This window comes from Myotis yumanensis, unplaced genomic scaffold, assembly GCF_028538775.1.
Source record: "Myotis yumanensis isolate MYYU_CA2020_CCGP unplaced genomic scaffold, mMyoYum1.0.hap1 SCAF_15, whole genome shotgun sequence".
NCBI lineage: Eukaryota > Metazoa > Chordata > Mammalia > Chiroptera > Vespertilionidae > Myotis > Myotis yumanensis.
This window is the reverse complement of record NW_027223766.1, coordinates 40295042-40402022: the sequence shown is the minus strand read 5'-3', so window position 1 is coordinate 40402022 and position 106981 is coordinate 40295042. Positions and strand designations below refer to the sequence as shown.

General features: G+C 47.3%; 1 protein-coding gene, 1 long non-coding RNA gene and 1 pseudogene across 3 annotated transcripts; 1 reads left to right on the top strand and 2 right to left on the bottom strand.

The window, feature by feature from the left end:
- Positions 1-31759: 31759 nt before the first annotated feature.
- LOC138993121 (uncharacterized) lies at positions 31760-33267 on the bottom strand. The gene is made up of 3 exons (XR_011468231.1): positions 33224-33267; positions 31958-32056; positions 31760-31788 (listed from the first exon to the last, which is right to left on the bottom strand). It is a non-coding gene; the product is annotated as an uncharacterized lncRNA (long non-coding RNA).
- Positions 32403-87669, top strand: BAALC (BAALC binder of MAP3K1 and KLF4). 2 transcript variants are annotated; one of them, XM_070392226.1, is made up of 3 exons: positions 32403-32720; positions 71031-71201; positions 85399-87669. In XM_070392226.1, exons 1-3 carry the CDS (start codon positions 32561-32563, stop codon positions 85401-85403), a joined length of 336 nt encoding a protein of 111 aa, XP_070248327.1. In that variant the 5' UTR covers positions 32403-32560; the 3' UTR covers positions 85404-87669. The 2 variants fall into 2 exon arrangements, with proteins under 2 accessions (XP_070248327.1, XP_070248326.1); XM_070392225.1 differs by having other exon boundaries at positions 32404-32720; positions 71031-71197.
- On the bottom strand, positions 65528-65972 carry LOC138993428 (small ribosomal subunit protein eS25-like; annotated as a pseudogene).
- Positions 87670-106981: the final 19312 nt, after the last annotated feature.

Below are 106981 nucleotides of genomic sequence, written 5' to 3'. Positions count from 1 at the left end.
CTTACAATCCTGGAGGAGTGCTGGTCGCTCCTCGTTCACTGGTGTGTGATTTGGAATTTCATGGTCCGGGACACTGTGGAGTCTGAAGACCAGAAAGAAGTAATTGTGGGGGCGGGCAAGGTGAATAACAGAGCTTGTGTCTGTAACATAACATTAAAGCAGTTTGAGTGTCTCCGAGCTCAGTCGTGGTGGATTATTTACGTTGCTACTGGCAGCTCCCTTTCCTGGGAAGGGGCTGTTGCATCGCTTGCCTTGCATTGTGACAAATCTACTGGTTCTCTAGAGCTGAGACCCTTCAGCCGGTGCGCACACCCACTACCTCATCCCTTCCCTGTTCATGGTGGGAGGACTGCTGGCCCCCATTCTACACTGCAGGGGCTGAGGGTCAAAGAAATGAAGGGATTTCTTTGTTAAAACTCACAAAATTTGAGTCGGAATCAGAACTTGAACCTCAAAGTTCTGACTGCTGAGATCTTTCCTTGGCACCATGTCTCCTGCCTTCCACTAGGTACTTGCTGTGTAAGTGAGCCAAACGCATTCCATAACCAGAGTTCAAGTTAGTGATGTGGAAAAGACATTGGGCCCAGCCTGTGTGGCTCAGTGGTTGAGCATCAACCTATGAACCAGGAGGTCATGGTTTGATCCCTGGTCAGGGCACATGCCTGAGTTGTAGGCTTGATCCCAGTAGGTGGCATGCAGGAGGCAGCCAATCGATGATGTTCCTCTCATCAATGTTTCTATTCCTCTGCCTTTCTCTCTCAAAAAATCAATAAAAACATTTTAGAAAAAGGAAAGACATTGGGCCAGGTGCTCAGTGTTTTGAGCATTGGCCTGTGGACCAAAGGGTTGTGGGCTCGATTCCTGGTCAAGGGCACATAGCTTGGTTGCAGGTTCGATCCCCGGCCCCGGTCAAGGCGTGTGTGGGAGGCAACTAATCAATGGGTTTCTCTCACATATTTCTTTCTCTCCCCCTTACACTCTCTCTAAAAAAAAAAAAAAAAAACAACAACAACAATGGAAAATACCCTCAGGTGAGGATTAAAAAGAAGACATTGGGTGTGTATCATGAGATATTAAGTTGTGTTGGTGTTTGGCAGGAGCCCAGAACATTTTGTCATTGATGGGCAAGGTTGTCTAGGTGTTGCATACTAATCTTAGTAGCCTGACTTACTCAACCAGGAAGATTTCCCTGCCTCTAATAGTACCTGCTGGAGTTGCTCTGAAGCAGACACTGTGGTCTGGTGGAACATAATCCATATGGCTTTTTGAATGAGCACAAATCAAGTAGTACCTATAAGTAATATCTATATAATAAACGCCTAAGCTACCCTTACAGTGGAATGACCAGAAGGACTGGTCACTATGATGTGCACTGACCACCAGGGGGCAGACGCTCAATGCAGGAGCTACTCCCTGGTGGTCAGTGCGCTCCCACCAGGGGAGCGCCACTCAGCCAGAAGCTGGGCATTAAAAAGAGAGGAGAGGAGAGGAGAGAGAGAGAGAGAGAGAGAGAGAGAGAGAGAGAGAGAGAGAGAAATGTCAATGATGAGAGAATCATTGATTGGCTGCCTCCTGCATGCCCCACACCGGGGATCTAACCCACAACCTGATTTTAGACCAAAAAAAGGTGTGTGTGTGTGTGTGTGTGTGTGTAGGGGGGGAGAGATAAATTGTATGTGCAACACTACCTGAACTTGAAAGTAGTGTTTGTTTAACCAGAGGATGAACAGAAATGATCAGAATATTAAATCCAAAGAGCAGCTTTCGTGTACTTCACCATTTCCTGGTATTTCACCATTTCCTGGTATGGACAGTTCTGTGACAGGTCATCCTTCATTTATCTTTTTCACCAATACAACTTACCATATTTCATATTTAACTATCTAGGTACATATTTGGGTCAATTTTCCAAGTAATTATGCCTCAGTACAGGTTTTAATGTTACTAGAAGCATAAAGTAACTTGTGTTTTAAAATAAAAATTGACTTTCGTGCACGGGTACTGATTTTACCGCAAGAGGGCACTGTGGTGCCACGAAAAGCAAACAGGTAGTTTTTCCCCCTCCCCTCCTCATGGTTTGGTTATGAAATACAGTCAATGTAGAGAAATCCATTCTGATTTGGAATATTTTGTTAGAAGTGTTTATTGACATAAAGTTCTCAGAAAATGGCAGACTAATTCATTCTGTGACTTAATCCAGACTGTGTGTGTGTGTGTGTGTGTGTGTGTGTGTGTATAGAACCCAAACACCTTTCAGATGACTTGTGCCAACCAGTGACAAAATTTCCAGTTGCCAAAGGTAAAATGAAAGAAGTAAACATGCATGTCCACATGTCTATCTCTGTGTGAGCATACATATATAAATAAGCACGTATTCAGCCAATAGCTACTGAGCACAAACTAGGAACCAGGCCTTGTTTTAGGTCCTGGGAACATGCTGCTGAGCAGTAAGAAGGCACAATGGCAGGTCACATCGGAGTCATGAACCCCATAACTTGAGTTTCCAATATGCCGCATGTCCTTTGGCGTGATTTGTTCCTCTAACTCAGTGGTTCTCAACCTTCTGGCCCTTTACAGTTCCTCATGTTGTGACCCAACCATAAAAGTATTTTCGTTGCTACTTCATAACTGTAATGTTGCTACTGTTATGAATCATAATGTAAATATCTGATATGCAGGATGATCTTAGGCGACCCCTGTGAAAGGGTCGTTCGGCCGCCAAAGGGGTCGCGACCCACAGGTTGAGAACCGCTGCTCTAACTGGAAGAGCCAGCTCAGCTCCTATTCACTTTGCTCTCCAGGTTTAATTTCCCCACGAGTCTGACACGAGGAGAGGAGAGGGTTGCTTTCTGAATCACTGCAGATGTGCCTCGGACAGCTGCACAGACAGCTTTCTTTCTCTCTGATCACAGAAGACAACTGCACGTACTCTGTGCCTTTGTGTATATGAGGGTGAACGGGGTGCGATACCCAAAGACCCAAAACTGTTTCTGATGGAAAATATTGACTCAGCGGGACTGAAAACACAGCTGTGCGGTTCTGACGGGAGCGTCATTTCTGCTGTCAGTCAGTGCTCACTGAGAGCGCGTTGTGCGGGGCGTTTGCTGGGCCAGGCTCTGAGGGAGGCAGCAAGGAGACGCTCAGCACAGGATCTTGAACCTTAGTTGTTTCTGTTGACTGGTAGGAATTTAGGAGGTTCATAAAATAATGAACAGTTCCGGTCTCTGGCAAGAAGTCTAGTGATGTACCGGGGCCCTGGGAAAGGCAGGCTGTGTACAGAAGGGTAGCACCTTGTCTTGGGTTGTTTTCATCAGTGATAGGTCAGCAGAGATCTTACCTCTTCCTCCAGGTCAGTGGCGCCGCTGGGCACTGCAGGACAACCGGCCAAGGGGGGAGGGAGTGTAGCCAGTGCTCTAGCTTCTCCCCTTTCGCTGCTCTTGGCTCATGGGGTGTCTCTCACCCTTTGCATTCAGGCCCTCAAGCATCCAGGGGCCCTTCTTCCCTCCTTCACTCCCAGCCCCCCTCCCCCCAATCTACTGGCAGCCTCCAACGGGCCTCCCTGTCCCCCTCCCTGCTCACCTTTCCTTCACCCTGTTGCTGATGGAAACAGGATTCTTTCACGGTATCGTGGGAAACGCATTTCAAGGATGCATGCATTGTGGCAGGAGGCGGTATTATGGCAAAAGTTATGGGAGCGAAAACAAAGACTGTCCCCAGGTGCCCGCTGGCCTAGCTCCATCTCACTTGGAAAGGAGTGCAGTCTCTGAGCTGACGGCCCACACTTGTCCTCACCAATCCCAGGGGAAGGGCCAGGGCCCAGGGATGCTGTGCCGTTATCCCTAGTCTAGCGTAGTCTCTGTTCCCAGCTGCGCTGGCTTGTGTCTCACTTCCCCATCCGCACGGCTGCCACCCAGGCTGGATGGCGAGGATGAGCCAATGAATGAACAAACCCCAAGCCTTCGTTAAGCTTTGATTCTATCTCCTTGGGTTTGGGAAGGAGTAAGCTTTCTTTCAAACTACCCCCCAATCTCTTTCCTGGCACATCGAGGGCTTGTGCTGGGCCCATCCCCTGCACCATCTTAGCCTCTGCGCATGTCTCGGCAGAGGAATTTCCCCAGTAGCATTCCCTTCCCCCACCCCCACCCCAACCCCCCAGGAATCCTCCCTCTTGGGGGGCGGGGGGGGCACAGAGAGAGGCTAATCCTCTTGGCGGACAATGCAGCTGTCCTATCCCCGGAGTGTCTGGGAGCTGTAGCTTCCTCGTCAATCAGGCTTAGGCGCCTTCTCTTTGGTTAATAACTAACTAGCTGCCCCCAACAACCCTGGCACCACTGACAGGAATGCCAAGGCCCTGCTCACATCCCGAGGCCCCCGCTCCTCTTTTTCTCCCAGAAAAGGGTCCCTTTGTCCAAATTGGAATTTTTCCTTTATTTTTTGAAATTTTAATTTGCATGTCTTTTCTAAAAGCAGAATACTGTTTAATATTCGTTTTTTGCTTGGATTGGAGTCTCTTTCATGGGGGAACTGACCACGGGGTGATGGTTGTGAATGCTCCCAGGGCTGGTCTGCTTTTCTCTCCTGCCTCCAGGAGCTGCCCCATCTGCCAGGTTTTAATCTGTGCTTGCTTTCTTTTTTGAAAAAAAATATATTTTTGCCAAAACCGGTTTGGCTCAGTGGATAGAGCGTCGGCCTGTGGACTGAAGGGTCCCAGGTTCGATTCCGGTCAAGGGCATGTACCTGGGTTGCGGGCACATCCCCAGTGGGGGATGTGCAGGAGGCAGCTGATTGATGTTTCTCTCTCATCGATGTTTCTAACTCTCTATCTCTCTCCCTTCCTCTCTGTAAAAAATCAATAAAAAAAATATATTAAAAAAATACATATGTATATATTTTTATTGATTTCAGAGAGGAAGGGAGAGAGATCATTGATTGGCTGCCTCCTGCACGTCTCCTGCTGGGGATTGAGCTTGCAACCCAGGCATGTGCCCTGACCGGGAATCAGACCATGACCTCCTGGTTCATAGGTCAATGCTCAACCACTGAGCCACGCCAGCTGGGCCTTTGCTTCTTCTTCTTCTTCTTCTTCTTTTTTTTTTTTTAAGAGGAAGGGATGGCTTCTTTTAAAAAAAAATATATATTTTATTGATTTTTTACAGAGAGGAAGGGAGAGAGATAGAGTTAGAAACATCGATGAGAGAGAAACATCGATCAGCTGCCTCCTGCACAACCCCTGCTGGGGATGTACCTACAACCAAGGTACATGCCCTTGACCGGAATCGAACCTGGGACCCTTTAGTCTGCAGGCTGATGCTCTATCCACTGAGCCAAACCAGTTAGGGCTGCTTCTTATTTTTATAATGAACAGCTTCAAACAGCTACAGCCTTTTCCTGGGAGACCAGTGACTATGACCTCCACTCATTAACAGAAGAAATGTAAATCTGTCATTAAATTCTTGCTACTCAACCTCTCTGTGGCCTCTGTCTCTAAAGTCATTTGAGGTGTTCATTTGTCTCAGCTACAACGGCTCCCTCCTGTTCTTCCAGAGGAAATAGCATTGGGATATAGGAATTGAGAAGTGTTAGTGTTCCACTCTGGAATAGGGCTGTGTAATCAGGTACTGATGTTGAAAGGAAATGTCAAATTTTCCACAGTCATAGCTTTCCAGATTTTCATTGGCTGCTTGCCCTTGCGTCAGGGTTTCTTTTCTAAAATACTTGGTCTGGAAGGCTCTTATCTGCACACCCAGGCACACAGCGGCAGTTCCTCCGGCCGGGGAGTCAGCTCTGCAGCTCTGATGAGGTGCAGTGTTGTCCTGGTTTAACCAGCCTCCAGAACCCACCGAATCCCACATGAAACTTGTAAAGCCACAGAAACACTTACTGGGCTCTTCTTCTTTTCTCTTTCTTTAATGCCATTGTTTATGAACTTATTTTTATTGCTTTTTTGGTTTTCTAGTTTCCCCTCCTATTCTTTGCTTCTTAATTTTATAAGCTAAAAAAAAATTTTTTTTTTAACACTCAGGTAGTCTTCACCTGGGTAATTCCTTCTGTTTATTTTTTTCTTCTCTCGACCCCCTTCATTTCAGAACCCCTTCCCAACAAACCTGCTTTTTCTCCTGGAAGGATTGCAGTTTAAAAGAAAGCCCTCATGCCTGAAACTTTGTGTTGCTCAGCAGCCATGTCAAATATTTTTTGAAGTTGAGAGGGAGAATGCTAGACCCTGCAATCAGGCAGCGTATCAGTCAGGGTTCTCCAGGAGAAGAAAACCAATGGGAGATCTATGTATGGGATTTTTATAATGAACTGGCTCATAGGATCATGGAGGCTGGAAAGTCCAAAATATCTGGAGCCAGTAGCCCACTTTGAGTCTAAAGTTCAGAAGCTGCTATAGAACCAGGAAGAGCTGATGTCCCAGATCAAAGGCCATCGGAATTCTCCCTTACTTGGAGGATGGATGTGGGTGGGCCTTCAACTGATTGGACGAGGCCCACCCACATCAGGGAGGGCAATCTGCTCACTCAAGTCCATCAATTTAAATGTTAATCTCCTCCCAAAACACCCTCACAGAAACACCCAGAATAATGTTTGACCACCTATCTGGGCACCCCATGTCCCAGTCAGGTTGACACATCAAATCAACTCATCACAGGCAGCACTTGCTCTCTCAGTCACCACACATCATTCCTGGGTTTGGGGGTTATTGGTTATTTGTTGTTGGATATATACAGAAGCTGAACCAAGAGAAAAAACTGAAATCTGCGTTCAGAGCTGTGACATTGTGGGTTTTTTAAAAAAGTTTTTTGTCACCCTGGTTTTTCGTTCTGGTCGTGTACCCTTTCACCATGTTTTGTATGTGCTCTTTTTACTGGTCTCTGGTCAACTGTCTCCCATTCCCCACAAGAATCGTTCCAAATATCCCCATTTCTCAAGGTCCCATCCCAACTCCTGCCCCTTTGCTCTCCGCCTAAGATCGCCTAAGATCGGCCCTCATCTTTCCCAGGTGGGAGAGACTGAGATTCAGAGAGGTGAGTGACTTTGCCTAAGGTCACAGCTATTGAATGGTCAAACTGGGACTTAACTGGAAGCAATTGGGCTTGTTACTCCTGGGAAGCTACTGCAGTGGTTCTCAACCTTGGCTGCACATTAGAATCACCTGGGAATCTTTTTAAAATCCTGATTTTAAAGTCATTCCGGAGGATGAGGCCAAGAAATCAGGATTTTAAAAAGATTCCCAGGTGATTCTAATGTGCAGCCAAGGTTGAGAACCACTGAGCTACTGGGTGCTCATGCCAAGTGCTGAACGCCCTCGTTTTCCAGCACCTCCAGGCTGCTGTGCCTCTGCCCTCCCATTTCTGGGAAGGTGTGTCCTGCTCCAACCAGCATTTCCCTGGCCCTTCCGCAGGCAACACTCTATTCTGCTCCAGTCTTACCGCCCAGCGCCCGCCTCCTGGTGCATAGGTCTCCAGCACTGTTTTTACTCCTATAATTTTCTCCTCTTTCCAGTTTATTTTTTCTCTTTATATCTGTATTATCTAAGCATAAGTCTGTTCTTCCATCCTGAGAACTCTCCTGGGCCCTATGTCCCCCTGGAGCTACTGCTGATTCCTCCTGTTGCTTTTACTTCCCATTCTTTGTTCTTTTTACCTCCAAGTCAGCCTTCAGCCTGCTGAACGCCACTGTGGGCCCATCCGCTAAAACTAGCCTCGGTAACGTCATTGAAAGCATCCTGTTTAATCAAATGCAGTGGCTGCTCTGCTTGACTCCATAGCATTTGTCACTTTTTATCACTCCTTTTTCTTTGTTCTTTGTTTTCAGAAACTCTCATTTCTTGTTTCGTGCCCTGCTTCCCAGTGACTCTCACACGTGATTGCTCATCAGAGTCACCGTCCTGGAGGGCTTGTTACACCACAGGTGGTCGGGCCCACGCTGGAGCTTCTGATTCAGCGGGTTAGGGCGGGGCCCACGGCTTTGCTAATGGACCCCAGGTGATGCTGATGGACCCACGTGCTGCTGCCCCAGAGACCACGCCTTGACATGGACATGGCCGGGGTTTCAGAATGGCCTGCACTGTGAGTGCTCCTTCGTGCCATCCGTCTGTCACATGGATTCCGGGATCATCTCTTTCCTGAGGTTTGGTCACTCATTCCCACATCTCCCACATCTGGCAGGTGGGTGTCCTTTGAGATCGTCGCCAGCATGTCTCAGAGGGGGCACTTTGGCTTTTGGGATCTGACAGTTCTCCGTTGAGTTGACTGTCCCTGTGGCTTGAAGGGTGTTTGGTCCTGTCTGCTCACTGGAACAACCCAAACACCCGCCTCACTTCCCCCCATTTCTAAATGCCCCCAGGGGTGCGGTGCTGCCCCTGCCTGAGAGCACTGGCTTCCCCCATCCTGTTCCCCTGTCCCCTGGGGCACACCTAGTCAGTCAAGGGGAGGCCTCTCCCTCCCACTCAGCCTTCCTCACTTTTAACTGGTCACCAAATCCCATCAATTTATTCCTAAAATTGCTGGAGGCAACCAATCGAGGTTTCTCTCTCCATCCCTTCCTCCCTTCCACTCTCTCTAAAAATCAATGGGAAAAGTATCCTCAGTTGAAGATTAACAACAACAAGAGGGAAACATGGACACCAGTAGATTGAGCCCCTGGAGTCAGAATTGCCTGAAGCCCGATGCGTGCCTGCACTTGGGAGTCCTGTGTGCCCGCACGTTCCCCTCTTCAGCCTTAGCCGGTTAAGTTGTGTTTGTGATGACCGTCGTCCTAAAACAGTGAGCGAAGGCGGAATCACAGGATTTATGTGCAGATCCTGTAGGTCCGTCTTCCAGGCCTTCAGCGAGATGTTGTTGAGTGATCTTATACTCTCTGTGGAGCTTGTTATGGTTTCTCTGGCGTTTATCTGAGGATCAACGGCTCCTACAACTAAGTGGAAGAGACTCTCTTGAGAGACACCTCTAGTTTCAGTGGTAGGTCCTTCATTTGTAAATTCCTCAATCAGTGCCAAGCTGCGGTAAGGAGATGATGCCACAGGACAGCGAGTGCTGGCCATGAGGCTGGGCAGTTCTGAGGGGCTCCAACACCCAGCAAGGGGAGAAGGGGATCCCTGCCTGCTCCCCTCTGCCTGTTCCTGGGGCTGTCTGCTCAACAGGCACCCCACAGACAGGCCCACAGGGACGCTCGAGTACAGAGGAGCTAGCATCCAGGAATCCCCTAGTGCCGTAGTCGGCAAACTGTGGCTCGAGAGCCACATGCGGCTCTTTGGCCCCTTGAGTGTGGCTCTTCCACAAAATACCACAAAATACCACGTGCGGGCGCGCATGTACAGTGCGATTGAAACTTCGTGGCCCATGAGCAGAAGTCGGTATTTTGTGGAAGAGCCACACTCAAGGGGCCAAAGAGCCGTATGTGGCTCGTGAGCCACAGTTTGCCGAGCTGCAGTTTGCCGCCCACTGCCCTGATGTTTGAGGGAAAAAAAACCAACGTGGTGGTGAATGGGAGGAAAAAAAAAAAAAAAAAGTGAGACCAGAGGTTGGACTACAGCGTATTCTGCTGAGTGAAATAAGTCAGACAGAGGACAAATACCGTATGATTTCACTTATATGTGGAATCTTAAAAAATAAATAGTGAACAAACAAAACAGAAACAGACTCATAGATACAGAGAACAGACTGATGGCTGCCAGAGAGGAGGGAATTGGGGGACTGGGTGAAAAGGTGAAGGGATTAAGAAGTACAGTTTGCTAGTTAAAACATAGTCACAACATAGTCACAGGGATGTAAAATACAGCATAGGGAATATAGTCAATAATATTGTAATAATTATGTATGGTGCCAGGTGGGTACTGGAAATATGGGGGTATCACTTTATAAAATATATAATTGTTTAATAACTATGTTATACACCTGAAACTAATATAAAATAATATTGACTGTAAAATAAATAAACAAATGGCTTGGTTAATCAAAAATTAAAATTTAAAAAAGTGAGGCCAGAGCCATTACTTACTTAGTATGTATCTCTATGTCGCAGGAGACAATTATTGACTATTTATAGTATCACCAACATTTATAGGGGGCTTTATAAGTGACAGACTCTGTGCTAAGAGCTTTACATTCATGATCTCATTTAATCTTTATAACACTTTTGTGAGGGCGATAACCACACGTAATGAGACCCGGAGTCATGGGCACCTGCCCCAAGTCACACAGGGCTCTTCCCCACACCTGCCGGGCCCAAGGCTGTGTTCCCAGAACCACTAGAGCTCACTGTTGGGGTGATCATTCTTTTCCTTTTGAACAGTCACGAGTGTTCTGAAAACCAGCCACGCCTTTTATATTCTTGTTTTGGATTTTGAGGATCAGGGAGAGAATATTTATCATAACCTGAGGTTCAAGGAAAAAAAGGAAATGGTCTTATTTGTTCTGAAATCAAGTGCCAGGTGTTCAAATCATTTCAGCCAAAGTGGGTTTTCTTCTCTGTCCATTGGCCTGCTGCGGGTGCATTTGAAAACAGGGGTCTGTGTTTTTATTATTATTTATATATATGTATATTTTATTGATTTTTTTTTACAGAGAAGGGAGAGGGATAGAGAGTTAGAAACATCAATGAGAGAGAAACATCGATCAGCTGCCTCCTGCACACCCCCCACTGGGGATGTGCCCACAACCCAGGCACATGCCCTTGACTGGAATTGAACCTGGGACCCTTGAGTCCGCAGGCCGACGCTCTATCCACTGAGCCAAACCAGTCAGGGCTGTGTTTTTATTATTAATTTATTATTTTTTGAAATCCTCACTGGAGGTCATGCTTAGAGAGGGGAAAAGAGAGAGAGAGGAATAGAAACATCGATGTGAGAGAGAAACATTGATCAGCTGCCTTCTGTACACAGCCTGATGGGAATCGAACTGGCAACCTTTCAGTTCAGTGCACAGGGTGACGTTCAAGCATCTGAGCTGAGCCACTCCGGCTGGGCCAGGGGGGCTGTGTTTTTAAACCCAAAGGTCCTCTGTTGGTCCAGGATTAGGCTAGGAGGCAGGACACCTGGGTTCTGGTCCAGACTGCTCTCCGGTTGCCTTGGGTCAAGTCCCTCAGCCCATTAAAATCGTAGTTTTCTTGTGTGACGTGGGTGTCGCACTGCCTCCCCGAGAGCTCAGGTTGGCAACGTCAGGTGCTGCACACGCGTGGGCATCGCTGTTGTCAGGAAGAGGGACTATTTAGGCGCCCGAGAGAGAAGCAGCTGTGGGTGAGGTCCCCGCAGCCTTCCCTTAAGGGGGCCGAGTGAGCGAAGGGCACACGGCCGAGAGTGGAAAGCCCCACAGAGGTGTTCTTCTCAGACGGATGCAAAACCCCAGGCAGTGACGTTCCGGTGACTCAGCCCAGTGGGTGGAAGTGATTTTAAATAATGACAGGACCAGCCGTCTTCCTCCTCCCGCAGTCACACATCACTGGGCCTGCCCTGGCTGAGTCGGCTGCTCTCAGGGGCTGAAAGGAAGGGACTGACACGTGCATGTCAGCCCATCCCTCTGAGCCAAAGGGAGAAGACAACCCATCTGTCAGCAATGTCCCTCTCTTCCCAGAATCCAAGCCCAAATAAAGGAGGAGTGACAGCAAGGTCACCTTGGACATCCCCCTCGTTTGCACAGCCCTCTCTGAGTTAAGTGGGGCATAATTATAGCTGCCGCCATCAGGGAAGAGGCCACTTGAGTTAATTAGAAAGGGAAGCCACCCCATTTCAGTTGAAAACGTTTAGAAGCAGTAGCATTTTAGAGAGAAATGGCAGTAATTGGAGCCGGCAGCTTACAGATGTCTCTTTTCAGGCAGAACAATAGAGGAATCAGCTGAGGAAAGAGGCGAGGGTCAAGGCCGGGTCTGGATCTCGGGAGTTTTCTGTGACCGGCGCAGAGGTTGACTCAGGGGACCAAAGAGTGCCCGGCCGCCCTGGGAGTCTCGTGTGGTCCTCGACCCCAGGTGCCTCCAGAGGAGAGGGGTCTAGTAAGGACTTTGCTGGGGCTTCGGAAGGATTGCAGGGACTTCAATCACGCTAGCCATGGAGGGGAGGAGGGTGAGTTCTCAGGAGCAGCCGCCTCGAATCAAAAACCAATTGGAGATGGAAGGAGTTAGATCAGTTGTTCTCAACCTTCTGGCCCTTTGAATACAGTTCCTCATGTTGTGATCCCAACCATAAAATTATTTTCGTTGCTACTTCATAACTGTAATGTTGCTACTGTTATGAATCGTAATGTAAATATCTGATATGCAGGATGGTCTTAGGCGACCCCTGTGAAAGGGTCGTTTGACCGCCAAAGGGGTCGCGACCCACAGGTTGAGAACCGCTGAGTTAGATTGAAAGAAGGATGCTGAGCACAAGGCCCATGGCATGAGCCAGAGATTGCAGCTCATGCCCAACCTCACCTTTGCTCATCCCAAAGCCTGAGGCTCCATACTGGGACCTGGGACCGAAAATGTTCCATCATTTTAAGGAACATTCATTGTGAACTCAAAACAAATGCAAGTTAAGAAGAGGTCTGCTTCCCCTGTTGAAAATAAGGAAGCAGTTTCCCTCCTCTCCTTTTCCTTTGAGCATTGACTTTCGACAACTTGTCATGGTAAGTTCCCCCTCCCCTCTTTGAAAGATACTGGTACATCCTTTGCTAGACCAGATTGGCATTTTGTCAGCGTTATGACCCAGGAATGTCTTCCTCAGGAGCCTGGGAGCCGTCACCTTGAAATGCAAACATCAAGGAAGAGAGCTCCCCTGTGTCTCAGCTTCGGTGGGAGGGTAGGAGCCCCACTTCAGTTGTTACCTGTGGAACAATGAGACCTCGGTTCTTGTCTGCTTGAGGGAAAGATTTCAATCAAGAGACAAAGTGTAGGAAAGCAAGCAAGAGTGTATTGACCTCAGCAAAACTGTGCTTCTGACAGTGAACGAGGGAAGGCTTAGCATCGAAGCAGCAACAGGAGAGCCCAGGCTGGGCTGCTCTGGCTCACTGGGAAGTGAGAGAAAAGGGGGCCGTGGAGACAGATTCGGGGGGGGGGTAGCCTGGAATGAGCTGACACTGCCCACTGTTACCCTGGTTGCAAGTCTCATGGGGTCCCTGTGGGGGAAGGAGAGGCGGGAGGGAATGGCATAGGCGTGTTCCTTGGAGGCGAAGTGCACTGACCTTCCTTTTCAGGAATTTTAAAGGCTGGATGTATAGGGGAGGTCTTAAGGGAGAATGAGTAGAATATTCATCAGCTTTATGCTGATGGAACAAAATGAGATTTGTTCTCTTAATTTGTCTGCTTTTGGACATGGTTGGCAAATGGCACTAGTTGGGTTCTGTTTTCTGTCTCTCTGAGTGGGATGACTTCAGCCATATCCCCTCTGGTTGGGGAGATGTGCAAACCATGTACTATTGAGTGTCCTTGGTTTAGGGAAGACAGGATTTACTAGGTGGCTGCAAACTGCTGTTTAACTCTCTGTCTTAGTTTCCCTATTCCGCCTGCCCTGGAATTTTCCTAGCTCCTTTCTATGCTATAGCACAGTGGGCGCCTCCTCCAAGCTGCAAAATAACCGCCTGTCCTAAAGTAGGAGTTAGTTTTCCCTCTGGACAAAGCCGGTTACCGAATAGATGGTTACCGCCCTTACGAGGCGAAGTTAGGATGAGCTCGGTGTGACAGATGGTGCCGCCAAGTCCTCTCACTTACGGTGATGGAATGTCTTGAGAGCACGTCTGTAATGGGTAGTGTCTGTGTGGCTCTGTGAAAGGGTGAGATGCCTTTCTCTCTGCATTTCTCCGTGGACTGCCTGTGCCAGGCATCCCTTTTGATTTAATGCTTATTCAGTAAGAACACTGATTTTGTTCTCTGCCACCTTTCTGGAGAGGATTTCTGGGTTGGGGAAGATTTTGGCTTTAGTTATAGTTCCCCAGCAGAACCCACCACATGCCTGTTCTGTGCCTGACCTCCCACACTCAGTCCCTATTTGTAAGTACAATGCATATCGCCTTGGCTCTCTTAAAGGACCCGAACATTTTCCAAGAGATGATCTTAAAGTGCAGTGAAGTAAGGGTCAGCTGTTATCGGTATAGGTAACTGCAGCGCTCGCCTCCTCCCACAGCCACATCAAAATTACACCTAAACCACAGAACAGCCATCATGCAGAACCGCCTGAAATCTGGCTACATGGAAGTCCTTCCACCCGGGAATTGAAGAAGCCACATTAAAACCGGCAGTACTGTAGGCCATTGGAGCGGCACTGGGTGTTAGATTGGTGGGGTCAGATTGGACCTGGGTTCAGCAACCTCACTATTCGAGTTCTGGCTAGGAAAGAATTCAGAGCCAAACTGCAAGAGAACATTTATTTGGCAAATCACAGAGGTAGAAAAAACAATTCCTAGGAGAAATGGGCTTAGGACACAAGTTATAGAGGTAAAGGAAGGACCCTTGGAGCTTGGGAGCGGGGAAGGTCATGGTAACGGGCTGGTGAGGCGGGGAAGGGAGTAGAGGGGGGAGAAGGGGAAGGGAAAGGCAGGGGCATGCTCCCGGGAGGTAATGGGTTTGGCCAAGCTCATGCAGACTGGAGAAAAGGAATTCTTAAATCCAGAGTGTACTGCTCCATACGGCTACCATCCCACCCATCCCACAGGGACCCTTACCATTTGGATTTATACTTCAGTAAAGTTTATTCAAAAAATAATAAATTTTTTCTTTATGCACAAAATTTGAAAAATAAACCAAAATGCAGTTTGCTTTCTCAGCCAAGGAGACCCAGTTTGCATGAGGAGGGAGGGTGGCCCTTCTGCAGAGCCCTCTGAGCACGTCGCAAGCTCCAAGTGGCCCTAAGGCAGTGGTTCTCAACCTTCTGGTTCCTCATGTTGTGACCCAACCATAAAATTATTTTCGTTGCTACTTCATAACTGTAATGTTGCTACTGTTAGGAATCGTAATGTAAATATCTGATATGCAGGATGGTCTTAGGCGACCCCTGTGAAAGGGTCATTCGACCACCAAAGGGGTCGCGACCCACAGGTTGAGAACCGCTGCTAAGGTCACCCCAGTCCATCCGCAGTGTCTAGAAAAAGTAAACGGGAGGCTGGCTGTGGTCACACGCAGCTGGGAGTGGTGTGCGCTGGTCCTCCTCTGGGCGGAGCCTGCTCCGTCGGAAGAAGAATGTGCAGCCCACAGCCGGCTCCTCGTGATGAGTCACGATGCTTTCAGAGGAACGAAACGGCTGTGATTCACACGTGTCAACGTTGATGGGAATATTAAGGGCTCCCTTCCCCAAGGGGGTGACATAGAAAACTCTCTCTTTAAATATTACATCCCTTTATTTTTAAAAAAATGTCACTTCAGCTCCTCCCCACTGATGCTTTGGGAGAAATACCTGTCAGGTTTGTCTGTGGTTAAGACAAATCCTTCAGAACAAGACTTGGGGGGTGGGGGTGGGGGCAGGAAAAGCACCAGCTCTGTGTGTCATGGAGCCATCGCTCCTGTGTGGCCGAGGAAGGCGGTGGCATCGTCCTCTGACTGGGTTTCCAACCCTCAATAGAGGCTCCGGCAGGGGCAGATGGGCCTGAATTGTAACCCAGGGGGTGAAAACAGACGCTGTGAAGTCAGCACATAACAGAGCGGGAGCCTGGAGAGATTCATGGAGCTTCCATCCCCTTGGGTGTGGGCTCGCTGGAAGGCTTGGGGAAGAAAGTGACAGGGCAGAGACTGGAGCGATGCATGGATATGTCACGGAGCCACCAGGGATTCCCGGTGGCACCAGCAGCCAGGAAAGAAGCAGGGACAGGTTCGCCTTCAGAAGCCTGCCGACACCTGATTTCAGACTTCCGGCCCCCAGAAATGTGAGAGAACACAGGGCACTTTGTTCCAGGGGCCCCAGGAAGCGAATACAGAGGCGCACCCCGTGCGTCTGGAGGAAGGTCATGTGTGAGAAGAGGCTGCGCGATCCCCTCTGGCTGGGCTGCTGTGGCCCGCACCCTGGGGACTGAGCCCATGTGGCCATGGGGGTACTCCCAGCCCCAGCTAGAATTTACATGAAAGAGCATGCAGGCCCTAGCTGGTGTGGCTCAGTGGATAGAGCAGACTAAAGGGTCCAGAGGTTTGATTCCGATCAAGGGCACATGCCCCGGTTGCAGGTTCATCTCCAGTTGGCAGCCAATCAATGGTTCTCTCTCCTCATTGATGCTTCTATCTCTCTCTCCCTCTCCCTTCCTCTCTGAAATCAACTACATATATATATATATATATATATATATATATATTTTTTTTTTTTTTTTTTTTAAAGAGCATCTAGATGAGTGGAAGGAGCTGAGTTCAGCCTCCTCGTCCGGCTGCTTGCAGCTGTATCACTGGTGCTCTCTTTCCGCATCTGCAGCACGGAGGACGACCGTGACCATGCGGCTCTCAGGGTGCCGCAGGGAGCAGAGGGCCTGTGGTGACTCACACCTACCCAGTGTGAAATGCCACTCCTGCTGTTTCAAGCTTCAGCAGAGACCCCAAAGGGAAAGGACAATCAGCACATTATGGAATCCGTGTGGAGACCTTTGGCTTGTCACCTACCTGGAGACCACAGAAGAGGCGGGGGGACACAGTGATGGGCGGGGTGTGGTGTAGAGCGCTGCCGGGAGCCGGTCCATCCTTGCTGCTTGACACAATCGCTGCAGGAAAGAAACATCTGCACAGCATATGTTTCAATGGACCTGGCATATATAGCATACTGTTCTTGATATGTTTGCTCCCTTTAGCGCCATGTGTCTTAACCAAGGTCACCTCTCCGAGAAAGGTTGTTTCCCCAGGTGGAGATCATTCCCTGAGGTTAGGGAGGGGATACAACCCCTTAATTAGTGCCAGGCGGGTAGTTAAGCTACATAATCTTTACTCCCTGGAATGGAGATAAGAAACGCCCTAACCTTTGTAATAGAAATTGACAGGATTAAAATCGGCTGGTATAAATACGGATGTAACAAGACAATAAACATCAGATCCTCATCAGATCCTAACCAGAACCTAGCCAGAGAACATGGCAAAAGATCCTGGACAGAACCTGGCTACAGAACTTCACTGGAGAACCTAGACAGAACATGGCAAAAGAACCTGGATAGAACCTGGCTAAAGAACCTGGTGACTGAACCTGGCTGGAGATCCTGGCTAGAGAACCCAACTCTGCTGATGAACTGAACACTGCCTTCATGTCATTCCTTCTTCGCTGACTCCGTCCACACCTTGGGGAACCCCTGGACCCGCTGGGGTTGGACCCCAGCAGAGCGCGAGCTGTTGGAGGAATGAGGCGGCTGCTTCTCCCCTTAGGCCCCCCTGACTGTCCCCACCCCCAGCCCCACAATTAGCCAGCGAGATTTTGAGGCTTCAAAGCACCCCCAGGGAGCTTAACGGGTGCCCTCTGCAGTGGGTGGGGCAAAAGAACTGAGACTGAAGGCGCAGTTCAAGCCACAAAGGCAGAGCCTGGTTGGAGTGCCCCCTAGTGGCGGGCCGAGGAGAGGGGCACATACTAGTAAGAGGAACCCAATGAAAATCATAGAACTGAAGAATATGAGACTTGAAGTAAATGAACTCAGTGATGGGCCTAACAGCAAAATGGAGATGAAAGAGGGAAACGTCGGTGAAGTGATAGATAGTCCAGTAGAAATTAATCAGTTTAAATATGGTTCCTCCTACTTGGCAAAGTTTAACGTAAGTTTATTGTCAATCAAGGCAGAAAGGAAAGCCAAATGGTTGTCAACGGAGTCGCTCGCCTGAAGCGTTGCCAGAGGCCCTCGGAGCCAGTCCCTGCATGTCCCGAAACGCACCTCGATCCAGTTAGGAATCTGCTGTCTCGCAGCCGCCAGGCCCTCCGTGCTCTGCACTGTGACGGTGAGGCGGGTGCTCTGCAAACGGGGTTTCCTTCCAGCTGGCTGGTCTCCTGTGGGCTGTACCTCTAGGCACCAGGGGAGACTGGGCGGCTGCAGGATGGACAAGGGACTTCATTTCTGTGTGCTCAGCGTTCCAGCATTTCCCCCGCCCTTCACTTGGCAGCTGCGATTTCTGGTCTTCAACTTCTTTCAACACTTTCCCCTCCCGGGCGAGAGCTGGGCCACGTCTCTTTCTTGGAGGACTCTGTTGCTGTAGCTTTTGGGGGCCCCTCTTCTAAGCATTGAATTTCCGATAACCCCAAACTCTTTCTGTTTTCTCCTAACCGTAGGGGTGATAGCTACTTCCTGCATTTACTATCTCTCTGTGACCTCCGTTTTTCTTTTTAAATGTCAAGCCTTTTAATTCTTTTTTAAATTTCCCGTTAGAACAACATTCATGTGGTTTTTGTTTCTTTGCCTGGCCCCTAACTGATACACATTCCTTTGAAACTGATCGTCACGTGTGGGGCAGGCAGTGGGGGAAAGTGGGGAAAGATGAAGTTTGTTCTGGGACCCAGGACACCTCCTTTCAGGACTCTGACTCCCCAATACTTTGTGTAATTAATCAGTGCCCCCCCACCCCAGCTCCACACCACCCTGCCAGCCTTAGACTCTTTCCTTCCCATCATCCGTACCCTCAGGGCCGAATTCTGATAGGCAGCGATGGATTTTGGTGAGATAAGAGAATCCCCTAGGATGCTATCTACTTAGGTGTTCCCTCCCAGATAACCGATTCCTTGGTTTAGATCAGCGGTTCTCAACCTGTGGGTCGAAACCCCTTTGGGGGTCGAACGACCCTTTCACGGGGGTCGCCTAAGACCATCGGAAAACACATATATAATTACATATTGCTTTTGTGATTAATCACTATGCTTTAATTATGTTCAATTTGTAACAATGAAATTGGGGGTCACCACAACATGAGGAACTGTATTAAAGGGTCGCGGCATTAGGAAGGTTGAGAACCACTGCTTCTTCGGAAGGCCTGTCGGGAATGTCAGAAGTGGAGGCGATCTGAGGCCCAGTGGCTGCCCACTGGTTTTCATGCCCATAGACATAGCCATCCAGGTGCTCTGTCCACGTGGGAGACGGCATGGGAGTGCCTGCATGTTCCTCTTCCTTGGACACCTCCCCATCTGAGCCAGGGGGACGGTTAAAGGGACTCATGAGTAAGAGCAAAAGCAGACGAATGCAGGTCAACACTGCGTAGTAGGACAGGGAGGCTGTCAGAGCCTCCAAGATGCTGTTTGTTGGAAATACAGCAAATCGCCCCAGCTGGCTTGGCTCAGTGGAGAGAGCGTCGGCCCGTGGACTGAAGGGTCATGGGTTCGGTTCCGGTCAAGAGGCCCTGGTCAGGGTTCATGCAGGAGGCAACCAATTGATGTGTCTCTCTCCTCTCACAGTGATGTTTCTCTCTCCCTCTCCCTTCCACTCTCTCTTAAAAAAAAAAAAAAAATCAATGGAAAAATATCCTTGGGTGAGGATTAACAAAAAGAAGGAGGAGGAGATGGAGGAGGAGGAGGAGGAGGAGGAGGAGGAGGAGGAGGAGGAGGAGGAGAGGGAGGAGAAGGAGGAGAAGAAAGAAAGAAAGAAAGAAAGAAAGAAAGAAAGAAAGAAAGAGGAAAAAAAGAAAAATACATCAAATCACTTTGAGCTGGTACAGATAAATTAGTTTAATTTTCTCAAGTAGTCAGTTTAAACAAAATTTGCTAAGGTTTGCTTTGAGTAATTGAATGTAATTTGAGTTATGGGTTGTGTGTAACTCTTGTATTTTTGATAATGAATGACTATTCCTAAACCCCCTTTCTATGGAAAAAAATTTTATTTTCTGTGATTTATTCAGATCCTTATTTTATGTATATTTCCACACTCAGCTCCTAAGCCTACAATTTAATCAGCCAAACCAGTGCCGTAAGATATTTCAAGATAATACATTGAAGTTATAAGGCATATATATGGCAGGTGCTTAGTAAATGGAAACTATAGTAATATTGCATCAAATTGTATTTTCTAAAAAAGGTCATAACAATATTTTCACCCCATATATTGTTTTTTTAAAAATATATATTTTTATTTATTTCAGAGAGGAAAGGAGAGGGAGAGAGAGATAGAAACATCAATGATGAGAATCATTTATCGGCTGCCTCCTGCACGGCCCCTACTGGGGATCGAGCCCAAAACCTGGGCATGTGCCGGCAATCGAACCTTGACCTCCTGGTTCATAGGTTGACACTCAACCACTGAGCCACACCTGCCAGGCCCCATATGTTCTTTTAGGACCTTGCCACTCTCCATCAAGAGATGAAGTTCATGTTCCCTCTCTTTACACCTGGTTGGGCTTTTGTGATTGCCTTGACCAATAGAGTATGGAGGAAGTGATGTTCTGATGCCAGGTCATATTGGTTCATGGGAACCTCCAAGATAGAAGCCCATTTTTATTAATTATGTCACAGGATTTGCAGAGACCCACAAGAGCTCACCTGGGGACAGGCAGTGTCGGGAACAGGGAGTTGGGATTTCATCCTCAAGGGAATAGGAAGCCTGTGGAAGCTCTCAGCTGGGGGAGCGCAATGGTCAGGTGTATCGGAGGAAGTTCATTCACGGAGAGAGGGTTTGGAGTAGGGGTGTTGCTAGAGACAAAGAATTGTAATGAAGGAGAAATAATTTAGAGGCTGCACCAAGGGAGTGGCCGTTGAATGGAGAGGAGGTACAACCTGAGAAACATTTAGGTGGTAGAATTGATTGGCTTGGCTCTGGAGTTGCTTTGGAGTGGAAAGTGGGGGTGTGGTGGGGGAGGTGGGTAGAGTCCAGGGTGACCCACGCCTCCTGGCTTGTTCAACACAAGCTATGGTTTCCAGACAGCCTGGTACAGAGGCAACCATGCAGAATAGAGATCAGTTCAAATCCTGGCTCTGTCAGCTACCTAGTATTATAGCCTCGTGTAAGTAAGGTAATATCTCAGAGCCTTGTTTTTTTTTCATCTGTAAAATGGAATGATAATACCTCCTATCTTGTGGGTATAAAGTGACTGACACATGGTCTATGCTTAAGAAGTGGAAGAGTGCCTGGCCAGTGTGGCTCGGTGGTTAACATCAACCCATGAATCAGGAGGTCAAGATTCAATTCCTGGTCAGGGCACATGCCTGGGTTGCGGACTTAGTTCCCAATGGGGGGCATGCAGGAGGCAGCTGATCGATAATTCTCTCTCATCATTGATGTTTCTATCCTCTCTCCCTCTTCCTTTCTCTCTGAAATCAAGAAAAATATATTTTTAAAAGAAGTGGAAATTTAGAATCAGCCTCTGCTGTACTCAAAATTAGCTCTTCTATTTGAAATGGGCTCATTTTCTTTGGACCCAGCCGATGTCTGACTCTCCCTTGCTTCAGAGTGAGTTCTTCCCCCAGCCCCTCCTGGGTCCCACCTGCAAAGAGTCTCCTGACTACTCAGCCATGGCTTCTCGAAACACTTCTAAATTCCTGCTGAACACAGTCTACATTAAGTTATTATATTAGCTCTTATTATGGCCCCCACTTCCCATCATCTTCAATCACATTTTGTACATTATAATTATTGAGCTGTGACCAGAATCCCAGCACAGCAATGGCTCCAGGTCTGGACTAGGCCCGTGCTGTGTTCTGACAGGAGGCAGACAGCACCCAAGTCAATTCAGTTCCTGTCTTGTTGGCACTAGGGGGTGCTGTCTTTTTAGCTACTATTTTCTTAGTTTTGCTTTAGCTTTATAATGGATGCACTGGCTGTGTTCATACCGTGATGAATGGACAAAAGCTACAGGAATATGACTGTGGAAAGGAAAGCTGGGTCTCTGTGTCCGATTTTCCCTCTGTGGGGACTGAGCATTAATCCAGATTCTTAGGCTCAATCCCGAGAGGCCAGGCTCAGTCGGTCTGGAATGGGACCCAGGAGTGTGCATTTTTCTAGTAGTAAGCACTCAGGTGATAATGGTACACGTGTTCCAAAGGCTGTACTTGGGAAAGCAACACAAGTGTTTTATTTCTTTTTTAATTTTTTTTAAATGTGTTTTTATTGCTTTCAGAGAGAGGAAGGGAGATGAAGAGAGATAGAAACACCAATGATGAGAGAGAATCATCAAGTCCGCTGCCTCCTGCATGCCCCCTACTGGGGGTTGAGCCTGAAACCCAGGCATGTGCCCTGCCTGGGAACTGAACTGTGACCTTCTGGTTCATAGGTCGACGCTCAATCACTAAGCCACACCGGCAGGGCAGCATATCGTTTCTTAATCTTCCCACTTAGTACCCCTATCTAGGCCCTCACTGTGGGGTTTTTTTGCAGAGAACAAATCCAATCTTCTGCCAGATGGGGAAGAACTGCTAAAAGACTACTCAGAGTGTGGTAGAGGTTCTGCAGATATTTCTTTTTAAACTATATTCAACCAGTTTTTCTGGTTTAATGCCAATTCTCAGTCCCCTTATCTCACCTACACTTTTTTTTTTTAATGGGGGATATTGTCCTGATAATATCCTCTTGTCCTGATAAATGCCTCTTTCAAAGCCATCCTGTTTTTTTAAAAAAATATTTTTTATTTCAGAGAGGAAGAGAGAGGGAGATAGAAACATCAATGATGAGAGGGAATCATTGATCGGCTGCCTCCTGCATGCCCCACACGGGGATCTAGCCTGCAACCCAAGCATGTACCCTACTAGGAATGAACCGTGACCTCCTGATTCAGAGGCCAACTCTCAACTACTAAGCCAGTTTGGCCAGGCAATCAACTCCACTTTTAAAGTTTCCTGAGACTTTAAAGGTGTAAATTGTGTTGGTTTTAAGTTTCCTCACTACTGACTTAGGATTCGGCTTTCTTCAGGCTCCTAAATAAGTTAAAACTTATCTAAACGGTGTCCATTTCTCAAAACTTTGTGGTTGTTTTGTCTCCCCCCTCCTTCCCCATTTCACCCTCCTCATGGATTTATGTTCAAGATGATCACTTTATTAAATTGTTATTGTGGGGTTTCAAGAACGAGTCAAATTAGAATCATATGCTCGCTCACTCAGTCACCCACTTACCTCTGGCTCTGACTGCACCCCTCCACGGATATCCCTCTCACCAAGTCACCTGTGACCTCCACGCACTCGAATCCAACAGGCTGAGTTTCTTTTTTTTTTTTTTTTTTTTTTTAAATATATTTTATTGATTTTTTACAGAGAGGAAGGGAGAGAGATAGAGAGTTAGAAACATCGATGAGAGAGAAACATCGATCAGCTGCCTCCCGCACATCTCCTACTGGGGATGTGCCCGCAACCCAGGTACATGCCCTTGACCGGAATCGAACCTGGGACCTTTCAGTCCGCAGGCCGACGCTCTATCCACTGAGCCAAACCGGTTTCGGCCAACAGGCTGAGTTTCATCCTTGACCGCTGCCAACTCTCAGCAGCCGTAGTTAAACCGAGTGCTCTCTTCTTGGCAGGCTCTCTTCTTGGCTCCTGGAACAACACATCTGTTGGGTTTGCTTCCTGCTTCTCTGATTTCCCCTTCTCAGTTTTCTCAAGTTCATTTTCCTCTGTCCATTCTCTAAAGAGAAGTTTCCTCGGGGCTTGATCTCTTCTCTCCCTTAGGGAATCTCACACTTTTGTTCGTGGCACCAACCCAGACCTTCCTTTGATTTCTCAGCTTTTTTATCCATCGCCTACTTATCTCCCAGGCATGTTTAACTTCAAGGTATCCAAAACAGAACTCCTTTGTTGGGAGATTTTTGATTACTGGCTCAATCTCCTTACTAGCGATTGGTCTATTCAGATTTCCTATTTCTTCCCGATTCGGTCTTGGTAGGTTTTAAGTTTCTAAGAATTTTTCCGTTTCTTCTATGGGCTGTCCAGGAATTTGTTGGCTTCTACTTGTTTCTAGTAGCCTCTTATGAACCTTTGTATATCTGTGATATCCCTTGCAATGTCTCCTTTTAAAAAAAATTTCATAATTTTGTTGAGTTGCAAAACAGAACTCCTGATTTTTCCCCATTGTGATCAATGCATGGACTTTGGTGTCATACAGACCTGAGTTTAAATCCTGGCTTTCGTGTTATGGTTGACATTGGACAAATCACAAGTCGTTTAACCTTCCTCAGCCTCAGTGTTCTCATTATGAGTCCTCCTAGCGTTGCTGTGAAGATTAAATGAGCTGATCTATGTTCAAAGTACTCATTACACAGAGACTGGAAGATATAAGTGCTCCATGAATGTTAGCGATTAGTCATCAGGGCCGGGTGGAGGACGTGCCTCCCTCTGAGGGTTCCTGTTGCAGCCTGGGAAGCCTGCTCCAGGGCACCAAGGGTCCCGCTGAGTCACTGTTTTTCAGGAGTGTCCTTGTAGGGATGTCACCCGCCAGTGTCTCCAGTTGGTTCCCCTGGTTGACTCTGGGTGCAAAATGCAGTTGCATCTGTGCAGAAACCTGATCCTGACTGTGGCCTCTGCTTCTCTGCCTGGAGGTGGGGACACAGAAAGGGAGAGCTGCCTCCACACCTTGGAGACCCTCTGGGGGTTAACTCTGTCTTGCTCTGAGGATGCCAGGACTTCAGGGACACTGTGAGGGAGCAGGCAAAGGCAGTCCTGCAAAGTCAAAGGCAGGACAGAAATTAGACCCTGCTGCCCGAGTCAATCAAGAAATGACAATGACAAGAATAAAACATGTTTAAAGGTTGAAATACCAGCGTCTTCAGAACTTACTGTGCACTGCCCTGTCTTCCCGACAACACTATGAAACAGGTCCCATACTCATTTCCATTTCGTAAATGAGACTGGAAGACAGAAAGGTGCCCATGATGTTGAACCAGAATTTGAACACAGGTTTGTTTGAGGGGAGAAAGAATGCACAAAACACTCCAATTTCTTGCTTTAATTACCCCCAAACACAGGCAGAGTCAGGTCTACCCCTCTCATGGGCCGTGTGCAGGGAGCTTCATGCATATGGACAACTTCCGCCTTCAAAAATGCCCTGTGGGCACCTCGTCTTCTTTTCCATCAGCTCCTGAGCCGCCAGCTCTGAGCCCCTCCCCTCCCCGCCCCCCAGGCAGCATTTCCACCGGGTAATTACAGATGAAAGACCTGGTTGTCTGCTCTGTTCATTTTTTTTCTTCCCCCTATTTACTATAATCAGGAAGTCATGTTTTTCATTGAGGATAAGGCAATTACTTTTCTGTCGACTGAAGACTGGCAGAAAGCAGACAGAGCCTCATTTCCACAATAATTTAGGGAGACGGGATTGAGAGATAGCCTGGCTTCCCAGCCTCTCGACCCCTCCTGTCATCGCTCTACCTCAATCACGGCAGCAACAGCCCAAATGGCATTGACGGTGTAAATGACTGTGGTCCCTTCCCCCTTATCTGGGAAATGATGAATGGAAGTCACCATCCATGGTCTAACTTTCTACATAAGTACAGTGACAGCCCGCCCCACCCTAGGAGCAGTATAATAAGCATGAAAATAAATGTGTATTTTTCCCACCTCCCTGGGACTCATTTTTATGCAACTCTTTGCAAAAGGAAATGAATAGGATGTACCACGTCTCGTTAATGATGTGAGGTCCAGGTTATAATTAAGCAAACAGCAAATCAACATTGTCTGAAAGTGCTCTTTTCTTTTTGAGAAAGAATCTCAATTATCTGGCCTACTTTGTGCTGCGCAAACATTTCTGAGAACTTTCCAAAGCTCCAGGAAACTAGTTTGTCTCCATGCTTGTGGCCATGGTCAGAGGTGAGAACATTCTATTCCTCATCTTGAGCTTTGCCTTAGAAACCCAAGCCCTGTGCTCTTGGGCTCCTGGCATGGCAAACTAGTCATCTTCTGCCAAAAAGTGCCAGCCAACATCGATCCCATCTATTTCAGTTCTTCTCTTTTCATCAGATTATATTCTCACGGATGCCTGCTGAGTCTCAAACTATTCTTCAGCTTCGCGTGCTATCAAGATCTTCATGGGTTCAAGGTGAAGGGACAATCAGAGAAAGCTGACACATGGGAACAGGACCCTGGGTCTTAATGAACATTGTGGAAGGCATTATTCAAATCCATGGAAAACCACTCCTTTTTTTCTAACGAGGAGTCAGACTCCATGCATGTGGACTAGGAGACCTAGGCTCTAATCCAGGGGTCCTCAAACTTTTTAAACAGGGGGCCAGTTCACTGTCCCTCAGGCCGTTGGAGGGCCGGACTATAGTTTAAAAAAAAACTACGAACAAATTCCTATGCACACAGCGGCAGCAAAAACGCCCGGCGGGCCGGATAAATGTTTTCGGCGGGCCGCATGTGGCCCGCGGGCCTTAGTTTGAGGACCCCTGTGCCTGACATTTAGAGCAGTGGCCGCCAACTCGTGGTCCGTGAGGTCCGAAAGGTTGGTGACCCCGGGTTTAAGGAAACCTAACCTTTGGCAAATTACTCACCCTTTTCTTGTTCCAGGTGAAGAGGAAGCAGAGGACACTCTCACTAACCCCCCCCCCCCCCCCCCCCCCCAGTGTTAGAAGACACAGATAATGATGCTCTAAAGGGCCTGAAGAACATGGATTGCTACGTGGATGTTTTATCAAAATTTCTCTGGGTTTTCAGGATTCTCTTTGGAATTAGTTCCGTGGGAATATGGCTTTCTACTCTCACCTATAATCCGGTCCCCTTTTCTTCTATTATAATGCACAGCTTGAAGCTGTTTTTCATTAAAAAAAAAAAAAAAAATTGCCCATCCACCTCATCTTCACCAGATTTCTCCCTCCAGGCCATTTCCAGCAGAAGGCGGCTCACATTCCCTAGGGAGAGAACAAATCAGTTATTCATTACATCTTCTCAATGGAAGGAGGTATAATGAAATCAGAAGCTTGAAACATCAGCAGCGGCTTTTTCCTGGGTTTCCATCTGGGGAACGATAAAGTGCCACAGGACGCCAACTCAGGCAGAGACTGATTCTGAAGACACTGAAAGAAAGAACGTGCTGAAGCCCTGGCCGGTTTGGCTCAGTGGATAGAGTGTCTGTGGACTGAAGGGTCCTGGGTTCAATTCCAGTCAAGGGCATCTACCTCAGTTGCAGGCCCCCTGGTCCGGGCACCAGGCCCTCTGATTGGGGCACATGCAGGAGGCAACCAATCGATGTGTCTCTCTCACATTGATGTTTCTTTCTCTCCCTGTCTCTTCCCTTCCCTTCCCCTCTCTCTAAAAATCAGTGGAAAAATATTCTGGGGTGAGGATTAACAAAGGAAGGAAGGAAGGAAGGACAAACTTGCTGAATCTCTTTAGAATGAACCCAAAGGAGCAGACCTCTCTTCTCATGAGAATTATTTAAAGACTAGTGGAGCCCGGGTGGCGTGGCTCAGTGGTTGAGCGTCGACCTATGAACCGGGAGGTCACGGTTCGATGCCCGGGTTACAGGCTCAATCCCCAGTGTGGGGTGTGCAGGATGCAGCCGATCAATGATTCTTTCTCATTGATGTTTCTATCTCTCTCTCCTTGTCCCTTCCTCTCTGAAATCAATAAAAAATATATTTTTTAAAAAAAGACTAGTGGAGGGAGAATTTATAGTGTTTAGTTTCACATTTAAATTTCATTTCCCATATAAATGTTTCGTGGTGACATATCCAAGCACTTTTTTTGTGTGTGCAAAATTTCCTCTCTCACCTTTTCTACCCTCTTAAACCAAGTCAAAAGCTCATTTATCCTCTTGCCATTTTAATATTTCAGTTTCCCTTGCTTATCCTCTTTGTCTGCAATGCCAGGTGTACCATAGGTTTCCCCCAGGGGATGGAGTCATTCTTCAAAGGCCAGAGATGCCTGAATGGGCCTGCGTCAAATGACACTTGCTGACTTTCTCACCCAGGTGCGGGGAGTGGGATCAGATTCTGTGCTTTGGGGTGCTAACTTCAAGCTTTCTTCCTTTACCAGATAATTACACTTTGTAGATCCATGAGCATGCGTCAGCTAGCCAGGACTGGGGACAGGGGACAGGGGGTGGGGCGGGGGGGCGGTGCTCAGTGGAAACTGCTTTGAAATCCTCCAGAGAGAGGGCATGGAGCGCAGTGGGTACTTGCAGAGGTATGGCATTCAGGACCTGGGGTCGGCAGCCCATTGCCCAGAATTATTGCTGCTACTGCTCCTCATCTGTATTAGTTTTTCATGTGGAAAAAATGAAACTTATAAGGCAGTGAATCTACTCTTTTTCAAATGTCTGATCCTGGCAGCAGGTTTAGGGTCTGTGGAGCTTGTGTTCTGTCCTGGACACTCACTGCCTCACTGAAGGTCTCCTTCCCCTGCTCAACACAGTTGGGCAGAGCCCAGTGATGCTGGGCCACAGAAATAAGCCCTGGAAGGCCCTAGACCACTGCTCCGGTTTCCATAGAAATGAGCCAGGGGCGGTACTCACCACCAAGGGTCTTAAAGCCACAGATACATTATTTTGAGAATCCCATCAGGTAACAAATACCACCCAGCAACAGCTTTTAAAGGCATAATGTATTGTATTACTCTGGATGGCTTTGGCTAAAGCGTTTCCATTCCCTGTTATCAGCTTCCCTCCTTTAGAATCATTTGTTGTTGTTGCTTTGAAAATTGATGGAAAAAAGATGACCAATTCTTTTGCTTTTCATAAGAAAGGAAGCAAGACTGGGAACAGGAGAGATTATGTCTGAAGAGATGGTTTAAGATCATTTATTACACTTTACATAATTGTATCTAATTTATTGCATTTATCCCTGAAGTTTTGGGAGAAAATTCAATACCAGCTAAAGAGTTGTAATTAAAAGAACGCTGAGCCATTCGTCAGAGGCTCTGAGCTCCTGTTGAAACTTCAGCTCTGTGAGAGATAACAACGTACTCTGTGACTTTGGGTGATTCTGAATTTGTGATTATAGCAAGAACAGATTCAATGAAAAAACCCCAGGTGGCTGTTCCATCGATGATTATATAGCAACTAGAGGCCCGATGCACGAAATCCGTGCAAGGGGCTTGGCCCTTGCAGCTGTGGCAGCTTGCCTCGGCCCTCACAGCCCTGGCTTCGTCTGGAAGGTCATCCAGAAGGTCATTCAGCTGTCCTGTCTAATTAGCATATTACACTTTTATTATTATAGATGGTGATGAGAAATCTTATTTGCAGAAAGGCGGTTAGTAGGAACATCATAAAGGAAGGGTGGGGGGAAAGGGAGGGAAAAGAAAAAAGATTAACATTGGCCAAACTTCTGCTCTGTGCTAAGCAAACTCACAGACATGATCTCATGTGAAAACACTACTTTCAGGTATTTCTTCTGTTGCTCCTTACCCCAAAAGTGCAGCAATAGCTAACACTGATTGAGGCTCTCTATGTACCAGGCACTCTTCCAAGCACTTGACACATCCTCACACAAATCACTAGCCCCATTCACAGATGAGAAAACTGAGGCACAGAGACCTGGAGGACCTTTCAAAGCTGAGAGCTGAGTATCTTCATCCATCAAGTCTTTGATATACCTGGAGAAAGTGATAAGTAGTGGCTGGAATATCCAAGTTGGAGTCAGATGCTGGGGCAGAGATAAGACGGGGGACAGGAGAGATGGAGCAGGAAGTGGGGCAGTAGGAGTTGGGAAGTGTGAGCAGTAGAAAACCCAAACAGGAAAGGCCCGGCTATTTGGGGAAAAGAGACATTTCTTCACATATCTTTCATATGCTGGTGCCTCCTAAATCCATTTTACTAGCTGAAACCTCTCTCGAGTTCCAGATTTGAAGTCATGTGATCATGAAAACTAGCATTTATAAAGCGACCTTTGCTATAGTCCGGGCTCTGAGTTCATTGCTTTACATATGTGAACTCAGACTTCACAGGCATTTCAAATTCAATCAGGACAGTGTTCCTCATTTCCAGACCTCTCCACCCTGATACAATTTGGCTACTTTGCCTCCAGTATTCCTCTCCTCCGTAGCTGGCACTTCTATCCACCCAACTCCTCAAATCCTCCACCATCATTGCCTTTCTCTGGGAGTCTCATAATGCTCTCCCAGAACCCTGGCCTCTCCGCCCTCCCATTCTCCACCTGCCCTCAGTGTGAGTTTGCTAAGGCAGATCTGCTGCTGCTGGCATGGCTTAAAGCCCTCCCCTGTTTCCCACGGCTCTCAGGGTGAAGTCCAGATCCCTTTAGCCTAAACTGTAAAGCCCACCTCCCCAGCTCAGGCACTCTTGCTGTTTGGACTACCTCTGCAGGTGTGACATCACAAAGTAGGTGCTTATGAAAGGTGCACCTGACCCTAAAACGGAGGGAAGCAGGGGCTCCTGCCGAGATCTTGAGAGTGCTCTGTCCCTGAGAGCTGGTTCTTCTTCTTTAAAAAAAGAATTTTTAAAAATTGATTTCAGAGAGAGAAAGGGAGAGAGAGAGAGGGAGAGAGAGAGAGAGAGAGAAGATCAATGACGAGAGAGTCATTGATCGGCTGCCTCCTGCACACCCCACACCAGGGATCCAGCCTGCAACCCTGACCAGAATCGAACCGTGACCTCCTGGGTCATAGGTCTACATTCAACCACTGAGCCACGCCAGCCGGGCAAGCCGGTTCTTCTTAAACCAAAATATTCAGGGGGGAAAAAAAGGGCACAGGCATCTCAATCCCAGCGGGCTGGGGGCAACTGGGACATCCTGGATGATTGCCCACCACCTCACACAGCTGAACCCAGGTTCCCTGCTGGGGCCATCTTCAAAGGAGGAGCAATGCTTGCAGGGGAAGGGTCAGCCTGGGCTCTGGGGTGGGAGCAGGCTCAGCATGCTGGTCTTGGCTCAGAGTCTTAACTCACTTCCACCTTCCGGATTCTGATTAGCGTCTGCCAGAGGCATGTCCGATGCTCTGCCCTGCACTGCCTTTTCTTCAGCCTGAACTGTAATAATTGAAGTGAATTGAACTATACTGAAAGATTATTTATTTAGTGGACATGTATTGAGGGCCTACTGTGTGCCAGGCAATGTCCTGGACTGGGCCTATTTACTGGATGCTACATAATAAATGTTATAGACAATGTGCTCTAGTCTGCATCCTATAAATTTGTAGAATACTAGAGGCCCAGTGCACGAATTTGTGCACCAGTGGGGTCCCTCGGCCTGGCTTGCGGGATTGGGCCAAAACTGGCTCTCTGACATCCCCTGAGGGGTCCCAGATTGCGAGATGGTGCAGGATTGGGGCTGGGGAGGGATGCAGGAAGTTGGCCAGCCAGGGGAGGGACCGCAGGGGGGCTTCAGGGCATGTCTGGCCTGTCTCGCTCAGTTCTGATCAGCTGGACCCCAGCAGCAAGCTAACCTACCGGTCCGAGCGTCTGCCGCCTTGTGGCCAGTGCACATCATAGCAAGCGTTTGAGCAGCCTTAGCATATCATTAGCATATTACGATTTGGTTGAATGGATGACCAGACACTTAGCATATTAGGTTTTTATTATATAGGATAACGAATACTATACATATCTTCTGTATATTTTATAAGATGTACTAAACAGTACACACTACCGCCTATAGACCATGGGTAATATACACAATATAGTATTGGGTATGACATCGCATACTATATTGTGTACTTTATGGCAGTGTTTTGCCATAATGGGTATTTAGTAAATACAGGTTGACTGAATGAAAACATTGAGCGTTTATTCTTCTAGTCCTCCTCTTTTAGCCCTTTCTGTAGGGGTGGCTTCCTCCTCTCACCAGGTGCTTCCTCCTCTCACCAGGTGCTTCTGCCTCTCGCTGGGGCGGGCTCTGGCTTCTGTGGGACAGGTGAATTTGTTTTCCCACCCAAGTCTGAGCTGAATGTGCACCAGGGAACAAGGCTGAGAGCTGGGCGGTGGACCCCGGAATGCCAAGGCTGCCTTGGGGGTTTGGACGGAAGCCAGCGTGCCTCCCAGCCCCATTCAGAGAGGGTGTCGGATGTCTCAGGGCCCCTGTCTTCTTTGGCTTTCCTGAGGACAGAGTTGGGATCGGCAAGTGGCAGACCTGGAAAGGGTGTGGGGACAGAGCCTATCCAGCTCTCTGGGAAAGCACAGGTCCCACTCCCCAGGCCCAAGCCAGCCAAGACAGGGCTGCGTGGCGCGGCGCGGCTGCTCCTTCACTCTTAACAGCAATACATACTTTGCGCCCCTGTCCAGGTTGAAACCAGCTCCAGGGGCCTCCTTGCGTTTTGTAGAACGTCCTGGCAGCGCCCTGCCTCAGGCACTCTTTCTGCCTGAACTGGGAAATGAGGAGAGCCACAGCCACTGCCATTGAACCCAGTGGCCAGGAAGCTTGGGGTCCCTTCCTAAACGCTTTAGCTTCCCAGGATGGATGAAGGAGGAAGGGAGGGAGAGAGAGGGTGGAGGGCCCTAACTCCAGTCCCTGCAGGCGGAACCCCTGGTGGGATCCCCGGGGCGGGGAGGGTCCCCCGCTGGCGCTCCGAGGGAGGGTGTGGGAGAGAGGGGATTGGGGGGCGGGGGGAGCGGAGAGGTTGAAGGGAGGAGGCGGGGAAGGAGAGGTGGGGAAGGGGCGGGCCTTGGAGCCGGAGGGGAGGGGCGCGCGCGGGGAGGGGGCGCCGCGGAGGGCGCGGCGGGAGTGGGAGCCTCGCCGGGTGCAGGCGGCTCGGGGACGCGATGCTGCCGCCGCCGCCTCCCCGGTCTCGCCGGCCCGGGCTCCGCCGCCGGGGCTGAGCCGCCGCCCCAGCCGAGCCGAGCGGCCGCGGGGAGCCCGCCGCGCGGGAGGATGGGCTGCGGCGGGAGCAGGGCCGATGCCATCGAGCCCCGCTACTACGAGAGCTGGACCCGGGAGACCGAGTCCACCTGGCTCACCTACACCGACTCGGACACGCCGCCCAGCGTCGCCGGCCCCGACAGCGGCCCCGAGGCGGGCGGCCTGCACGCGGGTGAGTGAGCGGGTCCCGCAGACCCGGGCGCAGGAGGCCGGGCCCCGGGGGACGCGGGAGGACGGGGTGGCGGCGCGGGGGCAGCGCTGTCCCCCCGGAGAATTCGGGGGTGGGGCGAGGGGAGGAGGGAGAGGGGCAGGCAGGCAGTGAGAGCCCGCACAGGCTGCAGCCCTAGGCCCGGGAGCGGGTCCCAGCCGGACCCCGGTACCTGGGAAGCCCAGCACTTCTTAGCCTCCGCCAGGGACTGGAGGGGCTGGGAGACCGGCTCAGCGCTCGCGTGGGGTGACAGGACAGCCCCCTGGCACGCACACCTGCCCCCCTGGGCGCACACCTGCCCCCCTGGCGCGCACACCTGCCCCCCTGGGCGCACACCTGCCCGGCTGGCATGCACACCTGCCTGGCATTCCACCCACGCTCCCGGCCCCCGGGGCTTGCCTCCGCCCCCACTTTGGTCCACGTCCCCGGCTGCCCCCTGTGTACTCAGCCGGGTCACTTCTCCAGACCTTGGCCCTCTCTCCTGGGACTTAGAGACGCAGCGCCTCACCCAGATGGCCTGGGTGGAGTGCTCCTTCGCGATTCCCCTTTCCTCCCCCCTGGGAAGGTGGCCCCTAGAGAGCTTCCAACACCAGAATCCCAGCTCAAGGCAGTGTAAGCGCACCTTCAGGCAGCTGTTTCACCTGAGGGACTTCCCTCCCTCTCCCTGGGGCCTCAGTGCTTCAGTGGGGCAAGGCGTGTAAGTGGAAACACTCCCACCCAGGTAATCCCGCCCCCTCCCGCTAGCAGGATTGCGATGGGAAGGCATGCAATGAACTTTGTGGTCCAGTCACAGAATCAAGTTGTTAATTATTATTATCACTATTATTATTTTAGCAGACACTAATAATTGTAGGGCAGAGAGGAAAACAGGCTAACTGTTGCCACAGACTGAACTTTAATCATAAACCTGTTGGTGATGTGAAAAGACAAAAATCTCACTACCTATTACATGGATGTTGTAAAAAAAAAAACACACCCAGATTAATATTTGGATTAACATGTTTTAAGCATCCATTGACTCCTTGATGTTACTGGCATTTTTATTTTTTTTATTTTATTTTATTTATTTTTATTTTTTATTTATTTATTTTTTTAAATTTTTTTTTAAATTAAATCTTTATTGTTCAGATTATTACATTTGTTCCTCTTTTTTCCCCCCATAACTCCCCTCCTTCCAGCTCCCACCCCAACCTCCACCCTCACTCCCCACCCACTGTGTTCATCCATAGGTGCATGATTTTTGTCCAGTCACTTCCCACATCTCCCACACCCCTTTTCCCCCCAAGAATAGTCAGTCTATTCCCTTTCTATGTCCCTGATTCTATTATAATCACCAGTTCATTCTGTACATCAGGTTATTTATTCACTTGATTCTTAGATTCATTTGTTGATAGATGCATGTTTGTTGTTCATAATTTGTATCTTTACCTTTTTCTTCTTCTTCCTCTTCTTAAAGGATACCTTTCAGCATTTCATATAATACTGGTTTGGCGGTGATGAACTCCTTTAGCTTTTCCTTATCTGTGAAGCTCTTTATCTGACCTTCAATTCTGAATGATAGCTTTGCTGGATAAAGTAATCTTGGTTGTAGGTTCTTGGTATTCAGCACTTTGAATATTTCTTGCCATTCCCTTCTGGCCTGCAAAGTTTCTGTTGAGAAATCAGCTGACAGTCGTATGGGTATTCCCTTGTAGGTAATTGAGCCTCTTTCTCTTGCTGCTTTTAAGATTTTCTCTTTGTCTTTTGCTCTTGGCATTTTAATGATGATGTGTCTTGGTGTGGTCCTCTTTGGATTCCTTTTGTTTGGGGTTCTCTGCGCTTCTTGGACCTGTAAGTCCATTTCTTTCTCCAGGTGGGGGAAGTTTTCTGCCATTATTTCTTGAAATAGGTTTTCAATATCTTGCTGTCTCTCATCTTCTGGCACTCCAATGACTCTGATATTAGTCCGCTTAAAGCTGTCCCAGAGGCTCCTTACACTATCTTCACACTTTCGGATTCTTTTTTCATTTTGCTTTTCCAATTGGGTGTTTTTTGTCGAATCTTTGGTTTGATTATTGTGCTCCTCTGGTCTGCTATTGGGTATAATATTCTTTATTTCAGTCCGTGTATGCTTACTTTCTAATTTCTTTATCGTAGCATCGAGGGTCTCATTAGTTTTCGTGAGGCTCTGCACAAATTTATGGCAAGCCCTCAAAATTGCGATTCTTAGCTCCATATCCTCCATTTCTGTCATGTTTTTTTGTCTCCACATCTTTTATGCTTTCTTGGTGCACCCCCTTGTGGTCTCTGCGCAGTCTTGTTCTAGCCAAGCCTTAATTGTTGTAGTTAACACTAGAGGGATTTGACCCCCAGGCCAGCTGGCTATAGGAATCAGCTGTATGGAAAACGTCTGCCTTCTGGGGAGGCGCTAATCCAGCCTTTGCCTGAGGCGATCGGCAAATGGCTGTGCGCAGGGTTTGGGCGGGGCGGGCTCAACAGGGCGGGCGGAGGGAGCAGTTATGGCCACGCTCAGTCCCGTTCCCAGAGGCTCTGCTTCTCAGAACCCCGGCAGCCGCTGCAAACCTCGGAGAGAAAGCTGCCCTCAGGTTCCAACTGATGCCGGATAATCCCGCTTCTCCCGTTTGAGTCTGGGTCCCTAGAGACTCGCCCGGATCTGGAGCCCAGAGTCTGAGACTCACTCCCGACAGAAAACGACAACTGTGCCCTCAGCCACCAGCCCGCTTTGCGCGCGCACCTCGGTACCTTTGTATTTTCCACACTGCGCCGCCTCTGAGCCTCGATTTGCTCTTCTCTTTCCTTCTAGTTGTAGAGTCTCTCTTCAGCCAGCCTTCCTGTGGTTCTGGGTGATGTCCGTTCAGTCTTTTAGTTGTATTTTTGAAATGGTTGTTTGCATCAGCGGTCTCTGGTGTTTACCTACGCCGCCATCTTGGTCTCCTCCCTGTTACTGGCATTTTTAAATAATGAAATCTAAAATAGAAAATGAGATTAATTTGAAGTAGAATGTATACAGAGGAGGAAAGACATGTGAACTGCTCTTAAAAGATCGAGAATCCTAACCTACGCCTCCTAAAGAAGAGCTGTCCCTTTCATCTTGAGAATCGGTCTGTCCATCTTGTAGGACCAAAGCTGGCTCCCTTTCCACGTGAACTTTGTGATTCCCTTTTTTTTTAAAAAAAGCGAGACCTGTCAGTTATTCAATAGGACGGTTATTTTCTGTGGCTGACGCTCTCAGCAACTCTCCAGGCGACGTGCTGGCTGAATTCAGTGTCAGGAGCAGGAGACGCAGGGAGCCTTTAAAATGGGCCTGGGAACTGTTATACGTAACAGCCTCTCCCAGGGAGGTATGGTACTGCTCAGCAGAGTCAAAGGCCAGAGCTGCACTCCAAGGAAACGTAGTGAAAAAGATCTAGTCTGAAAAAGAACAAAGTGCAGCATCAGGGAATGGTTGCCTTGGTGACTGGGAGTATATGGTATGTGTGTGTGTTCATATTTATGCGTATGAGAGAGTTATTGCATGCTGGCTAAATATGTACATAGCTATTCCTCTCCAAGGCTTATTCATTTATTGCTCTGCCATCCTGAGTCAGATCCCATCATGCATCATGAGATCTGGTCCCTGCAACAGGTGGGGCCTGGGACAAGCATGCTCACTGGTGGTACCCTGCCAAGCCTAGGGCAGCCCATGAACTCAGTCCCAGGCTTCCGGGGGGGTTCGGGCGGGGGGGTGGGGGGAGGCACCTGCTGGCCCACAGTGAATGTGTTGTATAGGAAGCTGGAATGGCATTTTTTTCCCTGTTTCCATCGACCTTTTTCTGATGGGGGACGAAAGGAAAGGCTGGATTCAGCAGAGTCCAGACTGTAAAATCACAAAAATGGCTTGGTCACTCGAATTTTAAAGCTGGAGAGGGTCTCTGGAGGTCACCTAATTCAAGGCAGAATGGACTCAATTACATTGCCCTGGTCAAGACATCCTCTCAACTACTTCATAACTCTTACCCCCCAGTTCCCCCTGTCTTCCAAGATCCTTTCTTTCTGAGCCCCTGGTCACCCTCCTTTAGTGTCAAAGCCACTTCCTGCTGGTCACCTCAAACTCAGGAGCTCTGAGCACAGGGAGTGAACCCATCATCTCTGTGTCCTCTGTGCCAGCACCAGGGGAGCATGCCTCCCAGTGGAGGGCCTCCCCGCCACACACACACACAGGTGTTCGGTAAATATTGATAGAACGTGGCATGGTTTCGTAGGTCCCACAAAGGGAAGAGCTCATGGCCTCCTCCTTACTCAAAGAGTGATGGTGAGCCTCTGGTTCCCATTTCTGGAGATCACTTCCACTAGCCAGCAGAATTCAATTGCGTTTTGAGACTTAGCTGTTATGTAGGCTGGAATTAAAGACTTAGCTGAAGCCACAGTATCGGATATCCATTGCTTCGCTGTGTCACCGGAGCGTGTCTCTGTCACAGGAGGAAATTAAATTGGTCTGGCACGAGTGACTCCTCATGAAAGCAGCTCGCTGGATTGATGTTTACTGCTGTTGTCTTGCTGGGGGTCTCCCGAGGAGAAGGGAGGCGGAGGTTGTCTGGCTCAGCCGTTCTACAGGTTCATCGCTCCCTCGCTTCGCTTTGATTTAATCACAAGTCCCTCTCATTACATCCTTACACATCCCCTTTAATACTGTTGTTTTCCCCCCTCTAATTTCTCTGGAGAATAAAACATTTCAAAGTTCTCTACAGTGCTTCCACTTTACAGGTTTAAATTGCTATAATAATTGACTTAGTAAATGCGACATGAAAGATTGCAGAATTAGAGACTCGCAGCAAAATGATTTACCTGAATAAATTGAAAAAATCAAATAAAATGAACAGCACTTAATATCACCGTTAGCTAATAGGTCCTGATGACTTACTAAGGGCCACGCACTGTATCCGTGGCACTGAATGTAAGTCACCTGGGCTCATCCTCAAGCTGAGAAGGTGGGAACTATTACTATCCCCTGTTTACACAGTTTGGACTTGTCCCAGTCCAGGACCAGAATCCCAAGCCCACACTCCTGAATACTGCCTTCCCGATTAATGGGGGGTGAACTATAAAATCTTTGATTTTACTGTTAATGGGACTCAGAGACTATTCTGATCTCTCTCTCTCTCTCTCAAATATATTTTATTTGTTTATTTATTTATTTAGAGAGAGGAAGGGAGAGAGAGATAGAAACTTCGATGAAAGAGAAACATCATTGATTGGGGCTGCCTCCTGCACACCCCCCACTCGAGATTGAGCCTGCAACCTGGGCATATGCCCTGACCGGGAATCAAACCGGTGGTTCCTGGGTTGACACTCAACTGCGGAGTCACACCAGCTGAGCTGATGATCTCTTGATAGTCTAGTCCCATGGTCGGTAAACTGCGGCTCGCAAGCCACATGCGGCTCTTTGGCCCCTTGAGTGTGGCTCTTCCTAAACCTTAGGAGTACCCTAATGAAGTTAATAACAATGTACCTACCTATATAGTTTAAGTTAAAAAAATTTGGCTCTCAAAAGAAATTTCAATCGTTGTACTGTTGATATTTGGCTCTGTTGACTAATGAGTTTGCCGACCACTGGGATAGCCTGGTCTCAGAGAGCGTAGTTTTCTCCTGCAGCATCACTAAGGATGGGATACCTCTCCGTAGGGAACAGGGCCGCCCCATACCTCCGTGGAGCTGTTACCTTTGTGAGAAACTATTCCTGCTGCCTTGGAATTTCTATCTGGCCCTTGAAATCAAGTCTGCACAGACAGCTCTCGCAACACTTGAAGACTGCTGTTGCATCTCCTCTCACCATTGGTCCTCCAGTCATGTCTCATTTCTCATTGGGCCTCTGTGGGCTTAACCATACTCCTCCAAACACTGTGTGGTTTGTCAAAGTCTCTCTCAATTCATGGGGACCTATGGCTAGCTCCAAGCTACATACGGATGCCTCACATGAACCTTGTGATTAGTTAAAACCCTTAGACCTTTCTTTCTAGTCAAAGTTCTATGACATCAGGGACATGGTGTTTTCAGGGCTATGTACCCAGCATCTGAAACAGTGACTGGAATATAGGTGGCATTCTATGTTTGTTGAATGAATCCCCCCCCGCCCCCCCCCCCCCCCCGCCCCCCGCCGCCCCATGAATCTTGCAGTTATACTGTTGATTTCAGTAACCTAAATTTGGGATTTTTGTATTTATTCTTGTTAAAATTATTTTTGTTGGTTTCAGATTAATGTTGAAACTTGTTGACCTTGATTCATTTTGATAGTGCCACGAAGACAATATTCTAGGTCTTTATCTCCCTCTGTTGACAGACCAAGGATAAAAGATATTTGTTTGCTCTTTTGTTCATCCCATACACATTTGGTACAAAGATGAGTAAGTTAATAATACAGGGGAGACAGACATAAAGGAACAGCATGAGGGAGAGATGCGGGAGGAGTAGGGGACCGAGGAGTGTGTGTACAGACCCCTGCAGGCCCTCGCAGCCTGAAGAAATGAAGGAAGGCCATCTGGATTCCTTCCCTCAGGTGGGAGCACCTGTGGAGAGTCCACCTGGGGCTTCCTGATGGCTCAGCCTCCTTCTCCCCAGCTCTCTCTTTACACCTGCTACACCTGTGGTTATATTTTCAACAACAATTCTTAGGCCAGTGGTTCTCAACCTTGGCTGCACATTAGAATCACCTGGGAATCGTTTTAAAATCCTGATTTCTGGGCCATGGCGATTCTAATGTGCAGCCAAAGTTGAGAACCACTGAGGCCCAGAAACCAGGATTTTAAAAAGATTCCCAGGTGATTCTAATGTGCAGCTAAGGTTGAGAACCACTGGCTTAGGCGGTAGGTTGGTCATTCGGTCATGCGCCTCTTTTGTTGTTAATCCTCATCTGAGGATATTTTTTCCATTGATTTTTAAAATTTTTTTAGAGAGGATTTCTGTCGTCATTACCTCACACTTGTTTCTGAGCTTGGATCTATTTCCTTATCATTTAAATTCAAATAGCATTTACTGAGCATCTGCTATATGTGGGAATTTTTATTTTGAATATTGGTTTATATAACTCTCTAAAAACTTAAAAACCCATTATTATCACCATTTACTAGGTGAGGATACAGGCTCAGTGAGATTAAGAGATTGAGCAAGGCCACCCAGCTAAGAAGGGAAGAGCTTGGATCAGAATTCGGGCCGCTTGTTTCTAAATCCAGGCCAGGGTCCATTTTACTGTCACTGCTAAGCACGAATTTACTTCCCTCCTCCACCCCATCTGCCTTTGGCTTTCTTGAAAATATGAACCACATGGAGTGGGGGCCTCCTGCCGGCGTTGACAAGGCTGAGGACTGGAGTCCCGAGGGACCACCTGCAGCCCCTCCCTGTGCTGAAGCCTGAGCAGGGCTGGAGGGGATGCTCAGAACATCACCTGCATCCCAGTCACTTGCTGGGCTTTTTACAGGTGAACCGTCTTTGCGCAAAGTAACACTTTTTCTGGTTTCAAATGTAATGGATGTTCCTTATAGAAAATGTAGAAAGTGTGGAGAAGCCCACAGGAGGAAACCACTCTTCTGTCAGCATTCAGAAGCCAAGGGTCCGTTGTCCTGAATGATCTGGTGCTGAAACCCCTTAAATCTCACCTTGAGCCCTGGATGGGGAGCAGATTTGAGCCTTGACTCCTGTCTCTTTGCTGGTTGAACTCACAGTAAAAGCTCCCCTCCACCCCCCACCCCCACCCCCCAAGCCAGTGCCATAGTATTGGCTTCTGCGTGCGTCGGCTTCTGAGAGACCATCCTTAGTAACAGGTTCTCACACACATCATGACCCCCAGTCCCTGGACCTTTTCCACTCTTTTCATCACCATCTTCCTTGTATTTTGCTTGGGGACAGTATGTTCAGTGGTGAAGGAATTAGACGTTAATGACAGACATTCACCAGCCGTTTCTCCTCTGGGTTTCCGTTCCTACAAGGTGGGATGGGAGTCACTGGAGAACGAATGTATTCCCGTGTAGGAAGGGGGCAGGGTTTCAGTGCTGCCCACCCAGGCACGGAGGATCCCCTCCCCGCCTCAGTCTTGCACTGGGCTGGTCTTTCCAGGCACACACCTGGGCCACCCCTCCCTCAGCTCCTTCCATCCCTGCTCCTCAGCTGCCTGCATTGCTGGAGAGAGCCAGGGCCGTGGGGATCTAGGACCTCAGAGTCCTGACCACCTCTTGGAAATTAATTCCTTGTTCATATGCTGTGACAGTCTCCGCGTAACAGCTCCGACACGATCCGATTCTACCCCTCTGAATACTGAAAAATCAAAACTTTTGCTGCGAATTCGCCCATCTTTTCCTCCAGTTACCTCATAATTGTATTTCCTTCTGTCGCCTCGGTATTTTAAAAATATCTTCCTCCATCACCTCTTCAAACCTGCCTGTTTGGATTCTAAGTGCGCTGGCCAGGTGGGTCCTTGTAACCACAGGTGAGGGCATCACAGACAGTTCCATCGGGGTGACGGCTACTCTGCATCTCCACCCGGCCCTGCCTCAGCCCAACCACGTTTTCCTGTACTTGGACCCCTGCAATGGCTGGGCCCCTTCTTGCCCTTGACAAGTCATTCATCACATCATAGGGAGAACAGTCTTTTAAAAACATATATGAGGTTTTTTCATTCTCTTGTTTAATTCCCCTGGTAGCTTTCCATTCTGTTATACATAGAATAAAATTCCAACCCTCGGCCTGCATGACCCAGTCTCTCTCTCTCTCTCCCTCCCTTCCTCCCTCCCGCCCTCTCTTCCTCTCCTCCCTTCCCCACTCTCTTCCTTCCTCTCTGTGTTCCAGCCACACTGGCTTCCTCTCTGTTCTTTGAACCTCCCACTCAACCCCACCACATTCCCGTCACCAGGATTTTGCATTTGCCTGAATGCGCTCTCCCTCCCCCCACTCATTACATGGGTGCGTCCACCTCACCCTTCAGCTCTCAGTTCAGATGTCACCTCCTGAGAGAGACCAGCCTTCCCCAGTCGCTGTCTGGTTATTTCTTTCCTAATACCACAGCCTGCCATTGTCTTGTTCATTTATTATTCATCTCTTTACTCAGCACAGAGTCCGCACTCAGCAAGTATTTGTTGAACGAGGGAACCCTCCTCACCGTTTGCATCAGGTAGAAATAGTGTTTGGTGGCGCGAACAGAAACCAGGCCAATGTGGCTTAGCAAGTAGAGGGTTTATTTTTGCGCTTAACAGAAAGTCGGGAGGTGGCAGCTGCACTGCTCAGGGAGGCTGCAAGGAGCTGGCTCTCAGAGTTTATTGCTTTCCATCCTTGGGGTGTGGCTTCCATCCTCGGGGTGTGGATTCCATCCTCTAGCTGCAAGATGCTGCAGCATCTTATCTTAGATAGGAAGAAGAGGAGATGCAGAGGAGAGCAATTTTTTAAAAATCCGTAAAGCAATAGCTTTCCCAAACCCACTCAGCTTGCTTGAGTCTCCTTGGCCAGGACCATGTTACGTGGCTAGCTGGCTGCAAGAGTGAAGGAAATCACGACAATCGCTAGACACATACCACCCTTAACGTATTGGGTCCTTTTGGCCAGGAAAGAAAAAGAGGAGAAGAGATTTCAGGTAGACTGTGAGCAGGATATGTCAGAGAGGAGAGAAGATTAGCAGGAGCAAGGGAGAAGGGAGTAGGTTAGTGAGGAGGGGAGATGTTCTGCCGAAAACCATAGGAATGTAATTACTGGTATTAAGATTTTGCAATAATAATCCTATATAATAAAAGGCTAATATGCAAACTGTCCCCTCAACCGGGAGTTTGATCAGGGGGCAGGGCTGGCCGGTCAACTTCCCCCAGCCCCTCCCCACAGCCAACCCAGCCTGATCAGCCTCGATTGGGGCAGGCCAGCTGGCCCCCCACCATGCACGAATTTGTGCACTGGGCCTCTAGTAATAATAGTAACTGTCTTTGTAACATTCCCATGTGTCAAGTGAGTTCATAAAGGTGGCTGTTTGTTGAAAGAAACATGTATGAATATTGAACTAGTTTTAGAAATAATGCAACAATACCCTAAACTTCAATCTTTTACTAGAATGATCTGTTGACATCAGACTGATGTGTACAAGAGATACGTGGTGGACGTACCTCTGCTTTCTGCTTCATTCTCCTGACGTGCCAGCTGATATTCCGTGGCACCAATTTCCAACGAGTAGGCACATTTATGGAGGGTCGCCATGCAGGGCCGCGCTGGCGCTCCGGCCCGGGCTTCTGTCGGAGAAGCAGCAGACAGCCAATTGGCTAATTTAAGGAGTCAACAATATTTCCTGTGGACGCTCAAAGCTATCGCCCTGCTCTTGTCTCTAGGGCTTATGGACTTTCAGGCATGAGAAGCATCTGTAGAAGATAACGGGGTGTTTGGGAAACCCGTCGTCATAACAACAGGGCAGGCAGCGGCTACAATGGAGGCGGGATCGCCTGTGCACTGTAAGAGGGACAATTCCGGATTAAGCGCCTCCATACACGATGAAATTGAGGCCTCATTAAATTATTACGTCCAATAATCACCACTTTACAAGGCCGGCCTTCCTAGCACACGCTCCTGTTTGCTTGCTGGGGTGACAAGCGATGTGTGTGCAAACACAGATGAACACAGCCGTGCCTCGTGAGCATGGTTCCGTTCATTGCATGCCCAGCATGTGCCAGGCACTCCACAGTCCGTACCTGATTCTGTTATCCCCATTTTACAGACGGGGACGTCACAAAGGCGAGGTGCTTGCCCAAGTGCCTGTACGTTGTGAGTGAGGAGGTTGGGAAGGCAGGTCTAGATTATTCTGAGCCCCGTAGCTTTTCCTCTGCCAGCCCCTTAGCTGATCACTAGCTCGTGACCTCTTTGCCTTTCACTGGGTCATTTGCAATGGCTTTCTGACCGGCCTCCCACTCCAGACATTGCTACTGCTGTCCCTATCACACCACTGCCAGGCGAAGATTCCTGAAGCAGAGCTGGGATCGCTATTGTGTGCTCCTGCTCAGAGCCTTCCATGATGATTTCCCTTTGCTCACTGAATGCAATTGTCTTAGCCTGGCATTTAAGGCTTTCTCTCCAGCCTCCTCTTCCACTAGCTGCCTGCAGTCCACTCTGCTCAGCCGGACTCAGGGGCTGCCTTGTCCCACCGCCCCCACACCTCTGAGAGCCCTTCAGCTCCTGCACACCCGCCTCAGTCACCTGTTCCCTTCTAGCACGCACCTCCCAGGACTCTTACTCTGTTTTAAATGTTCTTGTTTATGGCCATGTCTTCTCTCTGCTGTCACACTGTGTCCACTCTCAAAGCCAGTGTCGGAAAAGGCCTGAGAAGGACTTTTTCTGGGGAGAGTTCTCGGGAACACTGTGAGGGAGGTGGGACAGGGCAGGGAGAGTTGAACTGCTATTGGCAGAGGCAGCTCAGCTGATCCCCTGGGGAGCTCGGAGCTGGGATGGTGCTTCAGCTGTGGTAGTGAGAGGTGTTTCCCCCTAGGGGTGAGATTCTAGCGAGAGGAAGTGACTTTGGGTGGGGCCACTTCTCCCACAGAGGGCAGTTCCCAGAGAGGCATTCACTCTCTCACGCATGAGCCTTCAGTGACCACCTCCCCTGGCAGCTGGAGGATCTGGTGTCAGGCCTGCAGGGAGGACACCCCAGGGGCTTCGGCACCTTATTCATCTGTCAGAGGCACTTGGGGAACATACAGTAAAGGCCCCACCCTGGCGGCTTTTGATGGTAGCGTGGGGTGGGGCCAGAAGACCTGCATGTGGGTGCAGATTGGAATTCCATCGGTCCAGGAGGGGACCCAAGACCCTGCTTTTCTAACAGCTCCTAAGTGATGGCCCATGGACCCCTCCCAGGTCAGAAGCTGGCAAACCTGTTCTGTAAAAGGCCAGATGGTTTGAGGCTCTGCAGGCCACATGCTCAAGGGTGCTACGACTTAACTTCGCTGTTTTTAGCACCAGAGCAGCCACAGACCATATATCAGCGAATGAGCATGGCTGTGTGCCAGTGCTTGCTCCTGTCCCAGGTGCTCCTGAGGGACAGCCAGGTTTAGGAGCCGCTGTCTTTAACCGGGAAGGAAGTGTGGGAGAGAGGAGAGAAGGGGACGTGCAGGGACTAGTCCCAGCCCTCAAACGCACCTGTAAGTAGCTCAGCTCATAGAGCCCTCAAACAGTGTTTGTGGAATGAACAAATAAATGGGACTAAGTACATTTCTCATTTTGAAGGCAGTTTTTAAGGGTATTCAAGTCTGACTGGTAACATTGGGTTATGAAGGCATTCGATTTTTTTTTTTAAATCTTTATTGTTCAGATTATTACATTTGTTCCTCTTTTTTCCCCCCATAACTCCCCTCCTTCCAGCTCCCACCCCACCCTCCACCCTCACTCCCCACCCACTGAGTTCATCCATAGGTGCATGATTTTTGTCCAGTCACTTCCCGCATCTCCCACACCCCTTTTCCCCCAAGAATAGTCAGTCCATTCCCTTTCTATGTCCCTGATTCATTATAGTCACCAGTTCATTCTGTACATCAGGTTATTTATTCACTTGATTCTTAGATTCATTTGTTGATAGATGCATGTTTGTTGTTCATAATTTGTATCTTTACCTTTTTCTTCTTCTTCCTCTTCTTAAAGGATACCTTTCAGCATTTCATATAATACTGGTTTGGCGGTGATGAACTCCTTTAGTTTTTCCTTATCTGTGAAGCTCTTTATCTGACCTTCAATTCTGAATGATAGCTTTGCTGGATAAAGTAATCTTGGTTGTAGGTTCTTGGTATTCAGCACTTTGAATATTTCTTGCCATTCCCTTCTGGCCTGCAAAGTTTCTGTTGAGAAATCAGCTGACAGTCGTATGGGTATTCCCTTGTAGGTAATTGAGCCTCTTTCTCTTGCTGCTTTTAAGATTTTCTCTTTGTCTTTTGCTCTTGGCATTTTAATGATGATGTGTCTTGGTGTGGTCCTCTTTGGATTCCTTTTGTTTGGGGTTCTCTGCGCTTCTTGGACCTGTAAGTCCATTTCTTTCTCCAGGTGGGGGAAGTTTTCTGCCATTATTTCTTGAAATAGGTTTTCAATATCTTGCTGTCTCTCATCTTCTGGCACTCCAATGACTCTGATATTAGTCCGCTTAAAGCTGTCCCAGAGGCTCCTTACACTATCTTCACACTTTCGGATTCTTTTTTCATTTTGCTTTTCCAATTGGGTGTTTTTTGTCGAATCTTTGGTTTGATTATTGTGCTCCTCTGGTCTGCTATTGGGTATAATATTCTTTATTTCAGTCCGTGTATGCTTACTTTCTAATTTCTTTATCGTAGCATCGAGGGTCTCATTAGTTTTCGTGAGGCTCTGCACAAATTTATGGCAAGCCCTCAAAATTGCAATTCTTAGCTCCATATCCTCCATTTCTGTCATGTTTTTTTGTCTCCGCATCTTTTATGCTTTCTTGGTGCACCCCCTTGTGGTCTCTGCGCAGTCTTGTTCTAGCCAAGCCTTAATTGTTGTAGTTAACACTAGAGGGATTTGACCACCAGGCCGACTGGCTGTGGAAATCAGCTGTGGGAAAACTTCAGTCCTCAGGGGAGGCGCTAGTCCAGCCCTTGCCTGAGGCGATCGGCAAATGGCTGTGCGCAGGGTTTGGGCGGGGCGGGCTCAACAGGGCGGGGGGAGGGAGCAGCTAAGGCCGCTCTCAGTCAGTCCCCAGGGGCTCTGCCTCTCTGTCCCAGCAATCGCTGCAAACCTCGGAGGGGCCGTAGCCAGACAGTCCCGCTTCTCCCGTTTGAGTCTGGGTCCCTAGAGACTCGCCCGGATCTGTAGCCAGAGTCTGAGACTCACTCCTGATTGAAAACGACAATCGCGCCCTCAGCCGCCAGCCTGCTTTGCGCGCGCACCGCCGCACCACCGCACCGCCGTACCTTTAAATTTTCCACACTGCGCCTCCGCTGAGCGTCGGAATGCTGTTGTTTTTGCTTCTAGTTGAAGAGACTCTCCTCAGCCAGCCTTCCCGTGGTTCTGGTTGATGTCCGCTCCGACTTTTAGTTGTATTTTTGAAGTGGTTGTCCATGGCGGCAGTCTCCGGTGTTTACCTACGCCGCCATCTTCGATTCCGGCATTCGATATTTTATTATGCAAATCATGCTCTTGGCTGGAGTGGGATTTGGGAAGAAGATAGTAGCCTGGCATCACCAGGAGCTCTCCCGGCCTCGGCCTTGGGCTCCCAGGAATGTTGGGATCCTCCTGTCCCTTCATCACAGGTCCCTGTTGATTCAGAGGTTCCAGGGCAGCTGCTGTGGCCTGGGGTGCTTTCCCAGCTGGCCCTCCACACTTGCAAGGATGGGGAGCTGCTGCCAGGAGGTGTGAGAGATCATTGTCTCCCTGTACCTCGAGCTCCCGTGCTCACCTTTCCTTAACCCTCGCTCACCAACCCTCACTCAGCTCACCAACCCTCGCTCACCGCCAGGGGCTGTAAGGCCCAAGCTGGAGTCCTCAAAAGTCACCACATTTGGTTGGTTTGGGTCTGGCAGCTGATGAATAGGTTGCTGTTACGATGTTTACTCTTCTGAATCAGGTATTCCTTTGTAGAGACAGCCTTCTAGTCATTACGTGGGCTTCAGAAAACATCCAGGGAACTGAGAGAAAAGGCATCATTTAAAGAGCGCTGCCAAAATGTTAACAAAGGGACCCAGGGAGAGTGCCATGCCCGTAAGCCTTGTTTTTCTTCTTCTTTGTGCACATGAATTCAAAGTGCAAATACTGACTGCAGCATTCTTAGAATCCCCAAATCCCATGGCCATAAGCAAAAAAATCAGTGGGGAATAGAACAAAAACTTCTAGGAGAAGCTGATTTTAACACCCCCCCACCACCACACCCACCCACACACACACCCACACACATATGGACATACACCAGAAACTATATCTTCATGAGGATTGTCTCTTCCCAGCAGACACCACGGAGTTGCAATTGCTCAGAACAATTCTGGAACCCCTTAATTGTAGCTGTAGGTATGTTTTAAACATAACATTTCAAACATCTATATATTTAAAAGTTTTAAAACTACACAGACACATTTTCAAACACACACACACACACACACACACACACACACAAATTGGGAGACTAGTATAATGAACCATCATCCAGCATCAACAATTATTAGCACATGCAAATCCTGTTTCATCTCTATCTCCATTCCCCTTCACCAATTGGATTATTTTGAAACAAATTCCAAAAATCCTGTACCTTCATCTCTAAATACTTTAGTATGGACCTAAAAGATAAGGACTCTTAAAAAACATGTAAGATTGAACCATATGAAATTGTCATTTGGTTGTCATCAGTAACCATTATCTACATGAATTATTTCATTAGGAATTGCAAATCGCGATGTTCTAACATTTCTTTAACTTTTATTATCTGGAATTCTTTTATAGCTTCTCCTTATGCTCACTTGGTTTCCCTGAAAAGGTGGCATAAATGCCTACTTTCCCCTTTCACGATCAGTTCTCGGTTTGCTCATCTGATTGTACAAGTTCAACTCCTTCCAGAGTTCCCAGGTCTTGCTGTCATCCGCCCATTACCGCTTTCTTCTCAATGATGAATATTAAGCTTCTGCCTTCTTTCCGTCTGGCTCCCATCCATGTTGTCTCACTCTCTGCAAGAAAAACAACGGAAGGGTAGCCCTGCAGCATTTCAGGAGCAGAGACGGGCAGAAGCAAGTGTTGCTGTGGTTACAGAAATAAGTGAAGTCTTAGAATCAAGTATGACATGGAGTGGTCAGAGTTTGAATTCTGGGTCCCTAAAGGACCTTGTGCCAAGATGACAAAGTTGAATTTGAATCTAAGTACCAGTAACAGTGGTGGCAGAAGTGAGTAAAGGGGTCTGCAGGATGCAAAACTAGTTATGGTCCCAGCTCCACAGCCCCACAACTTCCCTAGGAACCAAAAGCCCTTGAGAAATTACTGTAAAAAACCTATCCCATGCCCTAGCCAGTTTGGCTCAGTGGGTGGAGCATTGGTCTGAGGACTGAAGGGTCCCGGGTTTGATTCCAGTCAAGGGCATGTACCTTGGTTGCAGGTTGGATCCCAATCCCTGGTCGGGGTGCGTGTGGGAGGCAACCAGTCAATGTGATGTGATGTCTCTCTCACATCAATGTTTCTTTCACTGTGTCTCTACCCCTCGCTCCCACTCTCTCTAAAAACCAATGGAAAAATATCCTTGGGTGAGGATTAACAACAGCAGAGACACAACAAAAGCTAGGAAGGAAGGAAGGAAGGAAGGAAGGAAGGAAGGAAGGAAGGAAGGAAGGAAGGAAGGAAGGAAGGAAAGAAGGAAAGAAGGAAGGAAGGAAGGAAGGAAGGAGGGAGGGAAGGAAGGAAGGGCGGGAGGGAGGGAGGGAGGGAGGAAGGGAGGGAGGGGTTATGAAAAAAGATCCCATTCTCACAATGGGCAAGGGCTGTCCTCGCAGAGAAAACTGGTGCCTTGAGCCACAAACAATCCCGAAAATGAAAGTTACACAACCAGGACCCAGCACCACTTATGGAGGATTCAAGCCCCGAAACCGATGGCTCATTAGACACTGAAAGGGGACTGGGTCTTGCATCCTCTCCTCCAACCTCCTCCATCAGATGGACTTCTCTCAGGAAAGGACAAATACACAAATTCCAATTTGGTTGCCAGGGAAACCCCTACAGCATATCAAAAAAAGAAAAAGTGCCAGTGTGTTCTGGGAATAAAGGAGAAAGTCGTTTGTGAGTGTGGTGAGAACCAACTGCGTCAGGGCTGCAGCTTCCCATGGCAAGCTTTGCCAGGGGCCTGACAGCAAAGCAAACTCCGTGCCAAGACCTGGGAAGGGCTTCCTCCCGACCCTCACAGCACAGGTGCTGCTCTTCCATGACCTGGGGCCTCTGCTACAGGGATGCCACCCCTAGGAACTGCAAAGATGCCAAAGAGGGCCAGGGCACACCCTGGATGAGTGTGTTTGGAAATATAGTGTGATGATTCAGAGAGGTTCGGGCCTGGAAAAGACCTGCGATAAAGCAAAAAACACTTCTTCCCGCCAGGAAGGCACCGGTAAGTAGCTCAGCATCTGTGGTTAGATAAGCTCAGGCGATGCTTCATGCTGTGAGCTCCTCTTAGAGAGTCACAATGTGCTTTAGCGTATTCAAGGCTAAACCTCGAGGTTTACCTGAACAGTAGCACCAAAGCCAGGTCAACAGTCCTAATCCCCAGAACCGGTGAATATGGAAAAAGGGTGACTACTATTTCATGTGACAAAAGACGTGATGAAAGTTAAGGATCCTGAGAGCAGAAGTTTATCCTGGATTGTCAGGATCGGCTGCAAACACAATCACACATAACCTTAAAAGAGAGGCAGAGTGAGTTCCAACACTTCCTCGCTCACAGAGGAAGGCCGGCCATGTGAAGAAGAGGTGGAGAAGGAGGGATGCGGCCACAAGCCAAGGAATGCAGAGGAATGCCGGCTGCCAGCAGACGCCAGGTGAGGCCAGGAAGACCAGAGGGAGGCAGCCCTGCCCTGCCAACACCTTGAATTTGCGCTTCCAGCTTCCAGAACTGTGAGAGAATAGAGTGCTGTAGTTTTAAGCCACCAAGGTTGTGGTCGTTTGTACAGTAGCCTCAGGAAATGAATATCCCTTAACACAGAATTGCCCAAACTTACACATTTACCATAACTCTTTTTTTCAAAGGACATCAGTTATCATTCTGTAAACTTCAGGCTCTGAGGAATCCACTCTGGGAGACAGCCGTTGAGATGATTTTATGAATGACTGATCCACAGTGGCACCACTGAGGACACTTACAAGTCTGGGTCCAACCCTAGGCCACCAGAGTCCACAGAATGGCCATGCCACGTGCCTTCCTTTGGTCCTTCCATCAGAAAGGGCATCCCGACATTTCCGGCTGCCTCTTACCCATTATGTATTTGAACTATTTTATATCCACTAGAGGCCCGGTGCATGAAATTCATGCATGGGGAGGGGTGTCCCCTCAGCCCAGCCTGCACCCTCTCCAATCCGGGACCCCTCGGGGAATGTCCAACTTCTGCTTCAGTCATTTGGTTGTCCCTCACTAACCCTCCTGCTGGCCTGGTTGTAGGCAGCCATCTTGGGAGGGCGTGAGGGTTAATTTGCATATTACCTCTTTATTATATAGGATTATATAGGATGAGATGTAATCGTCAAAGCTTGCTGACATTTCCATCTACCACACAAGCCGCACACGTTTTCACAGAGGTGCCTTCTTAAGTGCTCTTGTGATTTCTCCCAGGGTCACTTTGCAGGGGGAATCCTCTTGCTAATGCTGGACTGCACCAAGAATGTCAGGAGGCCTAGGGACAGAACTAGTCAGAAGGTCTAGCTCAGTGGTTCTCAACCTTTTGGCCCTTTAAATTCAGTTCCTCATGTTGTGACCCAACCATAAAATTATTTTCGTTGCTACTTCATAACTGTAATGTTGCTACTGTTATGAAATTGTAATGTAAATATCTGATATCCAGGATGGTCTTAGGTGACCCCTGTGAAAGGGCCGTTCGACCGCCAAAGGGGTCGCGACCCACAGGTTGAGGACCACTGGTCTAGCTGGTCTCTTAGCCCCTAGTAGATTCAATGCTCACACTGTTCTCGGATATTACCTGCATTGCTTCCAACTCTGCCTGGAGGTGGCCACTTCAAGGGACTGTGTGGTCCTACATGCCAACGTGGTGCTGCTTTCTTGTGGGAGGAGGATCAACACTCACAGCTGGACCTTTGCAGAGGATTTCTGGGTCACCTGCTCAGCAACTCCCCCCTTTAAATACTAGTCTGTGGGCAACAAGGGCAGGGGTTTCAACTATTTAGCCTTCCCTCAAATCCATTCTAACCTCCATGGATCTCACCAAAGACAATGTCCTGGGGAAATCCTTAAGGGACCAAGCACTCTAAATAGGCTAGAAAGCATACCCTCAACAGGGAAGAACTGTCAGGGTCTCTAAGCCAAGAATTTTAAAGTAGGACATGTCCCCCTTCCATCCATCTTCATTGCATGGAATTGTACAGGGTGATCCCTACCCAGGATGATCATGGGACAGAGCCTGCTGTCAGAATGTGGCCGACTGCCTTACCCTCCCCACTTACTCATCTCTCTGCCCTCCCCAAACAGTTGAAAGTCCAGACTCCTCTCTCTCTGCTCTGACTCAGCTCTCTTTTTCTCAAGGCTACGCAGCAGACCTCACCTCTGTCTTCATCCTTCCTGTCTCCACAACTTTCCTTTGTTAACATGACTCTTGAATAGTGTGAACTCTAGCAAAAAGCAAGGTTGTGCTTGAAGAAAAGCAAAACATTCAATATTGAAAACATGTGCAAATCGAATCGCTCTGAAGTGCTGTTTTCTCGTTTACATTTCAGGATTGTTTTGTCATCATTTCTGAAGGCTGTCCTCTTGGCAATGGCTCCTGACCCGATTCCTATCTTTCCTAGTTATGCCGGGGGAAGGGATTCATTGATTAGTCCCTTCATTTATAAGGGTCTTTGAAGTCAGCACCCCCAGGCAGATCGGGTTCAGCAGCTTGGCAGTGGTGCCTTGAATCCTTTTGATTTAATCACTCGTATTTACAGTAAAGGAGTTGCACAGTGAATCGAGATTAGCTCCTGTGAATGCCAGGAAACTGCCTTGGGTGTCCCTGGCCTGGCTTGGCCCAGCTGTCGGCAAACCCCAAGAGGGCCCTGGACAAGGCCTTGGGGAAGCCTGCCTGTGCTACCGCTGAGCCACAGTGGCGAGCGTCACTTATTCATCGAACTAAACTTACTCCGTACCGGGTCCCTGCTGTATAGAAATCACCCTCTCAATTACTATTCTTGTTTTGTAGGTGAGGATATTAAGGCTTACAGGTATAAAGGAACTTTCCCAAGATCACACAGCTGGAAGAGCCAGACTCAAGCCAAGCCTGCCTTACTCCAAACCCTTTCCTGAGGACCTAGAGTCCCAGACTTGTAGAATTCATGGGCCAGCAAAATTAAAAAAAAAAATTGTGTAAAATTAAAAAGGAAAAAAATGTGTGAATGTGTGCACATGCTAATATAGAGTTGCTAATTTTTTATTTTGCCATCAGGGCATGACAAAGGCTTATCATTTATTATTACCATTTCATTGGAAAGGATATTTACACAAACATGAAAAAAACACTTCTAAATTAATTTGCCAAGCATTTATGGAGCACCTATTATGTGCCAGGCATTCATTGTTGTAGGCCAGTGATGGCGAACCTTTTGAGCTCGGCATGTCAGCATTTTGAAAAACCCTAACTTAACTCTGGTGCCGTGTCACATATAGAAGTTTTTTGATATTTGCTACCATAGTAAAACAAAGATTTATATTTTTGATATTTATTTTATATATTTAAATGCCATTTAACAAAGAAAAATCAACCAAAAAAATGAGTTCGCGTGTCACCTCTGACACGCCTGTCATAGGTTCGCCATCACTGTTCTAGGCACTGCAGAAAATAATAGTGACAAAATAAAGAATCTGTGCCCTCCGAAATAAGGCATGATGGGTTAATTAAAAAGAAGGGAAGTACACAGTATATTAGAAATGAGTGCTATATGGGGAAAAACAGGGCAGGGAAGAGGGGGATACGAGTGGGGGAGGAAGCCCTTGCTGAAAAAGTGAGAAAGCGAATACCAGTCTTGCCAAGAAGGGACACAGACAATCTTAGCACCCATCCAAATGAACATTCCCACAATAGTAACTCATTTTTCTCACCGTACCAGCACGTGGGCACTCATCCCTGGTGGCCCAGCTCCCAGCTCCAGGGGAGGTGAGATGGGAGGGACTGGTGGGGATGGTTCAAGCTCTGCCTCTGGTTCCTTTCCTCCTGGCCTTTTCCAACCGTGAGCTTTCACTTCCTAGGCTGTTGGCTGGCGGAGGTTTTATCTTGCCTCAGACATGATCCAGGAAGTTTCTCCTTGTCCCTCAGTTGAAATCACTATTTCTAAGGAAGAGCTGTGAATCCGAAACGTTGGCTTTTGGAGGGAGGAGGCTCTGAGGCCTCGTCTACTGTGCTGCCTTCCCTTTGCTAAATGAGTCGGAGCCGGTGTTTCTTTTCCCCAGGTGTTCCCAGCTCTGTGTGGGAAGAAAATGTAGACAGAATGTTCTTTCACTCGTCTTACAAAGGTTTTCCTTTGGGTTTTTGTTGTTGAAGTTGTTGTTCCGAGGGATAGTTCTCAAACTCCATAAATAAGATGGTGGGGCTATTTGGATCTCAGGATTTATTTTCCTGATAGCCACCTATTTCGTGCAAAATCCCCCACGTCTCAGCAGCCGGGGCTCCCCTGGAACCCCAGTCTCTGGTTTTTATTGGTACAGCTGTCCAATATTCTCATGAAGTGAGTCGGGCAAAGCGATACTTGAAATCACAGTGTCCAGAGTTACAATTCTAGATGGGAACTTTGGGAAAGATACTTGAACTTCCTTAAATGTTCTGGTTTTCGTATCTGTTTATTGAAATAATAAGAGTACTTACCTCATAGGGTTGCTGTGGGTATTAAATGAGAGAACACACATGCCATACTATTCTAAGTGATTTCTGTGTATTCACTACAGGCGATTCTCGACTTAAGGTGGTCTGACTAAATGGTGTTTTTTTACTTTATAATGGTACCAAAGTGACACACATAAGAAACATCATTAGAGATTTAACACTTTATTACAAAACAGGCTTTATATTAGATGATTTTGCCCAAATATAGGCTAACGTCAGTGTTCTGAGCACAGTTAAAGTAGGCTAGGCTAAGTTATGATGTTTAGTAGGTTAGGTGTATTAAACACATTTTCAACATAGCATATTTTCAACTTACAGTGAATTTACAAGGACATAACCCCATCGTAACTTGAGGAGCATCTGTAATTAAATTCTTCATGAACTCCTTGAAATAGGATCTGTTATTGTTTTAATTTTACAGAAGAAAAAACTGATTCACAACGAAGAAAAGTAGCTTTCTAAATCACCCATGCTCCTGGCACATAGAGTGATGGTTTTCATTAATATAGTCTCCGGTGAAGAATTAGGAACCATCTGGTCTACCCTTGTCATGAGGGCTCAGCCTGGAGCTGCTACTTAATAGGATAATTTCATTAATGCCAAAGGAATATATCAAAGTATATTCCTCAAAACGTTAAAAATCTTAATGTTCATACAAAGGGTAAGCAGGTGCAGCTACCTGTTTAACTCATTAATGAGGGCTCCAGCAGGATGATGAAGCCAGGTCACAAGAGAGTATGAGGGTGTGGTTATTAAACAGGCAACATGATAGCCTTGGCTGGTTTGGCTCAGTGGATGGAGCTTCCGCCTGTGGACTGAAGGGTCCTGGGTTCAATTCCGATCAGGGGCACATGCCCGGGGTTGTGGGCTCCATCCCCAGTGAGGGGTGTGCAGGAGGCAGCTGGCCAATGATTCTCATCATTGATGTTTCTATCTCTCTCTCTCCTTCTCCCTTCCTCTCTGAAATCAATAAAAATATATTAAAAAACAAACAAACAAACAAACAAAAAATAGGCAACACGAGGGGTCCTTGAGTTGGCAGAACTGCTCTGTGTCGTGACTAGTGGTAGATACATGAACCTACACATGTGATACAATTGCATGGGACCAAATACAAATACACAAATGAGTACAAGTAAGGCTGGGGAAATCTAAGTAAGATGGGTGGGGTGTACCCCTGTCAACACTGAATGTGATCTTGTACTATAGTTCTGGGGAACCTGGGAAAGGGCATACAGATCTCTTGGTATTATTTCTTACGTGTGTGTGTGTGTGTGTATGTGTGTGTATCTACACATGATCTTAAAATAAAAAGTTTAATTTAAAAACAAAATAAATAACTCAGATAAAAAGAAAATAAGAAGAACTGTTGTTTTGTTGTGGTTTTAAGTAGGCAGTGGAAAGAAGGGAAGCTGAGATAAGATGACTAACTTAAATACAAAACTTGTTATATCCTATGAGGGGGGAAAACCCATAGTCTTTGGGATTCTCTATTAGATGGAAAAGAGATTCATTGGTCCTGGTCCAACCTCTTCATTTTACAGCTGAGCAATGTGAGTGGAGATGGCTTCCCGAAGGGCAAGCGGCTAGTTCACGGCAGAGTATGTTCCGTTAAACCTCATCTTATTCCAAAACGGACCTGAGGCAGTCATTATGGAGTCATTGAAACTGTTGAACACCAACTATGTGCCAGGCACTGTACTAGGCTCCAGGCTCGGCCGATAACTACCATTGGGTTCCTGCCCTGAAGGAACTGGTGGTCTTACTGGATGATGAGGCTGTGGGCAGATCATTACTAGAGATGAATATTCAGCAGCGAGTAGAAACGGTATGAAGGTAGGTGGAGGGAGGTAGAGGGTCCTGATGGCCTTAGGGTCTCAGGGTTTAGGGGAGTCTAATGATGGCAATCTAATGGCCCAGGGCAGGCCTGGGCTAGGTTCTGAGGTTACTGGCAGGCCCAGAAGAGAATGATAAGAGAGGGGGTTGCAGAAATGGGGAGCTGGGGAAAATGAGGGAGCATATTGATAGCCAAGAGATAAGGCCAAAGCTAGGACAGGGTGGGCTAATGAGAGGGATGTAATTGCAAGATGGAGAACAGAAGGCAGCTGGAGCCCCAGGACCAAGAAAACAAGTGGTTTAAACCGCGCAGTGTTTAGAGCAGTGATGGCGAACCTATGACACGCATGTCAGAGGTGACACTCGAACTCATTTTTTTGGTTGATTTTTCTTTGTTAAATGGCATTTAAATATATAAAATAAATATCAAAAATATGTCTTTGTTTTATTATGGTTGAAAATATCAAAACATTTCTATATGTGACACGGCACCAGAGTTAAGTTAGGGTTTTTCAAAATGCTGACACACCGAGCTCAAAAGGTTCGCCATCACTGGTTTAGAGCATACGGTGGTGCCAGTGGCTCGTTGGTGCTAGTCACGATGGGTTCTCAGGGAGCTGACTGCCCAGGAATCTGAACCTGGGACTTCGGGGCTGGCTGCACCAGGGCTCCTGGGCTGGGCCCCGGGGAGGATATGGCCTCTGGAACTGAGACTTGGATGCGAACCTCGAACAAAAACTTGGCAGAGCATGAGTCCAGGCCAGGCTGGCACAGGCGCTGCTTCCAAGGTATTTTATATGCAGCCGCCGGCCTCACTCACACACTGCAGCAGTGTAAGGAGGCCGTCTTCCAGCCTCAGCAGCCTCAAGCCCTGGCCTCCTTCCTGGGATTCCTGGCAGGGCCCAGGGAGAGTAACATGGGGAACAGGGACCGGTCAGTCCTCTGCTTGCACACAATGGAAATGTTGGTTGGATGGGACTGAAGAATGAAATGTCAGGCCCCTTCAGGGCACGGACCAAGCCTCATTGGTCTGTGAGTCCCTCACAGGGTCCAGCTAACAGCACAGACGATCACTGTCCCCTCGGGACTTGTCCAGGGGGTACCTCCTGCTTACCTTTATGGAAGGTCAGCTAGCGTGGTAAGGCACCTACTAAGTGTTAGGTCGGCTCCAGCCACTTTATAAGATGAAGAGACAGAAGTAACTTGCCCAATATCACGTAACCAGTAGATGAGATTGAGGGGATGGAACCCCAGTTCTGTCTGACAGCAAAGCCAATTCTCATTGCACTCTAGCACCTCAGCATCAGCGCCCCCCCCCCCAAATTGTGGTGAATAAATTAATCTCGTTCCTTTTAAAACCCCCAAAGGGTCTTGCCTGTTGTCACCAAACTCCACTTCCATGGCCCACAGGAACTATTTTCTCTCTGTCTCAATGCCTCCTCTCACCCAAGCTAATCTCCCTGCTGCCCTAGAGACTGTTGGTTAAACTTGCCCGGGTAACACCGCCCTGTTCTCTGTCCCCAGAAATGGAGTCTGGAGTCTATTACCCCGTGACCCTCGGTAAATTGACTTGTGACTGAGAGAACAGTAGTGGGTAATTGCTAACCAAGCCGCTTAATACGGTTCAAGGTTATGGGATTTTGCAAAGTTAATCCAAATGTTCTCAGGTCTCCCTCGCTCTGGTGCAGACGGGCTCACGTGAAGAGAAAAGCGCATGTTTCAACACTGGGCCTTGCCACCACCCGTCCTCCCGGGACCGAGCCCTCTGCAGTCTCCCAAAGCGTTTCAGGGCGTCTTCGGGTGCTGCTCGCGAATCAGTCCTGCCAGCTGCTGCTCTCTACCCCGGGGTCCTGTTTCTGCTTTTTGTTTTTTGTCTTTCTGCTTAAGAAAGTGTCCCCTCCCTGGCAGCCCCCTCCCCGGCACTGGCCTATGGTCCAGGCACATTGATTTTTGCAGCATTTATTTTTCCCACTTCCGGTGGGCACTGAAGTGATTGCACTCTTAATTATTGCCCCAGTGGTTCTTCACCAGGTGAGTTTTGCCCCCTAGGGGACATTTGGTGAATCTAGAGACATTTGGGGTTGTTACAAGTTGGGGGCGCCTGCTATTGGCATCCATGAGTAGAGAGGCCAGGGGTGCAATGCTCAGGACAGCGCTCCCCCACAAAGAACGACCGGTCCCCAGCGTCAGTCCTGTGAGGCGGAAAGGGACCCAGAATGGGCGGGTGACATTGTAAAGTCGGGAGACCTCTCCCTTTCCGTGTTGTGCTGTAATTTTAGAGGAGGTCCCTCGTAGCGTTGCTTATACCCTACCGTGGATACTCTTGTGACAAATAGCTTTCTGAGATTTTTTAAAAATATATGTGTTTTTATTGATTTCAGAGAAGAAGGGAGAGAGATAGAGAGATAGAAACATCAATGATGAGAGAGAATCATTGATTGGCTGCCTCCTAGACACCCCTATGTGGGGTGGGGGGGAATTGAGCCCAAAACCCGGGCATGTGTCCTTGGCCGGAATCGAACCTGGGACCCTTTAGTCCACAGGCTGACGCTTGATCCACTGAGCCAAACCGGCTAGGGTTAGCTTCCTGAGATTTTGCTTTCAGCCCCCTCCTCTCCATGGGCTCAGGTCGTGGACAGAGGACAGATCTGAGGGACAAACCCTGGTTGTCTTTGGAGTTGTCCTCCCCTCCGACCTTGAGGCGTGGCTCTCCCACTGCTGGGTGAGGCTGCCGGGCCTGGCGCCCTGCCCTGAAGGTGAGTTATTTTCGGGGAGGCTCCGTGGTCCCCAATGCAAACACGCTGCCAGCACCACCACTCTGTCCTGACATGTCTGAACTCCAGGGCAGGTCCCAGCTTAAGCTCAAAGGAGAAGGTGAATCTTTTGTGAATCGATGTCCAGGGGCTACAGAACGTGGATGAGCGCTATTGCAGGCACAGCTGTGGTTTGCCCCTGTGTCAGCTGGACTCTTGTGAGCAAGTAATAAACAAGTCAACACCCACCGAAACAGAACTGTGAGCAGAAAAAGGGACTGTTGGCTCAGGGAGGAGAAAGGCCGAGGGTAGGCAAGCTTGGGGTGAGGCAGAGTTCAAGGCTCAGATGCTCACAAGGACCCCCTGTCTCCCTCTTCACATTTCAAGCCCCCTCTTCTGTGTGGGCCCCCCTGTCAGAGAGGCTCTGCTCCTGATGCTTACGAGACAGGGGACTTGCAGGGTGAAGACTGCGACTTACGCCTCTGTGAGCTACAGAGCCTGGTGGAATGCCTGGGGTGTGTGATGGCCTTCAGCAAATACTGGTTGAGATGACCATCAGAAGCAGGGAGTTGGGTATCAGATGTGAGCTAAATGCGTGAAGGTGGACATGCTCTCTGAGAGAGGACAGGGTTAGAACGCAGAGTGAGGAACCAGGTTTGTAGAGTGGCCATCTTCTCCTCAGTGATGTTTGAGCCCCCCGTTTACTGATTTTTTTCTGGATAGGAACTACAAGGCCGTGGGTCAGTGGTGTGGGGCCTGCGTGAGCCAGTCCCCGTACGGCGTCATCTAAGTCCCTGCATGACCTTGGCTTCATGAAGTTTTCCACAGGGCTACCTGCCTTCTTATAAGTCCCTGAGGTCTGCCTGGCCGGTGTGGCTCAGTGGTTGAGCATTGACCCATGAACCAGGAGGTCACGGTTCAATTTACAGCCAGGGCACAAGCCTAGGTTGGGAGCTCAATCCCCAGTAGAAGGCGTGCAGGAAGCAAATGATCAATGATTCTCTCATCATTGATGTTTCTATCTCTCTCTCTCTCTCTTCCTCTCTCTGAAATATATCTATCTATCTATCTATCTATCTATATTTTTAAATCCCTGAGGTCAGATCTAGATATTTAGGATGGGAAACTTGAAGAAAAAGCTGCGTTAGAGGAAAACCCTGAAAGGATATGGATTTTTCGCAGGCTTCACGTCCCTGTGTCTATTACACCAAGCCCAGCAGAACTGTCTCACAGTGGAATCTGTGCATTGGGGTGGGGTCAGGCCACACAAGCAAGTTATTGACTTTACGGATGATGCTGTCCAAGCTCTTCCATTGGAAAAGCCACCTCCTTTCGTAAACATCAAGGATGGCAATATGATTTAAATCAAAGCCAACTGTACCTGCTTCCAGAACCTTGCAGGAACTTGTCAAAAGTGGGAGCTTGAACTTGACTTCTCAGAAGAAAAAAAAAAATAAAGGAAGCTTAAACTTGCTTTTAAAGCTAGCCAGGGAAAGCTGCAAAGACAGGAACTGGGAATTTGAGAGCCAACTACTGCATTACAGAAACACAAAATCCAATCGGCCCAACTGAAGTTTTATGTATGCTTCCGGCATAAGACCCACAGCATCTCTGTCCTGTGTGGCTGTTGGGGAAGAGATGCTGGAAGCCACCAGCTGCTTAGACACAGCGAGTCACGAACTGAGAAGCTTGTCAAGCTTAATCCTGCTCATTCTGGCCTTGTCCTTTGGAAACGGTCACTGGAAACCTTTTCATCCAGACTGTGGTTACAGATGATTATCCTAGTTTATTTATATTGATTTACTCCCCCTACCTCCACCCCCTTCTTTCCAAATACTCACTTGCACTTAGTAGGTGTGTGTTTGGCCAAAGCCATCTTTCTGAAGTGGCACCGTTTCCAGCTGCAGCCTCTGAGAGTGGGTTCCAATTTGGTGAGTCCAGCGGGGAAGACAGTCATTTCAAAAATGCACTCAGACCGCGAAGGGAACCCCTAGAGGAGGCGGATCCCCGAGGGCAAGGCTCTCTCCTTGCTGGACTTCTTGCCTCCAGGCCTGAGCCCTTCAAAGGGACCCTCCACTGGCCCAGGTGCGCTCGCCCACAGGACTCTGTCCAAACTCCTCAACGGGGGGCCATATGACTGCTCGTGACTTGGCCTCTGCCTCTCTTTGGCTGTTTTGGTCCTTTTCACCAGCAATACCTCTCGGACATCTCTCTTCCCTGCATCCCCAGATATCCTGCCAAATGGCAAGGACGGAGTCTCTGTCCTTCCCTTCTGCCTCCCGGGCCTGGAACAGGGCCTGGCCCCGCTGAGAGATGCAATAAATACTCAGGACGGCACCAACTGTTCCCCACGGTCTGTTTGTCCCTGGCGCTGTCCATTTCTCTTCAGCACAACAGGGCCCGGTTGCTGGTTAAGCTCCAAATTTCCTGTCCTCCTAAAGGAGGTGAGACACACTGAGGGCTTGTGAGTACTATGCTTTATCTTTCGTCCTTGTCACATGTCAGCCCTCGGATAACATGCGGTGAACAGACCCTGTGTAACAGCAGTCTGCCTGTAATCTGGGGCTCCCGCCTCAGCTCAACCTTCTGACCTCTTGGTTGGCCTCCTGGGTTCCCTTGGTCTCTGGCCTTAGACCCTTTAGGGGTTGCTCCACCCTGATTGGATCTGGGACAGGGCTGTGGACTTGGCGAAGCTGGTTTTTGCCGATACTCTCTTGTTCGTGTGTCTTTTCTCTATTTTCTTTCACCCACCTCGTGCCCTCCCCTTGCTGTCAAGGGAGGATCTAAATCAGCCGTTGGCACATTGTCGTGCCTGGCATGGGAAGCTGTGACATGAGCCCCACTGCGTGCCAGGCTCTGAGTCAGGCTTACCTTCTCCTTTTCTCTGATCACCCACCTTTGATGCAGATATCATGATTCTCATTTTATACCCCAGGAAATCGAGGCTTAGTGAGGCTAAGTAGTGGGGCAATGACAGAGACAGTAGATGGGGACGGATGTCTTTGGAGTCACACAGATCTGGGTGCTGAAGTCCTGGCTCCACCACTGGCTGGTTGGTTGTTTTGAGCCAGTTCTTGGTCTTTCTGAGGCACTGTGTTCTCGTGTGTAAAATGGTAGTAATCATAGTAGAGTTTGACACATTATAGACAAAAAAAGGGGGGGGCGGGGGAAGGGAAATGTTATTACTTAGTCACTTCTGAAGGCTCACACAGCTTACAGAGTTGGAGCTGGGACTTGATCCTAGGCTGCCTGACTCCAAGGGCAGTGCCTGCCCCGCCATTGTACCCTCCTGCTGGGCACATAGCAAGCTGGCTACCAGTGATGCTTGTTGAGTGAACGTGAATTTAAGTCATTTAATTCACAGACACTGAGAGCCCCAAGAGATTCCGTCTCAAAATGGAGTTGGATTCAGAGATATCAAATAAAGAATAAAAAGCTATTAAGCCCTAACCAGTTTGGCTCAGTGGATAGAGCATCGGCCTGCGGACTGAAAGGTTCCAGGTTCGATTCCGGTCAAGGGCATGTACCTTGGTTGCGGGCAAATCCCTAGTGGGAGGTGTGCAGGAGGCAGCTGATCGATGTTTCTCTCTCATCGATGTTTCTAACTCTCTATCCCTCTCCCTTCCTCTCTGTAAAAAATCAATAAAATATATTTTAAAAAATTCCTGCACTCTCCTGGAAGTTTTTCATTTCTTCTTTGATTTCATTGGTAACCGATTCATTGTTTAGTAACATGTGATTTATCCTCCATGTGTTTGAAAGTTTTTGAGTGTTTTTATTCTAGTTATTTCTTGTTTCATGCCATTGTGATCTAAGAAAATGCTTGATATAATTTCGTCTTCTTGAACTTGTAGAGACTTAGTTTGTGTCCTAACATGTGGTCTATCTTTGAGAATGCCGCAGGTGCACTTGAGAAGAATGTATATTCTGAAGCGAGCCCGGCTGTGGCTTCCAGGGGGTTAGGGGAGAAACTGTGAATCTATAGTGGACAACCCAAGGGCTGAGCACCTGACACGAGGACCATTGCAGGGGACTGAGGGGTAGAAAACACTCCAAGGAAGTTGAAACAAAAAGCCTTTCATGTATTTTGATGACACCAGGGTGAAATGTTCTGTAAATGTCAATAAAGTCCATCTGATCTAGTATATCACTTAGGGTCACTGTTTCCTTGTTAATATTTTGTCTGAAAGATCTATCCAGTGAAGTCAGTGGGTGTTGAAGTTCCCTACTATGACTGTATTGCTGTCAGTCTCTTGCTATGACCTTTGCTTTATACTCAAAATTGATAAAAGATTTAAATGCAAATCATTCTATATAATAAAAGGCTAATATGCAAATTGTCCCCTCAACTGGGAGTTCGACACGGAGTTCTACCAGGGGGTGGGGCCTGCCCGCCAACTGCCCACAGCCCCTCTCCCAGGCCAGCTCCATCCCTGATTGGCTCCCCCCACCCCGATTGGGGTGGGCTGGCCAGACCCCACCCATGCACGAATTCATGCACTGGGCCTCTAGTGAAATCATAAACATCCTGGAAGAAACCATAGGCAGCAAAATCTCAGGCATCTCTCATAGCAATGTTTGCCGATACATTTCCTAGGGCCAGGGCAAGGAAAACAAAGGAAAAAGTAAACAAATGGGACCACATCAAAATAAGCTTCTGCACAGCAAAAGAAACCATCAACAAAATGAAAAGGGAGCCCACTGTATGGGAGGACATATTTGCCAATGATATGTCTGATAAGGAGTTAATTTTCAAAATATATAAGGACCTCATACAACCTAACAAAAGTAAGACAAACAATCCAATTACAATATGGGCAAAGGATCTAAATAGACACTTCTCCAAAAAGGACATACAGATGGCCAAGAGACATATGAAAAAAAATGCACAAAGTCACTGATCATCAGAGAGATGCAAGTTAAAATGATAATGAGGTACTACCTCATCCCTACCAGAATGGCTACTATCAGCAAATCAGCAAAGGACAAGTGCTGGTGAGGATGTGGAGCAAAGGGAACCCTAGTACGCTGTTGGTGGGAATGCAGAGTGGTGCAGCCACTGTGGAAAAGAGTATGGAGTTTCTTAAAATCATAAAAAATGGAACTCCCATTTGACCCAGTGATCCCACTTCTAGGAATATATCCTAAAAATCCTGAAACACCAATCAGAAGGAATATATGCACCCTTATGTTCATAGTAGTGCTATTTACAATAGCTAAGATCTGGAATCAGCCCAAGTAGATGAGTGGATAAAAAAGCTGTGGTAATTTTACAGAATGGAATACTATGCAGCTGTAAAAAAGAAGGATCTCTTACCCTTTGAGACAGGTGGAGGGACCTGCAGGCTATAATGCTAAGTGAAATAAGCCAGTCAGAGAAAGATAAGTATCACATGATCTCACTCATATGTGGAATCTAATGAACAAAATAAACTGGTGAACAAAATAGATCCAGAGAGATGGAAGCATGATGAATCTCAGAGGGAAGGGGAGAGAGACAGGAAGAGATTAACCAAAGAACTTACATGTATATATGCATAACCCATGGACAAGGACAATAGTGTGGTGAAGGCCTGGGGAGGGAGTGGGAGAGGTTGGAGGGGGGTCCAGAAAGAAGCTGAGGGCCTGACCCCTGCCTGGAGTAGAGGCCAATTGGCTGCAGCCCTGAAACAGGAGCTGTGGGGGAAGCGAGCCCGGCTGTGGCTTCCAGGGGGTTAGGGGAGAAACTGTGAATCTATAGTGGACGACCCGAGGGCTGAGCACCTGACACGAGGACCATTGCAGGGGACTGAGGGGTAGAAAACACTCCAAGGAAGTTGAATTAAATGCACTCGTCTCCTGTCTGCACATCCCTGTGACCTACTTGACTCTGCTGGCAAGTTACTGGGAAAGATCTCCACCCTGGAGGAGGAAGACCTTTGAGCTGTGGATTAGCTTTAAAACAACAAACAAAAGGCCTTTCATGTATTTTGATGACACCAGATGTCTCCTTATTGTCTGGCCCTGGAAGGAAGAGTACGCTTCACTGAAGAGCTTTCTTCAATGATGTGGGTAAACAAAATGTATGTGAAAACAAAGGCTTTAGACTCTGGCAGGCCTGGGTGGCAGCCTGACTCTGGCCTCAGCTGTAGGGTCTCAGGCAGGTTACTGAACCTCCTTGTTTCCTCTTCTGAAAAAAAGGGGGGGGGGCAGGAGGAGGACGGTAGCACTTACCTACAGGGTTGATGGGACAATGAAGTAGAGCTGGGAATCAAATTCCACTCCGTGCTCTTCACTACCAGTTGTTTCAGGAACCTTTCTTTGTATCTTGGCTCTGAGCTTGGGGCTGGCCCTCAGCAGGAGCCCACGAATGTGAGTTTCATTTCATTTCTTCTATCAGCCTCATGCCGCAACCCCCAGGCTTTCCTTTCCAGCACTGTTCAAGAATCCCCTCCTTCATGAGGACTAACCATGGCTGGTTTCAGTCCCACCAGCAACCCCCAGGTTCTTATGAACAACTATGTTTTATCTCATCCACGCATCCACATGAGCTATTAGGGTATCTCAGTGAACATTACCAGCTGCCATACAGACAGTCAGACATCTCATCTCTTCATTTTATTGATTGATTGGTTTAATAAAGTTGTATTTTTCAAACTATACAGCTGGTGGGACCCATTGTTCATGCATCTTCTCCAACAGCTGGGCATGCCGACCTTTGGTGTTTCTGGGGTAAATTACTTGAGCTCTGTGCTTTGAAACTAGTTGAGTAAGTGCTTTCCTAAGGAGCTCCTGAGGGCTGCCCTGGCCAATAGGACCTTTACTGAGGATCCGCGGACCTTCAGTCTCTCAGAGACAACAGCTGGGTTGTGAGCTTATAGTTGGGAATGGAGTTTGTCACATGTTGTTTTGTCAAACAAGACTAGGTTAGTGAGCTTGTCCCAAACTTTGCCTTGGGACCTCTTCTTCCTTTTGGCCTTGTCCCTGGACTTGTTCACTGGGTCTTTGTCTTTCTTGGCTGACTTTCCAGCATCTTTCTCCTTCGAGTTGTCCTTGGGTGGCACAGCCAGACTCGGCGAGCAGGGCCTCCACGGCTGCCTCGCCAAGATGTCAGACCGAGAGCTCATCTCTTCATTTTAAGTGATGGAACTTTCTTTGTAAATTAGGTGAATAGCAAGGTATGGATTCTTGGGTGTTGTTCTTGTATCTTTATATTTTATTACTATTTTTGATAGCATAATTGATGATTAACTGTCATCTAATAACTAAAAATTACATAGGCAAATACTCTGGGTGGGTACAAAGCCTTTACTAATAAAAAAAAAGCAGAATATGACATAGCTCTATTTTTTTAAAAAATCACTTTTATTTCACAAATAATATATTTAAAAAGTAGAAATGTTACAGACACGGCCCCATGAACCCCTCTCCCCTCTGACTTTGGTCCCCTGTCTTTTCCTCAGAGACAAATATTGTTATCATACACACACACACACACACACACACACGTGTGTGTGTGTATATATATCTCTGCGTAAAATATATAAATATGATAACATGGTATATAATAGTTTTTTCCCATATGAAAGTTCTTTTTACCATCTACTTGCGCTTTTACTGATTATTTTTCATTAGATGTCTATCTATATAAATCTACTTTATACTTTTAGGTTGTTGTATAGTATTGGGCAGGGGAAAGTCGCCCCTTTACCCTTCTTGAGTTCTTCTAGCTGGACTAATAATAAAATTCACACAAGGCCAGATTAACAGAAAAAAATATATAATATAATACATGCCCACAGGTGATCATAAATTAGGCTCAGAGAAATGAACAAGTTGACTTGTTACCCTTTTTACGTAGACATGGAAACAATAAATTTGTGATGCGTTGATAGGACAAAGACACTTAGGTTTGGGTGCTCATTAGTGAGGAATCTCAACAGTTTGGGCTCGGGTAGTAAGTTAGTAAAGGAGTAACAAGGTTTGTTTATGTAAGCTTTTTGGCCCTGGATTCCTTCACGCTAGCAATAAGGATGTCTTTTTTTTCATTTTTATTAAATCTTCATTGTTGAAAGTATTGCATATGTCCCTTTTCCCCTCATTGACCCCTCCTAGTCTGCCCCCAACCATGCACCCCAGGCCTTCACCAAAGGGTGTCTCTCTTAGCCCCCCTGGAGCAGGGAGGGCACCTTCCCCAGGGGAGATGTATTTTCTGCATCAAGGAGACAAGGGAGGGCTGGCCTGCCCTCTGGCACTGGCTGCTTGTCAAGTAACTTTAAATCAAAGTCATCCATATCCCACTGTGAGATCTTTTGGGGTAGCCTGCTCCAGGCTCCGACGGTAGAATTCCATACTATAGGGAAACCACAGCTTATTTAATTATCCAACTGACGGATGGCTACATCGATTCCACTCTTCACTAGTACAGTGGCCTGGAGAGCGCCCCCCACAGGCTCTGCAATGGAGGGAGGTTTTCTACGGGAGACGCGGAGGATTACAATTGCCAGGGCATCAAGGTGTGCACATTTGCAGCTCGAATAGATTCTGCCAGTTGTCCTCCAAGATAGATAGTTCTCTTTGTACTCCCACCAGCAGTATATGAGAGGACCCATTAGCCCACACCCTTTCAACATGTAATATTAGCAGACTTCTTAACTTTTGCCATTCTGCTGGGTAAGAAATGATATCTTGTTATTGAAAGTTTGCACGGCTCTATTTTTCCGTCATTCTTACATAACCTGTTCAGTTCCCAATTAAATTACAGAAGCGGAGGGGATTGGGGTACGTGTTTCGTATCCTCTCATGGCACACAGTGTTAGGCACAGGACAGGCTCTCGTAGATGGAGGCTAGAGGATGGATTGATTGGTTTGGACAATTTTTAAATTTCAAGAAACAAAACAGCAGAGGTGGAAACTTCAAGAAAGAAAGGTGCCGCTGATCTGATCAAAGGGGGCAGGGAAGGTGAGCCCTCGGAGAACACAGAGAGGTTCTAAGGGGGTCTGCAGGGAACAGAAAGTGAGATTTTGACTTTTCCTTTTGGCTGCCTCCCAGTTCATCAGCTTGTTTCTTGCCTCCTGGGTGTCTCTTTGGGGAGAAAAGACTTCAGGCCTGATTTCCCGAGGACAGACAGGACTCTGCTTGCTCCTTCTTGCTGTCCTTTCTGTTCCAGCTGTTGCTCTCAGCAGGCGTCTTTCTCGCACGCTGCTGGGTACGAGGGGATGCCATTTCCACCACCAACCCCCACGGCCAAGTGCGGATAGGACAGGCTGGTGATTCATCTCAGGAACTGGAGACCTCCTGGTCAGGACCCATGGCCTTTGGGACTGACAGGCTAGTACTGCAGTTGTCCTTCTAGACCATCTAAGTCCATTAGTCAGTATTTCTCCCCAACTATTGCCCAGGCCACACTGAGAAGCTCTGTTCTAGACTCTTCTTATGTGGGTTCCGGGCCCTGGAATCTCCAGCCCAAATCACAACACGCCTGTTCCCAGGTTCTTCATGGGCCTCTTCTCCTGATCCATCCTCTGGGTTTGCACACCCTGGGCCAAGGGCCAGCTGTTCGAGGGAGCAGCAAAGATAAAGGTTGAATATGTGTGCTGGGCTGTCCATACGCAGGCATTTGAGGCCCTGTTGGCGCCAGATGGAGGAGAGATGGGAAGAAAAGGGGTTCAGGCTGCCGGCTGGTGGAGGAAGGGGGTGCAAAGATTTGGGGTGAGCCCCGCTGAAGGAGCCCACTTCTCTGTACATCTGGAACCCCTTTACAGTGTTCCCATGTGCTACAGCCGGCCAGTCAGGAGACTGTGGGCCAGGCATTTTCTGCTGTGACTTTCAATGTTTTAAATTCTGATTTTTCTCCATGGCCACAGTTGAGAGCCTCTTAGCAGTTTGCAGAGTAGGTGGGTAACACATGGACTCACTGGTGACATGTGACATTTGGCTCTCCGCTTCCTCAGTGTTGGGATTGGAGCCTCATCAACTCGGCTTCGTCAGCCACCCCTCCCTCCCTCAGTATAGACACACTGTGCTTCCGATGCCCGCCTCACCACTCTGGGAAAGGATTTTGTTTGTTTTCCTTAAGTGTGATGAAAAGCAAACAAACGCAGGCAAACGCCCCAAAGGAACGATAGGCAAATGATTTGACAATTCAAAACAAACAAACACCTAATTAGCTAATAGGCATACAAATAATGTAATATCTCTAGTAAGTCAAGAAGTGTAAACCCAGGTAATGAGATACTTTATTTTGCCTCTTAACCTGGCAAAGATGGGAAACAAAAAAGGAAATATTCAGTGTTTGTGAGGGGTGGGGTAATATTGCATTTCATATACTGTTAGCAAAAGGGCAATGGGGTAATTGGAGATTTATAGGGATAAACATAACAATACATTGCAAAAGACCTTAACATGTGCATATATCCTTTGAAATCTTGAACACAGTGTTTCAGTCTTACAGCCATTGGTTGCTGATGCAAACTCTGATGTCAACCTCAATCTTGACTTTTGTCCTCTTCTGAAGCCTTTCTTGTTCTCAATGACGTTCTGAAATTTCACTGAGATCCATCTAGGTTAGTTTTCTTTTTATTTATCCTGCCAAGCACTTGGGAGGCTATTTCGGTTTCACATTGTTCTTCTGTTCTGAGAAATACTTACTTAAGCCAGATAATTTGCTGGAATGACTCACAGAACCTAGGGACACTTTACTTACACTTAGGGTAGAGGACAATGTGAAGGGCACAGATGAAAAGCCAGATGAAGAGGTACATAGGGCGAGGCCCAGAAGAGTCCCAAATGCAGGAGCGTCTGTCCCCCTGGGGTTGAGGTGCGCCAGCCTCCTGGCTCATGGGGTGCTTTCACCAACCTTAAAGCTCCCTGCACATCATCATTTAGGTTTCATGGAGGTTTGATCATTAGGTGTGATTAATTATTAACTCAATCTCTCGCTCCTCTCCCCTCCTGAGAGGTGGGAGGTGAGACTGAAAGTTCCAAGTTTCTGATCAAGGTTAAGCCTTTCTGGCAACCAGCCCTCATCCTGAAGCTGTGGGAATGGGGGGCATGTGTTGCCTCATTAGAACAAATTTGCCTATTACTCCCAAAGTTCCAAGGATATTAGGAGCCAGGAGCAAAGACCAAGGTCATAACAAAAGATGCTCTTATCATTCCATCACTCAGGAAATTATAAGGGTTTTAGGTGTTCTGTGCCAAGAACTAGGGATGAAGACCAAATATATATTTCTTATTATATCACAGTATCCCACCCTCATAGACTGCTCCATCCTTGCTGACTGGCCTCAGCTGATGGAGGAGTAGAGTGGCCAACACACCTGGCTACTCCTGGACTTCCTATCGCACAGCCCCTGCCCACTTCCGGTCTCCCTCTCGTACTCTCCCTCAAGCTATATGCTGTTCTTTAGCCATGAATGCCTCACTGTGGTCCTCCTCTTGTGTTTCAGTGAGGCAGTTTATTTACACTTATTCTATCATTTCTTGGCATTTGTTATGGGAGGGACCTAGTCCAACACCTTGAAATGGAATTATGTAAAAACTGTATAACCTTCGAACCAGTAATCCATTTCTAGGAATTCATCCTAAGGATGTAATTAAAAGTAAATCTTTAACTCTGAAGAGTTTCATCACAGTAACATTTATTTTGAAAACATATATTCAACTAGAAGGGATTAGTAAAGTAAATGGTGACATATTCCTATAACAGCAGACCCGTGTAAAAAGTAACATGACAATATTCAATGGCATGGGGAAATGCCATTGATGTATTAAATAAAATTATCAGGTTATGAAATTATTTTTAAACATCTCATCTTTGTAAAACAAAACAACACACATGTTCTTATCGAAAAGGCTAACTTGGCGTGGTGAGATTTCTGGTGACTCTCCTTTCTTCTTTTTGGCTGAAAATTTTCCACGCTCTTGGGGATTGTTTGTGGCAAGACTCTAATGCAGGGGTGGGCAAACTTTTTGACTCGAGGGCCACAATGGGTTCTTAAACTGGACCGGAGGGTCGGAACAAAAGCATGGATGGAGTGTTTGTGTGAACTAATATAAATTCAAAGTAAACATCATTACATAAAAGGGTACAGTCTTTTTTTTTTATTAGTTTCATTCATTTCAAACGGGCCGTAGTTTGCCCATGGCTGCTCTAATGCCATTCTCTGTCTCCCTCCCCCAGGTGTGCTGGAAGATGGACTGTCCTCCAATGGTGTCCCCCGATCTACAGCCCCAGGTGGAATATCCAACCCAGAGAAGAAGACGAGCTGTGGAACCCAGTGCTCAAATCCTCAGAGCCTCAGCTCAGGCACTTTGACCCAGAAACACAACGGCCTTCGGACCACAGAGGTAGGTAGGTCACAGCCACACACCAACTTGGGCCTGGAGAAAGGGAGAGACTGTGCCCTTGGAAAGAACAGCGAAGGTTCCTCTTGCTAATGGAAATTCTCTGCCTCACCCATGTGAAAAATGCTGCCAATAAAATAGCAAGACCCAACACCTACCCCAGCTCCTGCCTTGAGGGCTGCTAGGTTTAGTTGAATCAGCTGAAATGGGCCCTTGATGTTGGCACTCTAAGGGAAGTGTGTTTGCTTACAGGCAGCTTTGTTCAAGGATCTCCTTTCCCGTGTCAGGTCTCACCATCTTGATCATGAGGACTGTGCTGGCTGTACCAACCAGTCTTAGGCCAGGCAGTCGGCCAGTCTTAGATGTTGGCAGCATGGGGAGTAGATAGGGAAGGAGAGAGAGGACCAGGCGGGCTATGCGAAGCCTCTAGGGGGACTCTTGCCGCAGAATGTTGCTGTTGGAAAGGAAGTAGGACTGCAGGGTCCCTGGCCTCGCTAGCATCCTTTCTGATCCTTGCTTCCCTCTCTGAGCTCTTGTTGGGAAGTGCTCCTCCCATGGGAATGAATGCCCTTAGGAGGCCAGCCAAGGCTCTGCAGCCTCTTCCCGAGTCCACTCCCTGTCTCCCTTCCACTTCCTCATCTTCCCCATCACCCACCTCCTTTCAAAGTCCACTGCTTACTGCATGCTCCAAACTCATTTCCCCCCTCTCCCCTGGTATAACTTCCTGGTCCTGTCCCCTCAGGCCAATGCCACCTGTTTTCTGAGGGCACAACTGGTCATCTAATGATGGAATTCCTGCTCACATCAGTGCGTTACCTTGCTAAGCTTTGGTCAAAAAACCTGTTGCAACTTCAGCTCTAACACTCATTAAGGAAGTAGCCTTGCAGGAATCACTCAATCTCTCAGAGTCTCAGGTTCCTTATCCACACAATGGAAATAATACCAAAATGAGACAGCAGATGGGCCTGCTCTTTGTAAATTGAGAAGCACTATAAGAAAGGCAGGATGGATTAACAGGGATGGTTAGGCACACAGTGCCATAAACCAATTATTATTTTTTAAGTATATTTTTATTGATTTCAGAGAGGAAGGGAGAGGGAAGAGAGAAAGAGAGAAACATCAATGATGAGAGAGAATCATTGATTGGTTGCCTCCTGCACTCTCCACACTGGGGATCAAGCCCACAACCCCAGCATATGCCCCAACCAGGAATCAAACCACGACCTCCTGGTCCATAGATTGATGCTCAACCACTGAGCCATGCTGGCCGGGCCCATAACCCAATTATACAAAACTGATGGTGGCCATTCAGGTACGGTAGACAGTAATGGGTAGGGAGAAGATTTGAGGATCACTGTGGCCTTCCTGGGATTCCTAGTGCCTACGTTGCCTGTGCATCAGCTGGCCTTCTAGAAGCCTAATCATCATTGCTGTCTCCCAAGGAGGACTGGGCCCCACAGAACTACACTCAGAAGCTCCAGTCTGGGCCCTGCCACTTGCCCCCTAATCTCCTCCCCACACTTGTGCCCTTTCCCTTTGAGCCAGGACGTGCGTGGCAGGGAGGAAGCCGCTTTGCCTGGTGCGTGACGTGCTGCACACGTTTGCTTTCCCACCTCCCTTCCTGCCCCATCATCCGTCACTTTAAAGTTGTGTTCTGCGAATTACAGAGCACTTTGGATCTACTGGTTCGTTCAATCTTCCCAAGAGCATTTTGTGAAGTAAGCGTCACCCTCATTTTATAGACAAGGAAATGCGCTGCATTTACTAGTAATTGTCTGACAGGAATTGGCTGTTTAAGTGCTGGAGGTGGGTGCCAGTAACTTTAAATTGAAACAGGCGACTATTAGAACGGGGAGGGGGGGAGCATAGAGATCGGAAAGTACTTTTTTACTGAAGAATAATGTGTATTAGTCAGCTATTGTCATAATAATGCTGCATGACAAAGCACTTCAACATCCACTGGCTTAAAATAGCAGTCCTTTTCCTCCTCCTCATCAGCTGCAACTTGACCGATCCAGGCCTGACTTCAGGCTCCAGGCTCCGGGTCTTGCTGAACCTTCTTTTCTACGTGTATTGTTCTAGGAATTGGGCCAAAAGAGCAGCAGCATTCTGAGGTATATTCTCCTCATGACTTGGACTGTGTTGGGGCTCAGGGCAGACTGCCCCCAAATATGCCACTGGGCATATTGATTATTTTTAATTAAAGTGACTTAAGAAACAGCTGGTGCAAAAAGAGCACGCTGACTGTCCTTTGTCTCTGGAAGCAGGAAATAAATCTCCTGTGTGAAAGCTGCCCTCCCCACCGGGAGGCAGGGAGACTCCTCATCGCTGAGATAGGAAACTCAGGGCTGCGAGGCTGTGTGAACAGCGTGTGTGACCAGCGTGTGTGACCAGCGTGTGTGAACAGCGTGTGTGACCAGCGTGTGTGAACAGCGTGTGTGAACAGCGCTGCTTACATTCCTCACTAATTAAGCACCCAAGCTTAGGTTTCTTAGTCTTATCAGTTCTTCATGAATTTGTAAAAAGTATAAAAGCTGCCTGCTTTGGTCATTTCTTCAGGTTGCATATCTGTGAGACCCCAATAGGTACGAACTTGATTTTCTCCCGTCCATCTGTCTCATGTCCACTTAATTCTTAAACCAGCCAGAAGAACCCGGAAGGGCGGAAGGAAAATATTGTCTTCCCTGACAGCAGAAACCCAAGAGGGAGAAATCAAACTGTTCAAACACATTTTATGGCTCTGCTCACATCCTACCAACCAACCTCCTGTTGGCCAAAGCACGTCACATGGACAAGCTCTACAGCAACAGGGCAAGGAAGTATACTTTCCACCAGAGTTGTCCCTGGTGGAAAGATAGGAGCAATAATACAATCTACCACATATAACATACATATAGAAAAATGCACAGGTCATAGTTCAATGAATTTTTATAAGACATTATAAAAATTGTAACCATCTTCCATATGAAGACATTATCACTACCCCAGAAATCCTCCTATGCCCTTCCCCAGCACCCCCACCCCCCACCCCCGCAACATAACCACTTTCCTGACATCCAGCACTGGACGCCAGTTTGGTTTATTTTCAAGATTTTTATAAAAGGAATTATACAACAGGTGTTCTTTGGTGTCTGGCTTCTTTTGCTCGATATTATGCCAGTGGGAATTATCCATGTTGTTGTGAGTGGTAACATTCCCTCGTTTTCATGATGTATATTTCATTCTACTGGAAGGACATCTGGGTTGTTTTCAGTTGGGGCTATTATAAACAATATAGCTATTAATATTTTGTTGTTTATATGTGTATTTTTAAAATTTTAAACCTTTTAAAAATGAAATTTATTGGGGTAACATTGGTTAATACCCTTATATAAGTTTCAGGTGTACAACTTCATAATATAACATCTCTATACTCCATTGTGCTCACCGCCCCAAACCTAGTCTCCTTTCATCACCATATATTTGACCCCCTCCCTTTACCCTCTTCATCCTCCCCATACCCCTTTCCCCTCTGTAATCATCGTTCTGTTGTCTGTATCTATGAGTTTGTTTGTTCATTGCTGCTTTCTGTTTTACATCCCACATCTGACTGAAATCATACTGTTCTTGTCTTTTTCCATCTGACTTATTTCACTTAGTCTGACATTCTCAGGATCCACCCATGTTATCGAAAATGGCAACATTTCATTTTTTTTTTTATGGCTGAGGAGTATTCCCTTGTACATACCATATCACATGTTGAAGGACACCTAGGTTGTTTCCATGTAACATTCTTGTGCAGGCCCTTCTGTGGACATACACTTCTTTGGGGTATATACGAGGAGTGAAGTTGCTGGCTCATAGAATGGGGATATATGCAACTTTCATAGACACTAACGAATAGTTTTCCAAAGTGGTTACACCAGCTTACACGCTCACCAGCAGCATATGCATTCTGGTTATGGAGCATAAGGATTTAAAGCCAGTTCGTTGTGCTTAGTCCTCCTAGACATCGCTTAGGCCGCTACGACATTGCGATATTATCTCACTTAATCCTCACAGTGACTCTGAAATGTTGATTTGTTGTCTCCGGTCCACAAATGGAAATGGAGACTCTGAGGTAGCGAGGGAGAGCACTTCCTCAGTCCACACTCACATGCACCCTGGGATCACGGGTTGTTATTAAAGTCTGGCCAAACGGAGCCAGACCCTGGGACCCAGACCCTGGGACTTCAGCAGCAGCGGAAACTATTGCCTGGGAGTGAGGACCACACACACAAAGCACCAGAGGGCGGATGGCTCATACTGATAAGCCATCCAGGCTGCTTTTGTGTTCACAATTCAATGAACAATGGCTACATTGAACTATTTCCAAACTAAGATCAGGGAGCAGATAACTTTAGTTATAATTGCTGCTGAATGCATCAGCGGTCTTCCCATGCTGCGAGCTCACCCGCCACCAGATGTCCTGGGTCCCTGACATGGTGTGGAGAAGGTTTTCCATCTAAGGCAGTGGTTCTCAACCTCCTGGCCCTTTAAACACAGTTCCTCATGTTGTGACCCAACCATAAAATTGTTTTCGTTGCTACTTCATAACTGTAATGTTGCTACTGTTATGAATCGTCATGTAAATATATGATATGCAGGATGGTCTTAGGCGACCCCTGTGAAAGGGTCATTCGACCGCCAAAGGGGTCGCGACCCACAGGTTGAGAACCACTGATCTAAGGTGTCAGTTTACAAGACAGGTTTACTTCGGATTTCCCTTTCTTTTCACCAGAGCCATCTCACACCAACACAGCTCTCAGCTACCTGGAATCTGCCCAAGGAAATGGGTTTTCTTCCTATTCCATCCAGGGCCTTGGACATACTTGTTTCTTCCTGGCTGGGTCTTATCCTCTGGACCAAAGCTTCCTGCATGTTCAGCGTCTGGCTCAGGCAGTGTCCACTCGCCTCTTCCTGTCTTCCTCTGCTCCCCCAGGATGACCTGTTAGCATTTCACAGCTTTCCCTGGACATCACCGGGCCACCTGGCTGATGGTCCTTCGCCACTTTTTTTTTTTTTTAAATATTTTATTGATTTTTTACAGAGAGGAAGGGAGAGGAATAGAGAGTTAGAAACATCGATGAGTGAGAAACATTGATCAGCTGCCTCCTGCACACCCCTTACTGGGGATGTGCCCGCAGCCAAGGTACATGCCCTTGACCGGAATCGAACCTGGGACCCTTCAGTCCGCAGGCCGACGCTCTATCCACTGAGCCAAACCAGTTAGGGCATTCGCCACTTTTTTAAAGCTTCCCTCCTCCAGAGGAACCCTTCATGGAGCATGTGTCCTCATGCACGGCGGTGCCTACTGCAGCGCTCTGTTCAGATTCCCAGCACACTTGTGCGTTACAGGTGATCCTTGCTAGGCCTGGAAATTTCCCCACCAGTTCCCGGAAGCACTCTTTGGACTCATTCATCGAATGTTCATTTACTGAGCACCGTCTGGGTACCAGGCACCATCCAGGTTCCAGTGACAACCACCTCGGAGTGGAAAAGGCACTCATGTCCCTTGCTCGGAAGTAGCTGCCGTGTTAATGGGGGGTGAGGGTTATAAAATAAGTGGTGCTGGGACGGAGATAAAAGGCCACTGGTAGGTAGTAACAATCTCTCTGCTTAACACAGATAAAATCGCCCGCAGGTCCAGTCGCTCTCTGAAGGGTGATGAGGGGCTGCCAATGCCTGTGAACAAGGGCATCTCATGTTCGGAGTCCTTTCCCACTTTGGGTTCCATCAAGCAAGCCATCAAACAAGCCACGCCTCCCCTCTGTCCGTTTTCTCTGGCCCCTGTCTTATGCCTGCTGTTCATGGGTGCTAACTGGCAAAAAGAATGTGACAAAAACGACCTTTCACAAATTGGAACTGGCTGTCTCAGTGGGAGCTCTCGCTCTTTCTCTGTGGCACCTTGATTTCCTCCGGTCACTTGGGACTCCCACTCCACGGCATCGATACACCATTGACTGGGTCTCCTTCCCCCAGCTGCTCTCCTGAGCTCAGCAAACAGCACGAGAGGAAGCGCTGTAGCTGCTTGCCCTCTCTTGCTAATGAATTGTTCGGGAACGCTGGCGGCCTCCGAATATCCACTCCGCATCTTGAACGTGCCCTTTCCTCAGGCTTAGGGCTTGTTTTTCTCTCCCAGAACTACCTCCTCGAGTAGTCAGCTGAGGTAGAAATCTATGTGGCTGTAGCTCCTAGTACACGAAGCCCCGAGCATGTGCTGGCCTCCCGGTGAGCTTCATGTCATCAGGAACCGCATCTATCCGAGGTGCCTGATTATTCTTGGCAACGTGACCAGCTCACACTAATGGGATTAGCCAGTGCCCAGACTGTTCTCACCTAAGCATCCTCCTCTGCCTCCACCCACCCCGCCTCCCTGCCTGCAGTGTCTGACCGCAGGCAAGGCTTGGCCCATCCAGGAAAGATGGCTGTGGCCAGAGAGAGAGGCCTGACCCAGAAAGGAGGCCAGGGCCAGCCCCGTTTCTCCTGGATGGCAGTAATAGGAGATATCTGAGAAGAGTTTGGAAAGTAAATATGAGTGTCTCCTAGGAAAACAAAAACAAGACATTAAATGGAGGGGGAGACTAGAATAAACTATTGGGGAAAACCAAAGAGAGGGAGACCTTTAGAAGGGTACTTGGGGGTACTCACTAGTTCCATCCTGGCAGTCTAGGGATGTGGGGTGTATGTGTATGTGTAGGGATTTCCACGGAGTATCTTTATATTGGCTACTTCCTTATGTAGATGAAGACTTGCAAGACCAATCTATAACAATAAAAGGGTAATATGCTAATTAGACTGGAATCTTCTGGATGTCATTCCGGACGTTCTTCCTAAAGCCGGGGTCCGGGGAAGCCAGCCGGGGTCCCAGGTGCCTGTGGGAAGCCTGCATCCCGAGTGCCAGAGGAAAGCCGGTGCCGGCAGCCGGGGAAGGAAGGCTACTCTTGCACGAATTTTCGTGCATCAGGCCTCTAGCTCTATTAGAAACCTCTTGGGACAGAAACTTCCTTCTTTGTATTCTTCCCTTGCCCCCTGAGCTTACTTCCGAGTTATGCTCCTGCCTCGTATGTGCTCACTAACTACATGTTGATTGACTGAGACCTAATACTTGACTAAAGTTAGAAAGGTTTTCTACGGCTCCCCTCCCACCCATCCCCCCTCCAGCACCACCATCACATGATGGATGACGATTCTGTGGGAGCCCAGTTGCTTTCCCAAAGCAGGTTCTACTGCCTTCCTGCTGTTTGATCTGAGGTTCAAGTTGCAAAGCAACACCTGCTTTGGACACTTGATACCTGATAGAGAAAAACCCCAGGCTGTTAGCCTAGGTGAGCGCCTTGCATGGGACTGCACACTGCGCAGGATTGCTCCAGCCTGGGGAGTTCCTGAGAGTTTTGCCTGAGGCACGCTCTGATCCCTGCCTCTGGAGGCTAGCAACCTGGCCCCCGGTGGACTGGCTGAGATTAAATGTTTCGGACCAACCTCGCATGAATGCCATACAATTTGTGAAGCAGCAGCAGCAGCAGCAGCAGCAGCAGCAAGTAAATCATGGAATTCAGGAACAGCTAGAGGTCTGTTATCGTCTGTCTCTCTTTAACGGGATTTGACTGAAAAGAAGAGAATTCTCTTGAGTTACAGCTGACAAGTCGTTAATCTTTCGGGAAGGAGGAGAGGAGAAAACTGACCTTTTCAGAGGGTCTACTCTGAGCCAAACACTCTGTTTGGTGTTACCTTTCACCCTCAGAACTCCAAGAGGTGAGCAGGTCCCTCCCCACCTGGGAAAACAGGCTCAGAAGGTGGTATTCGGCCAGCATGGCACAGGGAGTCGGGACGTGGCCGTGTTGGAGTATACAAACCCAGGTCTGTCTGCCGCCAGACCCCACGCTCCTCCTTCCCACTGCCTGGAACCAGATGGCGGAGGATTTAGGGTGAGCTCTGGCAGCTGTGGGAGGCTGGATGTGGGACCCAGGGCCACCATTTTTAGTTCAACTCACCACCTATATTGACATTGGCTTTGGGCAAATTGTACGGCCTGGGTGACTTCAGCTGCCTCGTCAGGGAAGGGCACAGTACCATTCCCAGTCATCCCATGGGGCAGTGCAAGGACAATCAGGAGCATAACTGAAACCCTGTGGGGAAGCTGAGGTTTGGTCAGGGCAATGTAAACAGGTTCTGTTCCTAGGGGTTTTTTTTTCCTCTCTCTCTCTCTCTTTCTCTCTCTCTGAAGATTTATCTTCACACATACATTCTTCATCAGATTCCTTGTTGGGTGTCTGTTCTGCGACAGGCACTAAGTTAGACTCTGGGATACTGTGGTGAACACAACAGACTGGGTGCCTACTTTCTTGAAGTTTATAATCTCATGAAGACATAGAAAATAAGCAAGCAAGCAAATAGTAAATATATAATCAAGCCGCGGTTAAAAACCAGGAAGTACAGAGTGTGAGAGAGAGAATGAGATAATTCTCTGCTCCTATGTCTTAGGAAACCCAGCCACATTCCATAAAATCACACACCAAATACCTCTGGGGAGGCCAAGGGTGGCCAGAGCGCGGGAGCAAGTGTTACTTAAAAAAAAAAAAAAAAGTTTTTACTGATTTTAGAGAGAGAGGGAGGGAGAGGGAAAGAGAAACATCGATTGGTTGCCTCCTGTACAAACCCCAAATGGGGATTAAACTTGCAACCTAGACATGTGTCCTGACCAGGAATCGAACTGGCGACCTTTCGGTGCATGGGATGACAGTCAACCAACTGAGCCACACTGGCCAGGGTGAGCGAGTGTTGCTTTTCACTGCGCCCTTCTCTACCCTGAATTTCCTTTCGCTTAAATACGTATTGCTTTTATAATTAGAAAATCGGTTATACAGAAAAATCGGTGTCTGGTAAATCATAATCTCAGCCTTTTTTTTCTTAGTTGTCTGCAAGGGACTGAAAGGGGTCATACCATGTTAGGTATAGATATATTTGCAGAGTCAGTGTTAAGCTGCGAACGTCTGCTTCCATTTTGGGGGAAAATGAGAAGAGGCTGAGCAGGTTTAGGCCAGTCTTGAGTCCAGGACTCCCCGGAGCAGCCAGGCCACCCCCACTTCCACCCGATTGAGCTGGGGCCTTGACTTCAAACCCCAAGGAAAGAAGTCCATCTGGGTTTGAGGCTACAGAGAAGATATCACAGTCAATCTGGTTCCCCTTGAGAAACCTCAGCCCATGAATTACTCTTCATTAAAGAGGCAGGATTAAGAGGCCTGAAATCAATGATTCACAGAGGACCAAACCTGCAGAAATCAAAATGAGGCCAGGGAAGAATGGAAAAGCTGTGAAACTGGGCGAGAAACAGGAGGTGGCCCATTAACAAGAGTCAGTGGTGCTGCAACTCACAAAATAAGAATTTTAGAAGTGGAAGAAGGATTGAATTAGCAGACGGCTGAAAAGGCTAAAGGTGCCAAGTAGGCTTCTGTCACCATTGAGTTGGGAACCTTCAGATTTTTTTTAAGCCAGTAATTACAATAAGGACACCTTTTCTTTTCCTGTCATTAAGTCAAGAGGGTGGGATGTTACATAAGAAGGTTTGGCTGGTTGGAAACCACATCAGAGGGGAAAACATACGTGCTATCCCAAATGCCATAGACCCGGAGGAACAAAAGTGGTATAATTATTTCGTGTGTCTGTATGGCTTTTTTCTCATAGGAGGGCAAAGCACCTTACTTCTCGGAACTTCTAGAGACAATAACCTGGCGTTGTAGTTCCCTTCTTGTCTTCTTTCTCTCTCTTGTTTGGGCTTGAAACCTGAGGTGTCCAGGTTGTAACTACATTGCAGTGACGACGGACCCCTGAATAGGGGAGCTGCTGTTAAAGGGGTGGGCACCTTCCCCCTGAGGCCTCAGACGTGGAAGCTTCTCCTTTATAAAATGCTCCCGAGAGAAAGCATTGTCATTCCAGGTGTTTGATTTTCTAAAGGCAATACACTGTCATCATTTGAAAATGGGTTTGCTTGTGGCATGGAACCTTCTGTGCCCATCACTGGGAGACGTAACTCCAGTTGGTCCTTGATCCAAGTGCATGTCTTTTTTTTTTTTTTTTTTTTAATATATTTTATTGATTTTCCACAGAGAGGAAGGGAGAGAGATAGAGAGTTAGAAACATCGATGAGAGAGAAACATCGATCAGCTGCCTCCTGCACATCCCCTACTGGGGGCGTGCCTGCAACCCAGGTACATGCCCTTGACCGGAATCGAACCCGGGACCTTTCAGTCCGCAGGCCGATGCTCTATCCACTGAGCCAAACCGGTTTCGGCCCAAGTGCATGTCTTATAGAGAGTTGCGATTATTGATGTTATTTAAAAGTAGTAGTAGTTGTGTCTCTCTCACATCGATGTTTCTCTCTCTGTCTCACCCCTTCCTTCCCACTCTTTCTGAAAATCAATGGGAAAATACCCTTGGGTGAAGATTAACACACACACACACACACACACACAAAGAGGAAAAAGTAGTAGCAGCAATAGTCATAGTTTCAGAAGAATTAGAGTTTTCTACATAAATTTGGTCTGTTTGACTGACATCCTTTTGCGAGTGTAATTAATGTTGATGGCTGTCATTGGGTGATTCACTGTCCTGGGCAGGCTCCCAGAATGTGGGACTTTCAGTATTTTTAATTCTCACCCAAGGATATGTTCTTACTGATTTCCAGAGAGAGAGAAAGGGAGAGAGGGAAGGAAGGAGGGAAGGAAGGAGGGAGGGAAACACCAGTGTGAGAGAAACATCAATTGGTTGCCTCCCAATACACGCTCTAACTCAGGATCAAATCCACAACCTAGGTATGTGCCGTGACCAGGAAACCACCTGAAACCTTTTAGTGTATGGAGCCATGCTCCAACCAACTTAGCCACCTGACCAGGGCCTGGGACTTTCTGTTTAAAACAGGTCAGTCTTGGGTAAACCGGGAGAAGTTGGTCACCCTACTAGTGCTAAGTGACATGCATAATTCTCTCAGAAAAAACTAAGAAGTGAGCATTATTTCCCCAATTTCAGGGAAGGGGACTGACTGAGTTTCAAAGATTAGAGCAAACAGGGCTTGTGACGGCAAAGGGATGGGTGGCAAAGCCTTGTGCTAAATCTAGGTCTGTCTGCCCCAAAACTTGTCCTGTGAATAGACTTTTGATGTACAAACTTAAGAAATCGCCCCGTTGTACCTGAGGTTCACACCACACACATTCTCTGGCTGTTCTGGGAGTGACTATTTCATAGCCTCTGACTCTTAAACAGGTTGGGAAATTAAGAATCAACCAACTACTGAATATTTGCTTGGATATTTAAGCTTAGAAAAACAGACTGAAATATAGAGCAGAACATTTTCCGTGTATAATCTTTAGTAACCGTTTGTGAAATCTTGCCAACAACTCGAAGGAAAGCAGTTAGGCCGTTCAGAAAATTTACATTTCCATTCTGGAAAGCTCTCGTACCGCCCACCAGTTTAGGGGAAGGCTGCCGTCAGCTTGGCCCATTTCAATAAGGCCTCTGTGTCTCTATGCCCCCCCCAGTCCTCAACGCTTCTATGCGAGAACACCTGAACTCGGATGGAATTACCCTCATAATTGCCACACTTTTCTTTAGGAAACAAGTTTGGTTGTGGAACTTTATGACTTTTCTGCTTTTAGGGAAAAATAAATCCATAGGCGGTACTGCTGGCCCTGGTGCCAGGTCAGGCGTGAAAGAGCTGAGTGTAGACTGAATCCTTAGATAGCACTGACCACGGGTGTAAAGCAAGGGGACACGGACAGATGCGGTGCTTGTGCGTCCCTTCATCCATGTACTCAGCCAGAGTTAAACAGAGAGCTTACTATGTCTCAGACTGAGCTGGGCCCTGGGAGCGTGAAGAGGAAAAACAGTGAAATCCTTTCTCATGCAGTCAATGGATCAGGCTAAAATTGCATGTAGTCAAAATTATCCTTAAATATCCCTCAAATCACCTAGCCTGGCCGGTGTAGCTCAGTGGTTGAGCGTCGATCTATGAACCAGGAGGTCACGATTCAATTTCCAGTCAGGGCACATGCCCAGGTTGCAGGCTCAATCCCCAGTGGTAGGTGTCCAGGAGGCAGCTGATCAATGATTCTCTCTCATCATTGATGTTTTTATCTCTCTCTCCCTCTCCCTTCCTCTCTGAAATCAAATCAATAAAAAAATTGTTTTTTAATCACCTATAGAGTATGACCTTAGGTCAGGTTCCTTAGAAGCAGGGCCTGCGATCAGGATTCTCTTGCAAGTGATGGAAAGTCTCAGGTGAAACCAGACGGAGTGGGGAAGCAGGGTGGGGCCGAGGACCAGGTTCAGCAAACACATCAGCCCAGCTGAACGGCTACAGTGCAGCCTCCGCCTGATCGCACGGGACCTCCGGAGCATGAGTGGCATCAGAGATGTAGACCCCCTTGAGGCAACGGGGGCGGCCTTTTGTGTCCCCTACAATCAGGCTTGGGGCTGTCTCCAGGAATTAGGGTGAAACCTCTTGGGCATCTCTCTCGAAGTGGCTCCAATCAGATGCAGGCAGTTCTCAAAAGAAGGGCGCTGCTGTGAGCAGTTAGCAGCCGAAACTCACAGCAGCGGGGGAGGGGGGGGGCGGGGGGGGGCGGCGGATGGATTGGGGGGGGGGTGCGGGTGGATGGACCGGCCGCATCAGGGGACTCTGAGAGGGCCATCACCAGCAGCTACCGCGCAGGGTCTGTGTGACAGGATAGAAGCCTGCACGTCACCTGTTAATAAAGACAACAGAGCGATTTCTTTCTCTCCAGGGGTGCACAGCCCACCATTTCTTTGGAAGCACTGCAGATGAAGGAGTTGCCTTGCGTGCAGGGGCCGAATCGCATAATCAATATGCGTTTGTCGTCAATAACTCACACCCGCATGGGGAGATGCTCGCGCAGAGCAGAGCCTGACCGAGGTTCCCAGGAAGCAGACTCTGAGATGATATTAGACAGGATGTTCCCCGGGAAGCTCCCTGTCAGCACAGTGGGAGGGAGGGCTGGAAGCAGGAGCGGGCAGAGGGGGAAGCTGAGCCACAACGCAGACCTGAGGTCAGCCTCGGCCGACCCCAACCCCACCGACCCCACCCCATGCGCAGCTCTGGGGATAAACGGCCTGTCGGAGCTGGCCTGCTCTGGGCCAAATAGCCAGGCTTCTGTACGCCTGCCTTCACCCGCCTCCCGGTCCACCTTGGGAAGGGCAAGGCCCTGGGTGAGGTGGCTCTGCAGCTGAGGCCACTCTGGAGGGGCAACCGGAGGCTCCTTGCTGGCTGTATTCCCTGCAGCTGGACAGCAGGTCCTTCCTGGGTTGGGATTGGTGGCACGTCTCTGTCCATCCTCGATGAAGACACTCATAGGGCGCATCTCACACTCACTCCAAGCGCATGGCCAGTGAGCGGGATGGGCACTGTGAGTGGGATGGGCACAGCTGCCCCTCACTAGTTAAAGTTGTTTCCTCTGGAAGGAGGGTTCGGTGGTGCATATGGTTGAAGAACTTACAATTTAGTCAACGCCTTAGTATTTAATATGAAGTCTGGAATTTTATCCTTGGGGTATCTTCACTTAGAAGGGGATATGCTGTCCTATTTTTTACTTATTATACTTACTAAGTCTTTTTTTTTTCATTTTTATTCAGCTACAGGCATGGCCTAAGCACCGTACATGCATCCTCTTATTTAACCCTTACAATAGCCTTCTGTGAAAGGTACTATTATTATTCCCCGTTTTACAGGTGAGGAAACTACAGGTTAAAGATGTTAGGAGAAACTTGTCCATTGTGAAATCCTATAGTCAGGATTTTAGCCAAAGTCTGTCTGACTCCAAAGCTCAAACCCTTAACTACTCTACTGAAACCATCTGTGAAACCTTTCACGTCACCCTGTGATGGACCTTAGCTTATTCATTCATTCAGTCCGCAATGTTTTACTGAGCACGCCCCGTGCCAGGCTCTGTGGTGTGAGAGGTTCCCCACAGAAGCCTGTGAGAAGGAACACATGTGCATGTGTTCTCAGGGGCCATGCTTCCTGCCGCTGTGTGTGCGTGTGTGTGCGTGCGTGTGTGTGCGCGCGTGTGTGTGTGCGTGTGTCTGTGTGTGTACCCCTCTCGGGAGACGAATGCAATGTGAGGACTTTGGTGATCTCCCAGTCACTCAATCCACTGTGCTACACTTTTTAACAGGCTAAATGAGATGCTAAGCGAATGCCTGCAAAAGAAGTCACCATGAACGTCACAGAGGGCAGCATCCGACAGGTGGAGGAAGTCGAGGAATCACAGAGAACTGTGCCCACGCGGGCAGATGGACTTCTTTGGTGCCCATCGCATACCCGATCCCACAAGGAACCTGGAAGAGGAGGGTGCCCCGCTGATCGTGAACGCTGCTGAGTGCCTTGAGAGACTGTCTGGCCCGGCAACCGACAGCTGCCTGAGCTCTCGGGACATTCTGGGCCCATGGTTTTCACGTACATGTATTGGCACAGTGCTCACATAGGCCAATAAGCTGCAAATGAGCGGCTCAGTGTGCTGCCTTGCAATGCCTGCGCTTAGGTCTGGCTTGGGAGGGCTGAGCTAAAGCCACAGGCCGGTTTCTGAAGCAGAGAAAGGAGAAGGGGTGGGAGGGTCACGTGTCAGCTCCACGCTCTCCTGGCCACGGGAGCGTGCGTCGCTTCTGTCAAGCCTGTTCGTTCTCTCTTTTTGAATGCCGCCACCACCAAGCTTACCGCGTGCGATTAAAAGTTGGCTCTCACCTAACTTTAAGCCAAGATGCATGAGAAACCAAGAACCAGGAAAACTCCCTGTTATTCTTGTTTCCTGAGCTCAAAGCCCAGCAACACCCCGGCGTGTCTTTGGGAGGCCTCTGGGAGGCAGTCACACCCATTCCCCATCCGCCTGCAGTGCCCCCGCCCCCATGCTGGTGTCCACATCGGCCTTTGAACCATAACGTCACAGCCACTGTGGTCAGTGCATCCAACCAAGGACACCCCCGCGGGCTCAGCCAGACATGGCATTTTTCATAGCTTTCCAGGCCCCTTGGCTTGTGTTCTCGAGCATTCTCTCGCTCAATCGGGTCATTTGCAATTGTTTCTGCTCACGGTTGGGGGGATTATCCAGACCATGTCGGCTGCACACAGGGCTTCCCTCCCCCTCTCTCTGTACGCAGCCCCAGGACTGTGCCATTTTGGCATCAGCAGAGGAATCACTTTAGAAAGTCAGTACCTGGTGGACGCGCAATCACATTGACATTAGATGGACATGCACTGTGTTAGAAATCAGGCAGCTGATGCAGGGAAAAAAAAGTTTTTCTAGGAACACACATTTCCAGCATTTCTTTAAATGGTTAGGTGGAGTATTTTCCTCCAAAGTCATGTGGCAAGGGCTTGGGAAAGAGAGGCCTGACGTTGTACCAGATGATACCAGTGAGCTCCATGTGTGGCAGGAACAGGCAGCCGGCTGCTGTGTGCTTATACTGCACAGTCCAGACAACTGGCATCCGCAGGCCCCAGTCCAGATACTGTCTCCTCACCTGCCAACTCTGTTATTCCTCAAACACACACGGGCAGCGTCACTTCCTCCCTCCCTCCCTCCTCTCCTTCAGTAGATTGTGTATTTATTCATTAAACATTAAATGCCAACCTGGAGCCAGGCACCTGGCAGATGCTGAGAGATGGGCGGCTGGCCAGTCACCATCCTATATCCTGAACCTGACCGTGGACTTAATAAGCAGAGACTGACGGAGACACTGAGGTCTCGTGTGTTGTGAATGGCCCTGAGGTGTGATCTTACGTGTATATTCAGGACAGGTTTCCGTCTTAAACTCTGCGTGCGTGTCCCGATCACACAAGACTTCCACCGTACCCCAAACGACAGTTTCCTCAAATGTCTGTCACTTTCTGATTCTCTGAGAAAGGGCTTTTCAGCAACTTCCTGTTTTGAAATGTTTAATAATAATAATAATAATAATAATAAAAGCAAAACCTGTGACTCCTATGTCCCCACTGGCATTACTGAGCAGGAGCCCCAACTGCCACAGGTGGGCGTCGCTCCTGCAAGTTCAAGGGCTCACTGTCCCAGGGCACCTGCCTTGTGTGTGTGTGTGGAGGGTGTTCCTTCACCCGGCACTGCTCTCAGCCACAGGCTAAGCCTCGTTTCTCTGCACAGCCTTGTTTTTCATACTTAGCTGCTCCATGTTGCATGGGATTGATCACCTTGAGAGCGTGTCTCCGTTGGATGTAGAGACAGTTTCTGACTCCTGGGGCAGAAGGGGATAAACGGCATATATGATCCGCCCCTCTGCAGAGCAATCCGGGTGTCACCAAGACCATTTCTGGAATGTTACTGGAAATTTGGCAGTTTTTTCATGTGGATGTGATATGGGAACTGATTCTTACTACCCTATTAGCATAACACTTTCTATGGCAACGTTCGTGTCAATAAAGTCATCAATTTCAAACATGTGGGCCGTTACAAAGAATCTTTACTGAGACCGTACATGTGTATGTAGAGATGCTTAGATTTTTTTTTTTTTTCACTTTTAAGCCAAGACCTTTCACATAAGTGATCCCTATGACTCCTCCAAAAAGCCTTGTGAGGTAGGTAAAGAGAACACTGTTAGCGCCAAGTTCAGCTATAAACGTATTTATGGTCCACTCAACCAGGAAGTGATGGAGCAGATGCAAGTGAGAGAAGTTGGTCTGAAAATCCAGTGCTTTCCCCACCATATAACATGGTACCTCTCCTGGCAAGAAGGGCTGGCATGGCTGGGAGACTCGGCCACGTGGGGTGGGGTGGGGTGGGGGGTTGTCACGGAGCCTGGCACAACACTGAGGCCAAGTCTAAGAGGGTGGCGGCAGTAACTAGAGAGAGCTAGGGAGCTCTTGGGGGGGGGGGGTTGTGTCTGGCTCAGGCTCCCTTTCCCCTCCCCCCACCCAGAGGGGTGACGCTGACCCTCTGTGATCTTCTTTAATGAAGATCAGAAAGAAGAGAGACTTCTACAGGATTCGAAGGATTGGACTTGCATCCCTCAGAATTGCTGCTAAGATGTACAGGTGAGGGAAACCATGGGACCTCTCCATTCTGCCAATGCCCCAAGCAGTCCTTGGGTACACAGGGGAAGGACTGCATACTCACCCTTTTCCTGCTGCCCAGCCCTGCCCCACCTCCCCGACCACGCTTCTGTTCGCCCTTCCTGGGTAAGCCCTGCTAACCGTCACCTCTATGACCCTCTTATTCCTGGGGAGGGTGACCCTTGAAGGATTGTGGGATGTGGGGTTTTCAGTGCTAAAACCATGGAAGGTCAGTTGGTCACCTATTATTCCTGGACCAACGATCTTCTGGCCATTTTCTCCTTTGGTGGTAACAGCTGAGACGGAAGTGATTACAGTCAGTGACTTTGTTTATTCTTGTCTTCAAAGGAAGATTGTTTTCATTCTGTTCAATTTTTTTTTCTCTGTCAATGAAATGTTATGATTCATTTAGAAGGAGCTACAGCTTTTCCTGAGAGGAAATTACGGAGCAGTAATTGCCATCTTTTTCCTGCTCCCCCTGGAACAATCGGAGCAGCAAAGAGAATCATTCTGATGGCACCACATGATTAACCCTGATGACAACGTTGAAATCTAAACCGGTAGGAGAGGGGCAGGAGACAATAAAGTTCCCCAAACAGAGCTGCCTCTCCCCACCTCAGCTACTCCTCCTGAGCAGCTCCTCCTCCTGACTCTTCTGCTCATATTGCTGTAACATCCTTTCTCTCCCACCCTTTTCCTTCATCTCTCCCTTCCTAATACCACTCCCTAGCCCTATACATTTGTCCTCATCAATGGGTCTTGCATCTCACAGTCCATGGCCCATTCTTCATCAAACGGCTCAAAACAGAAACTCTGTTTTCAAATCCTGCCTCCTACACTTTCCAACTGTATCCCCACCTGCCTTTTGCGCTCAGTGTCTCACAACCACCACCTTCACGTGGTCACCACACCTCCTGGATTTCTGCAGAAGTCTCCTTACCTCCCTGCCTCCCAACCTGCCTCTAACCCAGACTCCACACTGCTGACAAAATTGCCTTTCTGAAACGCAAATCTGACCAGAGCACTCGCTGCCTTCAAAATGTAGACTTCAATCAGTCTGGCTTCTAAATATCTGCTTCACAACCTCGCTCCTCCCATTGCCTTGGGTCAGTGTCTACATCAGATCGGAAACTGTGTTTGAATCTTCTCACTGGGTAAAGGACAGATAACCTTCTGTGTGGGGTTGCTGTGTTTGTGGCAGTGGCCCACGAGGTGACTTTAAGAAAACCCCCTTCGCCGAACCGGTTTGGCTCAGTGGATAGAGCATTGGCCTGCAGACTGAGGGGTCCCAGGTTCGATTCCGGTCAAGGGCATGTACCTTGGTTGAGGGCACATCCCCAGTAGGGGGCATGCAGGGGGCAGCTGATCAATCTCTCTCATCAATGTTTCTAACTCTCTATCCCTCTCTCTTCTTCTCTGTAAAAAATCAATAAAATATATTTTTTAAAAAAAGAAAAGAAAAGAAAACCCCCTTAGCTTCCATCTCTCTCCCTCCAGTCCAGCCTACCCTGCTGCAGAGTAAGCCTTCCAGAGGCGTCCCCATCCTGTGCTGGAAGTATCAGGGACCAAACCATTTCATCCGTCTGAGCCTCCTTTGCATAATCTGTAAAATAAGGGCACTTGCTAAACATTCATTAAATCTGAAGCTACCCTGTTCTAAATCTTCAATAGCACCCATTGCCTGATTTAAGAATCCATTTCTGGGTGGAAAAGGGGGAAGAGAATTAAGCACAAGCTTCCAATCACAAAATAAGTCATGGGCGTGTGCTGTGCAGCGTAGGAAATGGAGTCAATAACATTGTAATAACGACGTACAGTGATAGATGCTTACAGACTGATTGTGGTGATCATTTTGTAAGGTAGATAAATGTCGCATCCCTATGTTTGACACTGGAAAATTAATATAACATCCTATGTCAACTATCACGAAAAATAATCGAAGAGAATCAATTTCTCGGTCTGGCTGGCCCTCCAAGACCTCCCTGCTTACAGCTCTGGCCAACTTGCACATATTTTGTCCTTCAGACCAGACCACTTGCAGCCCTCCGACTGCCCATCGCACTGTCTGCCTTTGGCACAAATCCCCGCTGGAGCATCCTCTCTCCACTGCTGCTGGGATCTCACGCCTCTCCTGAGGTCAGCCCGTGTACCTCAGTCCTCAGTGGAAATGTCTTAATCCTCTTAACCATCTCTCTCCCCTCAGTCCCCAGCTCGCGCTCTCTCTATCCATGTTATAGTTATTTGCATGGTATAGACATTCTTGTGCTTGTCTATGACATGATTATGATACTGCACTTTATTGTAAGAAGGCTCTTAACTGCACGGAACACACGATGTTGAGCATTCTATCTGCTCAGAAAATGTGTATTCGATTAAAAGCACTCATGGGACATAAGGCATTAGCTAAGTCCGTGACCTAAATGCTTAATTAGGGATCCATTAATTTCTTTGTTCATTTATTAAACATTTACTGCGTGTGCTTTTTAAGTTCTGGGGATAGGGGGAGAATTTTAGACAGAGTTCCAACTCTGCATGATCCCATAGCATAATCAGACAGCTATAATATAACGTGACAAATACATTATAGGGGATCAGCAGATGAATAAATACGAATATAAGTACTTTATTACTGACTATAATAAAATGGCTTAAAAGAGTTGACGTTAGTCTTTGTAAAATACCAACACTTACTAGTAAATACACAAACCCAGCCATATTAGCTTAGAAAAAGAAGCAAGGAATTCTTTATTGTTGAATGCCTACTAAGTCCCAAGCATTGTATATACATTATCTCATTGTCAGAGACATTGTGGGAAATTATTATAGGTGAGGAAAGTTAAGAGTTGTTGCATAATGGTGCCATTTGGGCACTGGGAACATCAGGGAGAACACTGCAAAGTATATGATTGTCTAACCATTAGGCTGCACACCTGAAACAAATACAAAGTCATATATAATTGAAAAAAATAAAATAAATTTTTAAAAAAGAGTTGTTGCATAGCCTGGGTAAGGTCATATAATTAGCCAGTTTTTGAACCCAGGACTCTGCTATCACCTGGCCTGCAATCTCAACTTTCCAGGCAACAATCCGCCAGCTGAGGGCCTGTGCACTCTGTGCACAGGTTTCTAGGAACTTGAACCACTGATGCGGAGCTGTGGGAATCTGCCTCTTGGCCAGAAGACCTAGCACCAAAGGAAGCAGAGCTATTTAGACCCAGAGAAATCATTGGATGAGGAGAGATCAGATATTCCAGGCGGTAACTCAGGAAAGAAGGACCATTTTAAAGCTTCCACACAACTACTAGCGTTAGGACAAGGAAGCTGTAAGCCCAGGATGCTGCGATTGGTCGTGCTGTGATTTTAAAGAATTTGGAGCGAGAAAAAGAAGCAAAGCATTCTCCAGGCTTATGGAAAGATTATGAAGATCGATTCCTGGGAGTGTAATAATTCCTAACACAGATGTTTTCACCATAATATAGACACAAATTATAGGATGTGAAACTGTGTTCTCATTTGTATAAAAAAATGTGAGGAGGTAAAGAGCAGACTGTATTTTTCTGTCTTTACCCACGGGCCTCTGAATTCCACTAAAGGTATGTTTCCCACGGCAGGGAGAGGCAGAGAGAGGCAGAGAAGCCACTGGACAGCTGGGCATCATAATGATCACACACAGCGGCAGATTCTGAGTTCACATGGAAACTGGTGAGGCCTGTGCCTAACACCGCAGCTGGTAAAAGATCAGCCTGCAAACAGGCATTCAAGAAATGTAACAATTTTCTTTCCAAGTTCTAGGTTTTGTTTGTTTGTTTGTTTTTAAATATATTTTATTGACTTTTTTACAGAGAGGAAGGGAGAGGGATAGAGAGCTAGAAACATCGATGAGAGAGAAACATCGATCAGCTGCCTCCGGCACACTCCCTACTGGGGATGAGGTACATGCCCTTGACCAGAATCAAACCTGAGACCCTTGAGTCCGCAGGCCGACGCTCTATCCACTGAGCCAAACTGGTTAGGGCAGTGGTTCTCAACCTTCTGGTCCTTTAAATACAGTTCCTCATGTTGTGACCCAACCGTAAAATTATTTTCGTTGCTACTTCATAACTGTAATGTTGCTACTGTTATGAATCGTAATGTGAATATCTGATATGCAGGATGGTCTTAGGCGCGACCCCTGTGAAAAGGTCATTCGACCGCCAAAGGGGTAGCGACCCACAGGTTGAGAACCTCTGGGTTAGGGCCAAGTTCTAGTTTTGATGGCAATGTCGTCTTCATTGGTCCAGGTGAAAGAAATGTAATCTCGGTCTACTCAGGGATCCCACCTTTCCTAGGAGTTGCAGCGGCACACCAGGTGTGCCACACGCTGGGGTGAGGAGTATACATGAGGGGGCATGGGGGCTGCTCCATTTTCCCTTCGAGGCTGCAAGGTCCCTTCTGACCCAGTGATTCTCCTACATTCTCTTGGTAACATTCTGCGGCACCTAAGGCATGCTGGGTGCAGGAAAGCAACGCTGTGCTACTAAGACCCTCTGTGCTTGGGTGCAGCTAGGGGGCCTGTGGGCTGATTCCACAGCTCTGAGCCAGGCTGGGCTCAGTAGCATCTGTGGACTATTCTGCCCCCCTGTCCTATGGGGGCTCACCCGGGAAAGAACCTCTAGTCCCCTTGCTGTCTCACTTCAATCCTACGAAGGTGTCTGGGGGATCGCTGGACCCCTCCCTCTCGGGACTGCACCTTTAAAACACCCAAGCCAGACGGAGGGGTGGGGAAGTCGTACAGGACCGGAAACTACTGGGGGGAAAGACTAGGTAGGTCCACCCCAAAATGGACTCCCCGTTTTCTGTTTTGTTGTTGAGTCTAACTGACTCCTCTTATAAAAACAAACAAACCAAAAAGTGTTCTTTTTTTCCAATTACAAAGATGTATTTCAAAGTGTTTGTTGATAGCCCGTTTTATTTAGCTTTTATGGCCTATGACATTGCTGCCAGTTGCAAATACTCATTTTCTCTCGGGGAAATTAAGATGCTTCGAGTCGTTGGGCTGTTTTATGTTGAGCTATTGGGAGTGGGGACAACTTACCACGTGGGAACAGGTAGGGGAGGCACGTTTTCTTGACCCGGGGGACAGGGCGGATGGCTCTCACTCGGCTGCCACCCTGGTCGCTAGGCCTCTCTAGCCCTGGGCTCCGGCCCAACCCCTCCTGAGAGAAGGGAAGACAGCCGCCCGGACCTTCTTCTGACAGCACACCTGGCTGCACAGGAGGCAGAGCAGATGATCCCACTGAGATGACTGGAGGGCGATTAGGAGACCCTGCCTGCTCCAGGCATTTCCTCCCCAGCCTGCTGCCGCCTGGCTCACCTCTTCCTCGGACTCACTGCTTTGGTTTAGAAGACAAACGTTGAAGACCAAGCTCTTCCAAATGCTGTTTGTCTCTTCTTGGTCCCTGCGGAGTGAAGGGCAGTCACAGGAACTGGGGGGAAAGGCTAGGAACTGGATGCTGGCCTAGTGTTCTCTGCTCCTTAGAATGAGTCTTCTCATCTCTCTCCCCTTCCCTATAGTACGCAGTCCCTCCTCTAGGCTCTCCCTGCCTGATATCTGCAGGCTGCAGAGCGGTCCCTCCTCAAGGATCTTTGGCTTCTATAGCCGCACTCCTTCGGAAGATCCCGAGAAGGAAAGATGACATAAGAGAAACGTCAGTACCTTCCTGCCTCAGAGGATTCACACGTGGCATCATGGGGTCTTCTGCAACCAGCCTCCATCTCTCTGCACCCACGGTTGGTAGGACTCGTTAGCTCTCTTGTCCTTTTTTTTTTTTTTTTTAAATTACTAGTGATCTTTTTTTTAAAATATATCTTATTGATTTTTTACAGAGAGGAAGGGAGAGGGATAGAGAGTTAGAAATATCGATGAGAGAGAAACATCGATCAGCTGCCTCCTGCACACCCCCAACTGGGGATGTGCCCGCAACCAAGGTACATGCTCTTGACCGGAATCGAACCTGGGACCCTTCAGTCCGAAGGCTGATGCTCTATCCACTGAGCCAAACCGTCAGGGCATCTCTCTCGTCCTTATTATGACATTTTTGTTACAAGCCGGGGCATCATTTCCTGAGTTTTGAGTAAGTCTGTCAGAAACAGGGGCATTGAAATAAGGTTCTACTTGTCACTGGGAAGCCACTCCTGCCTGGTCCCGCCTTTAAGGCGCACTTGCGCCTGGTGCTGGGCCACACTGGGCAGTGGTCAGGAGAAGCCGCGGGGCTCCCGGGATTGCACAAAAGGCTGGGAATTCTCTAACTCCCCCACCAAGCTGTCCGTCTACTCCCGAGGCCACCTGGAGGAAATCGCTTCAGTTCCTACCCTGAGTTCAAGGTGGAGAAAACAATGCTGATTGCATTTCACGCAGCAGCAAATCAAATGGGAAATAAAGCTCTTTTGGAATAAATGTTAAAATAACTAATACTACACAAGTTGTCACAGACATACAGACTTTTGGCTCTGTAACAGTTTGTTCATTCTCCAACCTTGACATTTAACGTTCAGCTTAGCAGAGAGCACAGATTTTTCAACCTTTACTACACATTAGAATAACCTGGGAGCTTTAAAAATCTCAGAGATCCTGTAAGTGGGTTAGATTGGGGCTCAGGTGTCAGTATGTTCCTAGAAGCTCCCCAGGTGATAGTGGTCTAAAGCCAGGCTTGAGAGCCACCAATAGAGGAGAAAGAGCACAGGCTTTGGAGCTGGATAGACTTGGTTCAAATCCTGGCTCACCATGAACTGGTTGTATGACTTGCGGTGAATTACTTAAAGATGTTGGCCTACATTTCCTCCCCTTATCAAAAGGAAGATGAGGGAGGTCTTAATAGGCTTCTATTGAAGATTAAGTGAGATAACATTTGTAAAATGTGAAATTGCCTGGCATGGAATAAGTTTGTTGTAAATATTTGTGCTCTCCCACCCTTTTATATTAGATAATTTTTTTTAACAGATTCAAGTAATACTGCTTCAGAGAAAGAGGGGCAAACCTTATATAGACTGTCTGCTTAGAATGGAAGTGAAGGCAGATTTGGAATGTCTGGCTAGACGGAAGATAGGATGAGGGCAAATCTCCGTTTGCTCTGTGATGGATAATATAGAAGGGTTGCAAAGCACAGCTCCATAATCACAGCTCAGAACATTCTGGGCTTTATGGTTATTATTTTTTATTATTAAATCTTGTAACAGCATACTGTAGAATCCATATTTTAAACTAACTAACAAATGTTTTCTGAGGTGTTTTTAGATATCATAAATTAGTTGGATTTTATTCTTCATGTACTTTTGAAAAAAATGTTTTTACTAGAGGCCTGGTGCACAAAAATTGTGCACTGGGGGGGCGTCCCTCAGCCCAGCCTGCGCCCTCTCACAGTCTGGGAACCCTCGGGGAATGTCTGACCACCATGGAGGCAGGAGAGGCTCCTGCCACCACCACTTCGCCAGTTGTGAGCCCGGCTTCTGGCTGAGCAGCACTCCCCACTGTGGGAGCACACTGACCACCAGGGGGCAGCTCCTGCATTAAGCATCTGCCCCCTGGTGGTCAGTGCGCATCATAGCGACCGGTCATTCTACTGTTTGGTCGATTTGCATTTTAGCCTTTTATTATATAGGATTTATTTATTTATTTTTTTTTTAAGAGAGAAGGGAGAGGAATTGAGAGAAAGTAACATCGATGACAGAGAGGAACATCATCAAACAGCTGCCTCCTGCACACCCCCTACTGGGGATTGAGCCCACAACTAGGGCATGTGCCCTGACCAGGAATAAAACCTGCAACCTCTTGGTTCCAGGGTCAATATTCAACTGCTGACCAGGCTTTTCATGTACTTTTATTGGCTTGTTCTCCCATGGTGCCTATCAATGGTGTTTGGAGGAAGACAATTCCTCACTCCCTTCTTTAGTTCTTATGGTTGGTTGGGCTAATAATAAAATACTCAAACTGACACAAGACTAGATTAACCAGAGAAAAAACCAATTTAATACATGCACACGGGAGAATCAAAATATGATACCAGATCATAAAATGAGGCTCAAAGAAATGATTGAACTAGGCACCTTTTTTATACTTTTCAGCCAAAGAAACAATACTTTGTTGAGCAATCGACAGGACAAAGAAAGTTAGTGCTCATTAGAAGGGAATCTAAGCAAGGTTTGGGCTCAGGTAGTAAATTAGTAATGACGTTACAAGGTTTATTTATACAGGCTTTTTCGACTCTGGATTTTCTAACTCTGTGATAAGGTTGCCGTCTCTCAGCCCTCACGAGTGGGGAGGGCACCTATCACATGAGATTTATTGCCTGCTTTCGGGGGACAGAGGAGAGTCAGAGAGCTCCTTTCATTCCTGCTCCTTCTCAGGAGATTTTAGCTTGAAGTAATTGTGGGATATCCTGAGGCAGCCTGCCATGGGCCCCAGACAGTAGGAAGTATACAACTTTTTTTTTAATCCTCACCCAGGGATATTTTTCATTGATTTTTAGAGAAAGGGAAAGACAGCGAGAAATATCTATGTGAGAGAAACACATTGATGGATTGCCTCCTGCGTGACCAGGGCCCAGGCCAGGGAGGAGCCTGCAACCACGGTATGTACTCTTGACCGGAATCAAACTGGGGATCCTTGGGTCTGCAGGCCGATGCTCTATCCACTGAGCCAAACCAGCTAGAGCAGAAGTATACAACTTTAAAGAACAAAATGGTATTTGAAATACTAAGTAGAACAGATACCAAACTTTTGTTCTTTCATTTTGGCAAAAGGTAACTTACCCCAGATACTGCAGCTGCTCCTCCAGACTCCTGTTTCGTCCACCTAAGTGGACATAGCTCTGAGATCGCTCTCTAAACATCCTGAAATGAAAGCTGTGAAGGGAGATGGTGCCACCCAGGCCATCAGGAAACAATGAAAGCCCTGCTTGCAAGAACATGACTCACGCTCTGTGTTACGTCTTTGAGGGCTCAATGTGACCTTCTCTGGCAATGAACTTGAGATGCCAGAAAAACCCCTGGACAGGCTGAGGGAGGAAGGAACAAAGAATTCAAAGGGCAGAGGAGTAAGAGTGGGTTTGGGGAGAGAAGTGGAAAGAAAGAGCATGATCTGATGTTGGAGATAAATCAGGTGATGTGGAACATGGCCCAGATGATTGTTTTGTTGGAAATCGGTTGAGTGGAGAGTCACAGTTTGGTGATTCTGGGTCAGATCTTTTTCCTCTCAGCACCAAAGAATGAGGAGCTGGCCCAGCACAGGGAATGACTCACCGTGGCCTTGCCTCCCCTCCCCCTTGCTAAAGGATATAGATATTATCCAGACTTCACCTCTCAGCAGAGCAATTACCGCGGGCAATTTGTTCACAAGAAATAAATCTCTAATTCATCTTTTTTAAAAGAAAAGAGGTTAAAATTTTCCTATGAAATTTTATGTACATACAAGTATATATTTTATAGCATAGAGTGTGGTCTCAGGGCGTAGGCTCAGGAGGCGGATGGATGGCTGTTCAAATCCCAGCTCCTCAGGTACAAGGAAATAGCTACCGTGCTAAGGCTCAATTTCCTCATCTGTGGAATGAGAATGAGAAAAGTGCAAATTGACATCCTAGATTTGATGTCAGGACAAAGTGCTGGTGCTGGACACAGAGTAGTCACTCCGAGGGAATAGTACCCATTTAGAATTGATGGCATATGGTCTGCAAAGCACTTAGAACAGTGCCTGGCACATAGTAGGTGTTGATGAAGCCTCAGCCATGATCATCAATGTCATTGCCGTCCTCCTCCTCATCACCATCGTAGCCTGGATTTCATTACCTATGACAATGTTTAATCCCAAGTTATTTTTTGTCATGCTTTTTCTTTTCCTTCTAATTGCCAATGAACTTTCCCTAATATATATTATATTTATTCCACTTGTTCCCCGAAAGACTCAACAGATATTAATCAGTTCCACACAGCCACAAGATAATATTAAATTTATTGTAACTATTCAATATATAGGTTTGTTAAGGAATGTTTCAAGATGTTATTTTTAATGACAGTTACTCATTGTATCCATGGCCTGACAATTGAGACTTTCCAAAATTATCTTGTCTATATTCTGTGATACAGAAGTTTATTGGATTTGGCCAAGGTTTGTCATAAAAATTGTTCTCTAATCTAATTCTAGCCTAGGAACCCTACCCCATGCCTCCGTTTAGAGACGGAATAAGTCTCTCCCTGGGGATGCCAGCTTTTCTCCAGCTGGTCTGCTTTCTACAGCATCTGCTTTTTTTTTTTAAATATATTTTATTGATTTTCTACAGAGAGGAAGGGAGAGAGATAGAGAGTTAGAAACATCGATGAGAGAGAAACATCGATCAGCTGCCTCCTGCACATCTCCTACTGGGGATGTGCCCGCAACCCAGGTACATGCCCTTGACCGGAATCGAACCTGGGACCTTTCAGTCCGCAGGCCGACACTCTATCCACTGAGCCAAACCAGTTTCAGCAACAGCATCTGCTCTTGAATAGCATCTCTCCCTGCCAGCGTTCCAGAATCTTGTCAGAATAGGTAGTGTACGTCTGATCTTTTGCTTCTGTTAAGCCCTACAGAGAAATGGTAGGATTCATGGTCATTGGCTGAAGGATGTGCTCTTCACAGTTGTATCACATGGAGTCCAAGGCTACTATGAATATTAATGACTGATACTTATGATCACTAGCTAGTACCAGGCACTATGTAAGTACTCTACATTCATTCTCTCACTTAATTCTCAAAATGATTATCTGAGGGAGAGACTCTTACTATCCCCTTATGGCTGACACTGTGGATTGGCTATTCAAAAGTCATTTATATCCCTTTCCTCCTTTTTCATGACTGAAATGCTGATGTGAGGGTGATGGTGCAGCAGCCATTTTGCAACCAGGAGGCAACCAGCATGAAGGCAGAGGCCTCTGCGTTCAGAATGCCAAAGCAGAGAGGCAGAGAGAGCCTGGACCCAGACAACATTTTTAAAAAATATATATTTTATTGATTTTTTTTTTTACAGAGAGAAGACAGAGGGATAGAGAGTTAGAAACATTGATGAGAGAGAAACATCGACCAGCTGCCTCGCACATTCCCTACTGGGGATGTGCCCACAACCAAGGTACATGCCCTTGACCGGAATCGAACCTGGGACCCCTCAGTCTGCAGGCCAACGCTCTATCCACTGAGCCAAACCAGTTAGGGCCAGGCAACATTTTATGGAATAGCAAATGGGAGCTCAGTGAGTGTGTGTAATGCAACTGGTAAATTTCAGAGGCAGGATTTGTACCCAGCTCTGCCCAACACCAGTGCATATGCTTTTAACCACAAAAGCACCTGCACTGCTCTCTCATCATTGTGTTTCCATCAGTTTCCATCAGGCTCAGCCTTTCCAAACTATGTGTCAGAGGATTCTGGGATTATTCCTAGGTGAACCTCAGAAGAAAAGCTTCCGTGGTAAAATAAAAACTGCATCATATAGTCCCACCTTCCCCCTACCCCCATATGCACAACAATATATCAAAGTTTCCAAGAAATCCTACAAGAACAACAAAAAAACCTGCTGGACTTTGATGAACTCAGTGGTTCCCAAACTTGTTTGAACGTGATTTTTTTTTTTTAAATGACATTCCTAGTCATTTCCTTCAGAACATTGTTCCTTAGAACGCCAATGTGGGAGGCCATTCGCTGCATTTTGATGAAGAGTTATTTCCTCCGCTTTGGTTTCAAGTAAAACAAAGCGAGTCACAGCAATTGCTACTCTGTGAATTACCTAGAGGAGTTTTTTCCCACTGGGCAACTCAGGCCCCATGGAGTCCCAGATGATAAATTTCTTTGAGAATCGGGTGCCAGGACAAAGCATGCCCCATCCGGAGGAAGCTGTCCGCTTCCTTTCTTCAGTGATGAGAATTATGTGACACTGGGCTTTCTCTTTTGCTTCGGCTTTCCGGAAGCTCAGAGACACATGGGAAACAGCAGTCACTGGCTCGGGCTCCTGGGGTTTGTGTTCTTCTATTTTCTTTGAGCTGACTTCGAATTTCCTCTTTATTTTTTATCCTGATTCTGTGTTTTAATTTTATTGTTATTGTTGTGTATGTTCTTGTGAGCGATATTATATTCATTGTGGAATAGGTGGAGTATAAACATACGAATTCAACAAAAAATCAAGACTATCCTGAAAAGATATGTCACATGGCCTCCTGGACAGTACGGTTGTGCCCATGATGTCTGATAAAAAAAAAAAAAAGTCAGTTTATTTACTGTAAAGCTTGAACTTATGTCTTATGAATGTTCAGTAAAAGAAGTAATTTTTCAAAAGTAGGGTATGTTCTTTTTTAAAAAATATATTTTTTTATTGATTTCAGAGAAGAAGGAAGAGGGAGAGAGAGATAGAAACATCAATGATGAGAGAAGAATCCTTGATGGGCTGCCTCCTATACCCCCCACTGGGGATCAAGCCTGCAACCTAGGCATTTGCCCTGACTGGGAATTTAACTGTGACTTCCTAGTTCATAGTTCAGTGCTCAACCAATGAGCCACGCCGGTTGGGCCGGAGGATATATTCTTGAAGATGATACATAAATACCTTTACTCTTATTTGAATGTAGTCTAATATAAATTAAACTTTTGTTGGAATTAATTATCTAGATTACTGAGCTAACTCAGTATCTTAAACCACCAAATTAGGTAACCAAATTAATCACAACCTTGCAGAAAAAATAAAATTAAGAAAGACATACATGCCTCTGATATATACCTATTTCAGACACTTAATTTAGTTAACCATGGTTGAATAACCATTAGTTCCTTAAGATGGAAGAATTTGCCATGTTGTCAACACAGAGGAGCAGTTAGTTATTCATGAAGTTGATGACTTGTGCCATTCATTAAAGGGGCATCCTGACACGCTCCAGACCAGTAAGCAAAAGTTAACTAGTGGCACACTGTGAAATTCAGTAGGAGATAGAAAGAAATATGATACAGATGTTGAGGGGAGAACACTCAGGTGTTGAGTAACAGCTGGGAGAGGCAGTTCAGACTATGTGATCCACAGCCACTGTTTTCAAACAAACTCCTGACCATATGCCTTCAAATACATCAAATGTATTGGTAATGTTTTATTTTTCGGTAGGGCTTCTCTTAGATCTTTAAAGCTCTAAACTCCAGGCTTTTATCCAAGGCATGGTAGTGACTGCTTGGGTAAATTTCATGTGTAAAGATAGCATTTTGAACTGCTAATATTGGCCTTTTCCTCTCTACTCTTTCAGGCAGCAGCAGGATGTCCTCCTGGTGGCTCTTAGAAAAGGGTTGTTACAATATCATTGCAAAGAAACGAAAGGAGTCTGACTTTAGCTTTGGGTTTCACTGTAGATCTTGGAAATGCATGGCAGAGAAAATAGCTTGTGAGAAAAGGGTTTTCAAAAACACCCTTGTTAACCTTGTTAGATTAGTTAGGCTTCGTAAAACAGAACATAAAAAGGCTTACATATAGAAATTTATTTCTCTTTCCTATAAAAGAAGGCTGGTAGGGTAGAGCTGGTATTGTCCTCAGATACTCAAACTCCATCTGCACTTCCGTTCCCTCCTAGTACTAGCTTGCAGCCACAAAATTACCTCCTGGTACAAGATGGTTGCTAGAGCTGTAACTATCATCTCCACGTCTGAGGCAAGAGGAACTAGGAAAAGACAGAGCATCCTTCCTGCTAAGTCAGATTGCACAGCCATCACAGAAGTCCCACAAAACACTTATGCTTATATGTCACTAGAGGTCCAGTGCACGGATTCATGCACCAGTGGGATCCCTTGGCCTGGCCTGTGGAGATGCAGCCAAAATTAGCTCTCCAACACCCCCCGCAGGGGTCCTGGATTGCGAGAGGGTGCAGGCCAGGCCAAGGGACCCTACCAGTGCACCATTGGGGCCAGGGAGGGGCCGAGGGAGGGCTCCAGGGCGTGTCCAGCCCATCTCGCCCAGTCCTGATCAGCAGGCCCCAGCAGCAAGCTAACCTACTGGTTAGAGCATCTTCCCCCTGGTGGTCAGTGCATGTCATAGTGACTGGTCGAATGGTTGAATGGCCGGATACTTCGCATATTAGGCTTTTATTATAGAGGACTTGCCAGTATTTAGTCACATGGGACATGCTTAGCAGCAAAGGAGCCCAGAAAATACAATCTTTTGTAGAGCATACTCTGTTATTAAAGTGGGAAGGCTGTAAGCAGCAGTCCCTGTCACCATCCTTAAAGATCTCAGTATAACATTGATATCATAAATATTAATTGAGCATAGTCCTTGATGATGCAAGAGCAATTTTTTTTTTTTAAATTTCAGATGAGATAAGCATCCTTTGGACTGGGCGATGAAAGCAGGAAGAGAAAGGAAGTGAGGAGCAAATGGATATTGTAGGTCCCTAAGCAGGTTCCCGTACCCTAAGACTGATCACCAGATCCTCCAGGGAAACCTCAGATAGAAGGGGGGATCCACATGCAGAGGTTCCCGGCTTTGCTCCTTGGTGAAGACCCGGAAGTGACAGCCTCATGGGACCTCCCCAGACCTGTGTGGTGAGATATCCGTAACACTAGTGGCAGCTTGACACAACTGTGTGAGATGGCCTCTGACCCTCGAGTCGTGTGGAAGAGCATCCAAATGTATGTCCCCAAGCCCTTCCCACTCCATTACGCAGGCCTCAACAGTAGCTGAGGGAGGCCGGCAGGCCTGAAGATGCTTTGAGATGAGATGAGAGGGATGTGGGGTGACCTGTCTAGACCAATTACCAGAAACCAGATGGAAATCCCAGGTGTCCTAGAAATTTCCTGTGGGGATGATGCACATCTCTGCATGCTGTCCCCTCATCCAACACTATAAAAGCTCCCTGGAGCCGAAACCGGTTTGGCTCGGTGGATAGAGCATCGGCCTGCGGACTGAAAGGTCCCAGGTTCGATTCTAAGAGTTTGTAAAAGCCACACAGGTACTAAGATTCAGATATGAACTGAGTTAGGATTTGAACTGAGGTCTATTTGGCTCCAAATCATTTGCTCTTCCTCCCACACCAAGTTGCTTCTAGTAACATGATGGTGGGGCCCTCATGATGGGATTAGCGCCCTTATATAACGAGACATGAGAGCTCTCTCGCTCTCTCTCTCTCTCTCTCCATGCATACACACTGAGAAGAAGCCATGTGAGTAAACAACAAGAATGTGACTGTCTGCAAGCCAGGAAGAGAGCTCTTACCAGAAACCAGATCAGCCGGCACCTTGATCTTGGACTTGCCAATCTCCAGAACTGTGAGAACTGAATTTGTGCTGTTTAAGCCACCCAGGCTATGGCATTTAGTATGGTAACCTGAGATGATTAATACACACCTCAAGTTATAACAGTGATTACTCAGAGAATAAAGGCTCTTTGGCTCCTGCTACTGTGACTAAATAATATGTCAACAAACATCTGAAGTGCATTATAAACTTGCTCAATACACTGACAGTGTTTGAGACAGAATTGAGGCAAAGATATAAAAGCATTTTGTGAACTGTGAAATACTGAATAAATGCCAAGTTATTACCAGTTGAACTAAAAAAGTTTTATTCACTTTTTTTTTTCTAGTTCATGTTGAAAAATATCCACCAATTCCCAAATTCAGTCCCATGACAGTATTTATCGGTGCCATCTGCTGGAAGTTCCTGAAAAATTGATGAGGTTAAGATGAACGAAATGTAAGCGGCACACCACATTATATTTTAAGTACATGTACTTCTTACATATTAAAATTAATGTAGACAAGGTTTCAGGGATGCGTATCTTGTATTAAAATTTGCTATGTAAAACATTTTGATGCTGAATAAATAAATGCGTTTCTTGAGTTATAATAGTCATTCTTTCCTTCCTTCATTCAACCAGTATGCTCTGAGCTCTTGCTGTCTGCCAGACCTTGTGATAAGAATGGAAAGAGGCCTAAGTAACTGTCCCTGCTCACAAAAGGTTGGGGCCCTCCATTTAGTGGGGGGGCTGCCTGGGGAAAACTAAGAAAGGGACCTCCCCATCCAGGAGGTAATAGTTTTTTCCATAAAATATTGAAATCCACCATCTTTACAGGAGTGGAGGAGAGAAGGAAGAATTACAGAAGGAAAATCGAACTTGAACTCTACTGGAAGCCATCAGGCAAGTATAAGTAGGAATTAATAATAATAATAATAATAATAATGGCAAGCTTCCTCCCATCCTGTGAAAATCACAGGTGTTAAGTGGTCTCCATGAACATTGAGTTAGAGATAAATTAATCTAGCCTTCCATCTATTAAAGGCATCAGGGATTTCAATATGGAGGGTATATATTCTGCAGATCAATATATTTATCATAAAACCCCAGCCTCACGTGCCCCACAATGAACTCAGACAGAGCAGAACTGTGATAAGTTTTCATTCTCCTCAGCAGGCTCACCCCTATCAGTTCATTAATCCCACAATTATGCAAACCTGCTTTTTATATGACTGACATTTTGAACCCCACTTATGGAACTTTAGGGGGATTGACAGGTAAGGGCAATGAAAGTTGTTTTTAGACCAGTGGTTCTCAAACTTCAGTGTGCATCAAAACCACCCAGAGGGCTTCTTCAAACACAGATTGGCTGGGTCCCACCCCTGGAGTTTCTGACTCAGAGAGTCCCGGGCTGGGGCTGGTCATTCTAACAGGTTCCCCAGGTGATGCTGGTGCTGCTGGTGCAGGGACCACTCTGTGAGGACCACTACTTTAGACGACGATAACAAACGTGAAAGTAATAAAAGCATTTGTTAGTTTTTTATAGGCATTTCAAAATAACATACAATGTCTGTTTTAATTTACAAAGCAGTGCTGGGCACACTGACAAATTGAAAATAGAGATAATTATAAAGAAGAAAAAATAAATCACCTAAAGTCTCAAACTGAGAAATAAGCACTGTACAATTGTTATCTTTCCTGCCATATTTCTTTTGATATGTATGTGTGTGCACACAGGTGCATATATTTGAAATCATTCTGTATATAGAATACTGTATCTGGTTTCTTTTCTTGTGACCATTTTTCATAAATTTAAAAATTAGCAAATACAGGGTATATTAATAACCGGGTTGTTGCTATGAGCAACTAGGGATCCAATCACTGATCATATTGCTGGTTTGCTGGGGTTAGGGCTCCCTGAGCTCCCTACCCCATTATCTTGGAAGTCCTGCCTTACCCTTCTTCACTTTTTCTTTCCTGACCCACAGTTGGTGGGAGGAGTCTGAGTAGGTAGGCGATCTGTGGTCAAATTTTTTCCTTTTTGGAAAGGTTCTCTTGAGCAAATAATAGGAGAGTTCACACTCTAGGCCCTTCACCTCCTCTGTATCTCAAGTTCCTTTAACCATTAGTGAATAGTAGTATTAATTTGAATGTGTTTAGTAGAGTAGGTGTGTGCTATCATTGTTATTTGGACTAAAATCAACTGATTAATCATAGACTTCACCTAATAACTTGTTTTGGCCTTCCTAAGAAATCTGGTTTTAGGTTGGTAAACAGAAATGTAGAGTGAGAGGCAAGTTCAAGGGCAGATCTATAACTTCAGAAGTTTGTAATTTTTAAAAATTATGTGAGTAATAATGCCTATCATTGGAAAAGCTATATCTTTTGTTCTTAAATTATTTTGTGTCGGCACTAACTCTAGTTAATAACCACTCTAGTTTTGGTCTAGATAATAATCACTCTACTTTTGGTTAAATTCTAACTCTTTTTAATTTCCTTTCCACCATAGCTTAGGGGTTAAGAACTTGCCATCTACTGTTTTGTTCACAGGGGTGATTTTTCTGATATCATTATGACATGCCAGAGGCTTCAACCGTAACAAATTGCACTGTATGTTTATGCCTGGCTGTTCCTTATCATATTCTTAAAGATAAGAAAGATTTATAAATGTTTTACAGTAGTTCTAATACATTGCAAGGGTTATTGCAAAATTATGAAATATTTTGTGCGCTCAAACTAGCTCTCTGTCTCACAATCTCTTCTGCTCTTCCGGTGGGTTAGGGGGCGGGCAGACTAGCATCTGGATACTCATTTTTTTTTTAACACAAATAACATTGATATGGCCCACATATTGTCAGCTGCTTAGAGGACAACATTCCAATTGAGAAGGACAAGACTTGCACAAGACATAACTATCCTTGCAATGGCGTTGAAGGAGCATCATAGCTTGGTTACAGTCAGAAACTGCTAATGAGACACACCTGGGAGTAACGTAATTCTATCATGAGGGTAAAACTTTTTTTTCATTGCTCCACTATATTGTTAAATACGGTACATTTCTTAGGTAACTTACAAGGGAGCCTTTTGAGGGAAGGGTAAATATAAAAGGAATGTTGAGTCCTTAATGGATCCTAACCCGGCAATAACTAAGTTAACCTGCACGCGGCTGCAGTGGCTGCTGTTAGCATTACGTGACGACATATCCACAGGCACCTCAGGCCTTTCACCTAAGCAGCCAAAGTCACACACTACTGTGGATTTTTCCTGTGGGTGTGCTATTAACACTAGTGGGAGCTCTCTCCATTGAGTTAAAAAAAAAATCACAGGCCCACCGTTGTTCTGCCACCTTCTCCCTTTCATATTAGATCTAGACCTTTGTGTCTTGGGAGGGTTATCTTTAAGGACATCCTTTGCCAAGACTGAGATTAATATTTTTAATGC

Bases quoted from the DNA above. Each gene is read 5' to 3' on its own strand.
- BAALC (XM_070392226.1), top strand. From the start codon at position 32,561: ATGGGCTGCGGCGGGAGCAGGGCCGATGCCATCGAGCCCCGCTACTAC. The intron at 32,721-71,030 runs GTGAGTGAGCGG...TCCCTCCCCCAG, and splicing joins GGCGGGCGGCCTGCACGCGG to GTGTGCTGGAAGATGGACTG.